Raw genomic sequence first — 133,832 nt, 5'->3', positions numbered from 1 at the left:
TGGGCTTTGTTCCCTTCGCCTTTCTCTCTGACTGGAACATCAAGAGCCCGCGCGCTGGCTTGCGTCAGAGTTGGTTTTCAGAGGCAGATTCGTGTGTCCCTTTGACAGACAACCCGTTCCGACACCTGACAAGTTGAGTTGTCGGTCCATTTCGAAGTAGCGTGTGCAACCGCCCCCACGGACCCTTTCACCCTCCGGTCCCGACGATCTGACCGACAAGATCCTCCAGCACGGACGCAGCCCTATGCAGATCCGGAGCTTCGCCATACCAGAGCTGCTGAGCCCATGTGGCCGCGTCCACCGCCTGTTTCCATCGCTCGGGCAGTCGGGGGAATCTGCCGCTCTTGACCGCGGCCAGAACCAAGAGGGCACGTGCCATCGCCGCTCTGGCCATGAACCACGTTCCGTGATGGCGATGGTGAGGATTAGCGTCCAACAATAGCTCAACCGAGAGCTCAAGACACTTTTCCGCTAAGGGCATAACGCGGGGTATCCATGGATCGTCTGGCGGCTGATGGATTACGTAGTAGAGGAAAGGCCGATGGATCCATTCGCGGCAGCTTGTGGCACGGTTCTGGATAAAGTGGACGAGCTCGTTATTAGAGAGCTCCCGATTCTGCCAGTTGATCTGAGAGGGAATGTGCAAGCACCTTGGTACGTGTGAGCAAATGTCCCCGACCATAATCCTACCGGGTAGCTTTTCTTACCAGACGTTGATGTGTCCGTCAAATTCTTCGCACTTTTCAACCACTCTCGCCACATCTCGGACCCATGCCTCTTCCCCGTTGTAGCCGAATACCGATATTGCACGGTTCATAATTCTTCGCGAAGATATCTCAGCCAGGTAGTAAAACCAGCTCTTCTCTTCCTCGGGCTGTATATCGTCTTCCAGAATGTCCAAGGCACTTGGCTGGGGTGCAGGTGAAGCAACCTCCGAGGGCGGCGAAGGAAACAGGTCGGGATAACCCAATCGGGTGATGCCACTGGAAGGTAGTGGAATTTCGCATCTCAACTCACTATGAACTGCAAATTAGCTGCCGTCGCCGTCATGGAGATCACGTCATTGAACCTACCACTCTGACTTCATGCAAGACCAATAGAGCCGTTGCTCAAGGCGCCGCATCTTCTGAGAGATACCATGCGGGCTGCGTCTTCGCGTTCGCCGCCAGAGTATATTCTTGAACTGCACACAGGCTTGGTTGAAGTAAAACCACGCTTGAAGCGGCTGGAGAGAATACATTTCGAAGACAGCACAGAAGAAGAGACACTGGACCTGGAGCAATGACGGTTCAAGCAGACCCAAACGCTTCTTGGCTGCGAGATAGTATGCTTGAGCTGTGTCCGGGTCTGCAGAGTTTGATGCAGAAGACCGAACTGATTCAGGCGTGCCGTTGTAATTGAGCTCGGATTGGAAGGGGCTTGCAAGGCAGGCGAGGGCGCAAGCAATGAGCTAGGTCGTTTGTTGGTATACTGAACAAAGATGAAGGGGAAAGAAAGTGTATCTCGACGTACCACAAGACACGACCGCCCGTCCCATCGCGGACCATTTTCTACTGCATCCTTGACGTAGGACTTGAAGTCCGGGACATCGAGGATTGGGTTCTTTACATGCACGTACGCCAAGAACTTCTTGGAAAGCACAGTGAAGTCATCCTCCTGGACCCCTCTCCCCAAATGCCTAGCGGTGGTAGGTTTGGGTCCATCATCCTCCAACTCAAGAATAAAAGATTGAACATCAGGCACAGCTCCCTGGAATATTGGCCATCTTAAGATCGCCTCACAGTTGGGACTTGCCGCTGCGGAATCAGGTATGTCGAGGCGTATCATAACATCGTCTTCCGGCAAGCAGTCCGGTGGCTGGGGTGAGCACTCATCAATAATAGCACTCGTATTAGCCTGTGGGCCATTTATTGATGTTGGTGATAAAATGGGTTGCCCCTGTGGGTTGGTCTCGACTGGCTCAACTGGCAGTGACGGGCGACTCTCCAGAAGTGAGACGACATGGTTGATTCGATCCAAGATTGCCAAGCTTGCAGGGTCGTAACTGATTGCAACAACACGTCAGTCGACTACCAGAGAGCCCGTGAGCAGAGCCAAGCTTACGTGGAAAAATCATTCGAACTGTCAGGGTACGTGCAATGGCCGCCGTTTCGTTGGCAGAAGCCGCAGGCGGGCCGAACATTGTCACATTTTGTCTTTCGAACCCGACATGGCCCACACGCCGCAACGGCGCGCCTCCTTTGGTACATGCCCGAAGTCCGGCGCCGTTTGTTGGTCGTTTCAGGGGTCTCGCTCCCTGCATCTGCTGCGCCGGACATGGTAAGTGACGTGGTTCCGGAGAATCGGACGGTATAATTATCTGTGGGGATGCAGATACTGAGATGGATGCACAGGATGGACTTGCGCCCAGCTTCGATGATGGGTCTTTTTCCGAACTGGCTTGACGAGAATGATTGATGAATGCCAGAAGAGGAGCGCGCGGGGAGTAGCGGAGATATGAAGAAAAGGGTAGAGGAAATGCGAGCACAGGGCCGGGATCCGCTGTTCTTTGTGAATGGGGCTTTCTTGAGACGTTCTCGGCTAGCGCTGTCGCTGCTTTGAGGCGTGCTGAACCAACCATCCTGGTGAACTATCCCAACGTCTCAGCGTTCTATTAAAGGTCGTTTGTATAATAACAATTAAGGTCTCATATTTTGGCCAGGGTCTGCTTGTGGTACATTTATCAGATCCAGTTGAGAACTGTTAGCGAAGGGATCGAAAGGCATACAAGAGGTTCCCATTCACCCGCAACCCAAAAGAAATTCTCAAGAAAAAGCGAAGACAATAACTAAATAATGCCTAACGGCGAGCTCATCTAGCCGAATTCCCCCCCTATTTCAAGAGTATGCACTGAGACTGGAGGCCTGCCATGTGTCTAGAGACAGCTCTATATCCGCACCATGCAAACATGACACAACTGAGGAAGATGAATACAGAGCTTGTAGCCATCCAGATAACACTCCGAATATAACCAGTGGTCCAACTTCTTTTTGCTGCACTCTGTAAGTCGTCGACATTTAACATATCGACACCTTCCTTCATCAACACTTCCCAAATATAGTCGCGATAAGAAATCGGCCAGCTAGGCAAGTCCCAGTACCTAGACTTCAGACCCGACCATTTGGCCGTCTCTATCTGTTTTCTTAGTTTCGAAAGCTGCTTTTCGCTGAAACCCGCGCGGACGGAGCCAATGCTCTGCTTAAAGGAGACGGAGGTGTAGTAGGCGTCTTCACTATCCCATAACATCCGTTTAAAATAACCGCCATTGAAAACCCCTCGAAAGTTGTCCTCGGGAAGCTGCTCCAATGGCGCGTCAAGGAAGGCATCGTGATGACGATGATATAGGGTGCTGTTCGGCCAGTAATTGATTGCGCGGTCTTCGAGCAGATTTCCCGTGCCGACTATAGTCACTGGCCCAGGCCATGATGTCTGTCTTAGAATGAAGCCTGGATGAGAGGATATCTGTTCGTATCGTGTAAGGAATAGCTTGCGTCGAAGAGGCTCCAACTGTTGCATGACTACAGGCCAGGTTTTGGATGCATCGTCCTTCACATCCAAGAGGAGAACAAGCGTAATGTTGGGTTGACTTCTGAATACCCCGTGCGGACGATCAGTGCGACTGAAATTAGACCAAACCTCTGGTGGGTTCATCTTATCCAAGATTTCCAGCAAAGGGTCGAGGTAAGTTGCCCGCAGCGTTCTTTCCAAAGACAGCGATTGCCTGTCGTGGCCAACTGGCACTTCGGAACCGTCATCGCTGAGCCAGACATCGGCTTCAACACCCGTGCAGCCCGCTGCGAGGGCAGAATAGAGCGGATAAGGCCTCCAGTAGTCGTTGTGGGAATGACACATGACGGGAATCACTGTGCGCGAGAAGTCTTCTAACCATCTTGAGAGGCCATCAACCGGCTGGCCATCTGTTGCGATCGGATTGTTGGAGATGAAGTTTTCGGAGGCCGTATCCCTAAGAGCTCTTGGTTGCAGAACGAAAACGAAGGCAAATAGTAATGCACTGCATTATTTGTTAGTCTTCCAAAGAACGGAAATTGACAGCCGAAGCCGGTGGTATTGGAGTTCACATCAATGCTAAGGCTCCAACAATGGCTGCCCCTCCCAAGTAGATAAGCTCTCGGATCAGGGTTGGCCCCCGAAGTTTCTGTGTATACTCGAGTCCGCGTCGCCACTTGCTCACCGAGCTCGGCATTATGTTTCCAGTCGCTGTGAGCAATTCCCTCTGCGATAATTGGGTAGTTCGTCTGCTAGCTTGCAATGTGTCAGTAGATCCGGATGGGACACTCAGTGAGTATGGTCCAGTCGCATCTTTGGTCACGATAGAGTCAGTCTGTGGGTTGATTATCGCAAAAATAAGATTAATAAAACAGCAGAATTGATCAGAATAAAGGTAAAATTCCGAGTTTTGCAATTCCTGATGAATCTGGGGGTTTTGGCAGTTAATACAGTTTACCAAAGTTACACACTAGTTATGTTGCCTTTCAGGCATCCAACAAATCGGTCCAAGCCACAATACAGGAGGTCTGAAACTTGATTGATCGTGCTACTATACAGATTTCATGTTAAAATAAGAACTCAAGAGACAAAAGATCCAAAAGCACGGCTGACCACAGCCTCGTCCCTGTGGCGGTTGAGGAGTGGCGATGGGGGGGCTTCACCATAAAGGGAAATGTTGCATGTATATCGGCATGGGCAGAACAACACAAGTACTTCCTTTGGCTACCGGCTAGGGTCTTCTTTAAAACTACGAAATACGTAATAACCAAAGCCTCAAAGGCAGATCGTAATGATTCATGCCTCTGCTTCGTCGTCCGACTCCACTTTGTGCATTGCCCGCGCCCTTCTTTGTACCCATGCCTCGCAATTAATTTCTTCGTACTTGGGCTTTTCTCCTTCTTTGATGCAGGTATCAATGACACCGCAGCTCTCATGGAGGCCAAAGCCAAAGAAGAAGGGCATGCTGATGCGCTCTTGGCCACTCAGATTCTGCGCCCGATGCACCGTACTGACGTAGAGGTCGTTTGTGATGCGCTGCAGGTAGTCGGCGATATTGACTACAAACGTGCCCGGGATGGGTGCCGCTCTTATCCACTGCCCCTGGCGATTCAACACCTGCAACCCCCCAACTGAGTCTTGCCATAGAATGGTGAAGAGCTGGAAATCAGTATGCGAGCCTATCGAGACCTGGGTCTCTGCATCCGCCTCAGACACGCCAGAAGGTATAGACAGAGGAGGGTAGTAGTTCAGTGCCAAAGCGGCGTCAGGATACGCAAACTTTCCATCGAAGTAGTCCTCCGGCAAGTCGAGAGACAAAGCAACGGCGCGGACCAATACACGAGCCAGCTTGAGGCAAGATTGCCAGTAGCGGATGATGGCTTCCTTAAACTGCGGCTTATTGGCGGACCCATCCCAGTGAAAATCTTCCATCCGCAAAAGGTTTCTTGCTTCCTCAGGGATAGCCTCAATGTCCGCAACATCAGGGTCGTGGCGAGGATCATAAGTCCAGCTAAACGACTCGCGCACGTCAATACTCTCAGACTTATTGATCCGTTGAGATCCTGGTGGCTTGTAGCCGTTGAAATAACGACTCTTGCCGACCCAGGAGCGCATTTTGTCTTCTTCATCCTGGCGGAAGTATTCTAGACAGGCCGCATGAGCGGAGTCGGTAATAGAAGAGTCGATGCCATGGTTGGCCAGGTAGAAGAAGCCGGAGGTGGTGGCAGCTTTGCGGATTTGCTGTGCAACAGACTGTCGACCCGCAAGCTCCGGGCTGAAAGAGGGCGAGATGTCGATGACGGGAATTTCGGTGGGAAGCGCATCGCGGAGCGGAGTGCGGAGGATGCGTCGCGTTACCGGTCCATTTCCGGAGGCGAAGCGAAGGATAGTTGTTTCCTGCTCGGATGTGACAGTTGTGGCACTCATGGTTCGTGAGTGTCCAGGGGAGAATGAATGTAACTAAACACTATGCGACCAAAATCAAGGGTTTTTATGAGGCTGTTGTATCAGCCCGGAAGCTAAGACAATTCAACAGATTTAACAGCTTGGAGACGCGGGATGATACGGGGCGATAAGCCAATGTCGGCAGCTAAGGGCGGGGTTCAGGGTCCAATACCACTGAATTGATAAAAAAACACTGCCAACCATTGCATCGGAGATGGCCGCATGGCGTTGCGATAACCCATATGCTGTAAGTTGCGTGCCGGGTTCGACCCGGTTGAACAAGACACATTCGAAGCTTGTTAAGGAATAATGTTTCCCGCGAAATTATCAACCCAGTAGTGTGCCAGATTATGGCACAGCATCCAAGGCTGGAATGGTTGATTAGTTCGTTAGGGATCACTAACTCACATGTCAGGACGTTTGATCGGATTTGTGTCCTCGACTAAGAAAGCTTTTGGAAAATGTTCAGACCATACGCGCGTATTGATTATTTTGGTTTAGTGCTACGAACACAACGTTGCCTTTTCAATTACTTACGAAGACCTCTTTGGGCTCAAAGTGCTCTTCGCCGCAGCTTTGAACGTTCAGGTGTCAGCGTAAAGATCCTGTCCTCTTGCTTCGTCGCATAGTTGGTTGGCTACTCAACGCTTCTAATCCCACTTCTGCCATAATGCTGAGCCACGTGAATGTTGGCAGACATCTTTCAGCAATCCATATAAACAGCTAAATTTTATGTTAGCAAGTTGATGCGCGAGATAGAATGCGGCACCCACCATTGGCATAAAGGGAGTAGCTGTCGGCATTCTGAAGGGATCTTTCAGGAGGGAGCGCAACACTGGCATTATACGCGTACGCGTAGTCGTTGGTGTGAGGCTCGTAAACAGCTGGCACGTGTGTACTCTCGTGAATTGTCGTGGTAGCTTGACACTGCTGGTGACAACCGAGCGGCAGCGGAGGCAGGTCGTAGAAGAGCGGGCACATGACCATGGTGTTGGCAGACCAAAGCGTGTACGCATTAAGAGGGCCGTCGCTTTCGCAGATACCGTAGTAATCGTAGCAAAAATAACGAGAAACCCCCGAATCCGTAGTTGCGCACTCCTGCGCAACGTTTCGGAACCGCGTAACAACGATATTGCGCGTTTCCGACGAGTTCGTTCCGAAATATTCGACGAACCGCTTAGATGACGGATCTGCGGCGTCGGTGGCGGCAGCGAGTGCCAATATCTGACAGTTAGCCAGGGCCTTGGTGCTTGCTTCCAATATCGTCTCGTTACATCCCGGCTGCAAATTGGTCCGTTCCTCAAGGGCTGCAGATATGAGAAGCTTGGAAGCGGCGTCTGCATCAACATTGATGCTGATGGTGTTCGACTTAAAAACGATAGCCGGCTGGGAAAAGTCGGTGGACGGAGCCAGCGCAACTGGAATCACACCTTCTGCAGTGACGGAATATGCGCCAGATTTCTGGAAACGATGCACCGTTGCTGGGTTGATCTGAACCGTCACCGATTCCCCCACTGCAAGCAATTGAAAGTGATTTGGTTTCAGAGCATCGTATTGGAGGCTTGGCTCGATACCCTCGAAGGGAACTAGGCTACCTGTCGTCGAGTTAGCAATTGGCAGGCATGTTGGCCATTGCGCAGCCTACCCGACTCATCAGAAACGAGAACGCGCTGAACTGGGAGTCTATCGTCCAAAATGGTGCCAACTTTAAGCACATTCAGGTCGGCACTTCCCGTGTTCTTGATTGTTGCGGAAACCTCAGCATTCGCGCCGGAGGATGACGGTGCCAAGGTCACCTCCAGCAATGACCCTCGCTTGCTGATGAAGCCAACACCGGGGGCATTGGGGTGCGCGGCGACGACGGGCAACGACGCCAAAGCGAAAACGTTGTGCCAGAGCATTTTGTGGTTCAGCACCGCTGCGGTGAAGAGCCTAGCTGTTCGCTGGTGGCATCATTTCTTCCTTTTAATGTTTTCACCTATCGAAGCCAAGAACGCATGGACATCTCGGTTCCCGCTGATCATCCCGAATGGGCCTATAGCCGTCGTTGTGTGTATTGCCAGACTAAGCGAAATACGGATACAACCCATCCAATAATAGCAGCCAAGCTCGTATTTAGCTAGGATGTGGGAGCAGAATTGGCAGGAGTTTTGCTTGCTAGGTAACATCGGCCATCGGTAAAATGATGCGTCTTGCGACTGATAGTAACCTTTTTCACTGTGCCAACCAACTCGCTTTGAGCTGATTAGTTAGAGGACTGACTTGCATTATCAGAGTTGCTTGAGTCTATTTGACGAGTTTTCAAAGAAGTCTGCATATCCTTGGTGTCCGACTGAACCACGTCTACTTGCATTTTCTAGCTGCACCTCAAAACTCCAACTCATCCCAAATTAACGAATTCCGTCTCTCAAATAGGGCATAACAATGCTCTAAGTATTCAATCAAAGGTGGGGCTGAACAAACGTCTGAAGACACCTGCGACGATGAGCCATAAGCAACAAGCGAATATCGCACTCATTTATTTTAATACCTTTTGATGTACCATTAACATGGCTGTTTTTGTGTAAGTCGCGCCCGTCATTGTGAAATTGGATTAAAGCACCAGAGCACCCTAGAGACTTGTTGATGTGATGGTTTCGGCGTTCATGTCATATGCTCTGACATATTTTATTTTCCCTACATTCACAAAAGCAGCGGCATCCTACATCAAAGGGGGGCTGGGTGTAACGGGCCTTTTAGTGTGGTAACCGCGGGGCGGAACGCGGAGCTGCTCCGCTTTTTCAGGCTAGTATCGTCCCTGCGGGGAGTATCGGAGTCAAGTTTACCTTGTCCCCCACCTCTTGAACATCGTGGTGGGGTTAACTTGGTGGCTTCTTCAGCAATCTCAACCTAGTGCAAATAGAATGATTGTTTTGAGCCCCTTGCTTGGAGACTGTAGGCGTACCACTTCTCTCATAGCCATGTCGATCTGGCCCGGAGTTTTCCCCGGTTGATTTATCAGCTTTTGTGTACCATAAATACATGTGCCGGCCCCATGACCGTTGTCTCGATTCCTTCGTCAACTCACCATTCGATCACTCCCCTGTTCTCTCAGTCACCATCTCACAATGTCTTCTGAAATCCCAACCCTTCGCTGGGGCATCATTGCCACTGGTCTTATCTCCTCATGGTTTGTCGAGGACCTGGTATTGGAACGCTCCGATGCCAAAGCGAAGCACATCGTTCAGTCCATCGGATCATCCTCACTAGAGAAGGGCAATGCTTTTGTGGAAAAGCATCTCCCCGGAAAGAGCCCAACCGTCTATGGCAGCTACGCAGAAGTCTACAATGATCCCAATGTCGACGTTATCTATATTGGCACGCCGCATGCCTTCCACAAGCAGAACTGCCTCGATGCCATTAGTGCCGGAAAGCATGTTCTCTGCGAAAAGGCCTTCACCATCACCGCCAAGGAGGCCAAGGAAGTCTTCGAGGCTGCGAAGAAGAAGGGTGTTTTCGTCATGGAAGCCATGTGGACGCGTTTCTTCCCCCTCACCCGATCTTTGTTGAACGTCCTGCACTCCGAGAAGCTGGTTGGAGACATCCGCCGCGTCTTCTGCGACTTCGCCATGAACATGGATATCGCCTCCCTGGGCCCCGACTCCCGATTGAAGAACCCTGCTCTCGGCGCAGGAAGTCTCCTCGACATTGGCGTTTACAGCTTGACATTTACGATTTTGGGCTTGGATCCCGGTGTGGGCGAGAAGGCTGAAAAGCCAAAGATTGCTGCCACGCAAACTCTCTCAGACGACATCGACATTGCAACCTCAGCGCTTCTTCTTTATCCCGATGGAAAGCAGGGTATTTTGACAGCTTCAACGCAGGTTAAGACACCGCCTGCGTTCTGCAGAATCGAGGGAAGTGACGGATATGTCACCGTTGAGGGCATTGCTACTTCTGTTCCGGGCTCCTTTACCGTCCATTCCTCAAAGTCGTCTGGCGAAGGATGGACCGAGTCCACAACGCCGGGTCTCAAGACCAAGAAATATGATTTCGAGAGGCCTGGAAAGGGTTTCTACTGGGAGGCCGACGCGGTGGCGTTGGATATTGCAGCGGGACGCACAGAGAGCGAGATCATGCCATGGAGTGAGACGGTCCGTGTTATGGAGATTTTGGACGAGATCAGAAGACAGGGTGGTGCGAAATTCCCCCAAGACGATCAGTAACTGGGAGCCTACCTGTGTTTCCGATGACATAATGACAGACTTAAAAAATAAAATTGATGATATATTTCCCAACGGCCTGAATATGTCAACCCCTAAACATTTGTATACGGTTGCGCGTGTTGAACTGAGTTGTCTGACTATTCGTAGTCAAAAACAATCTGTAGATCCTGCCGGAGCATGGGATTATAGACGCTTCAAGAGCTGGCCGGCAGAGACCAGACAAGGCCTGCACAATGTGCAGGGCACCATACATTGCATTCAAGACATAGAAGCTGATTCGATAAAGGTAATTATAAAGCGTACGTTAAGACATTTCTTTTAAGACTGTGCGTTAGCTCATGCTCGCGTCGATGAGCTTGGAGAATAGCCACGGCCGTTTCTTGGATGAGGTCTGGGACGTCCCGGTCTGAATCTAGCCAAGCTTCAGCCCACGGCTGGTAAACGAGTGCCGCCAACTCGATCTCGGGGTTCAGATGAACTAGAGCGTATTATACTACAAAAAACATCCGCTAAAACTAAGAAGAACAGTTTACGATCATTACTTATCTAGAATTCGAATGCTATTACCTTCACAACTGGACTGTGTGTGTATAGAGGCCAGTATGAAATGGAACAAGCAGTATTTATGGCCATTTGAGGTAAATTATTTGGCAAATCGGATTAATTAGACGCTAAGTCTTCTCGAAGTACGAGATGATGCTAGCTGAGCACCCCCGTTCTCCAGGAGCTGTGTCCTCTGCCTAAGCAAGTGGCCGTAAAGTGATTCATTCATGCCAGCTCAATTTGCTTCACGTTCTCGCCTTTCTTCCCATCATTATCTTCACCTCCCTCAACATCCTTGGTCTTATCGTCCACAGTCTTACCCTCGAATACCTCTCGAATCTCCTCGAGTGTGTGGCCCTTGGTTTCGGGAAACAGGAACCAAATAAGACCGAGTAACATACCAAGAATACAGCAGAACACAATATAATACTTCCATCCAATCGTCTTCATCGCGATCGGGTTGACCTGGTTACCAATGATCAGACCAGTGAAAGCAGAGATATAAGTAATCGACAAGCCGCGTCCTCTGAGGGTGTAAGGGAAGATCTCAACAGGGTATGCTTGGAGGAGTGGCGTCCAGGCGATGTCGTAGAAGAAGTAGCAGATGAAGATGAAGGCCACAACTGCTCTGCCTGTTGCTTCGTTGTGGCTCGCGACAAAGTGAGATGTTAGACCCGTCCAGACGATGTAGCTAGCAAACATTCCCGCAGTAGACAACAGGAACAGTGGTCGTCGACCGAGTCTGTCAACCATCATGGCTCCGAGAAATGTTGAGATGACCCAGTTGAAGATTTGCAGGATGCCGTTGATCAACGTCTGGTCCTTGACTTCGGTGATGCCGATGGTGTTTAAAACCAAATTTAAATAGTAACTGACGACGGCTATGCCATTCCATTGACTGAAGAAGCCGACAATGACAGCAATAAGGGTCCTCTTTCGGTTTGCCGGGGTTCGGAAAAGCTCGAGCCAAGATGATTGGGACATGGCCTCGGTTTCTTCGCTGATCGTCTGTTCGACTTCACGCATTTCGAATTGGACGAGGGGGCTGTTAACATCTCCACCAGCATGGTAGTCTGCGAAAACCTTTCGCGCCTCCTCCTTGCGGCCACGACTCATGAGCCAACTGTTGGGATATCAGCGTCAGCGAAACTCAGGAACCCAAATGCTGGGCAGACTGGGTCTCAGCCATCATACCGTGGAGATTCTGGGAGAAAGTAAAGTCCGAGTAGTTGGATGACGGGGACCGCGCCTTGCAGGAGAGATGGAATACGCCAACTCCAAGTGGTTGCAATCTTAAAGGTCCCAAACGTGCACCAAGCGGCGAAGATGGATCCGAAGTACTATATGCAGGCGAGATTAGTATGAAATTGACAAATTCTTCGCCCCGGATTCGAGCCAGCCTATCTGACATCAAAGTGTGTGATTATTTTTGGTTGGTGGCCAACTTACGAAGAAAGTATTATATAGAGCCGTCACTTTGCCTCGCTGGGTTGGGTACGCCAGCTCGGTAATGATGATGGGGCTCGGTTGGCTGATGAATGTGGTGAAAAATCCGAGCAAAGCTCTCGCCGTAACGAAACTAGCCAAATCTTTGGCCATTGCTTGGAGGATAGCGAATGCAATGCAAGCCACAAGGCCGATGAAAAGGGGCAACTTACGGCCCCAACGATCAGAGACGTAGGTGACGAAAAACAGGGCAACGACTTTGCCAAGAGGATAGACGGCGTTCATAAGACCAAGGACTGCGCCTTCTGGGTTTCCAAAAAACTGACGCCATTGAGGAAGGGTTTGCAGGCCGTTCATCATGGATCCTTCAAGTGGTGTCAGTTCATGTGTTGGCAACGGGAGACGCGATGGGTTCAACCCCAAAACAGCTTACCATCATAGCCAACTGATGCAGATGAAAACAAAGGCACCAACAGAACCAGGTTCAGCTTGAGAAGGTGAGGAGTCAAGTACCATGGTTTTGGGTTCGCTGGAAGGACCTAGTTGTTGAGCTTGTCAGTGATCTCGTGCGGGTCCAAGAGAGAGTTCGAAGTGCACGTACAGCTGCAAGCGCTGACCCGACAGCAATCTCTGCCTCCTTCTTTTTACCAAAGATGCCCATGGTTTGTTCTGGAGATGTTGGATGAAAAATAACTTGGGAAAATTTTGGTCGGAAATTTGGTGTTCACCGCCAGCAAAAGTCCACACAAGCGAGTCAGACTCCTGGTTGCAACAACAAAGAGACCACCAAATACGAGGGGGAACCCATGCCATTTTAACTGCATTATTTACCCATATCTCAGCTTAACTACCAATAGCAGATTTTCCAGCCACCGCCGAGTCCAGGCTCTCGGTAAGTCTCCACGGCATCATGACACCCCCGTTCCATCCCCATGGGGTAAACGCGGGATCGGAACTCGGGAGCTTGGACCTCTGGAAGTCGGAATCCAAGGATGGGTGCGGGGAAAATCCGACCATCGGATGCTCTTCGGTTAAACAGCTAATTCCCACAGTTTCTGGCATTTCTCCGACATGCCGCGGGGTGCAACGGGCCTCGGGGAGTGTCGGCGAGTGCAGGCATCCAGCTACTGCAAGCTCCTCAACGCCAACAGCACACTAGTAGATGACGGCAACGGTGCTAAAGCTATCTGTGATCCATTCTCACGTGGTATGTGTCAGTTGAGTGTCGATCCTCTGGCCTTACTGCGACGACATTATTGGGGCAGGGTGACACACTAGTCTCACTGGACTATTTAAAAGTCCGTTTAATGCTCGCTTTCTGTGCACGTGTCAAAGTCGAATTGAGTGAACCAGATCCATTCCTGAAGTCACTAGATTCATCCGAGAACAAACAGTTCCGATTCCGAGCCATTATCAACAAACAAAACCCATCTTCAACCATCGGTAAAGATCTCTTAAAATGTCCGCTCAACAGCAAACGCCAATTCTCAGGGTTGGGATCATTGGCTGCGGGGAGATCACACAGGTCGCTCACATCCCCAACATTAACTTCCTCTCCCACCGCTTTCAAACAACATATCTCTGCGATATCTCTCAGCAGGCTTTACAACACTGCGCCAGAAAGGTGCAGGGTGCGGCGCCCAAGACGACTGCCGATGCTGCAGTGTTATGCTCTTCGCCCGATGTCGATGTCGTGGTGATCGCCAACGCTGATGCGTACCATGTCGAGCACGGCATCCTGGCTCTCAAAAATGACAAGTATTGCCTCCTCGAGAAGCCCGCCTCAGTTTGTTTCCGTGATCTAGACCTTCTGGTTGAGGCGGAGAAAAGCTCGAAAGGCAAGGTTATGGTTGGCACCATGCGCCGCTTTGCGACAGCTTTCACGGATGCAGTCGAAGAAGTAGGCGGCATGGACAAAATCCAGTATGCCAGGGTCAGGGACATTATCGGCCCCAATTCGACTTTCGTTGACCAGTCTGGCACATTCCCCCTGAAGTTCAACGATTACAGCGATGCGGACACCGAGGACCGGCTGAAGAGGGAGACGGAAATCCTGGAGCAGGCACTGGCCAACGAGTTCGGGGTCCCAGTGAGCCCCGATTCAATGAGAATGCTGCGGCTTCTTGGAGGGTATGTTGAGACCTTACCGATGCCCTTGATAACAATTACTGACGCCATGACAGGCTCGGCACGCACGACCTCTCTGCCATGAGAGAAATTGTCGGAATGCCCAAGAGTGTTGCTGGCGCTTGCCTGACATTCCCCGGGATCTTCAGCGTCCTCTTTAAATACGACGATTTTCCTGTCACCTATGAGTCCGGCTTCAGCAATGTCCCCCAATTTGACGCCCACATTGAAGTCTACTCCCCAAACAAGATAGTTCGCGTTGACTTCGACACCCCATACGTCAAGGGTCTTCCAGTTACGATGACTGTTAGGGAACTGGTGGGCGCGGATGGATTCCAAGAACGCAAGATCAGAAAGACGTATCAAGACCCATACACGACGGAGTTCCTGGACCTATATGACTGCGTGATCCATGGGAGAACCCCCAAGACAAGTGCGGCGGACGCAAGAAACGATATCGAACTGTTTAAGATGATCCTCCAGGCTGATGCTGGCAGATTCAGGAGCACCCAGTAAAGAAAGGAACAAGAATAGATAGATAACTCGAAGAAACATCCATAACATCTCAGATCTTTCATGAAGCCTCCGCATGAGCCCCCGCAACTAGAGTTACTGACGGGCTGACACACCTCACACTGAATGCCCCCAACCGTTCAAAGCGCATCGTCTTGGACGATTAGTCGTCAATGTGACTTGCCCGACTGGGTTATTATGGGAGATTTTATGCACTCTTCTCTCTACCCCTCGTTGTAAATTTCCTCCATCTCAGGCCGAGAAAATTCTCATCCTCATCAAACTTCACCATTGTCCATCACCACCCCCATCTTGCCTTTTTTTTCTTTCCCTTCAATTCTCATTGACGATTCAGTCTTGTGCACAGAAATACGACGACGACGACGACGACGACGACGACGAAAACAACAAACAAAAAAACTACCAGAGAAGACGCCAGAAGCAGCAACAAAGATGGCCAAAGACCAAGGCAACAATGGTGATGACAAGGGAGGCAGGAAGCGGCCTGGCAAACCAACCTCGGGGGACGTCCGCAGTGACATCGCTGCCGCCATCGCCAACTGCAGCGACCCAGAGATACGGAGATCTCTCCTGCTCCTCCAGGAGCTCAACAGCCGGGACTCCACTGGCCAGCACATCTTTCTGAAAACCCAGAAGAAAATATTGGAAGACATTGAGAACGACAATGTCCCTGGCGACGACGTCCTGTTCAGCAAGAATAAATACGACCGTCTCCATAACGATGTGTGGTATGCTGCACTCATACGGCATGGGTTAAACCCCCCGCAGCGTTGGCGTAACCACTACCACGCCGGTCCTCGCCTCCGGCGCCTTCAAGCCATTCGGAGAGGCGACAAGATCATTCCCCCGCTGAGACCCTCCAAAGCTTCCAAGCAACTTAAGAAAGACCAATCTGCCCGAGATGAAGCAGAGGACGAGAGACTGGAGCAGGAGCAGGCACTACGGGAGTCACGAAATCAGATCGCCGCCCCCGCCGCTTCCAACCAGCCTCCCTCCGCCCAGGCCTTGAGCCAGCCAGAAAATCATTCTGTTGTTCAACCTGAAAATCATGGCGTGACAAGCGTGGCACAGGTACTCTCTATTCTTTTGGCTTTTAAACCAAAACTAACACTCCTGACCAGCCCTATGGTTATCAGCCGATTCTCAGCCGTCCGATTCGTCCTACGGATACTCAAGATGCTGCCCCGACGGGCCAGAACGTGCTTCACGGTAACCAGCAGCCGAATCATCCACAGACCCAGCCGTCGTTCCTGAATTCGAGTGGTGGCTTTCCCAACTCCTTGATTCAACAGGACTCCTATCATCCAGCTCAGGCGAATCAGTCCATCAACATCACGTCGACTCAGACTGGAAGGCTGAACCCGAATCATTTGGTCAGAAACCGACAGCACCAGCTTCCTGGTCCCAGCCTCTTGCATCGTGGAAATCCTCTTCAGGGTTTGACGGGGTTCCAACTCCCAACCAGCCGGCAGTTAAGCTACAACCCTCGAATCAACAGCCAACAGGTCAACAACAACCTGCAGCTCGACTATAACCAGCAGCGCGGTAACCAGCAGCCCAGCACCCAGCAGTTCAACAGAATCCAGCAGTTCCACAGCACCCAGCGACTCAGCGGCCAGCAGCTCAGCGGCCGGCAGCCTGGCCACGACCAGCACCCCGGCTACAGCCAGCAGCTCAACTACAACCAAGAGCTCAGCAGCCAACAATTCGGCAACCAGCAAATCGGCTATGACCAGCAAATCAGCTATGACCAGCAGTTCGGCTATTACCAGCAGCTTGGTGACCAGCAGCTCAGAAACCAGCTATACCCCGCAATCTTTGATCCCGTTATCAATGGTGCGCTCTCAAGCTCTCCTAGATTCTCGCGGGCCGACGCTGGAATTCAGCAAATGCTCCAGTCCCAGCAGCGTAGCTTCTTCTACAACCGCCATACTGCCGCTCTGGGACAAGAATACAATTTCCCCAGCTTGCTTGGTGACGACACTCAGCAGCAAGAGGAGTGCCAGGAAGAACCCGGAGAGGGAATTCAAGAGGACAGCGGAGAGGGCGTTGAAGAAGAAGAATAGAACTGCCAATACAACATCGAAGAGGAACCAAAGTTATGGCTGCTTCGTGTTTGGTTGTATTCATATAGTGTTCAGAGTCACAGTGTACCCAGTAGATACCTAGGTAGCTAAAAGCATATTTGCTTACTAGTCCCAACGAAAGAAAGGTACCATGAACCCCAAAAACCTCGAAATGCTCCATAACCAATCATCCATGATGCACCACCACCTGTCACATGCCCGGTTCCTCCAACTCAACTGCACACAGGATTGGTCGAGGGCTTCGACACCGAATTTGAGGGGTTGGTCTGCCCGCAGCCGTTGACAAGGCCCAGGGTGGTGTCATCCACAGCAGCGTTGTAAGCCGCGCCGCAGTTGGCGTCACTTGAATCCATTGGTCAGTAATCCTATACTTTATCTCGTTTTTTTATAGCAGACTTCCGGTCCGTGCTATATTGAGATTGACTTACCTTGCGCCTCCACTGGCATTGTTGAAGTACGAGCAGATGTCATGTGAGAAGCAATCTTGTGTGTAAACGTTGCCCAAGGCAGTTCCGGTGCAACCTGCGCCGCAGCGACCATTGCAAGAGTAGCTATTATCCCATTGTCAGCAAGCACCCCATGCAACTTCTTCCATCAAGGAATATCGTACTCCCCGGAGCCTGCGCTGTTGGCGCCGTAGTTGCTTCCGACGACACCCGTGAAGGTGCACGCCTTACCGGCGCTGTTCGTCCATCTCGCGGTGGCCGTTGCGCCAACCTTCAAGCATGTAATGGCTCTCTTGCTGTGCTCAAGCTGCGATGGCGAAGGCGCAGCAAGGGCCAAGAAGGGGCAAGCGGCGAGGAGAAAAGAGATTTGAGGCAGCATGATGAATAGAGGATGACTATGTTGGGAGTCGAGGCACGTTGACTTCTACAGATGTCTACATTGAGTCATTGGCATCAAGAAACCAGAAGATTATATAGCTATCTGACCGCCCCAAGGGTATCTAAATCGCTAACACGGTCCTCAACAAGAGAGCCTCAATTTCGCCGATCACCACGGCCGGCAAACACCGAGGTACGGAGGATGTCCATGTTGGGAAACAGCATCGTGTCTAGATAGATTGGTTTACAACCACTTGACAGACCCAAACGGCAGTTCGTCAAATAATATCTGGGGTTGATGCAATGACGCGATCAGTCGTCATCGGCATTGGGCCAGTAACGGCAAGGCTTCGGAGAATTTTACGGAGAAACACTCCAGGGCTGTAAAAACTGACGATGAAAATAGCGACCTTCTGCTGGGCCGGGCTCATAAAAGAAAATCATTAAGCAAACCAGTTGTCTCGTCTATTCAATAATGGTTTGCAACATTTCGTCTTCTGGATAGGCACCTGACACACATGTCCTCATGTATGTCCGCAGGCATAGTACTGCGGTGAGTCTTTCAGGTAGCGGCCGCTCCTACAATGGGGCCTGGACAATAAACCTTAATACTACGTGACGTTCAATGGTGCATGACGAGGCCTTGATGGATAGGCCCAGTTAACGTCGAATCGCTGCGACTGTTCGGTCGCTCCGCGGGCTTCTGTCGTCATCTTGGCCTCTGTCGCGTTCGACTGCGACTTCCATGTCTCTCTGGACGAGGCGAGTTTCACCAGCAGACGTCCTGCCTCTATCTGGTGAACAAGATCTTCGGCAGATACCCCGGATCGGATTCTCTTGAGGATCTCGTGGACTTGCCCTTCGGGCATGGATTGCATCGCGGAGAAGAGTTCCTGCAAGCAGTCATGCCGCCGTTCCAAGTCGTCATGTTTCCTCTTCAACGATGCGACGCGGGATTCGAAAGGGTCGGCATTGTATTGGCACTCGACGCCCTTGGCTACGCACGCGGAGCATTGTGGTCGGTCGGCAGAACACTGGCGAAGAGGGGACTTGTCAGTGTGTGCTACGGGTTACCAAGACGAGGGTCGGCGGTTACGAGGCCTACCTTGACTTTTCGCTTCTTGCAGGCTTCGCATGCGACCAAGACGTTGCGTCTCTTGTGTTGTAGCCCTAAAGATGGTGTTTGTGATGGCTCGCCAGACGCAGCCTGGATTCTTCTCTCGGGGGTCGCGTCGGGACTAGACGAAGCGATATCGTTGGATTGGTATTTGAAGGCGGGCCGAATCTCCCGATACCGTTGATCGTTAGCCATGCAATGGAACTGGAAGTTCGCGGCTCATATCAAAGGCATATCACCACCGGCTGTGAGGAAAAGCCACTAGGTTGTCCTGGCGCATGTAACCTCACCATCAAATGGACAACCTGCGGATGCAGCTTTTGGAGATTTACCACGCAAGTATCACGTTCAATAGTATGCAAGCCATTACTGTTGGTCTTCGTGACGTAAGCCATACGGGTAACCCCTTTCAAGCTGAAGCCAGTCCGGAATTTAGTCCGGAATACGACGATGCTACTAGATGATTGGCTAATCAAATCGCGCTGTGAGGAGATACAAAAAGCCTATCTGTAGGTAATGGCAGGAGATCGGCCGGTCTCGGAAAAGACCTCTTCCGATCGGAAGAGAGTATTTTCCGAAGACACTCAGTAGGTGAGTAAGATCACGTGCTAGCGTCTCCCGGCTTTGGACAAGAGAGGTGAGGTGGTTTCCACGATCCCACTGCTTCGATGTGGTCGGCCAACATCTTCTACCAGCCTATTGGCCCCATGGGCATGAAGTGAGAGAGTCAGGTCAGGGAGGAGGCCGTCACACCGGCACAGCCATTGACCAAGAGGGCAAAAGTCTGCCCCCAATTTATGTTACTCACCTCATCATGGTTTCTTCGCGCTCCCGGCAAAACCAGACCACCTTGGTTCTCCTCGCCTCTGGTTCTCGCTGCCAATTGACCCATCAGAACACCAAGGTCATGAGCTCGGGTGGGCCAGCGTTACATTGATCATATTTTGACATTTCCCACAAAGTTCATCTCGTGTCTGCATAACCCAACCCAGCCATGGCATTTGCCAGGCCAACCTGGTCGGTGAAGATGGGCCGATTGCTTGACGAGGGAGGGCCGGAGCCGGCTCATCCCCAGCGCACGAGGTGCCCGGGTGCTTGGCTCCCACCGGAGGGTCTCAAATGCCAACATATTCAACGGTCAAACAGCCAGATCACTCACTCACTTGCGTGGCTGTGCACTCGCGCTTCTCTGCCTTTTGCTGCACCGAAAGTGACATCAACAGCCAACGGCCGCGTTCCCCGAAGCGGCACAAAGCAAGCAAAGTCCAAGGGGCGCGGGACAGAAGGATGCGACGCTACTCCGCGCTAAAACCCCGCACGTCCGTGGTTCACTTAACCCGCATCAAGTGACGATGTACCCCTGGCTCGCTTCTTAAGCTTGAGTGGTGGTCATGGATGGGTTTGCTGGGGTGGTCCATATCAAGTAATCTTCCCCCGCACGGCAACATCTCAACGGGCGGAAATTTCTCCAGCTTTGCCAAGGTCTGGCACATCTTAGCCCAGCCACCCCCCCTCTCTTTTGCCTTGCTCTGGCCTGGCGCCATTGAGATCGCGCCTTGGGAGATCGTCTGCTTCTCCAACCAATTCTCGCGGGGGCCTTGGAAGGGCCTTGGCTTTACGCAACTTTCAACGTCTCTCAATGGCCCGGCTTCAGTGCTTCGGTCTTCGGGCAAGTGCCAGCCGGCCCATCTCGGCCGCGCTCCCCATGAAGTCATGATGGCAATATAAAAGGCCAATGTCGTATTGCGATCCCACTGTCCCGGGGGAGAGACTGAGACCTCCAGCTCGCTCTCATCAGCCCGATCCTCCAACATGGCGCTCACAAAGCTCTTCTCGTCCGGCCTCCTGTTCGCCTCGCTCGCCGCCTCCAAGTGGATTGTTCCCGGCGGCAGATGGCGTGACACGGATGGCGGCCTCGTCAACGCCCACGCCGGCGGCGTCACTCTCGACAAGGAGACGGGCAAGTTCTTCTGGTTCGGCGAGTACAAGATCCAGGGCCAGGTGGAGGGCGGCGGCGTCTCCGTCTACAGCTCCGACGACCTGGCGACATGGGAGTTCCACGGAAAGGCTCTCGAGCCCATTGAGGGCCACCCGTACATCTCGACCAACATGATCATCCAGCGTCCCAAGGTCGTCTACAGCGAGCCCACTGGCGAGTATCACGTACGTCAGCCTCATGCCCCGGCCCACAGCTTCGCCTACTAACTTGTCCGCAGATGTGGTGGCACGCTGACAACTCAACCTACGGCCTCCTCCTCCAAGGCCTCGCCACCTCCCCCAACATCACGGGGCCCTACACCTTTGTCGACGCCACTGCGCCGCTCGGCAACTGGTCCCAGGACTTTGGCATCTTCACCGACTACAAGGACGGCCGCTCCTACTCGCTCTACTCCAACGGTGACCGCCGCGAGGGCCGCGATGTCTACATCTCCGCCTTCAACGAGGAAATTACAAACGTCACTGATGTCGTCCACCGCTTCGACAAGTACGACCTCGAGGCCCCCACCATCATCCAGACCGACTCGAGCTACTACGCTCTCATGTCGCACAAGACGGGCTACCGCCCCAACAACGTCGTCGCCTTCCGCGCCGACTCCCTCTCCGGCCCCTGGTCCCAGCCCTTCTTCGTCTCGGACGCCTACACCCGCACCTACAGCTCCCAGTCCGGCTTCTCCCTCAAGATCGACGGCTCCGAGGTGACAACCTACCTCTACCTCGGCGACCAGTGGGACTCCAACTCCCTCTGGGAGAGCCGCTACATCTGGCTCCCCCTCGTCGTCGACGACGAGAAGAAGTCGGTCCACGTCGAATGGCACGACGTCTACGATCTCGACATCGAGACGGGCGTCGTCACCGCGATCGAGGGCACGCCCTACTACGCCCACGAGTCCGCCACCACCGCCGGCGCCGCCTTCAAGCAGGAGGCCAACTTCGCCAGCGGCGGCTCCATCGTGACGGGCATCTACGGCAACGACAGCACCGTCACCTTCTCCGGCATCGAGGGCGCCGGCGAGCCCCAGTGGGTCTCCTTCTACTACCAGAACACCGACGACATGGGCTTCGGCGACCAGCCCGGCGGCACCCCCGACCGCATCGGCGGCACGTGGCAGCTGCGCCGCATCGCGTCCGTCGTCGTCAACGGCAACGAGCAGCAGGTCGAGACGCTGTACCAGCGCGACACCCACAAGGGCATCATCCTCTCCACGCCGCTGCAGCTGACCCTGAACAAGAGCTCCGACAACACCATCACCATCGGCGGTCTGTGGAACGGGTTCGACTACAAGGGCGCCGACATTGACCGCATCGTCGTGTACCCTCCCGAGGGCACGCCCAGCAAGTGCAAGAGGGGAATCTCTGAATGAAAAGAAAGAAATTTTAGTAATGTATAGTTGAGAACGGCTGGGCAGTCAAAAGAAATAGACACATCTTCCCAGACCGTGCCGTCGGCTGCGCGCCTACTTGAGCATGATTCCGTGAGCATATGTTCGGTGACCAGCGCTAGATGCTTGCTTCCCCTGCTGCCCTCTTCTCTAAGCAGCGCCGGAGCCCGGCACAGTTACAATATCCAATGCCCGTCCATCAGCCACCATCAAGCGCCCTAGTGTTTTGTGATACAATCTCTCCCTATACCTTGCCGGGTTTTCCCCCTTTCATCGTCTCCAACGCAGCGATGCACCGGAACCACATTCTGATAGTAAAAGGTGTAAACGCAACTTTAATCTTCGCAGACGACCACATGTCCGCTTTATCCCACAGCAACAGCAGCGTGTGCCAGAATCGCCTCGCCGGTCTCTCCACTTTTGGCAAGCCGTATTATCGTCGAGTGCCTTGCGTCTCTCGCGTGTCCTCAGTATCAAAAGCCTATTGAACTCCAAAGCATATACGGACAGTCGGTGGACGATGTACGCTACGGAAAAAGGGGAAATCTTCTCAACGGTGAGATTGGAGCCCTGCTGAGTAGTGTCTTTTTCTTTTTTCTTTTTGGCCTGATGTTGACAAAGTTGTGACTCTCCTCTGTCAACCAAAGACAGATTGAGCAGACCAATTTGGCTGGTAGCCTCCAGATGTACTCTGGTCGGTCGAGGCTGATCATGGACCACCACTCTGTGAGGCAGCCGTCTCTGGCGTGTGTGTCTACGTGATGGCGGGATGTGCGTGTGCATACCGTCTGCTTTATTCCGTCACTGGTTCAGGCATGTAAGCGCCGGGATGACATGGGAGATGGGATAGACGTGCAAGACGCGAGTGGGTGGCGGGTCGGCCATGCAAATCGCGTTTGGGTACCCGGCCAAACACGGACACTGAGAATGTGAACAGGCAGATTTGTCATGAGCACCAAGTTTTTCCATTGACAGTTGATGTCTATCACTCGGAGTGTTAATCTCGAAATCAACCCATCACCCGCTACAAATATAGCATCTCTGCAACGCCTTTCTTCATGATAACGTCCATTCCCCCTCCTCTAATTTACGAAGTGCGAACGTCGGTCTTCGCAATGGCCTCCGTCACCTGCTCGATCGCCGGATCGGCCTCGGCCTTCTTCTCAGCCGACTCTACTGACGGCCCACCAGCAGCAGCAGCCGCCTTGGCCTTCTCGGCCTCCTTCTTGGCCTTCTTACGCGCCTTGTCCGCCTCCTTGGCCGCCTTCTTAGCAGCAGCCTTCGCGGCAGCCTCCTCCTTTTGTTTCCGGACTTCCTCGCCACCGAACGCATCCTTCCACTCTTCGATCTTGTTGGCGGGGATCAGGGAGAAGAGGTGCTCAGGGGTGCCGAGCTTGTGGCCGGGCTTGATAGCATCAACGACCCAGGTGTCGGGGATGAATGGCTTGGGCTCAACGCCGAGCTGCTTGAGAATAGCGGTGGAGGTGTTGGGGAGGTAGGGGGTGACCAGGGAGGCGAGGAGGTCGATTTGGTTCAGGGCAAGGCCGATAACTGCGGCGCAGCGGTCGGGCTCCTCGGTCAGCAGCTTGTTGTCAAGCTTGTTGTCTTGGAGCAGCTTGTTGCCGAGACTGTTGATTGTTAGCCAGAAGTTCAGATATTCGGGAACGAATGCACCTACGTAGAGATGGACATGATGTTCTGCAGACCAGCTCTCATCTTGGTCGCCTCCATGTTGTTGATGTACTCCTTGAGCAGAGCGTTGACATCGTTGGCGTGGTTCTTCAGGTAGTCATCGCTGTACTTGGTGTAGTCGGGAACGACGCCGTCGGTCTTGGCCTGGCAGAACTTGTTGACTCTCTGGCAGAAGTTGCCGAGGTTCTTCAGAAGCTCGTTGTTGTTGCCGTCAACCATCTCCTGCCACATGAACTCGGAGTCGGAAGTCTCGGGTCGGCGCGAGAGAAGGTAGTATCTCCAGATATCGACGGGGAGGCCGGTCTGCTGGACCTGGTTGCCAAAGACACCGACACCCCTGGACTTGCTGAACTTGCCGCCCTCGTAGTTGAGGTACTCGGTGGTGGAGATCTTGTGCAGCTTCGTCCAGTTCTCGCCAGTGCCGAGCTGGGATCCGGGGAAGATGATGGTGTGGAACTGGACGTTGTCCTTGCCCATGAATTGGTACAGCTTGACGTCGTCGGGGTTCTTCCACCACTGCTCCCACTTCTTGCCGGCGAGGTCGTCGCCGTCGGTGTAGTTCTTGGTGATGGAAACGTAGCCAATGCAGGCATCGAACCAGACGTAGAAGACCTTCTTTGCGTACTCCTCTCCAACCTCGCGAGTCGGGATGGGGACACCCCACTTGAGATCTCTGGTAATGCCGCGGGGCTTCAGGCCCTTGTCGATCCAGGCCTGGGTGATCTGCTCGGCGTTGTTGCTCCAGGCGCCCTTCTTGCTGGAGGCCTTGAACCAGGTGACAAGCTCATCCTTCAATGCGTCGAGTCTGAGGAAGAGGTGCTTGGTCTTGCGCTTCTCGGGGGTGGCTCCGTCGAGCTTGCAGCGGGGCTTGATCAGGAAACCGGTCGGCTTCGCGGCAACGTCGTCGTCGGCGGAAGCGTTGGCCTCGGGCTCGGGCTCCAGGGGATCGAGGAGGTTGCCACACTTGTCGCACTGGTCTCCTCTGGCACCATCGTAGGCGCAGATGGAGCAAATACCCTCAACGAACCGATCGGCAAGGAAAGACTGATGGGTCTCGACGGGGCAGAAGGGCTGGACCGTCTCGCGCTCCTCGATGAAGCCGTTCTTCCACAGCTTCGTAAAGATGTCCTGTACAATCTCGGTCTGCTGGGCGGTGGGAGTTCTGCCGAAGATGTCGAAGGAGATGTCGAAGTAGTCGTAGATTCCCTTGTGGAGCGCGTGGTACTTGGCGCACAGCTCGGCGGGGGTGACGCCCTCCTCGAGGGCCTTGGTCTCGGTCGCGGTGCCGTACTCGTCGGAGCCGCACACTGCAGAAAGATGAGGTTAGCCGGGCGCGCAGGGATGGGGGCAGACAGGGGTGGAGGCTTGCCATAGATGGTGGGATTCCCGCGGGCGCGAGAGTACCGAGCGAAGACGTCGGCAGACAGCACACTGCCAATGATGTTTCCGAGATGGGGAACGTTGTTGACGTAGGGCAGGGCGGACGTGATCAGCACGTTATTCTTGCCCTTGACGGGCAAGATGGGGTTGGGCGCCATGTTGTGATGTGTGTGGGGAGAGAGGGAGAGAGAAAAGAGGAGGAATTTGTTCTCGTGAGAGGGAGAGAAAAAGAATTGGTCGACCGATCGGAGAGAGGAGTCAGCGGCAGATGCAATGTCCAATGCGTGCGTCTTCCCACCGGGCAACTGTGACTCTGGGATTGACGCAAGAGCCACAACCCCGCACTATGCCCTTTTGGGAGGAGGGGCACGCCGCACGCCGCACGACGCACCTTCTGCGCGCCCTGAGAGAGCTCGGGCCAGTCAGCCCCAAGGGAACGGGAAAGGGGTCCAGTTGGTTGCTGTCGTCTGGTCTCTTCTCTCTCACACACACAAACTCTCTCTCACTTACACACACTCACTCACTCACTCGCTCGCTCACTCACAAAGTAAGTTGGTGAACAAATTGGATGAAGTTGGAAAATAAGAAATGAGGACGAAAAATGAGACCCTCACTTGGTGTCCCTTTGGTATTCTCCGTTATGATGTGTTTGATCATTTGTGTCTCTCTTGATATAATTATAATCTTTCAATATTCTGTGTGTATCCCATCGTTAATTAGTAATACCTCGCGCAAGCTCAACGGGCTAGATGCTGTCCTGCCGGCTTCGACGGCCACAGGGAGCGCAGGGCGCAGGGCGCATTCGACGGTAACAATGTCTAAGGCGTGTCGCGCCTTGCAGGCCCTGCAGTTTTGGTCGAACGCCGTGGGTTGATTGGTCATCTTTTCCCAATCCCGGAAGTGCCCCCCTACTAAACCCTGCCTGCCCTTCACCTCACGATGTCTGCGTCAATGTGCCGGGCTCCGTTGGGTGTAAGTGAACAGGGTGTAAGTGAACACCCGGTTTTCCTCACCTCTTATCTGGCAACCAACACGAGCCGCCCAACTGGCGACGTTAAATCCAATGGGGCCAGCAACACGGAGTACACTCTCTTTTCCTGGGCACTGAACATCAAGCATTGGTATTTATTTCCTTGCGGGTATTGTTAGACCATGGACACACGACGGTAGAAGCACGGGCTGGGCCTGGCATCAGTGCTCAAACGGCGCGAGATCCCACACGTCGACCACGCCGTTGTACCTTCCAACGGCCATGGTCTTGCCGTCCCCCGAGAACGCCGCCGTGGTGACCAGCCCCTCGATCCCCACCGCCGTCCGCACCTCGGCGAGCACCTGCCCCGAGTACACGTCCGAGATGTCCATCCCCTCCTCGGTCCGGCACGCCAGCAGCCGGCAGTCCGGCGACACGGCCAGCGGCCAGCCCTCGTTGTTCCTGGCCTTGTTCAGCTCCCAGCTCGACACCCTCCCGGCCTCGTGCTCCCACACGTACACGGCCCTCGACCACACCGACACCACCACCCGCCCGTCCGGCGACACCCCCAGCGCGCACGCCCCCGTCGTCGCCGCCGCCGCGGCGCCATCCACCTCCATCCTCCTCAGCGTCCTCCCCGTCGTCGCTTCCGACACCCTCACCGTCCCGTCCTTGCACAGCGTGACGAGGTCCAGCCCGTTGGGCATGAAGAGCACGTGCGTCGGCGGCGCGTGGCTCACGATCCCGGCGATCTTCTTCGTCGGCGGCGCCGCCTGGGCCGCCGGCGACATCCCGAACACCACGACGATCCCCGCCGGGTCCGTCGCGGCGAGCATCCTGCCGTCCCGGCTGAACGCCGCCGGCATGCCCACCCCGGCCACCCCGAACTTGGCGCCCTTGCCCTCGTCCCCCGGCCGGATCTTCAGCCGCCACCCGCGCGCCGCGCCCGCCTCCTTCTCCTCCGCCGCCAGGAACTTCCCGTCCGGGCTGAACACCACCCCGGGCGCGTCGTTGCTGTCGGACAGCACGAGCCGCGCCGACGCCCCGGCCGGCTTGGTGCGGAAGTCCCACAGCTTCGTGCTGGCCGAGGCCGCCGCCGTCGTGTTGTCCTGCGACGTCGCGACGAAGCCCCGCGGGCTGACGACGAGCGCCGCCACCGGGCTGCTGTGGCAGACTGCCCGGCCGAGGCGGCTCAGCCGCAGGATCGAGGGCGCCAGGGTGCCGTTGTGCAGGGAGAGGGACGCTATCGACCCCGACACGGAGGGCGCCCTGGGTGCGGCAGGGTTCGCGCTGAGGCACCGGGGGGGGTTAGCACTGCTTGCAGGCGGAGGCGGCGGCGGCTGCTGCTGCTGCTCGCGTGCCCCGGAGAAACTCACCCTTCTGCAATTGCCTCTTCATAGCTGGGCCGCAGGTCGTCGGCCGGCAGGCCGCCGCCGACATTCAGGTAAGTACTCATGGGCATCGTCTCTCAGTGGGAAGGCATGACCTCGGGAGTTCCAATGGCTCCTTGTGAAGTTGATCGTCATGTATATAAAAAACAGCAGAGGTGCGCCGAAGCTTGGCATTTCCCTCAATCCAATTGCGCTGTCGGACCCCCCTGTTTCTCGGGCGGGCGGGCGTCGCCGATGTCACCACACAGCCGCAGTATGGCTGAGCTATACCACCAAGACCACTGACTGACTGCTGTTGCTTGCCAACGAGACCTTGTCCCCGTCGCCGATAACCGGCGTGTCGGACCACCCCTGGGCCGCCATCACTCAACGCTACAGTGGTGCGATCCGGGCAGGCCCAAGAAGCGGGATACGCCCGGGGAATAGGTGTAAACGATTCAGGCGTTGCTCTTCGGGCGAACTGCGCCTCCTCCAGACCTGCATCGTCAACAGCGACTGGAAGCGTCTTCGTCATCTCACCGAATTGAGCAATAAAAAACGTGGCATAGGCAAAGGTGAACAGGATAAATGTTGGTCATAAGATGGTATTTCTTTTCATTTCAAATTTTTGTTTTGTAGGTCATACACATTATATCCACGTAAAATCCCCGTCCCTCATTACTGGCCGAAAGCCTCCTCGTAGTTGGTCAGGCAGTATCTGTAGCGGACCTTGGAGTCCTCAATGCCGTTCATGGCCGACCTCAGGCCATCGGCGCTGATGGGTACCTCCTGCACCCACGTCTTGATGCCCTTGTTGGCAGCGAGCTCCAGCATCTCCAAGGTCTCGCGTCTGCTGCCCAAGTGCGAGCTGCCGATGAAGCAGCCGTTGGGGAGGAAGTCTTGGTTGCGGACGTTGATGCCGCCGCCGCCGGGGAGACCGACCGACACCCACTTGCCGTGGACGTCGAGGAGGCTGAGGTAGGCCGAGAGGTCGAAGCCGTCAAAGGAGTTGGCCGTGTTGAGGATCATGTCGAAGGTCATCTTGTGAGGCTCGTTCCAGCCCTTCTCGCCGCTGGCGAGGTAGCCGTCGGCGCCCATCTTCAGAGAGTCCTCCTCCTTGGAGCGCGAACGGGAAATGGCCCAGACCTCGGCGCCCAGGGCCTTGGCGAACATGATGCCGAAGTGGCCAATACCACCGATTCCCACGATTCCGACCTTCTTACCGGGTCCGCAGCCGTTCCTGACCAGGGGGCTGTAGGCAGTCAGGCCAGCGCAAAGCATGGGGGCGGCGACAGTGCTGGGCAGGGCCTCGGGAATGGGGAAGACCCTGTCAATAGGTCAGCATAGATCTTTTCGGTAGACGGGCGGTAAGCGTACCAGTGCTCGTGAGTGCGCACGTGGGAGGAGTAGCCACCCTGGGAGATGGCACCGGAGTCGGGGAAGGTAGAGCCGTAGGTGTCGAGCTGCTCTTTGCAGTATGTCTCGTTGTCGTTCTTGCACTGGCGGCAGTCGAGGCAGGCATATGACTGCGCACCGACACCGACGCGGGAGCCCGCCTTGATCTTGGTGACCTTGGAGCCGACTCTCAGAGCCTTTCCGACGATTTCTAACATGACCCGCGTTAGTCTGGCGGCTCTTAAAACTTGTGAAGAAAGAGAGGCTCACCGTGACCGACGGCCAGAGGGTAGGGCTGGGCGCCCCAGTCACCCTTGATGGTGTGGACATCACTGGCGCAAACACCGCAGCACTCGATCTTGATGTCGACATCGTAGTCGCCGAAGGGCTTGGGGTCAAACTCTTGCTTCTTGAAGTCTTGCCAGGTCTCGGCGCTGTTGACCTGGAAGCCGGTGAACTTCTCGGGAATGGACATGTTGTCTGGATGTCTTTGTGTGACGCGAGATGTGTTTGGAGTTTGAACTAGATTCGTCCGAGGCACAGCTATGAGCTATACAAAGACACGGCAGAATGACGAGAGAAGAGGGAGAGGGAGAGAAAGAGTGAGATTCGGGAACGGTTCAAGACCGGTCGGAGGGAACTGCAGCGGATGAAATACTCTGGTCATCGCAGAGCTGCCCCCGAACTCCCCCACCTTCTCATTTGTCGCGGCGCTGCGCGTGGAGCGAAAGAGATTCATCCCTGAGTGAGGGGCAGCGCCAACTGCAACGGACGAGGAGGGGGCTAACGTCGCGCCGCACTGTCATCCCATGCGAGTGGCATGGGGGCGGGACCCTTGCCCGAGGCTAGGCGCTCGTTTGGCAAAAGAGAAAATGTGTCTCCCTCATTCGAGTGTTCCATGAATGATAACGAACGGCCCAGCCGCTTCATCCGTACGTCCGTTAAGAGTGCATGCTGGATTTTGGTGTAAGCAACCGCCTATGTCTCGAGATGCCGCCAAACTTCGTCGTATATGCCATTGAATTCCATTGCCGTGACGGTTTTGAATCCCCGTATACTCTGACATGTCTTTCTCGTTCTCGTCCATCACCCCTCCATCAATCGTGCCGCGTTGCCCCGCGATGATACCCCACCATTGCCCGCCAATTGAACCGCATAATCCACCCGACTGGAGGTGGCTCACCGGGGGTTGGGGGAGGGAATTTGTCCGGGTGATTTTCCGAGAGCGGATGCCGAATTTCCCACCATACACAGCGTCGCTTTCGCGTTTTGAACCTCGACAGGCCTTGCAGGAAACCCACGATCACAGATAACATCGGGCTTGGCCTGTGCCAAAAAAGTCTTTGTCGAGGGGCTAACCTCGCTATATTGGTGGCCATTTCGCTGTATCTCGGCAAATGTCTCCGAGCGCATGTGTGTCATGCAAATGACCCTAGCCAACCGTCCAGGCTGATGTGCGTCTTCTTCTCTAGATCTCTATGGTCGGTAGTTCATTCTGGATGCAACGCCGGCTCAAGGGCTCTGCTAAACCAGCACGTCGGTATTCGCTCGGGTTTGTGCTTGCTTCGACTTTTGCGGCCATTCCCCCTTCTGTTTTTTTTTCTCGCCCATCATGAGACAGCTGCACCTCAACCCCGATGAGTTTTCGTCCTCGGTAGCGGTGTTTTGCTGGCCGAACATCGGCCAGCTCGGGCTCGGTGCAATGTTCGGGCGGTGATCCTCCGCCGCTGTAGCACCACCCCGGTCGTGCCAGCTATTCATATGGGCGGTCCGGCCGCGGCCCCTACTGGTGCCTTTTGCTTGCCACCAGGTGTCGGCCGCTCATTCCAATACCGGCGATAAATGCGATCCGCATTGTGGCACCAAGGTAGACGAACGGGACGTTCCCCCAGTCGATGGCATTCCATTTGGCGAAGTTGTAGTACACTTCCGGACCCAGACTTCGAACGGTGTACAAGTGCCCAATATCAGCCACCAGAAGAACGAACAAGACCGTCTTCCACACACGCAGATTTGCTGTTGAGCGGAGGACGAGGGCTTCGTTTAGGGCGAAGAGAAGGTAGAGGTTCGCGAGCTGGGACATGACGATGGACGTGCCCTGAGGGATGACGTCGGGACTGGAGGCGGCATGCGTGAGCCGCAAGTACTCGTTGGGCTGAAAGTGGGCATAGTAGGCGCCGACGAGGGCAGAGATGGGCTCGATGACGAGGAAGAAGAGGCGGTAAGGCAGAGGAACGACCAGGCCGGCCGTGGCGACTTGGGTGCCTTTGGGGGGCATGGTCGCGATCGTTGGAGCAGGAGGCGGCGTAGAGCAGGCAGGGGAAAGGCGATTGTCTTTAAGGACGGCGAGCGATCACAGAGCAGGAGCAATTGAGGGGAACGTCGAAGCTGTTTCGTCTCATCATGGGGTATTCTCGCGTGACGGGAACCCTGATGGACCTCATGGCAGCATGGAAAAACTCCAGCTCCGGGCGGACCGGGCCCCGCCGTGCCGGAACCGAGTGGTCGGCTATGGCCCGTGCCTGCAAACGCCATTCAGAGTGCAACTTGCGATTCTGCAATCAATGTTCCTCTCCGGGGGGTCTTTTCGACTGTCAATCTCGTCACTTTCACTTGGTTGGAGAGTCTGGATGGTTTGTGCCTGAAGCTGCACCTTCTGTGCCTGTGCATGTGCCTGTGCCTGAACCAATGGCTCCAGCCGCCCGCTGGCAACTGTCAGTGCTCCCCTCGAAGCTAGCTGACTATACTTACATAGTAGTTGGCTGGGAGCAGCGCCGAGACCACGGGCCAATCTGGGGAAGCGAGAAATGATGCAAAGCAAACCCCTGGTTGAAGAACGCATGGATGATGATGAATGCACTGATTACAAAGACCGGCGAGCCTCTCGTCGAGACAGGGGAATAGGAAAGCGGGAGGCTCGCTTGATGGCATATTTGTTTTTGGGCCGATGACACATGGACGATGGTGTGCTTCGAGTCGGAAATCCACTGCCATGGTAGGGGGGAAGTGAGACCAAAGGCCGTTGATGTTTTCCAGGTGCACCTGATAACGATAGGCGGCGGTGAGTTGCGACGGTGGGTGGAACGGGATGCCGCCATTTCGACAGGAGAAGGGGTGGGTGTGGCAGCCAATTTCCTGTCCCAAGGCTGGATTGGTGTGGGTGTGACCGGATCACGGCTGGCGCGGAGTGGTGCTGATAATTAACCAGTTGCTTGCTCATTTCTCGGTCGTCTTGCAGAAAGCTACTGGAATGGACGAGAGGTGGCCCTCATATCGACGGGACATTATCTGCTCTATCGACAATGCCATTTTGGCACTAGTTTGGCAAGGCTAGCATCTTTTGGGGATGGGCGTTTCTTCACAGAAGAAATGATGGAAGAAAAGATGCAACGCATGTATTCGTAACGGGAAGTCAACCAAACGTAAGTACCTAGTCAGACCATGCGGTGGATGGAGGGGGGGGAATGAAAATCCCCGGAATTGACTTTGCATCTCATCCGGACAGGGTTGCAGCAGCCGAGTCGATGGAACCCAATGAAGGGACGGGTAGGATTTGCAGGGTGCATACGGACTACATACACCACATAGTGTACATTTCAGGGACGAGGCCCTTGACAATATCACGGCGCTCCTTGGGGCAAGTGTCTTTGGAAATGGCTTTTGAAGTGTGGATAGCAGGACTACGGACTACCACCTACCACAATCAACTTCCAGCAAAACCAAGATGGAGGGAGGGTGAGGTGAGGGTGCGGGCGTGGAATGCAGAATGCGGAATGCAGAAAGGACAGGTACAGTGAGATGGATGCCGGACTGTACCCGGTACATCTGGCGAGCACCATGAAGCGGCATGGCTCCGGGTACCTACACTGGAGTTCCTGAAACGCCAGGTACCTTTCCCATCTGGCCTCCAATTTCCCATTTTCCAGAGTACGGGTACGTTGCGCTGTAATCTTACCTGGCTACGGCGGGAATTAGCACGGCGAGTATATGTCTCTTTTTAACTCGGCGGTTCGAAAAGGAGGAGGGGGGAGGCAAAGTAAACAATGCGACGCTGCTGGACGAGTGAGTGCTGGACGCAACGGCGGTGCCAACGACGTGTGGTTGGTGACTGGGCTTCGTTTCGTTTCCTTCACCCTTCAATATCTTTATCGGCGAACAACACGCCTCAGCCCCGGTCCTCCATCCCCATGGCGTAGATAATCAGGCAATGAATATGTAATCGTGCTGGCAACTAACCCATTCCATTTGCACGGAATCCCGCTCTCAAGCGCCCGCTCGCTGTATCTGCTGTGTTCTTTCTGCCTTGCCTGTCAGCGCCTGTCCTATCGCGCCGCAGAACTGGGCCATTGGCTGGCTGCTAAAGCCATAAGCTGCTGCCACTCATCATCATCATCATCAGCATCAGCATCGGCATCAGCATCATCAGTCGTCACCACTACCTCTTCCCATCCGGCCATACGCACACGGCATATGTGTCTCCTCCATCGGCTTTGTTCGCTGCTGACTGTGGCGGCTGGGTGGACACACGAAGACGTCGAATACAGGCCATCCCTTGAGTACCTGCCCATTACACACTACGTATTAATTAGTACCCCGTGTTTTTACTTTTGACAGTTACACAAAGACGACTCAAGTGCAGCTGTTCCCGGGCTACCCCATTTGTTCTGCAACAAGCGCTGCGCACGTCCAACTGGCTTGACTCTCCTCTCGAACAAGCAAAGCAAAGCCCATCGGCCAGCCCGTCCGTCTGTCCATCCTACCCTTCGTCCCTCGTCCCGTTTCTGGTTTCTGGCTTCTGGTTTCCAGGCCCAGCTGCTTCCATTTCCGCCTCTTCCTCTCGCCCTTCGCCTGTCAGCAGGCCACCACCAGCCCAGCCAGCCAGCCACGCCAGCCAGCCAGAGCCAGTGCGTCCTCCCTCCCCGGCATCTATTGCTATTGATGTCGTGAAGTATTGCTTACTCTGCAACGGCCTGCCACTTTTGTGCCCCCTCTCCTCTCCCGGGCCTCCTGGTCTTACCCAACTTCTCCTTACGTCTACTATCTTAGTCTCCCTCCTCCTCTACTTCTCTTCTTATACACGGCGGTTGGAAACAAGGGAAAGAAGATAGAAACACGGGTCAAGTACGTACCTTGCTCTCGAGATACATATCCACACACACACACGCACAGTAAGAATCATCAACACGGCAGAGTGTCGCAAGATTTACATCAACATTACTCGAATCAATCCCGCCTGTAGCCCGCCCGCAACAATACCGGTACAACAACAACACCCACCTCAACACAGGGCGCGCACCGGCTCATGCCCAGATCTGCACATGTGCCCACCCTCTTCGCCTCGCCTGATTCGATTTCGATTCCTTTGTTGACTCGCGCGTGAATAGTCAGACACTGTACGGATATCTATACAGAGTACTCCGTATCTACAGTACCTACATCCATCATTCGCCTCCCTCCCACTCCTTGTTGCCTGCGCGCGAGGTCCAACCCACCTCCACGTTCTCTCCGCGCCCACCGCCCTTTTTCCCGCAGCCGAATCCTGCCCCGATCCGGAAGTCCCAAGGAAGCAGATCCTCCCAGCCAGGAGAACGGACCCTGAAAAATTAATTCTGAGGACACTAGACTAGACGGGGGGTGGGCAAGAACACCCTCCCTCTAGGCCTGAAAAGGTCGCCTCTAGCACCCCCGACGCCCCAAGCACCCCCAGGAACGGCCTACTTCCGTCTTTCCCACCCCTTCTCCGCCTGCGCTGCTACTGCAGCCCATCTGCCATCTTTACCGCTCCCGAAGCTCAATCTTCCGCCCATCTGCCTCCCTACTGGCCGCCACCCTGCTATCTATCCACCCATTGTCCACCCTGCTGCGGCCCAGCCTTTTTTTGCTGGCAAGTCCGAGACAAACCCGTGCTGCGAGTTTCGGGCGCGCCAGACAGAGCCACGTCTGGGTAGCGGAAAAAGAAAGGGAGAGCCCAGGAAAAGAGTAAGGAGACAATACCACAGCCCTCTCCCTCTGATAAACCCATTCAAGCCATCCCACTGACCATGTGAAGGGTTCCCCAGGTGCTCGTGCTATCGCTACCCCACGATTGCGTTTCGCCGACCTTGCCATTTTCCTCACCGATAGCCGCTTTGTCTTCCACCACGACGAGCCCAAGGTCGACTTCGAGCCCGCGCTCCTGGGCAACTATCGCCGACGGCACCACGCACTATCGATATGTCCGGCCGAATCTACAACGTCGCCGACTGGGCTCCCAACCAGGAGGCCATCTACGACGAGCCCTCTTCTACCTCCGCCATCCAGGAAGACGCTGATGCCGACGGACACTCCAGACCCTCGTTTCAACACCAACGCCTTCGCAGCATGAGTCTCTCGCTTCCCTGGCGACGCAAGTCCTCCCTCATGCATTTCGATTCCGACCTGTCGAGCCACATGGAGGACCTCTCCCTCGAGCGATCACGAAGCCATGCCGGCCCCAGCGACGAGGGCTCCCAGAAGCCCGCCACCGGCGTACAACATGTCGCCCATGCCAATGGAAGCATCAAGGGCATGTTCCGCCGCGCGTCCATCTCGCTCAAGGGCATAGTCCACCATAAAAGACACTCCATCGGGGGAGCCCACGCCTTCGAGGAGGCGCATTATCCTCATGCTCAACGCCCTGGGACCGCCCACGCGCACTCCCCTTGGCATCGTCTCCGTCAAGCCACGAGCTTCCGTCAGTCCAAGTCTTCCCACGGTCACGACGTACACGGCGATGCATCCAGCTCCGACCAATGCATCCCGTGCATGCCTCTTCCTGGCCTTAGCGGAGAGCCGCCCATAATCCCATTCCATACCGGCGCTGCTGCCAAGGCCGCCGCCGCCGCGCAGAACCAGGCGCTCCACAACAAGTGGCTGCGTGCCTCGTCGGACGACTTTACCGATCGTGAGAGCGGCATCGGCATCACAGTCACGGGCGTCGATTCCGACGTCGACCTGGAGGCGGAGGACGCAAATATCAGCCGGATCGACTTCATTTCCCAGCTCCCCGTCGAGCTTGCAATCCAGGTCCTCGCCCATCTTGACGCCACGGCCCTCGGCACTGCGAGCAGAGTTTCCCGGGACTGGCAGCGGATGATCCAGAACCAGCATGTCTGGCGGGAGTCGTTCTTGCGAGAGAAGACGGGTACATACGCCACCAGTCTCACGGTCCAGCCGGGAACCGGTCAAGGTGTGCCCCCCATCGGCCCAACCGTCGACTGGAAGCAGATCTACAGGGCCAAGGAAGAGCTCGACCAACGATGGAAGGAGGGCAAGGCGAAGCCGGTGTACCTCAACGGACACTTGGACAGCATCTACTGCCTGCAGTTTGACGAGTGAGTATACCGTCACATTTATGCTGATGGGCATCGACTAACGGAGAGAACTAGAACAAAGATCATCACCGGTTCTCGTGACAAGACGATCCGAGTTTGGGATATGCGGACCTTCGAATGCCGCCTGGTCATTGGTCCGCCCGAGGTCGTGAACGACGTCTCCCTTCTCATCGACGAAGACGGCCAACCCATCCACTTTGCCACCCTTCCCGACAACCAGCGTGCGAACCCGTCGATGCCCGCCATGGTCTCCTTCCCAACCCACCACAAGGCCTCGATTCTCTGCTTGCAATATGACGACCGCATCCTCGTGACGGGCTCGTCCGACTCCAGCTGCATCGTGTATAACGTACGCTCGGGCTACAGACCGGTCCGCCGTCTCCAGCACCACACCGCCGCCGTGCTAGACCTTGCCTTTGACGACAAGCACATCATCACCTGCAGCAAGGATATCAGCATCTGCGTCTGGGACCGCGCGACGGGCAACCTGCTCCGCCAACTACGCGGGCATTCCGGGCCCGTTAACGCTGTCCAGATGCGCGGCAACACCATAGTGTCTTGTTCCGGCGACTTCCGCGTCAAACTCTGGAATATCGACACCGGCAAGAACATCAGGGAGTTCCAGGGCCACACCAAGGGCCTGGCGTGCTCCCAGTTCTCGGAGGACGGCCGCTACGTCGCCTCGGCAGGCAACGACAAGGTCATTCGCATCTGGGACGCCAACACGGGCGAGTGTCTCCGCGAGATGAAGGCGCACGATAACCTCGTGCGCAGCCTGCATATCGACTCGGTCAGCGGCCGCCTCGTCAGCGGCAGCTACGACACGGACATCAAGGTCTTCGACATGGAGACCGGCCGGCAGTTGCTCGACTTCCCGCGGTGGCACGCTAGCTGGGTGCTGAGCGCGAAGAGCGACTACCGAAGGATCGTCAGCACCGGCCAGGACCCCAAGATCCTGATCATGGACTTCGGCGCCGACGTGCAGGGCATCGAAGGCCTGGAGAGCGGCGGCGCCTGCGAGATCGAGGGCGGATACATCTAGATTCACGAAAAGACTCATACAACTTTACTTAATACGCTAATATCGAGAGCGGCATGGCTGGACCGCCCTCACTGACGAATTTCCTTTCATCACGACTCGGGGGCGCGATCGGGAGTAGTAGATTTTACAAATGAAGAAGGGGCATCTGGAAACAGAAGACCCCTCACGGGGGCGTATCGGAGAAAGATGGGCATTCACCCACATGCATTAAAAGGATTGCAGGTTTCTGTTAGGATTTGGTTTCTTTTCGTTCGACTTGGTTTCCTCAAACTTGGACTGGACACTGTTTTGCATGGTATCCCGGGCTTGGTTGCATAGACGGCTGTGGATAGAAGCATTATAGATCCTGTTTTTTCAACACCCCGCCCAGACGCAGCATCATGCCACCCATGTGATGTCGCGAACGCTGACGGTGACATTTGATGCATTCAGTCTTATTAGTGTTATGCTATAAGGATTAACATGTGGAACGGCGTTTTGTTGGGTACGTGGATCGACGGGGAGGCCCTCGCACACCCAAGCGGCCGGTTCGGCGGCCGGTGCAATGTGTCCAATGTTTATTCGAGTTTCAGAACCCAGCAGAGTTGGGACGTTCCGTTTTGTTTGGCCCGGAGATCTGAGCGTGACGGGGCCCCGTACGCCCCCCCATGCGCGCGTGTATTGCGCGGCATTCGTTTCGAGAACTGTACATACCTTGGTAGTTGTGGTTTTTCTTTTTATCTGTTCCCCCCGCCGCTCTCCCGGATGGGAAGGGGAGTGCTCGGTTTGATGTTTGGTCGTGGACGGCGGCACACTCACGAACGGACGAGAGTATGTGTTGTGGGATTGGAGATGAAAATTGAAGGTGAGATTTCTGCCGGTGGGGTGTGGGGGGTGGGGTGAGAGTCTTGACTCCTTTGTGACTCGTTTGGTGGTTTGTGACCGGATATACAGACAAACAGACAGACATACATACGCCTGGATGCGTTTTTTGATTCTGGTCTGTTCTGTTGTAGGGTCCATTGCTGGCCGGCAAGGTGACATAGGCACAGAGTGCCCCCAAATTGGATCGAAGAACTGGAATTGTAACTTCCCCGGGGATGGGGGAGGCTTTACGAGGCGTCGTTCATAAAAGCCATGATGCTGCGAGTCAACGGGCCCGGCAGACAGAAGACCGTTCGCGTCGTCGCGAGTGCCACCCAGATTTGGAGGCCATCTCATCTTGATCTGACGTGTTCGGGAACACGCCAAGACGAGGCGGCCTGCAGTTGTGAGCAGCTCGAGTTGGGATTTACGCGCAGAGTGCGTTTCCAACGACGGTTGACGTGCGTTGGGAGGTTATGTGAGTATGGAGAGTCTAAAGTAAAACTTGGAGTAGCATCGACAACCAGTTGTGACGTCCAAATATAACGGTCATATTCTAATTATACATCATTAATACTTGGGAAGAGAAAGGATTGAAGGTATATGCATTCAGTGAGACGGGAATGGCATGACATGCCAAAAAAACCCTTGGCTTGTGTATACAAGTTCAACATCCATCTATATATATGCTGTTATATCGCGAAGCTATATTTAGTGGACGTGGAAGATGCAACTGGCCGTGTCAAATCAGATGGGATCTCCGCAAGTTACTAAAGCGCGTATAAACTGTATGAGCTGTATAATGGCGATGAGGCGCAATGTCCAAAAGGCGGACTTGATGCCCTTTCGAGCTGGACCCCGTAAAAAGCACCCCATCATCACGAGGAGAGAGCGTGTGCGTAAAGCGGACAAAGTTCGTGTGAGTGCTCAGCTCGACTTTCTGTAAATTGTCTCGGGCAGACAACTCGGGCCAGCCTTTCAGCGCGATACTGAAGTCGAATGAACGATGGAGGCTGAGTGGTGACAGGACCCAGGGGGTGGGTAGCATATCACAACGACCTTCCATTCCTGTCCTGCCTCCCCCCACGGACGAAAATACACGCACCCAGAAATCTGGGTTGAGCAAGGTCGAAGCACAAATATATTGCATCGCACACGAGAGCAGCCGTGATGGCGCCGGATGCAACGCTGTACTCGGCCGGCCCCTGGCGTATAACTCATGGCAAGTTTTCGTCTCTACACGGTACTCCCCCCTTCACGATGCCCGTCGCCTTTCCGGGTTGCCGGAAGTGCCTCGGCCTCATTATACGGTGGCTGATTCTCCCCTCCCTCGACCCCATGCTTCCTGGGCCAGATGCTTCCGAGTTGTCGCAGCCTAGAATGACGCCGCAGAGTGGCCGGCCATGCCCCGACGCCGTTGTGGATAAGTCCATGGGGATTTAGCAGCCCCCGGTATCCCACGGGGAAGATCTGCGCTGCCACTCCCACCTATCGCAGGGCGGCCTGCGAGGTGAAGTGCGGAGGAGGGCATGGAGCGTGACCTCGACGAGGACGTCGACTGGCCGGGGCGAGACATGCATGCGTCCTGCGAGCCGACGAGAAAAGATTGGGGTTCACCCCCAGGTCTCACGACCCCACGATTCGCGAGCAGCCACATACACACTCACACCACCCACCACCAGGGTACTGCAACCACGAGCCCCCTATCGAGCGTCCAGGCCATGTGGGCAGGAAACATGGCCAGACCACCTGACGGCGAAAAACGAACGGCCCATCGAAGCCTGACAGAAGGGGGTGGGGGATGGGCGGGCGGGCAATGTCGAGGTTTGTTTTTCTTGGGATATCCCCCGTCTGGAAGTTTACCTTTTGCTCTTATTTTCCGCATCCGACTAGGTACCAAGTAGAGTTGGGTCGTCCCCTGATCTCCGCCAGGTCGTTGGCCGCAGCAAGTCAGATTTGCCCTTTTGGGGAGAGGGTTTCTTGGCCCCAAATCGCATTTAGCCTCCGCGCATGAACGTTAATCTCCGTCAGAAACACTGGGGGGAGGGTACGGCACATGGCGGTTCCGTTTTGTCTAGTCGCATGCATGCAGCCAAAAGTCTAAAAGGGGGCGTTTAAAAAAAAGAATAGTGAGTGTACTATGTACGGAGTAGCGTAGTAGTGGTCGATGTCATTCAGGTGTCTTTCCCCGCGCTCGCCCGCTTCGACGAGGAGGATACTATTGTAAGTAAGTTGGCCAGGGGCGCAGCGGCTTGGCTGACGGCCTTGCCAGTGGATGCGAATAGGACCATCGCTGCGCAGATAGAGTACCGCAAGGGGGAAAAGATGCGCTGATGGGCGCCGGACAATGGGGTGTTGCGGCTTGGGAAAGGGGGCGAGAACAGGGCTAGAGGCCGGACAGGACTCACGGCAAGCGATTCAACGTCCAAAGGTTCCTTAGTCATTGAGAGTTTGTCGTTCGCCCGATGACAAAGCAGGGGTGAGCACGGCACGAGCAAGATTCAAACCGGCGACGGAGACGTTTCGAAACGGCTGCGCGCTGCTGAAGATCTGTTTGTTTTGGGGCCAGTGTCGAGCAAAGGTGCCGTTGGTGATGCGAATGCGTCTGTGCAAAAAGTGCAATGGGGAAGCGTATTCACGATCTGCAATCTCCTGCGTCTGACTCTTCGGACCGAAAGTCAAAACCAGTCCGAGGAGCCGGACCAAGAAATGGACTAAGCATAATAAGTTGCACGCTGGCGATGGGATGTTGGGCGGTTGTCAATGTTGCAATATGAAATCGCGGGGTCGGACACAGGCAGGGCAGAACGAAGTCGCCGCAAGTCTTTCGGTGCAGTTACCAGTTCAGCTAGACTTGATTCTGAGCGAGTACGTACGCAGCGTGTGACTGGCCGTCAATGGCCTCGTCTTCGAACTCGCATGCACGCCCTCCCGGGCCCATCCCGGCATCTGGCAGCGGCCATGACTCCGACAAGGGGCATACAAACGACTGACATCGTCAGATGGACCCCCGGGGGAGTGGAGGGGTTATCCCGTCCCGACGGGCCTGCCGAGAACAGTCGGTTAACCAAGAGGCCATCGTCGAATCATCCCCAAAACGTAGGTTCTGCCGGGGCGATGGAGTTTTCCACACAAACTCTCAACTTTGTTTAAGTGCGGCCGGAGAAGTTGCTGTTTCTGAGAGGCCCTTCAGAGAGCCCTGGTTTGGAGATGGCCGTGTCTTGCTCTTGTTGCGCTCATGTGACGGCGCTTGACTCTGGAAAAGGGCCGAGAATAGACGTGGTGGTAGTGCAGTAGCCTCAATATTGGGGAAGGGCTGTCGCCACTGCCACAACGGTTCCTAGAAATGCGAGTGCCTGACCGACTGCCATCACGAGCCCGCGGCGGAGGTTGCAATGTGCATCATCAGGGTGGAAGTCCAGTCTCCAGGAAGGGGGTCCGATGGTAGCCCAAGCTTACAGATGCCGTGGCCGTGGACTGACACGACATACGGGTAGGCCGTGGACCGGGTTGTCCATACCTCGTCGGCGTAAGTGGCTTCGGTTGACAGGTCATACAACGCCCATGCCACGGCTGCCATGGACGGGCCAAGCGCTTCGCGGGCGCCCCCTTTCACAACGATTTCGATGCCGTCATGGGGGGTTTTGGATGGAAGCTCTCGACTTTCGACGGCTGGACAAGCGTGCCCAAAACCAACCCGACCCATTCGCCAACACATGTGACACTTTGGACATTAAAGGGCGGCAGTGGGAGACTCACAAGCGCCTCGCCCGTGGCCCATCTCCCACGGGAATAAATCCCATCCAACCAAGGCACCACCACAGCCAGTGCCGCTGCGGGATCGGGTCGCAGCGCGCCCAGCTTTATGTGACGCGAACCCGCTGGTGGAGGGCAGACGGGCTTGAAACGACGCTATGCCCAATCCTGGCGCCCCCCGGGTGTCCTTGTCGGCTGTCGAGAACTTCTTTCGTGTCCCTCGCTCCGAATGGTAGGTAACCAAAGCAAGTCAATATAATCCCTGCTGCTCATCGGTGGAGGGGCGGCATGGTGGGGAAGAGGCGTAAGGGGCAACGCAAAAAAGCAACAGAGGCGAAAAAAGAGAAGGGAGGGAGGACTCGAAATAGGGAGAACAAAATGCTGTGCAGCCTTTCTTGATACCCCCCTGGTGCACCGGACGAGAGAACAAAGCCAATAGAGTGCACAACGCACAGCGCACAGCGCCGCAAAACCTCCGCAACTCACAACTTAATATTCCTTTTCATGTTTTTGATCCGATCTGCTTCTTTCTGCGTCCTTCCCAGTCTCGGATCTTTGTATGTTTGACACAATCTGTCTTCGACTGGGAGTGACTTTACGCCCCCTCCCGTACTCGGTTCCAGCCACAGCAACGCTCGTGGATGAGCCGTTGACCCAACATTGCCTGTCTCATCGGGGGGCGGCGGACCGGCTGATCCTCCGCTGGGACTTGTGAACTCGTCGTCTGGTGGGGTGTTTCTGTCCAGGTTCCCCTTCTCTCCTCATTCATCAAGGCAGAGGACGACAGATCTTGCCGAAGATCATTTCATGCGGAAGCGGAGCTGCTGCAGGGGCCACGACAGTCCCTTTGTAGACTGAACCTTGGGTCGTTTGCCCTTTCGGCGCTCCTCTCATCAATTCAATCAACCTCTCACCACCAGAACACCACCGCCGGTGGAGATTCCCTAAGCAGAGCAAGGTTGAAGGGGTGGCCCAACCCGACTAGGGGCGGCTGTCGCATCGCATTGACTAACCCCTGACCTCCGGACATGCCAGGCCCCCTTCACCTCATCGCCGCACGCTTTCGTCCGAACTACTTGCGTGTGCTTCTCCCGTCGCTTGACTTGCTGGCAGCAACCTCACTGAGCACCCCCCCCTTCTCTTTAGCTCTATTTGAAGCTATATCCCCTACCGACCAATAGAGCCCCTCTCTTGATCCTTGTTTCATCGCATTTTTATCCTCTGCCAGGATTACCTATCCATCGTGGCAAACCGGCTGGACCAAGGGGTGGTGGTAAAGAAGGCCAAGGTTGGCTTTTTAGCTAGGTTTGTCGAGCTCGGGCGGGCCACGGACGTCCAATACTGCCCCCTCTCCTCATCATACCCTACTGGACTTTCTCCAGTCTGTCTGCCCAAGAGGCCGAGATCCAGTCGTCGAGCAGAACGGCTCTGATTGTGAACCGGGATCCAGGGCCCTGCTCGCCTCAGACTGAGAGAGGTCCGACTGCCGCCACCATGGCGATAAATCGCCCGGCGAGGCAGGGGACTGCTCAAAACGTAGGTTGATATAAGACGGTGATGTCGCCGTCAACCTCTTCTAAGCTCGTGGTCTCTTCCCTCCCTTTCCCGTGTCTCGACCTCACACCCTCGTCCCCATCGACGCTCTTTCTTTTCGTTCTGTTTTCCCAAGAGGGATTCCACCCTCGCCGTTCGATTCGTTACAGTCATTCTTTAACCAACCCAACCGAGCCTTGATCGGCCGTCACCCGCTGCCGTCACTCTTCGACCTTTTGGTAAGTGTTGCCGCGCCGTCTCGATTCGGTCCCGTGGCTTCTTTCCTTCCCACACCTCCCAAATCGGCCTATTGTCTCGGCTCTTGCTGCCTATTGCTTGGGTTGGTAGAATGGTATTTCTTTAAGAGCACTGTGACGTATGACTTGTCATCTGAGTCGGGCCTGCGTCGAGGCCGGGTGAAAGAGGGTTGTCTTGTCTGAATGGGAACAATGGAACATGATCCAGGCTTGTGACGCGCAACAACGCTTCCTTAGTCACAGACAATACCGCTGTTCGTGGAGCGGGCCGGTGCGAGTCGACGACAGTCAGTCACTGGAAGTCACGCGCTCGCCATACTTAAAGTGTGCTTCTTGGATCATGGTCTGGTTGTCGAGGACGATCAGTTTCTTGCCCTATCCCGACCTGCACGTCTCTTTTTTCACAAACCAAACCTACAAAAACAATCCCCTTCCTCTTACATATTTACTCGGGAAGCCTTGAGTTCATTCCGAATTTTCTGGAAGCTGCGTTTTGTTTTGGTTCGCGGCCATCTCACTTGCTCCTCGTCAACAACACCAAACATCACCAAGACGAAGCTAACACTCTCAACCCCGCAGTCTTCACCTTCATTACAATCCAAAAACAAGAGCACATCGTCGATCAGCTGGTTCTACATCATGATGGGTCTCTCAACAATTCTCACCACCACCCTTCTGGCCTTGCGCCTCTTCTCGCTCGATGCCCTCGCGGCTCCGGCACCCGTCCCCCAAGTCGCCCCCGCCGCCGATGCTGCAGCTGCTTCCGGTTTCTGGGTTGCTTCGATCGAGCGACGAGGCACCTCTGCCTTCGGCGATGCCAACTACAAGATCTTCCGCAATGTCAAGGACTACGGCGCCAAGGGCGACGGCTCTAGCGACGACACCGAGGCCATCAATGCCGCCATGTCTGACGGAAACCGATGTGGATTCGGCTGCGACTCCCAGACGACCACTCCCGCCTTGGTTTACTTCCCCGCTGGTACCTACGTCGTCAGCAAGCCCATCGTCATGAAGTACTACACCCACATGGTCGGAGATGCCACCAACCTGCCCACCATCAAGGCCGCCGCCAGCTTCACCGGAATGGCCGTCATCGATGCCAACCCGTACGACGACCAGGGCAACAACGCTCATACCAACCAGAACAGTAAGTAAATTTGAAAAAAGCTCCCTCGAGGATCTGTTGCTAACTGCTCAATAGACTTCTGGAAGCTTGTCCGTAACTTCAACGTTGACCTGACCGGCATGCCCTTCACCTCTGGTGCTGGTATTCACTGGCAGGTCGCCCAAGCCACCAGTCTGCAGAACATTGTGTTCAACATGCGAACTGATGGCGGCGATGCCAACGTCCAGCAGGGTATCTTCATCGACAACGGCTCTGGAGGCTTCATGACCGATCTGACGTTCAACGGCGGCAAGTATGGTGCCTTCATGGGCAGCCAGCAGTTCACCACTAGAAGTAAGTGCACAGTCATTCAACCCAGAAAGCTTGAGGGCAAGTTGCTAACCGTTTCGTAGACCTCACCTTCAACAACTGCAAGACTGCTGTCTACATGAACTGGAACTGGCTCTGGACCTTCCAGGACGTCAAGATCAACAACTGTGGCGTCGGCATTGACATGTCCAACGGTGGTGCCACTGCGCAGACCGTCGGCTCCGTCCTCCTCCTCGACAGTGTCATCACCAACACCCCCGTCGGCATTCTGACTGCCTACAGCCCCGCCTCGACCGCGACCAACGGCAGCTTGATCCTCGACAACGTCGACATGTCTGCCAATGTCCCTGCTGCTGTCCAGATCGTCGACACCAAGGCCACCGTCCTCGCCGGCAACCAAAAGATTGCTTCGTTCATTCAAGGCAAGACCTACACTGGCACCGCCGGCGCCGGCAAGGCCGTCCAGAACGCCCAAGATGCCATTGTCAAGCCCGCTGTCCTTCTGGCTGCCGACGGAAAGGTTGTCACTCGCAGCAAGCCTCAGTACGAGAACGTCCCTGCCAGCTCCTTCCTCAGCGCCAAGGCCAATGGCTGCAAGGGTGACGGCGCGACCGACGATACCGCGGCTATCCAGGCTCTGTTCAACAAGGCTGGCCCCAACGACATCGTCTACTTTGACCACGGCGCGTACATCATCTCGAACACCATCGAAGTGCCCAAGGATATCAAGATCACCGGTGAGGTCTGGCCCCTGCTGATGGCCAACGGCGCGGCATTCAAGGACCAGGCCAACCCCAAGGTGATGTTGCGCGTCGGCAAGCCCGGCGATGTCGGTACCTTCGAGATGAGCGACATCATCATCCAGACTCAGGGTCCCCAGGCCGGTGCCATTCTCATGGAGTACAACATTGCCGGATCCACCCCTGGTGCTGCCGGTCTCTGGGACGTCCACTTCCGCATTGGAGGCAGCGCTGGAACCCAGCTGCAGTCCGACAAGTGCGCCAAGAACCCCAACGTCACCACTACCGCCAACCCCGAGTGCATCGGTGCCTACTTGCTCACTCACATGACCGCCGAATCCTCGGGCTACTTTGAGAACACTTGGTGGTGGGTTGCCGACCACGAGCTCGACCTCCCGGACCGCAAGGCCCAGATCAACATCTACAACGGCCGCGGCGTCCTCTGCGAGGCAACCAAGGGCACATGGTTCTGGGGCACCGCTTCCGAGCACAGCGTCCTCTACAACTACCAGTTCAACAAGGCCTCCAACGTTTACATGGCTCACATCCAGACCGAGACGGCCTACTTCCAGGGCAACCCCGACGCCAAGACGCCCTTCACTGTCAACGAAGCCATCCTCGACCCCAACTTCGAGACCTTCTGCGCCGGCCAGGGCGACAAGTGCGCCCGCACCTGGGGAGTCCGCGCCATCGACTCCAAGGACATCCTCATCTACGGCGCCGGCCTGTACAGCTTCTTCAACAACTACGACCAGGTCTGCGTCGGCGAGAACAACTGCCAGGACCACATGGTCTCTCTGGAGAACAGCGACGTCAAGTTCTTCGGTCTCAGCACCAAGGCCGCCATCAACATGGTTACCGTCAACGGCAAGAGCGCCGCTCTCGACAGCGACAACCGCAACAACTTCTGCGCCACGGTCGCCCTCTTCCAGGCCCCTCTCTAGTCGAGCTCTTGGAACGAGAACACCCAGGAACTCGGGTCGATTGATTGTAGTAGGGTGGGGTTCCCTTGTGAACTCACCCCCCTCACATAAGACCAAGTCCCGTCAGAAGTCGGTGAAAACCGGCCACTACTTATTCTTCATCTAGCGATCGCCCCAGCGGCATGAGCTATCTTTTTTTGTGCTTTTTCTTTTTATGGGAGAGGCGGCATACTTGCATACAGGGAGTTTGAGGATTCTTGAAAAACAGGCAGAGAATTGCATGCCGTGGATCGTGAAGACACGAGGTATGACCGGCAGGGTTGACATTCTAGTTTTGCCGAAAGGGCACTTTGATACCATTTATAACCAACGGATTTTGACCATTTGCCAAGTCTTTTGAAATGTGCTTATTGCGTTGTTGAGTTGTTGAACCTTCTCTTAACACGGGTGGTTTGTGAGCGAGTCCCTAGTCCCTAAATGATGTGTGCAAATCCCCAATAAATGGCATCTTGTCTTACTCCAACTCAGTAAGAATGACTACCCATACGGTGAACCTGCATCCCAAATAATGTTTCGGTGCTTCTTGAATATCAGCCAATCACTGGAACACACCAAATATCGGGGGTTTTAATGAGAATTGCGCTATCTGCACGCCTCCTGTCTTCTCCAGGCGTCGTTTGCGTTCTACGGCCATGTGTCCTCTGACCTAGAAATTTGAGGTGTGCCTCGGCAAGTGACATACACCGAAAACCGGGCGCCTTGATTCGCTAGTCGGCGTGCCCAACGCCGCCGGGTGTCCGACATTTAGCCACCTGCCCAGCGGCCAATGCCAGGTACGTATCTCCGCACGCCGTACCGGCAACGTCATACTTTGCTGCCAATTTCTTCCAAGCTCTGGCGCCCTTCGTCCCACCACTTTTAAGACTGTCGTCGTCTTTCACGATCCAACTTACGTCCCCCCAAACCCTTCTGCCCCTTATGCAATAGCACACGTCAAACACTCTCCGAAACCTCCACGATGGATACACCGCCGGCAGCGAATCTCCGGTCCAAAACCAGGCGCGCCCTGGACGAGCTCAACGACGCAACGGCCTCGCCGTCTTCGCCACCCCTCAAAACGAAGCGCAACAGCCCATACCTGCCCACGCCTGTCGAGTCGCTTGTTTTGGCCATCTTCCCGATCATACTCTTCTTCGGCACCCTCTTCTCCCTCCTCTCACCCGACGTCCGCTCGTCTCGCTACGACCCCACAACCCAGGCACATGCCCCGGACACGGCGCCGTCGTACTTTGCGCGCAAGTCGAACTTGTTCAACATAATCTTTGTCAAGCGTGGCTGGTTCTGGATCACGGCCGCTTTCTTCACTTTCATCCTCACCCACCCCGCGACTGTTCGTGCGACTGTGCGGGTGCAAGCCACGCTCCGCTGGGCTCTGGTCACGGCTTGGTGGTTCTTCGTCACGCAGTGGTTCTTCGGCCCGGCCATCATAGACCGAGGTTTCCGCTGGACAGGAGGCAAGTGCGAGCTTGTCGAAGAGAAGGTGGAGCTCGGCGAGGGAGATGCCAAGGAGGTCTTCACCGCAGTCGCATGCAAGGCTTCCGGCGGAAGCTGGCGCGGTGGGCATGACATTTCCGGGCATGTCTTCCTGCTGGTGCTCGGCACTGGTTTCTTGCTCTCCGAGGTGGGATGGGTGGTGATGCGGTGGAGGGGCTCAAGGAGAGAAGAGCGCAGCATCGTGATGACGGATGGTGCTACAAAGACCGCGACCGTCGAGGCCCAGGGTCTACAGGGAGAACCCGTCCCGGGCGACGCTCTTGCGCTGGGAGGGAAATTCGCGGTCGTTATCATTGGGCTGAGCTCGTGGATGCTGCTCATGACGGCCATCTACTTCCACACGTGGTTCGAGAAGGTATGTTGCAGCCATTCATTCGTCGATTAACGGTGCTAACAAGGAATAATAGGTTACCGGCCTCGTGACGGCTCTAATTGCGCTTTATGGCGTGTACATCCTTCCCAGGTTCGTTCCAGTAATACGGCAAGCTGTTGGTTTGCCTGGAATCTAGAGTTGTGGAAAACATTCTATTAGGACATGAAAACGGGCACTAGTGCCTGGAAATTATAATCAATCCAAAGTCAACCCCAAGGCTGAAGTTATCTTTTCTCTAATGGTCTTTGGAATGGCCAGACTTGAGTGAGGATGGACGTCTGGGGAAAACAGTGATCCTCAGTGCAGGCATTCGTGCATTTTTATCTCGACAGAACACTAGTGATGTGTAGAGAGATCGTGAAGCCAACAATTAGCCACTGGAAAGTCCATTTCTTAGTTTTCGTATCCGTACCTGCGATACAATTAGTTTGAGCTTCTACTCCTCTGACCCGGCTGTCGCTTGGTTTCGTAGGACTCTGTGTCGCATGGCGAGCGCACCGAGCTCGGTGAATGCATTTATTTGGTGGGGGGCCGGAAGGAAGTGGGGTTCCCACCTGCCGCCTGTAGCTCACACCCCCCAGAGTGACCTCATCTCATCGTTCCTCGGTTCGTCCACACTCACAGCGTCTTCCAACAACACATCGCAAGTCATTGATTCTCTTGCAGCAGGCCCAATGTCACCAATCAAGGCTCCTGCGAACCTGCCGGAGCTCGTCAGAACAGCGTTCAGCAAGGCTCGCTCCAATGGCGACCTGACCTACTATGCGACCCAAGTCACCGTGCTGACGGCCAACTCGATCCCAGTGAGTAATTGCATTGCCGCATAATCTTGCATGCAGCCACGATAACCCCCTCTGTGTAGTTTCAGCTTCGCTTCTCTCCCGCATTAGCAAACAAACCGGTTGCGCCAAGGCCCAAGACCGATGAGCCACACAAACATTTTGACCCGTTCGAGAGCCCCGAGAAGGGTCCGTTGTTTATTGCCGACATCCCCTCATCCGGCCACAACCTGGTTCTGAACAAATTCGCCGTCGTACCCGAGCACTTTATTCTGGCCACCAAGGAGTTCAAGCCACAGACCCATCTTTTGGAGCCCGATGATTTGGCGGCGACATATGCTTGCCTCGAGGCCTACAGGCAACATGGTGGGCATGAGGGGGGCAATGGCGAGTTGTATGCATTCTTCAACAGTGGCTTGCACTCGGGAGCAAGCCAGCCGCACCGTCACATTCAGCTATTGCCCATCGCCCGGATGAAGGACGGGCTGTCTGAAGACTCACAGTGGGATGTGCTGGCCAAACAGCTTGGCTCGCAGCACGTCAACGGACTGCCATTCGTGACCTTCGGGGAGCATATCCATAGTGGCATGAGCCCCGAAGAGCTACATGCTATCTACATGTCCCTATTCAAGTCAGCGGTCGGTGCAGTAGAGGCCCACATAGGCGATGTCAGTGACCCTGGGAATGGCGAAGCCCGCATCAGCTACAACCTTGCCATGACGAGTAAGTGTTTGGTCGTGCTGCCGCGGCTGGCCGAGGGGGGCACGATTTCACAGGATGGTACACTGGTGGGCAAACTCAGCCTCAATGGCACTGTCCTGGCGGGGACGGCCTTGGTCAAGAATGAAGCCGAGTGGGATGCCCTGAAGTCGGCGAACGACAGCGCCCAGCTGGTGGAAGTACTATCAAAAATTGGCATCCCCGCGGGAAGTGGCCACGGTAAAAAGCTGTGAGGGCGGACGAAAGGGCGGGTCAAACGCGTAATACAACCACAGTACATGCAAGCAAACATTATTTGCCCAACGGCAGGAAATTCAACTAGTAAAGTACAAACGTGTAAGCCAGCCCTCCGGGTTAACTCCAGAACCCCCTACACATCGCCGTTCGTCCGCCCACTCCCAATCGACAAGTCAGATATCAAAATTACTATTTCCCTTTGTATCCTTTCCCACGAGCAGCTGCTGCCCTTAACACGTACCTTTGAGCGTACCTATATCACGAGCGTCATTTCGGCGCGCCGAGCCCGCCCATCTGGCGCCCGGACGCGGCAAGCACTAGCTCATCCCACTTCTTCCGGCAGGTAGCATTCCCAAACAAGTACGAACCGCCGTTTCTCTGGATGTACTCTGCCACCTGCTTCCAGGGAATCTTCATGGAAGTGGGATCGTTGCCCTTGGCGAACTTGCGTACGGCCTTCTGAAGCAGATGGACCTGGCGTTCGGGAAAAGGCTAGGTCAGAAACGAATCCCAAGTATCATGTTCTTGGCAGGGGGCACTCACGTCCTTCTCGCTCCACTCGGGCTTCCGCACCCTCTCTTCCTTGCTCTTGGTGAGGGTGCGGTACCGTCCCCGGAGCGTCGACTCGGCCTCGGTAAAGTTGCCCTTGACACGAATCTCGCGGTATGTCAGCCCTTCTCGCTTGGCCTTGAGAAGGTACTCGTCCTTGGCCGAACGCTCCGCAGGGTCCGGCTGAGAAACCTGTGTCGGGCAAGGCTTCGGTTGGCTCGGCCGGACCTCCGGCTTAGGTGCTGCGGCGGTGAAAGCGTGAGGCGGAGAGTTGCGGCGGCGCGCCGAGCTGCCGTGCCCGGCCCTCGACGACCGTGGCTTCCCAGGAAGCTCTTTGCGAGGTCTCGCCACGAGCATATGCTGAGAGGAAGGATCGGCTTTGAAACCACTGCTGCCGCCGTGACTCTCTGGGACGGGAGCCCTCAGTGCTTCTTGGTGGCCCTCCATGTGGCGCTGATGCTCAACAAGGTGTTCGTGCTGCGCCGTCGGGAAGAAGAGGAGTGGTGTCGGCTCGGAGAACGGTGGCGGTGACGGAGGTGCCCCCTTGATGCTGGACAGGTCTTCGGGTACCAAAGACGAGGATGCGAAGGGGGAGTGGGCATATTCAAACGGCTCTGACGGGCTGTTGATAATTGGAGCGCCGTCCGTCGAGCTGAAGGGACAGGAGTCGAGGAGGTTGGGAGCACCGATGGAAGAAAAGCTCCCAAAACTTGTGCCTACATCAGACTCCGCGAAGACGGAGGGAGGGGCGGGCATGCTTTGCCCTAAATTGCCTGGCGCCGGCATTGGGAGGCCGTCAATGTAAGAGATGTCGAACTGAATTTGCATTGGTGCAAACATTGACTGGATGTCCGTCGTGTCTGGAACTCCAAAGGGCTGCCATGGCTGGTTGTGATCCATGACTGGTCGCTTGTTGCTCAAAGAACCATCAAATCTCTGCATTCTCTGAAAGAATATGCCATGATCAGGGTCAGAGTAGGGGCTGCCCGCGGTGCCAGCTAGGTATCTGTTCCGAAGCTGCTGGGCCTGAGGCAGGAGAGTCTAGTCAGCAACATGGTCCTTGGTCACATCTCGGATGAGTATCGAACGGACGGGGAGGTTATGAGTATGAGTATGAGCCAACGCACCTCCAGATTGTCTTGGATCCCGTCTGGCATGCTCGCCAGAGACCAATCCTCGCTTTCCATGGCGCCCGGTTGCTGTGTTGACCCCGAGCTCAAAGGAAGCTTGCCGTTGCGCACCATCAGTTTCCTATGGTGCCGTGTGTTGAAGCGCTGCTGAGCTCTCGCTTTCACGTTCTGCTCAAAGGCAAAGATGTCCGAGCCATTGAAGACCAAACGGGGGTGAGCGTCCATAAACATCTTGGACGACGAAGGCGCCGGCTCGGAGCCAAGAGATGGGATAGAGTCAACTTGCCCTTTCACCGCTCCTTCTCGTGGAGTTTTACTGGTGTTCTGCGCTGTCTCGGCCTGCAGGCGTGACGTCGTCTTCCGGTTGTGCGTTGAAGAAAAAAAGGTTATGGGGAAGGGGTTTCAGCGGTCAATGAAGAGCTTGGACGTGATGCAAGATGCAGCGTGGGATGCCGAGGTGCTCCACGGATGCCTACAACGCCCTATATGGCCTTCGCTTCCACAGCAGAAGAGCGGTATGGGGGTAGTCCACGGCTGCCAGCGGATGGGTGGCGAGACGAACCGGTTCTCTTCTCTGCTAGCCGTTCGGGGGCCACTGAGGCTGTTGGAATGAACCAATGAGGACGTGATACAACCTATCTGCTACTGTCGACGAAGGAGCAGAAAGGGATTCGCGGTCTTGGGGGCAACGTCAAGACACTAAACATTACGAGCCAGGAGGCAGACTGTAATCGGGCAAGGGAAACGGCCAGAGATGAGGACTGATTGATGAGATAATAATGAAAAAGGTTGGCTGGCTGGCCGGTACCAGACCAAGACATTAGCTGTTTGACGGGAGGGAGGCCTTTTCAAGTATGGAAATGATTGCAAGCCGTCCCTCCCGTCGTCTAGTATCCGAGTTCAATAAAAGATAGTGCGGGTCCATTGGCACCGCGATCTCCTTCTGGGTCTCCTCTCCCGATCGAGAGTCTTGCCTAGACGAGGTTCATACATGAGATGTTGACCCTTCGGGGAGCCTCCGCACCCGAAGTGATCTAAACGAGGCCGACGAGCAAGCAAGCAACCCTCGATCTTTGAGCCGCTTTCTCCCCAGGGGTCATATGCGGCCTTCGCCCGGCTGAGGCAGTACCTTTGGGTCTGTCAGTTTTCAGTATCTCCCACCTCTTCATAGCAAACATGCAAGACGTAGGTCCCGGGCGAACCTCTGGTGTCGAGGGCCTGGGTGGCCTCAAACATGACGGCAGGCTGTGTTTCTATTCCGTGGGGGGATAGTTGGAGTACGCATACATGATTAGAGCACACACCATCGTTGGTCATAGGCAGTATTTCCCGTCACGCTGATAGCTATGTGGAATACACTTGCGACGCTGGGAGCGTACATCGTTGACAGCTTTGGTGTGGGATGTCGGGTAGCAAATACCAACGACATCGCAACCCCCGGTGAGATCATGCCGTGAAAATCACAGTGCAAATTCAGCCTCTTGACGCATGTGGTTGTGGAGAGCCCATTTGGCGAGCTTACAAGGTTCTAGGAGTCCACTCCGTCCAGCGTTGATTCGCTGTGGTGTGGTCTTCGGTTGGTAGGGCGGCTTGCCGTTAAGATGGTTGGGTCTTGGAGACGGCCCGTCCCCTTGGGCTCGCAGGAAGACCACTTTCGTGCATGAAGACTTGCGTGTCGCCTGTTGCAACTCGCCTGTAAAGTCGGCCACGGCTTGGATGCTGACCGGTCTGATTAGCCACGACTAGTGAAGAATAACGCGCCATACATGACCCGCCAGTTCTCTTTGCCATGTAACAGGCTTTACCATGGAATTGGGAATCCGCGATGTTTCTGAACACCGAAATCTAGACCCCAGCGGCCAAGGTTGGCAGCGGGATGCGGCTGACCGATTGAGCTGCCACCTCATATTGAACCTGCCTTCTTGAGGCAAGTACCGACCACTTGATCAACATGAGAGCCCCCTCCGCGTGGCCGGCTGCGCCAGAATCTCCAAACCGGCTTCGGGCATATTTGTCGGGTGCCGGACGGCAGGCCTCCCCTCCCCGGTGCCCTCCCAAGGCTGGAGCGATTTAGACCATCCTCAGCAGTGATCTTGGTTGTGGTCCGATCAGCATCTGCATGCCCAGACGGGGGGGAGGTGCAGGATGTGTGGGGTCCGAAGGGTCCACGTTCAGTCCAGATTCTGAACAAGCCGCATGTAAGTACTGTACCTTATGTATGTAATTATGTCTGCAGATGAGCAAACCAAGCTAGGACCCGTGGGCGCTTGAGGAATAGGGGATCGCACTGTCCCTCGGGTGAGGGGGTGGAGGGTACGGATCTTAGCGACGTATGTAGATAGACGCGACCGCACAGGACTTCACTCGACTTGCTTAATTGGCTCGGGAGTATGTCCCATCGGCGGTATATCCTGAAAGAGAAGTTGCGGAGGTCCCAGTGGGAGCCGTACGGTGCAGCTGGTCAACGTCTCAAGAGGCGGCGTTTGCTTCGCCATGCGCCATGGCTTCTTCTGTCGAAGCAATGCAGAGGATCAGATAGTGGACATGCGACCCCATGGTTCATGCTCACCGGTCGATTCTGCAGCTGTTGGTCCGGTAAGCTGTTGGACTCGCATACATGTAGCCTTATACGGCCGATAATGCACCAGCTGCCACGACCTAAAGGCCGTCCGCCCCCTGTCGGCGTCGTTCTTCAGTCCCCCTGTCCCCTGACATGACCCCTCACAACATCAACACCACCAGCCGGTGTCAAGTTTCTGCCATCTCGTATCCTTTAAATCTTTGAATCATTGATGCCATTCTAATATGTGCTTCTCAATGGGTCTGCTAGCATGATAATGTCATAGATCAAGACAGAAACAACCAAAAAAATATGACTGTGTGCAGTCGCAAGACATCGTCTTGCTGCATGATATACCGACAGGGGAGAACCAACTTGAATCCCGCATGCTACAGCGGGATCTTCACTGTGCACCAACATGGACCGGGGAGTTCAGCCCCCAATCTGCTTGACAGTTGTACACGCTTGAAGGGGCTGCTGGACAAACGTGGCACTGTGCCGCAGAAACACCCCCACCAAATTTAGTCACGCTGGCCACGTTATGACCGGTTATATAACGTGATTGGATAACTCGAGGGCTTGATAGCGGCTCGCTGCGGCAAGGCCCAGGGATAAGCTGCCCAGGGTCGCATCGCTAGGCGTGGGAAACGGGCTCCTGGGGTTGTCGGCCGTTATGCAGGATGTGGAGCAAAAGGTGCCGGGCAGAAGACCTTGTCACTGAGCAGCTCCGATCAGAATCGACACTGGATCATTTCCGTTCGACACGGATAATTACTGATGTTAACAGTCGAAGGGTGGCACCCGGGAGGGTGCCTGGACGGATTGGTCCCTGGCGAGTGCCGCAAGGACCTGGGTCTCCTTCCCCTGGCGGAAAGCGGGTGTCTAGACGCGACTGGACTCATCCGTGATCCCAAACGGAGTCATTGTGGTTAAGCTGACGCCAAGGCGAAAAGAAACGTCGAAACGGGCCCGGGGGAAAAAAGCAAATATCTGGGGCAGGCCACCTACGTGCTCCTTGCTTTTTCTTGAGCCTCTTTCAAAGTCCGAGCAGGTTATGGCTGTTGTTATCCGCAGGTAGTCGGTACAGTGACATGTTTCTCGTACTAACTATTCTTATCCACGTCGGCCCCGTGAGAGTATGGCTTCAGTGTATAATGGCGCTGTGTCGTCCTGGACTCCCATTGAGCCCATTGAGTCTCTTTCTCTGTCCATTTTTGACGTTCAAAGCTGGATTCTTCCTATACATTATCTATTCAAGTCAACCCGAGAAATACCAGAGTGGCAACTGCCTATTTCCCATCCGTCACTGCCGTCAAGACCCGCGGGTACCTTCACTCAGTTTGCACGGGGCCCGTTTGGTGATTGATAAAGCGACAAACACCACCCAAACGAGCCGCGTGTTAGTCCATCAAAGCCTCTAAAGCATAGATGAAGTCGCCACTTTGAAAAAGAGAGAGGACTACAAGGAAGTAGCTCTGATGTTGATCAGTCAGTGACCTCAAGCGTCGGAGTGAAATCCTAGTCCTGATGTCATCGGATGCTGAAATAGGGCAGCGCTATAGCCGAGAGCAGCTACATAATTGCGCCATGCCATGCCACTTTTGAGATATGTGCATAAATACATCGTCATGTTCATCTTCTATAGATTATGCATCTAGATATAGGTCCAATGATGTCCTCGATCGTACTGGGATGTTCATGCTTTGATGCCACAGGACTTGTCACTCTGACTGCTTGAATCTTGGGGTATATGCATCGGAACACACAAGGATGATGACGGTGTCATTTTACTTCTGCGAGGCTACCATGAGACTTTAGTTGAAGTTACAAACGTTGTCTGTATCGGAATCTGTCGTGTAGAAATCGGACTTGTGCCCCTGTGGTCTCAGTTTGATCCCAATTCCAGCGCTATTGATGGTTTCGCATCAGATCTACGACTCGAGATCAGTTAATTCTTGATATTTAACTTTATTTGATTCTACAACAAATGACAAAGAATCCCCCACGGAGCCCGCTGGAGGAGCTGGGCATCGAATCAAGGATGCGCTCCTAGCTTTCTTCATGTCATGCCATGATTTACCGTTCCATAGGTCATAAAATCCAGATAACCGATACCATTTACTTATGCCGTGACTTGGAGCTATGAATTAGTTATGTTTGGGAAGAGCTTCGTCGGGAACGACGGTTGTTACTGCCTTGTGTTGACTTGGTCAGCGAAAAGAACAGTTTCTATTCCGTAGTTCCAGGCACAGCGCAATATGTTTCAAGACGGAAGTTGAAGCTGAAGCCATTATGCCTTTGAAAGGCCCTAAATGACGATTCATGTGTTCCCCACCAATAAAACGCCCGTGCTGCTTGATTTGCCCGATCGCGAATGATCCTGACCGTCATATCCCCTCACGTCTACCGAAAGGTTTGGCAAACTTTTCCTAGTGCCATCTGAATTTCATTCATTCACTCGTCCATTTAGGTTGTTCCTATTCTTTTAGGGCCCGCCTCGCAATAGCTATCCTCACTAGGTATACGCGAAGCTAAGTGGAAATGCATTCGCGGAGTGGTGCAGCTCATCGTGGGACCTGGGAACCTTGTGACAGGGTAGCGACGAAAGACTTATCACAAGACCTGGCTTATTCGTATTCTGTCTCATGCGATTAACTCCTGGTTTGCACTAGGCTGTAGCAAGTACGAGTATAGTGGGGGAAACATCAGCTCATCCAAGCAGCCTAAGGGATTTTACATCCTAGATCGAGAGCTATTCCATCTTATGATGAATTAAGCTGTGGCAGTTTTTAACACGGCTATATCTCAGAAGGTACCATTTATCGGTGCCTCCTTTACGCAACAATGTGATCGGTTGATCGCCAAGCTTATGGTTCGCGTGAGAGTAAAGTCAACAGATCACCGGGTCTGCAGCCGGTACATTTGCCACATTGGCGCACATCAATGATATTATTCGGTCCTCTTGCTTCTAGGTTATAATCTTTCTCCAAGGGGTACCCTTGAAACTGAACGATCGCATCATCACATACAAAGTGTTTCGTAACATAATGTGAGGCAGAGCGGTACCATAGGTACTCAACGGTCATGAAGACATTTGTGCTTTGAACATGCATTTCATCTAGAGATAGTATACTGCCAAATTGATGGGAAGTATTTATTAATATCCCGATATCACGTTTACAGCAAGACACCGTTGCCAAAATGGTGGGATTTGATACAAAGTTTTGAAATCCCGAGAGCTATCCGACCTAGCTCAAACCTTTGCGGCCGACGGCAGTCGCTCTAATTGATGATTTGGTTCCTGTAATTTCTCACAGCTAAATTAGAAGACTGTTCCCAGTCTTCTGAATTATTGAACACTGAACCAATTTGTGGGCTTGGAGGGCGTTGAAGCAGAAAAGGTAGCTTAAAAAGGTTCAAGAGAAGGTTTGAACTTGTTTAGTGAAACGAAAAGTATAATAATCTCTAGCAAATTCTTGCCACCCTATCCTTCGATATTCCGGGGTTGAAACATCTTCAAAAGTATGAAATCTGCGAAAGAGGTCTGAATCCCCTCTTTCGCTGTCGATTCTTTCCCAAGCTAAGCCTGTTGAGCACGTAAGCGTTCTTTAACCTTGCCGATGTCCCGAATTACTCGGACCGATGGCGAGGAGATTCGAGATAAGCTACTTCGGAGAAAGCGAAAGGAGGACAGGCTAGAGAATAGTGAAGTCCTGACGGCAAACGGTGGCCTTTGCGCTATGCCAGAGGAACCTTACACAGGAGGAGGGCCTTTTCCTTACTGAGCCTAGTTCATCGCATTGTAATGCATACTAAACGTCGCGGCGGGAGTTAAAGATGGTAGTGCTGCTGTCATAATTGAAGGCTCTTGCGCATCTTACGATTATCGCACATGCCAAAGAACCGCTACTCGCCAAGAGGATCCTATTGAATTAACATTTTCAATTTATTCTGCTGACTCAACTTCCCATCCACAATTCATTATGAATACCGATGTGCAATGACTTATGCGACCGGTCTACAGCCGTTGCCGTCATCCGGATTACTCTGCTACTGTCCCGTAGCCGAACCTCCGTTGGAGCATGTACTAGGGGGCTGCAGCTGGGGGTCTGAACTGCGGCGTGGACGCACTCCTTGGCCGAATCACTCTGCAGGAGCAGGATTTTCATGTTCGGCGTGTGTGAGTGGTATCAAGCGGGTGCCCATTTTACGGAACTAACTGAATTCAGGAAACGTTAAGCGACATGCAAACATTTCTACCTGCTGGGTATTGGAGCGTTGGAACCAACCTCGGTTGCAGTTCGAGTCGATATCGATACCTAAGCGATGATTGGTCCTACACACCAACGTCCTTCCAACAACACTCTTGGGTGAGCGCAGTGGAAATGGCGCAAAAGTCTTGCTGCAGCCTGAGCTGCACGTCAACCGGCCGGCTAACCGCCAAGGGTGGTCTGTGGACTGTTCCTGGGCAAGCTGAACTCCCTTCAATGCAAGGTATAGTCATTTATCAGCTTTTAGATTTCCAAAAACCGTCGAATTACTAACTTATAAAAGCGCTCGAATTCCCTGGCCGACGAAAGCACTCACAAGGAAGCACAAAAGCCGGGTGCAATTCTGAGATCGCCCTCTCCATGGCCTGGTTTCTCGCCTTCATGGCATCATGGGAGTTTGGTAATCTCTTAGCCAAGAGCTTCTGCCTCTTGATCATTTATCTCATCTCCAAGTACACTTACCGCTTGCTTCTATGTCCTATTGCAGGCTTCCCTGGGCCGAGGGTTGCAGGCATCACCAGGCTTTACGAAGCCTACCATGTTCTGATTAGGAATGATTGGCTTGAGAACCTCATATCGCTTCATGAAAAATACGGTATGATCCAAGGATATCAATTTGCTTTTGTTGATGATCTGACTAGAATTCCATTTCAGGGCCTGTTGTTAGGATTGGACCGAACGAACTTCATTTCGTCGATCACGAATTCTGCCTGGAGCATCACAAGCGCCCGGACCTTTTGAAATGTGGCAATTACTATGGTCTCCTTGACAATCTCCTGGGTGGCCTAGCTAGCCCAGGAAAACACTCAGAGCGAGCGGCAGTCATGCGACCTATTTTCTCCGGAGAGACCCTCACAGGCTTCTCTAGGACGTTGGATAGACATCTGGAATCTCTCCATTCACGTCTTACGGATGCTGCAGCGGACATGGAAGCCGTCAATATGACACATTACCTTTGGGCTTTTACCAATGATGTTATGATTTCGTATCTTACTGAAGGAGACTACGGATTTCAGAAAGTCTTCGACTTGGGAGCTGTCCATGACTCTACGCGGGCATTCAGTGCCATCGACCTCGCCACTGTACTCAGGTGCATTCCGCCAGTCAAAATGATGTTCGAAACCTTCCCTGCTCTTCGAGCTTACTCTCCACTTTCCTGGGTCGACTCTGTAAGTTGTCTTTCCAAACAACTCGTTCTACTTCTGTGTTCATGTCTAATATCAACTGAAGCTTATCGACTCCCACGTTAGACCGATCGTCAAGTCCTGGGACGACGAAAGCGGTCACGAAGGCGTCTTGGCTCGAATGTTCGAGGGAATTGGAAACGAAATCAAAGTCGTGCATGAATCCTCTCAAGCCATTTTCATTGGCAATGAATCCCTTCTCAGTAACCTCACCTTTGCCCTTCATCATCTCATCAAGAATCCAGAGTGCGTAAAAAAGCTGAGAGCTGAGCTCGACACGCTGGATCTTGGTCTTTATGGTCACCGAGTTTGGAGAGACCCAAAGGTTTTGCACCTGAGGTATCTGGTATGCTGGCCCATTTAATACTAATTGATACTGATGAAATATATGCTCACCTTTGTACAGGATGGGGTTTGCAAGGAGTCGTCTCGCTTAAGCTCACCTGGCTGGCACAGACAACCGAGACAAAGCAGGAACCCTGTGATGTATCGGAATACAGAAATACCCTCAATGGTAGGTGTTGCTTGATATTTCCACGTAATATTATGCGAAGCAGTGTCTAACTTATTGCAGACAAGCATGAGCTTCACCTTGAGCTTGTTGGGACATGATCCCATCTTGTACCCTGAGCCAGATAGCTTCAAGCCAGAACGGTGGATTGGGTTGAGTGACGAGTCAATGAGAACACGAGGCCAATCAGTCATTTTTGGTACTGGGACGAGAATATGTCTAGGACAACAGTAGGTTCTAGCGACACCGACAAAGTATGCATTCAGCTGACCTCTCACCACCACTAGTATTGCTTATAGGGTTCTACGCAAAACAGTAGCGTTTCTTGTCTACAACTTCAACGTATCTTTGTTGGATGAGGAGGCGGACAGAATGGGCGGCTACCGATACCTGGACACGTATCCCAAGAAAGGACACGAGGGTTATATGAAGGTTCAACTGACCCCTCGATTCGGACATCACGCATGACGGACTCGAAACTTTACCTTTTATTGTCAATAATTCCCAAAAGATGCAAGGAAAGATACCTCTTTCTGTTGAATCTGTATATACGACTTCACTCGGAGTAAATGCGTAGGACTCTGGTTTTCCTGGCACCACGTGAATGAACACAATGTCAAGAAATATTGTACTACAAATTCTATATAACCGAACGTTGCACACAGAACTTATCCTGCAATCGTATCAGGTGGCATGGGTTGGTTTGCTGCAACAAACGGTTTAGGGGGCCACTCGCCAGGTTCAAAAGAACACTCAAACCTATGTACCCCAGAATGTACCACCTGGGAAGGCTCCGAGTCATCGTCAAAGTCTTTTCGCAGGTCTGGAGGTAAGATAACAACTGCAGAGCAGCTCGGTGGCACTGTAAGTTTCATCGTAAACCTGTTGTTGTCCTCCAACACCCATTCGCAAGCCACCTTTCCGTATGGCCCATCAAAGGCCACACGAGCGCTCGTCAGATTACCGCCTGGAACAGGTCGAACGCGGACCACTCGCCAACCCGGCTCAAGAGGTGAGATACCCCCGACAGACCCGTGCAACCAGTCAGCCACCGCGCCCAATGCGTAGTGGTTGAAACTGGTCATCTCTCCTGGGTTGATCCGTCCATCCGGTAGCATGCTATCCCAGCGTTCCCAAATCGTTGTCGCGCCCATGGCTACAACTGGGTAGAGCCAGCTAGGGCATGTCGTTTCAAGAAGCATGCGGTACGCCAGCTGAGGTCGACCGATGGTAGTTAGTGCGTGCGATATTACCGGTGTGCCTGCGAAGCCTGTGCTGATGTGAAAGCGCGCTGTCCGCACCAACTTCTCCAAAGCCTTCGCGGCTGTGTGGCGTTGGAATTTATCGTTTGGATACAGGTCGAACTGAAAGGCGAGAGCTAGGCCAGTTTGCGAACTTGACATTAGGTTGCCCTCCGCCGTGATGTAGCGTCGTTGGAACAGGGTTTTCAGTCTTTGGCCGTCACTGGAATATTTGGCAGCCAACTCATGTCTGCCGAGTGTCTCACATAGCTTCGAAAAAACCAAACTGGTGTGAACCAAGTAGGCATTGGCGACGAGGATGCTATCAGTCCGACCGTTACCGGGGTCGTTCGGAGGTGCGCTTGGGTCAAGCCAGTCCGCAAGCTGCCACTTTTCAGGATTCCAAAGTCCATCAGGGGCTCGATCAACTCCTTGGTCTAACCATGCCTGCATGCTGGAGAATTGTCTCTCGAGCAGGTCTTTGTCGGAACTGTATTGGTAGAGCACATTGGGGGCCAGGACTGTCACATCATCCCAGACTGCCTGTGCAATGTGTGGCCAGTTGGGGCTTATGGCCAATGGCACAACCAACGGCGGAAAGCCTCCCTTCCCTTCTTCCAATTGTTCAGCCGCAACGTCTTGGAGCCAATTTCCAAGAATGCCCAGGGTGTCGTAGAGGAAAGTTGCAGTTGGGCAAAACACTTGCAAATCGCCTGTCCACCCAAGCCGTTCGTCGCGTTGTGGGCAGTCTGTTGGAAGTGATAGGAAATTCCCTCGCATGGACCAAACAACATTGCTGTGAAGTTGGTTGACATATGGATTCGAGCACTCGAAGAACCCCCTGCGCTTCATATCGGTGTGCATAACGAGAGCCTGGATATCGTCGGCAGACGGAGCGCCGCCTGGCCACCCATCAACCTGGACGAATCTGAAACCGTGGAAGGTGAATTTTGGTGCCCAGTTTTGAAGCAGTTCGCCAGAGCCGATGATTGTATCGCAACATTTGGCATGCCTCAGTGGCCGCGTCCCCAGCTCACCCTCCTCCATTACCTCTGCGTGCCTGAAGGTGACTTGCTTCCCCGCTTCAAGCTGAAGAGATTTGACGAACAGCTTTCCAACGAGATTCTGCCCGAAATCTAGGATTGTCTTGCCACTCTTGCTCTGGAGAACATTGATGCATGGCTTCGTTTCGATGACCCGGACTGGTGGCGCATCTGGTGCCACCAGTTTTGTCTGGGGCCATGGCAATATTCTTGTGCCTACGTCGCTCGAAGCATCCCATACCGCGTCTGCGAACCTCCAATCCTTGTTTTCCTCCCGCAAGTCATACGCCTCGCCATCGTAAATCTCGCTGCTTGTTATAGCACTCTGGGTGCAAGACCAAGAATCGTCCGACAAGAGTGACCAAGTCGTCTTTGACGCCACTGTGATCTCCAATTGCGCGAAGAGCCCAAGAATGTCACCGTATCGGAACCGGATTCCGCCCTTGAACCCGAGTCTTCCAGCGTACCATCCCTCGCCGACCTCAACGCAAAGTGCATTTTTTCTTCCCGTTAGCAGGAGGTCCTTCACGTCGAGGATGCGGTAGACCAGACGATGTTTGTAGCTGGTCCATCCTGGGGCCATGCACTCGTCCGTGACAGGTTTTCCGTTTATGGAAGCATCGAAAACTCCGAGGGATGTAATGTATAGACGGGCGGAAGACGATTCAAGATTGATATCCGAAGGCAGCGTAAACTCTTTGCGGAAGCGAATAGGTTGCAGGGGGGCGGGTGGGCCTAGGTGCTTCGCTGCTGTGATAAAGCTTGCTTGAAAGTCTTCTTGTTCAAGGAGAGCAGCTTCGACTGTTGCCGGCTCTGACCACGCGCTTGGCTCGTTGGTGTCGTAGGGCCCGTCAGCCAAGGATTTTCCATAGACTCGTACTCGGACTACAGCAGCTTCTCGAGATGCCAGACTCTTTGCTGGCCATGGCACCAGGATAGACTTGCAACCGGGTTCTCGAAAGATTTGGCGCTTTTCGTCAGAGGCAAAAGCGATTTCGAGCTCGTAGGAAGTCTGGACCCAGGAGCCAATAGTGGTGTTACTGGCTTCGAATCGCCATGAGATCCTTGGTCTGGGGGTCTCTACACCCAGACCATTGTGGTGGTGTTCAAACACCGGTTTGGTGACTGTTGGGCAAGACATTGGTTGGGACTATGACTATGACAGACACTCAGAAAACCCCAGCCTTTGCTTCCCAAATTGTTCAGGGTGGTAGCAGGTGAAATAACCCGAATGTGCACTATTGCATATGCGCCCTTCCGATGTACGGAACAGCATCCGGTGTAAAGAGAACCCGATTCGGCCACTTTTGCCACGAGATCATGCTCTGTAAACCAATTGAGTGTTTTTAGGATCGGCATATGTAGGTTCTGATGTATCCCTCTCATCCCCGCAACTGCCATATTGTTGACCATATACAGGGGGTCCTATACGGCCATAGGACATTCAAAACGAAGGATTGGGACTAGTTGCGGAGTCTCCGCAACCCCAGATCCTCTTTTTTTAAAGTGTAGTCTCGACGACGCCCGTTTTATCCGTCTCGGCGGTTACTGCAATGAGACGGCCTCATCATTACTACGGGTGGCATTTCCTTTGAGGCAAAAATTCCCGAAACGGCAGCCGGCATGATCGGTCTACCTTTGTACCGAGCTGGTCATTTCGTAGCAACTCGTAACCAGCATTGAATATAGATGACCAGGCCCCAGGACTCCTATTGCATGATAGAAACATAGCTCCCTGCATGTGCTTCTGCTCCGAATTTGGGCCACCTCTTTCAACATGAACTTCCTTATCATTGCAGTGGCACTCGTCGCCGCTCAAGGCGGCTTCATCTACGGCTTCGATTCAGGCAAGTTCGTCAGTGTCGGCACCGTGGCCAGTGACTGACACAGTAACATAGGGATCATCGCGACGACATTTGGGCATGATAGTTTCAAGCTTAAAATATATGGACCGTCCATGGTCAACACCGCTTACACGGGTACTCAGAGTTCCATGTCATCTTTAGCCAGCGTCAATGGATTTCTGACATCTCAATGCCACAGGTGCCATTGTTTCGGTTTACAATGCCGGCCAAGCCATCGGCGGTATGACCACTGGTTATCTTGCTGACAAGATCAGCCGCAAATATACGATCCTCTTGGCGTCGATTCTGAGTTAGTTCCCACGAGTCAAAGAAATCTCCCCGTAATCTCTCTGATCGATATACACAGCAATCGTCGGGGCTGTTCTCCAATGTGCTGCCATGGAAGTCGGCATGATGGTTGCCGGCCGTCTGATTGCAGGTATCGGCTGTGGCGAACTTCTCTCGGTCGTCCCCATTTACCTCGCCGAGGTCGCGCCACCGGCACGTCGCGGTTTTCTCGTCGGACTTCAAGGAATGATGATCGCCATCGGCTTCGGTGTTGCCAACTGGGTTGGCTTCGCCGGCGCGTTCGCTTCGGGAGACGGGCAGTGGCGGATCCCGCTGGCCATGCAGCTCCCCGCCCCAGTCGTCCTCTCAGCCATGGTCTTCTTCGTGCCCTTCTCGCCCCGTTGGCTTGTTCTCCGCGACCGCTACGAGGAAGCCAAACACGTCCTCGCGAGCCTGCACGGGACGGCGGACAACGACGACTTGGTCGGCCGCGAGCTCATCCAAATCCGGGAGCAGATTCTGCTGGAGCGGTCGCAGGGCAACATGAACTGGACAACGGCACTCGGCCAGTTGTTTTCGCGCAAGTACATCCGCCGCACGCTTACTGCCGCCTTCATCGTCACAATGGGCCAGCTCAGCGGTTCTTCCGTCATCCAGAACTTCCAGAACATCTTCTATGCCACCGTCGGCTTCACGGGCAGGACCGCACTGCTGATTAGCGGCGCTTATGGAATGATGGGTATAATAGGCCAGGTCATCTACCTCTTCGTCGTCGCAGATCGCTGGCCAAGAACCCGCACGCTCTGGAGCGGGTCTCTGGTCCTCAGCGCCATGATCGCATTATGCATGGCATTGAGCGCTGTGTACGGCAGCAAAAGCAACGAGAACGCCGCAGGAGCGCGTGCTGCTATCGCGGGTATCTTCGTCTACTCCATGTGCTACGCCATATTCTTCAACGCCATGATCTGGGTCGTGCCTTCGGAACTGTTTCCCTTCTTCCTCCGGACGAAGGGCCTTGCTTTCGCCGTTGCTACAAAGTCTGTGACTGCGATTGTGCTTTCGCAGATCACGCCTCTTGCCATCGCATCCGTTAGTTGGAGGTACTACTCGCTCTTCATCGCGACTAACCTGGCAGCCGCCGTTTTCTACTTTTTCTTCTTGCCCGAAACGGTACGTCTCACACTCAAACACCCCGATGCCATGCTCTGGCCCCTGACAGTGACACAGTCTGGAAAGTCTTTGGAGGAAATTGCGGAGCTGTTTGGGGACGATCTGGCGACGAATCGCCTCGGGGATCTTGATGTGGATGCAAAGAATGGGATTGGGCCCGAGGCCGAGTTCCATGAGTTTTCCGAAAGACAACCGCAGACCCAGAGAGAAGAAACCACCAGCCGTGTGTGATTTTGGTATTTACACAGTTGCTATCAACCAAACTGCCCTGTAAGCTTTGACAGTTTAAAAGGTGTATTACTGTTATACTGTTTCTTGAATGCTCCAAGGGTTATGACGTGACTCTCAAACCATGCGCACATGCGTTCTGTTTGGAAGAGGTATTAGTGAATGATGGTTTGGATTCAAAGCAGATTTTCCCAGAAGACCGCCTGCCCAGCCACCGACACAGAATTAAGTGTTAGCCACTGAAAGCTCACGATGCCGCCACACCTGTCAATATCTCCAAGTCATAAGCTAACGCTTGAATCCAAAGAACCAATCCATAAATGGGCTGCGGGTTTCTGGCTGTTTATGCGGGTCAGATTCTTGTTCTCAGCCCAGCACTCAACCGAGAAGACCCAATGGCACTCCACTTGGAGAGGTGCCCGAAAATCCCCGCGAGACCAACGGTGGGGCCGGGTGGAATGTGCGGGGGTTTAGCGCGGCCGCCGGACTGCCACGGTTCTTCCCGCAGGAGACCCCCCTACCTAGTCCGGAGCAGCAACACGTTGGAGACGTATTAGTGGAAAGCCTACCCACTTCCAAGCACACTACAAAATGAAGCACTGAAAGCAACGCCTGGGCAGATGACTACGCAGTTTACATGTCCGACGTCGCAAATCTCTACACGCCGCGCAAAATCTCACAATTTAGGGTGGCGCTGTTGTCGGGACTATGACGGCTTGCCAGCCGAGCTGATCGTGCGGGCTCCTACCATCATTCGCCCCGATGTAGGCGCGCCATTGTCGTTTGCATCAGCAGTTGCGAGGTTAGTCCTTCAAGACTGAAGATAACGTTCTCCCTATGCGCCCGGAGTTGGCGATGGCCAATAGTATGATGGCTTTCAACGACATCCTCTCAAGGCCGGCTTGAAATATTTGCAGCTGCGATTCTACCCAGCGTCGCAGTGACCATATCAGAAGATTTTGCCACCAGTATTTGCGTGCCAATGTGACACCTCTTGGGCGAAAATCATGAATCGTCTATGCATTTTTGATCTCAAACAGGGTATCTATGGTGGTTGCCTGCGACTCACTTACATCCCCCGATATCAGTCCTACAGCTCCGGTACGCAATCAGTGACAGTCTAAAAAAGAAAAAAAATACAGTTGGACTCAAATTTCTATGCTACAATCCGCACCATTTAGTCATCCCACTCCTCGTCAAGTTGGTCTATCAATCGGTTCTCGTCCTCGCGGTTGCGACCCCTGCTCGGCGAGCCCGACAGATGACGGTAGCCGCGCCTTCCGGGTACAAGCTGCGCACATGAAGACGTCGCAATGATGAAAATGTCCTGCATACGGGTTAATCTAGGTTCATAAATACAAAGGGTTTCCCGGAGATCCACTTACGCTGACAAAGCCCCAGATGCCAGCCCAAAGGCTGTAGTTGGGAAGTTGTCGCCAGCCCCGCGCGTGTGCGACTGTTCTTTGGTAGAAGACACCGCCGCCAAAGTAAACAAGAACGGCTATGACGAAGATGATGGCAAAAACGCTGCCGGGACCGACGCTGCCCGGCTGGTGGGGTTCAGCTCTGGGACAGGCGTGCTGGGAACGGGCCTCGAAGAAGTATGCGCAGTCGTCGGGATCCGAGCCAACAAAAGAAATATGCGCAGCTCCGCCGACCTGCTCGGTGTCGCAGTGGAGCGAGATTGTAGCCGACTTGCGCCGGGAGGTCGAATCCGTGTCTTCCTTCTCGGCTGAGACCCTTTCTTGGCTGCCGCTGAAGGAGGTAACTTCGTCGTCGTCAACGTATTTGTTGTATGAAGCGCCTTGGTGAGCTTTGGATCGCTTGGACTTGCTCTTGCCGCAAGGGGAACCGTTCTTGTACTGAAGGACTAGTATGCGCCCACGAGTTTGAATTTCCATCGATGATTGGCTGCGAGGGGAAAACGTTAGCTCCCGCCCGAAAGAAAAGGGACATCAGCTGTGAAGGGGTCAAATACGAACCCTATCGAGTAGATTTCATTCTTGTATGTATAGTATGCGCTGACGTTCTTGGACTCGACCTTGTTCAACCCCACCACGTCCTCAACAGCATCGATGACGGGAGCGCAAATGTTGAGGGTGAAGTTACGGCCATAGTCCCAGCCTCTAGCATGGTAGTCGGTCGTTATGCTGCCTTTGGTCGACTTGCCGTCCTCTGCCTTAACGGCGATGTCGGGCCGCAGGTCGTAGAAGGCGCCGGTACCGCTCTTGGAGGCTGCGGTACATGCCGGCGCGCTCGACGTTGTCGAAGAAGTCGTGGAGTCGGCGGCGCGAACTATGGCAGCTGCGAGAAGCAGGACGAGGCCCGAGGAATGCGGGAGATGCATGTTGCTGTCTCGGCCCAATTCGATAAGGGGGACAATGTAATGGTCTTGGAAACGTTCGTCAGCGCCTCGGAGCGCGGTGGGATGGAGGTGCAAGAGTGGCCCTATGTCATCAATTGAAACTGTACAAAGACTGGAGAATCCAAGGGAGCGAAGGTTGCAACTGCTTCGCTATGCGACCAGGTCGAAGATGCGGACGTGGTCGAAGTTTGCTTGGGCGATAGTTGACGGAGAGAAAGATAGATGTACACGTGTAGATTCACTTCCCTCGTAGCCTCACTGCAGGGGGATGACGCTGGTGACTGGAGGGGGTGGGCATTAATTGGTGGATGGGCTCTCCTTGCAGCACCGCCGGAGGTAGAGCGCTGCTAGGCTGCAGTTACCAGAGAGATCCGCGCATCTCAAGGTCACGTGAAAGGAACTGGTTTCGGGGGCGCTGAGGTAATCGGCAATCCCCAACTCAGAACCCCCCCCCCCCTTAGTCAGCGTTACGGGTAAATGGCCCCGGCAAGTGCCGACAGACACGACCAAGGCCCCGCTTGGTTTCTTCAAAGCATTGGCGTACAGCTAGGTGGTGGTGTCGGGGTACGTTGCGCGGTGTGAAGGTCCCTTGCATTTATCTGTGTAAGCCGGGAAGGATCTCATTTTCCCGTTTCCGGTCACAAACGAATCGCCGCAAAGATATCAAGCATTCACGACCTTCGTAGGACGCGCAGCCCGTACGTATTATTTAGGGCCTCAAACTCACTCTGGATCTCGGCCTGGCTGTTTTGATATCATCCGATGCTCGTGCAAATCGCCCCGGGCGCCGCATCCCATCGGTGGAACCATTGCTCCGAGCAGCTGCACCGTTTCATGACGCCCTCGGGACAGCAGGGCCCAATGACAGACATGGCTGTGCACCCATTAGCGTCATTGAGTTGAGCCCATGAGCTCACCCGGAAGACCAGAGCTCCGGCGCAAGACGCTTCTCATAGCCCTCCTGCCCTGGGGCCAAGAGTGAGTTTTCCGTCATCGTATTCGCATTGGAGCTGCATTCCCAGAGACGTACAAATATCTTTTCTTTCGCAGCCGGAAAGCTTTTTTATTGCCAGCACTTTCAACAGAACGCGATTCTCAGCTGGCACCCAAGCTCCCATCTCCTCTCCTCGGACAAGCTACATCCCAATCTGAGGGGAAACTCGCGATGGCGCCCAAGCTGAAGCAAGACGTGGCTCAACAGCCACATGGCTACCACTTTGGAGGACCGTAAGTTGCTCGCCCAGCATTGCGCGTCGTGCATCTTGACTCAAAGCTTAACGGATTTTGAACAGTATTGGTACCTTTGGCATCTCGTTCGGACTTCCAATCCTCGTCTACTTATTCACCTTCATCTGCAATGATGTCTCCGGCTGCCCCGCACCCTCCCTCCTCAGCCCCTCCACCTTGAAGCTCGAACAGCTCAAGCGCGAAGTGGGATGGCCCGAGGAGGGGATCTGGGGTCTTGGAAGTACCAAGGTCACAGGTGTTGTCTTGGGATATTACCTCTTCAACGCCCTCCTGTACCGTTTCCTTCCTGCCACCGAGGTGGACGGGGTCCAGCTGGCCTCGGGTGGCCGTCTCAAGTATCGATTCAACAGTGCGTATCGCGGATTCCCTATGGTGAAATGTGGGACAATCCACTAACAGACGCAGCATTTGCCTCCAGCATTCTCACCCTGACCATCTGCCTCGCCGGCACCATCGCACAGGGCGCCGAGTTCCCCGTATGGACCTTCATCACCGACAACTACATCCAGGTCGTCACCGCCAACATGTTGATAGCCTATGCCGTTGCGACCTTTGTGTATGTGCGGAGCTTCAGCGTGAAACCGGGCAACAAGGAGAACCGCGAGCTGGCCGAGGGCGGACACACGGGCAACCTGATGTATGACTGGTTCATCGGACGAGAGCTGAACCCCCGTGTCACCATCCCCATTATCGGCGAGATCGATATCAAGGAATTCATGGAGATCCGGCCTGGCTTGCTGGGCTGGTCTCTGATGAACTTTGCGTGGGTGGCCCAGCAGTACCGCACGTACGGCTTCGTCACGAACAGCATCGCCTTCATTTCGGCAGCCCAACTTGTATACGTTGCTGATTGCTGGTGGAACGAGCCTGCAATCTTGACAACCATTGACATCATCACTGATGGATTCGGTTTCATGCTCGCTTTTGGCGATGTTGCTTGGCTTCCGTTCGTCTACTCGTTGCAGACACGTTATCTGGCCGTGTACCCCGTTTCAGTCAGCCCGCTGGCCATGGCCGGCATTTTCGGCATCATCGGGATTGCCTTTTCCATCTTCCGCTTGTCCAACAGCCAAAAGAATGCTTTCCGCAACGACCCCAACGACGCCAGCGTGGCCCATCTCAAATACATCGAGACCAAGGCCGGCACTCGCCTCCTCATCACGGGATGGTGGGGAGTCGCCCGACACATCAACTACCTTGGTGACTGGCTGCAAGCATGGCCGTACTGCTTGCCCACGGGCATGGCAGGATACACCATCGTCTCCGCGGGCACTGGATACGCCCAAGCCGGAATCGAAGGGGCCTTCAAGATGGCCGACGGTCGGGAGGTTGTCCAGGGAGCTGCGCGTGGGTGGGGGATTCCCATCACCTACTTTTACATTCTTTATTTTGCAATCTTGCTGATTCACCGTGACCGACGCGATGACGAAAAGTGTGCGCGCAAATATGGCAAGGACTGGGAGAAGTACAAGAAGATTGTGCGGTGGAGAATTCTGCCGGGAGTCTACTAAGAAACTCGCCAGGAGGCCAAGCCGGGGATGACGGTTGGCTGGTGGGTGGGAACCTCTTCGGGCCGTTTTTTTTTGTTTTGCTTTTCTTGCCGCGGAGTTCGCGGAGCTCGCGGAACATGCCCTGGCTTGGAATTTACACAAAGGCAGCAAACAAGGCAATGGCGTTTGGCAACGGCTGGGCTGTGGCGTTGGTGGCTCGAGACTTGAAGGAGAATCTTTGATACAGCACACAAGGCATTCTTGGAATTGGGCGACTTGACCATTCGCAATCCGGTGTTCCCGGAACGAGCACATAGCTGAGCAAGCTCCTTTTTGCAGCTTATTTCTTACCGAACCCACCAACTCATGTATGTCGTTGGTGGCGGTCAGGTCGATCAGCAATGAAATGACTTTTGCAAGACAGACCCAGGCACGAATGAGACTGCTATCCGCGTATTTGGGCCGCTGCTGGAACGTTACTTGCCTACCACAAGCGTGCGTCAAGCCCAGAAAGCCATACGCTGCGTGCTATTTCTCCTCTTTTCCCCTCTCTCGTCGAGAGATGCAACGATGAAGCTTCTCCAACAATGTGTAAACGGGCCGAAAGACTCGGAGACCCCGCTTCTTGGCGCCCGGCCGGCACCCCTTGGGATTCGTAGGATAATGACTAAACTACCTGGTGGATAGAGATGTCGGGAAGAGCAGGCCTTTACGGTGGATGTACCTGGGGAGGAAATGAGGGGTAGGACAGGGTCAGGTGGGTTGGTTATGTCAAAATGCGGGGAGGGAATGAGGGGGAGAGAAAAGATGAATGAGCAGGCAGAGGAAGAAAAAGTGTGTGTGCGACCTCTGCGGCCAACTGGCGGGGGGACCGACCAGTTTGCTCATGAGACGTTTATTTGGTTGTGGACATGGCGTCATGGAAAAAATCTAGCGTCCCGTTGCTTGCTTTTCTGATCGGTGTGTATTAGAGAAGCAATTATGCTTTTTCATGACAGGGCATAATATTTATTTTTATTCATCTTAAGATGAAAAAGGGTCAGTGGGTTAAGCATACAGGCTGGTCAGTCAGCCGGCGACATGGGACGGATATATTGGAGTACATGGAAGATGCTTTTTCCCGGTTCGTAAGTAGAGTGTATTTGTATGCCAAAATGGTGTCGATCGGTGATGTGCTGGGGACGTTGCATTTGTCATATAAAAGATGTTTAAAGCCCATTTCACAGAATAACATGAAGACGTTGCCAAGCGAATCAAGTGCCGAGGCGGTGGGGGCGTGTATATTCCGATCGGCAGACACTCGGAACCATGATTGATGATGGTGCTGGCGCCACGGTGCCGAGCAAAAAGGGAACGAACCATGTGAGTTAGTCGGTGAACGAATGGACGTGGTGTTTAGGCTAGCCTCCCACGGATATAACGCTGCTGCAGAGCTGCTGATGGTGTAAATCCAGCAAATCGCCACTCACAAAAGCTGGTCATGACCTACCAGTATGTTTCGGCTCGGGAGCCTTCACTCGAGGTGGTGAGATTGAGATGGCGAATGGCAGATGCGCCTCTCAGTGCTCCAACGGCGGGAAGGCGTAGCGCCACCACCCTTTTTTTATTTTTATTTTTATTTTTTCGCCTTTCTTCTTTTTCCCCGCTGCGAACAAGGCACCAATGCATTCTCCGCAGCCAGCCAAGACCGGGACTGCACCTCTGCTAAGCCAGGAACATGTTAGTTCTGCCGAGATACATGCCGCGACGATGGATTGGGATACCTAACACCCCATGGTTGCTTCTCCCCAGCTGTTTCTGTGACTTGGGGCCCCGCTACCCCACCGGTTCCGATTTGTCTCTTCTCTTTCTCTTTCTCTCTCTTGCCCTCTTGCTGACTGACTCTCTGCCCGGCTTCTTTCTCACTCCCCGGGGGGTACGTACCCTCCCAAGCCGGCCCCCGTGCCCCCCCGTCCCCCGTCCGCCCGTGCCTTGGCCTGTTCGACTGTTGGCCTTGCCCTCCAGACTCCTCCTCCACTCCCCCTGTCTTTCAACGACGCCCAATGGCCAATGTTCATTTCTCATTAACCACAACCAACCACAACGTTGTCTCGCCCTCGGGCTTCCTTCCATTACCACTGGATCGGACGACGCACCCAAGACCAAAAGGCCCTCTTCTAGTGTGTAGCTTTCCTGGCAGAGACACATGGTCCCAGTGGCCCATCTCCCGTCCCGCTCTTCCTGGCATCGCCCTGCCCGTCATCATTCGAAGTGATCGGCCCTTCTTTGCCATGACGTACCGACGTTGTTGCTGCTGCACCATGTGCCTAGTGGCTCGGTCACGGCTCGCCTCTCCTAATCCTCATCCTCGTCCTCGGGACGGCGTCTGCCACGGACTCATGTCCCCTGCGAGGTGAGGTCCTTTTGTCTTTCCTCTAGGCTCCAGCTCGCTCGATAAAGAGCTACTTCAGGCGCAACTGACCCAATCTGGTCTGGAGACGGCCCTCCATCTCCAACTCATCAGTCCCTCCTTTGATCACCTTATATTCCATCTTTCTTTCCCCGCAACTTCCTCTAGCGTATCATACATCAGCTCCGCTCAAAAAACACTCGAAAATTGGTCTGCTGCAGTAGTAGGAGGCGGTGGGATACTTTTGTACCCTTGAAGTTGTCTGCGGAGTGGTGGGGTAGCATCCGTCCAGCGTGCTGCATATGCCCACAAGTTGGGTCCGTACCATCGCGGCTTGTGAGCAGGGAGACCTTGTTACATCATCCGGACCAGCCCAGATCAACAGACATACCAACTTGGCAGCCTATACCACGCCCAGAACGTTGCTTGAAGGCGGGAAGCCTTGTTTCCCAGAGCTACCCTGGACCCTCACCCCAGCTTGTTCGTCGATATTAAAGCAGCCGCAGCCGCACCCGCCTTCGTCCCATCTCTCGGTCCAGGCTCCGTGCTCCCTTCCCACGAATACAACCCAAGCCGATACCTCCTCGACAGGTCTTCATTCAGCTGAACACTCGAGTGTTCCTGCCCTGATCTAGTGTCGTTTATCGGCGCTGTGTCACTGGTTCAGTTTCCTTGGAAGCACCTTCCACCAGTTTGTTTCGACTTCCGCCTCTCAGCCAGTCGCTCCCCCAGATTCCACCGCCCAAGACGGCAGTCCGCAGCTGCTGGGATTCACGATGAGAACACAAAGTCTGGCTGTTGCCCTTCTGGCGGCAGCTGACCACGTTGCCGCTGCTGTCACCCCCGAAGTAAGGTTGCACAAGGTACGTTGCTGCTGATGCTGCACCTGCAGGTAAACTGCAGGTCTCACATCACCGTGGTTTCGAGCACTGCATCACCCGAGTCTGTTTACTGCCATTGGTTGTTCAATATCATGTATGGCGTGGGTGAATGAGCCATTTTCGCCAGTTTTTTCGTTGGTCTTTTTGGTCTTTGCCGCCTACTACTTCGTCTTGCATGCTTTCTCTTGCCGGTGTTCTCTTCCAGAGTATTTCTCACTTCGTAATCTTTTTCGAACCCCCGAAACCATGCGCCCTCTTCTGCTCGCGGGTTGGACCGTCGGGCTATCACAGCTATCAAACCAGTATGAAGACTCACATTGCCCACAGCGCGACCTCGCATACTCGCCGCCGGTTTACCCATCACCATGGGCAGACCCCAACGCGGACGGCTGGGCTGATGCCTATGCCAAAGCGAAGAGCTTCGTCTCTCAATTGACACTTCTAGAAAAGGTCAACTTGACCACTGGAGTTGGGTACGTGTTATCCTCCCCATTCACACAGATCAACTGGCTGACCGCAACATAGTTGGCAAGGAGACTTGTGCGTTGGAAATGTTGGCTCTGTCCCCCGTCTTGGGCTTCGAGGTCTGTGCATGCAGGATGGCCCCGTCGGTATTCGTTTCACCGACTTCAACTCCGTGTTTCCCTCGGGTCAGACCGTCGCCGCGACCTGGGACCGAGACTTGATCTACCGCAGAGCCGAAGCCATTGGTGCCGAGCACCGGGCCAAGGGCGTCGACGTTGTGCTGGCCCCCGTTGCGGGCCCCATTGGCCGTGCTCCGACCGGCGGTCGTAACTGGGAGGGGTTCTCCGTCGACCCGTACTTGACCGGTATTGCTATGGCGGAGTCAGTCAAGGGAATTCAGGTAAGTTGTCAACCTCAACCCGCCTTTCTTCTTTGACTCGACTAAGCAACGAAACAGGATGCGGGAGCTATTGCGTGCGCCAAGCATTTCGTTGGTAACGAACAGGAGCACTTCAGACAAGCTCCCGAAGCAATTGGCTACGGTTACAACATCACCGAGTCTCTCTCGTCTAACATTGACGATAAGACCATGCACGAGTTGTACATGTGGCCGTTCGCAGATGCCATCCGCGCCGGCGTCGGCTCCATCATGTGCTCTTACAACCAGGTCAACAACTCGTACGGCTGTCAAAACTCGAAGCTCCTCAATGGCCTTCTCAAGGAAGAACTCGGGTTCCAGGGCTTTATCATGTCTGATTGGTGAGTTGTTTACAGCGATTTATTTACACCACTTCAAGTTACTGACAGCTCAATAGGCAAGCCCAACATGCGGGAGCAGCCACTGCCGTGGCCGGCCTTGACATGGCAATGCCGGGTGACGTTCTCTTCAACAGTGGAACGACATTCTGGGGAACCAACCTAACTGTGGCTGTTCTCAACGGGACAGTTCCCGAGTACCGCCTTGATGACATGGCTCTGCGCATCATGGCCGCGTTCTTCAAGGTCGGAATGGAAGTGGATGACGTACCCGACATCAACTTCTCCTCCTGGACCAAGGACACCATTGGACCTCTTCAATACTACGCCAAGGAAAACGTTGAGGTCATCAACCAGCACGTTGACGTCCGCAAGGGCAGAGACCACGCTAAGTTGATCCGCGAGATTGCGGCGAAGGCCACGGTACTGCTCAAGAATGAAGGCGCGCTGCCACTTGAGAAGCCCAAGTTCTTGGCCGTCATCGGAGAGGATGCCGGCCCCAATACCCGCGGCCCCAACGGTTGTGCTGACCGCGGCTGCAACGAGGGGACGCTGGCTGCGTCATGGGGCTCAGGAACGGCCGAGTACCCTTACCTGATCACTCCAGACCAGGCACTGCAAGCCCGAGCCGTTGCCGACGGTGCTCGCTACGAAAGCATTCTCAGCAACTACGAGTCTGCTGCTACAACGGCCCTGGTATCTCAGGCTGACGCCACAGCAATCGTGTTCGTTAATGCCAACGGCGGTGAAGGCTTCATCAACGTCGGCGGAAACGAGGGTGACCGCCAGAACTTGACGCTCTGGAACGCGGGAGACGAGCTGGTCAAGAATGTATCGTCCATCAACAACAACACCATCGTTGTGATCCACTCGGTTGGCCCCGTCGTGTTGACCGATTGGTACAACAACCCCAACATTACCGCGATCCTCTGGGCCGGCCTCCCGGGCCAGGAGTCGGGCAACTCCATCACCGACGTGCTCTACGGCGATGTCAACCCTGGAGGCAAGTCTCCGTTCACTTGGGGCCCCAGCCGTGAGAGCTATGGCGCCGATGTCTTGTACGAGCCCAACAACGGCGATGGCGCTCCTCAGGACGACTTCACGGAAGGCGTCTTCATCGACTACCGCTACTTCGACCGAGCCGCTTCTGGATCCAACGGCAATGGAACTTACCAGAACTCCACTGGCGCGGCCCCGATTTACCCCTTCGGCTTCGGTCTTTCGTACACGACTTTTGAATACTCGGACCTGGTGGTGACGCCCGGAGATGCGGGCGAATACGTGCCGACGACGGGCCAGACGGCGAAGGCGCCCACGTTTGGCAACTACAGCAAGAACCCGGCCGATTACGTCTTCCCTAGCAACGAGTTCCGTTACATCTACAACTTCATCTACCCCTACTTGAACGTGTCGGACGTCCGCGATGCCGCCAACGACCCTTCGTACGGCCAGGCGGCCGACGAGTTCCTGCCTCCGCGAGCCCTGGAGAGCAGCCCGCAGCCCAAGCACCCTGCCTCGGGAAGCCCCGGCGGAAACCCTCAGCTGTGGGATGTCCTGTACACGGTGACTGCTACGGTCACCAACACGGGCGACGTTGCAGGCGATGAGGTTGCCCAGCTCTACGTGTCCCTCGGCGGTCCGGATGAACCGGTCAAGGTCCTGCGCGGCTTCGAGCGCATCCCCATCGAGCCCGGCGCGTCGGCTACGTTTACGGCGGAGATTACGAGGCGTGATCTGAGCAACTGGGACACGGCGAGCCAGAACTGGGTTGTGAGCGAGTACCCGAAGAAGGTGTGGGTTGGAAGCTCGTCGAGAGACTTGCCGCTGACCGCGTCGCTCTAAACGATAATGTGATGTGCGCTTGGATAGGATTGGCGACTTTGAGCCAGTAGTCTTATAATGAATATTATTTATTGAACTCCGGTGAGCGGCTGTGCCTGGGCTTGTAACTGTATCATGGTGGAAGAGATGACCAACTTGTGACCTGTTAGCTTGTTGCGCTGGACTATTCGCACATGGATTCACCCAGTAAATAAACAAAAAATTGTTATCAAGATGCTCATCAAAACCGGCACGGGGTCATGGAGCTCAAAATCAAGGATGAAGCTGTGACTGACTCAAACAAACAGCATAGAGTGACGCAACATGGGCCACATTTTCCCGCTCAGATCAATACACCATCTCTCTTTCTCTCCTGCACATGACAACATGACGTTTGCGGAACAGCGGCTGCGAAGAAACCCAAACGTATTTGCAAAAGTTGCGGCTTCTTCTTCTTGCCCGCTGCCCATACGCTACAGCCATCGAGCATGATTTTCGCATCAAAAATAAAAGGGGGGAAGGAGCCTGCAGAGAAGATAATGACTGACCCCTCAGTCTCTTCTAGAAGCGATGGGGTGGGCCGAGAACGCTTACATCAGACCGAGAAGTCTCTGTGTTCTCACCTCGACACACCGTGTGACCCGCCGAGGTGACGACACGGGAATCCGTGCACGCTCTCCATGGCCAATCAGAGGTGTCCAACAGAGTACGTAAGCGAGACCGGGTCCATCCAGTGACAGGGCGGAAAAGCAGGACAGAGGGCAGGAAAAGAGTCTGGAAGCACTGGAACATCGGCCAAAGGTGGGGTATGCGAGCTGGAGCCTTACCGGATTGAGGCACTAGCGCAGTGATCCGAAGCCGCTACAGCCTTGGGGTGATCAGTGGAAGCGTTTCCACTGCGGAATTTCTTACTCATCCACAGCGGCGCTCTCGAATCATCACTGGTCGGTTTCTCGCCCTGGCCTTTTTCTACCACCCAAGGAAAAAGAAAAGAAAAATCAAGGGTCCCGAGCTCCCGAAGAAGACGGCAGGAGACACAGACACAAACACAGACGACACCCAGCTGGACCAACCCCCCCGCATCTCTCCCGTTTCGTTCGGGTCTGTCTTCATTACCCAGTCAGTCCCAGTGATCATTAGCCGCGTTCCGCCTCGTGGCTGGCCTTGCTCTCTCTCTTTTCCCTTTTGGAAATCTTTCTTCTTGCGAACTCACAGCTCTTTTGGTCGTCGCCCTGCCTGCAGCCGTCGTCGCGCGCGACCATCTCGCCATCATCTCGGGATTTCGGCATTCGAGATAGCTTCCCACACACCCCACCCTCCACCCCTACCAGACCAGACCAGACCAGACCAGACCAAACCAACCCAAGCGAAAACCCAAGCTACTCGTACCCCCTCTCGAAAGGAGCCGCATCGGCACTACAGAGGCAGAGAGGCACCGCAGCAACACCAAGCTCGTCCTCTCAACGGCCGAGGATTGCCCCCAAAAAGGCCTGCCAGAAGAGGTAGCCGCGTCCCAAATCCCGCCCGCCATCCTGCGCCCGGCCCGAGGGATACCACGCCACCCGCCCGAAACGAGAACCGCATACAGATCACCCCCGAGCCCAGCCCTCCTCCTCGCCCGCTGGCCCCCGAACCCGTCCGTCCGTCGCCCGTGAACTGTAAATCCAACGGCGGGCGGGCTTTGAAAGGGGGGTTCCACCTTTTGGCCTGTCCCATCGCATTAGAATTCTCCGGGCCGCCCATTCATTCCATCAATCCGTCAAGCACCGCCCGCGAACACACACCCCCTTCTCGGGTTCTGATGCCAGGACGACGTCGCCGCCATCATGCCTGAGTCGCAGACAACCCCGGACCACGCCTCCATCGACGACCTAACTCCCGAGGAGGCCAACCGCATTATCCACTCTCACCGCAAGGTCCGATATGGTGAGTGAGATGAACCATCATGAGTGACTTTACACCAAAAAAGGGTCGTTCAAGTGCCGCCCTGATGCTGTGTCAGCCGTGTCAGCCTCGTCTGCCCTTTCACTCTCATCTCATCCTCTCAATTGATCCCCTCCCCCCGCTATATCAGATGACTACCTTCTCACGGGCATCTCGTCGGCTTCATCTCATCCCATTCATCACTACCCACTCAACCCATGCGGCCAGAAGATTTAAAAAATAAAAACACACCATCTCCGTGATGACTCAAAGCCGCTGACTCCCGAAACAGGCACAGCGTGCTGGCCGTGCCGCCAGCGCAAGGTAAAGTGCGACAACAAGCAGCCCTGCGAGAACTGTGTCAAGCGCGAACACCCACAGCTATGCTCGTACAAGCCCAACCGCACCGCCTCCCACGGCACCCACGGCAAGCCCGCCGGCTCTGTCACGACCGAGGGCGGTAACAGCGTCCAAAGCGGCGCCACCGCAGCCGCCGCTGCCGTCGCCGCGGGTAACGGCATCACCTCCGCCGCCACCAGCCGCAAAAGGCCTCACTCACCTGAAGATCCCGCCGCCGACGCCGCCGCGGGAGCACCACCTCTGAAACAGGAACCCAACAGCGCGACATGGCCACGCGCGGCCATCGGTAAGTCATCATTCACCGTCACCACCACTCTGCCACCTAGACATACTGCGTCGTCGTCGCCCTTGGGTAGTGAGCTGTATACTGACAACCCTCCCCGTGAACCAGTTGCGGCAGGCGTCGAAGAAACCGAGGCCCCCGAGGCCGTGACACGGTACCTCGGCCAGAACAGCATCCCCTCGTTGTTGAGGGAGCAGTCGGCGGCCAACGACCTGCAAGAGGGCATCGACATCCGCCAAGACATGAGGTCGATACTCGGACTCGACACCTCGGCGCCATTCCCCCTCATGTCGTCCAAGCACCTTGACAGCCTGACGAGGGAGATTTCGGCCGAACTGCCCTCAGATCGCGAAGTCATGAAGTAGGGCAAACCCCACGCCTGCACCCCATTCCCCCTCTCCCCGTGCCGCCGAGGACCAGCATTGACTGACCCACGTTCACAGGCTCTTCCGCACATATAAGGAAACACCGCAGCAGTTCTGGGGCTTCGTCGTCGACATTGACGACCTCGAGTCCAAGCTCATGGTCTACCTCGAAGACCGCGCCCGCAACGCCAGCAACGCGACGAGGACGCCCAAGCCCGTGTCCGCCTCGTGGCTCGCCATTCTCTTCGCCCTGCTGGCGGTCGGCTCGCAGTACCACGACTCGCCGTATCACATCCGCACGCGGGACTCGCAAAAGTACATCCAGATATCGTTCCATTTCTTGAGGCTGGGCAATTTCCTCTTACGGTGAGTCGCACGCTGTCCCCCGCTTACATTCCTTTCCTGTCCTGTCCTTGTTCCGGATGTACGATAAACCTCAAGAGGAACCCTCCCCCCGCTGACTAAGACGCCGATTCTTGATAGACCCACGTTCGACTCCATCCAGGCTCTCCTACTAACCAGCTTCGTGCTGCTCAACGACATGAAGGCCGAGGCCTCGTGGGCTCTGCTCGGCCTGACATGTAGGCTGGCCCAGTCCCTCGGCCTGCATCGGCCGAACCCCTCGGACGGGAGGGACAGCGCCCGCAACGACGTGCAGTCCAAGGAGATGATCCGCCGGAAGCTCTGGTGGACGTGCGTCTGGCACGACACCCTCACGTCGCTCTCGTTTGACCGGTGAGTTCTTTAATTCCTTGACAGAGTTTTTATGTGGTCGTAGACTGGACTCCCGACTGACAGACCAAGCCCCCCCATGACAAACATACCCTGCTGCCCCATCCCAACAGTATCACACACCATCGCCGGCGAGTACGGCTACCTCGACACCATGTACCACCTCTGCGAGATCATCTCGCGGCGCCTCAACCCCGACGTCGCCACGACCGTCTCGTACGAGCAAATGGTGGAGAACTACGAGGCCGTCGAGACCCTCCGCAACATGGTGGCGCCCAACATCCGAGTCAAGGAGCAGTGCAAGACGGCCATCGACCGCCTCCAGCACTACGCCGTCCGCCTGCACACGTCCTTCGTCATCTCCGTCTGCTGCCGGCCCGCCCTGCGGAGGGACTGCACCAAGCTCACGCCCGAGCAGAAGCGCCACCTCTCGGACAAGTGCCAGCACAACCTCGCCGAGACGGTGCGCATGTTCCTCGCCATGCACCAGCTCTCCGTCATCCCCACCCGCAGCTGGGCCTTCACCTACCACGGCCTGTCGTCGGCGCTGCTGCTCGGCATCCTGGGCGAGACCAAGAACAGCCCCGAGGTGCGCCAGCTGCAGGGCGACCTCATCGCCGCGCTGTCGGCGACGGCCGCCAAGGAGGCCACGTCGCCCTCGGTCCACATCCCCAAGACGGACAAGGACATTGAGCTGTCGGGCCCGCTCTGGAGGGCGCTGACGGCGCTGCGCAACATCTACGAGCACGGCACCATCATGGGCACCTCGCAGATGAAGGGCACGGACTCGAGCGGCACGGGGAGCGGGGCGAGGACGCCGCTGCCGCCGATGCTCATGGGCGGCCCGATGGGCACCAACATCAACGGCTCCGGCGACGGCACGGGCAAGGGGTTCGGCATGGACCCCCATCAGGATGCCGCCCTCGCCATGGCCGAGATGCAGAACGGAACCGCCATGGCGGAATACACTCCCAAGTATGTACTCCCCATTGGCTCGCCAGGAACGAACCTTGACTTGCTGACCACGTCTAGTATGGCGTACCCGCCCGTAAGCATGGACGGCATGGGCAACCTGGACCCCTCGACGTACATGTCGCCAATGGACCTCTACGAATCAATCTGGTGGGGTACGTATCGCGCTCTTTCTTGTTCCCCTGGCGAGCTTGACAAGCCAGCTAACCCGCAATGACAGAATCTCCCGATCCCTGGAACACCGGCGTCGACACCATGAACTTTGACTTTGTCGCCCAGCCCCCGCCGGGCCAGCCTCAGCAGCAATACTACTTTTAAGACAAAAAGCAAAATCCACACCAATAGCATTTGGGAGGGGAGAAGACTCCTCCCGAGAAACAAAAAGGCCAACAAGCAACAAGGAAACAAGCAAACAAACGATTCTTACCAAAAAAAAACCCGAGACGAGACTGGGAAAAAAAAAAAGTCCAAACCCCTTCTCGAACAGCAACAACGACGACGACAAAGCATTATTTGGGAGAATTCACTTTACTTGAGACGCAGTATTGATTGATTGGGACATGAAAGCGGCGCTTGAGCGTTGGGGAAAGGGCAAGGCGAGAGGAAGGGTTGAAAGGGGGGAATGGTGCAGCTCGGATGGCTTTGCTTTGTGAGGGGTTTTTTGTTGGAATTCTTTCGACGCCATGGATCCAGGCGCTCTTGACTTTTTTTTTTCATTCATCTCCTTTTTCTCGTCCGTTTCCTGGGCAGCCGTGGTCTGGCCTGGAAAGGGAGGGGGAGGAGGAGAGGTGTTGTCGAGGTCGTCATCGGCGGTGGTTTAATCATGTTTCACGCACTCACGACTCTCGACGACGCCGTCGGCTGTCCGTCTATATCGTTCAGTTTATATGCGTGATGGGGGGTTTGGGGGGGGCGTGTCTTGATAGGGAAGGGGGGAGGGCGGGTTCGGTCCCTCCCCCTTTTTGTGTACCTAGGCGCTGTAGAACCAGCCTGCTATATCGACCTGAATAGGGGAGATTTGGTTACTGGTTATTGAATCGTTGACGAATTCCGGCACCCTGCGGTGTTGCTCTGGTGGTGGTGTTGTCGTTGCAGACGAGGACATTTGACGTGCTTCGGCAGGCTACTTCCGGCCCCGCGAGCAGTCGGTACAGGTTTATTCCAAGAGTGTAGCATGGTCTGCGACTCTCCTCCCCTCCCCTCCCCTTACATAATCCGCTCGCAGCGGTCGTCCTCCTCCGGGTATGGACCGTGACGACGAACCATATTTTTTTTTTGGGGGGGGGGGGGGGGGGGGGGGGGCGGAGGGAGGTAAAAGCAGGTGTGTACCCTCAACGCGGCCCCACGTTTTCGACGGCGCCGAATCCTAGTTCCTGAAAACAAAATAAAAATAGTTGGCGACCGAACTGCCAGAGCAGATGGGTGTGTCGGAGAGCATCCCGCCACCTCAAAAACTCAGATCAGGAGCATAATGGGGAGCGTTGGCCATTGAGGGCCGTCGAGCCGCAAAGGTTCCCCGTCTGCCAACCCCCTCCGCCCGCGAAACGTGCATGTGTCCGGCGGCAGAATCCATTGTCCCGATGGGGGGACGCCGGGCCGGGGTGAACCCTACGGGGAGACTGCCAAACTCGCAGCGCCGGTAACGGGGCGCTGTAATAGGTAACGGACGAGTGGGTTGCAAAATTATTAATAACCCCCTCTCCCCAATTGCGACTATCGGTTGCCAGAATGGATTGGATGTGATCATGGCTTCACAGGTTTTATGGAGTCCGATTAGCAAGGGAGATATTCTATATCGTGATGGAACAAGGACTAACACAAGCGACGCCCCGACGACGCCCGCTGGAATGTGGCGTGCAAATTCTGGATGCCAGGTCGGCCAGATTCGCAGTCTTTACTGGAGAGTACTTGGGGTGGGCGGCATGATGACTGTGAAACGCCTGTACCTCGTCCCAGACGCTTCTGCCGTCCAGGCAAGGTCTCCCTTTAGGCGCCAGCAAGAAGATTGCGCAGTCTTGGGATGATGGGATCATTAACGTTGAATCAACCGCACGGGCGAGGAACCTTGCAACATGCGGGCCTGAACCTTTTTTCCTCTTTCTTTTTTGAGACATTGACCCAAGGCAACTGACGCGGCACGAGGAGCAGTGCAACTTGGACCGGCTCAGCAGTTTAACACCCATCCACCACCGCCCACGGCCCCGGGCCACCGCCCTGCACGTGGCCGCAGAGGCGCCCCGAGCTCCAACTGGGCGCTGTGAACGACGTCCGAGTCCGCTGGCGGCTAAGCCCGAACGAATGCAGCCCCCAGTGGTGCGTGCTGCGTTTTAGGCATGTTCTTGACAGGCAGTTGCAACATGGAGTTGAGAGAGTACGGATAACCTGTGCCGAAGTATGGACGAAACCGCGGACAGCGAGCCATTATTTGATATCGATAGCGGAGTAGTTGAGGTTCTTTCCCCAGGATCTAGGAGTTCACTCCACGAGCCGATTGACAACGAGTCACGACCAGAGTCCGTGGTGTGGGGGTTTAGTGGGAATTGCGTACTGGTATTCGCAGCTTTGTACGCGTCAAGCTTTTTCTCCTGCCCTGAACCCCGTCTCTGATTGCTAAGGAACCTCGAAGCCAGATACCGGTACGCGGTCGCATCGCCTAGGGGATCAATGAAGGACCCGCCGGGTCCCGCGGGAAATGCGAGGCGAGGATCGTCATCAGCACCCGCGTATTGTTACCGATTGGCGGTGGGTCCAGCCACTTGGCTGGCGGGTTTCGATGTCGTTGCTGACAAGCCCATTGAGAGATTTGATGGGAAGCTTGACATGCAAGGTGCCGGGATGTCGATCCAATCAATGAGTTCTTGAAGGAATGTCATGCTACTCTTTCTTCTGTGTACATGGTCTGCTCGCATCTCCATCAAGCTTTATCAGCGGCGATGTGGTGCATAATAATTATCAGTTTGCATGTCCGGCAACATGGCGCGAGGGCTTCCCAGGCTGAAGGGGAACGAGGTGGTTTCACTGTGTGTGTGTGTGTGTGAGTGTGTGTGTGTGTGTGTGTGTGCCTGTGCCTGAGGACCAACAATCCGCAACGCCAAGACGGACGAATGCCGGCCAGAAACAATTCCTCCTTGTCTTTGGAAAGGCGGTCCTTTCAGTACGAGGAGAACATGGGTGCGTTGGTGGTAGCTGTAGAGTTGAGACGAAGTTCGGCTATAGTGAGGCAGACGGTTACGGTGAGATTCGCACCGGGCAGGTTCAGCGCACGCATCAAAACGGAAGTGGCCAAGTCCCGTCGTGACGAGTGGGTGGGATGGAGACGTTAGGCCTTGAACGGTAAATGACCTCGTGTGGGTGGTGGTAATTCAGGGGGTGACAGCAGAGAGGTCGCGTGCCGTTCGGCCATGTCCCGCATTTCTTCGGACAGAAGCATCGATGAATGGCTTGCTGGCCACCGGCAGGATGGACGGGAACGGTGCGATTGAATAGCTGACAATGTAAGCTATGTACCGGTAGTAGCACGGCGGCCACAATTTTCTCAGGACCGAGTCGCAAGCGGATGAGCGCTGGCGTACAAAGACTTGACTTGAGAGCTAGCCCGCCTCCTGCAGCAGCGCAAATATGATACTGCACTGTTAGTAAGGGAAGGGATTCGGCGAGAAAGCTCAACTCGACGCCGTTTTGTTTTAGCGAGCTTTAGTAGGTGGCCAGTATCAATCATGTGTGGTATTCCTGCTTGCAAGGAGGTCATGAAGGCCGGTTCAGCGAGTGCTGTACCATGGTATGTATGACGAAACAAAACCCTTGGGGGTGAACGCTACTGATGGTGGATGTCAGTTGACTACAGCGATCCTTGGGCGACGGGTGATCCAGCTCTTGGAGGTGCAGGGCTTGCAATGCTGGACGAGGTTGCGCCATGGTGCCAGCCAGGTTGGGCTCAGCGGGCCAAGCTGAGTTTTAATGATTGGATTGCCTTGGCGAGAAAAAAAAAACTGCCTCCCCATTCATCTCATGTACCTCCCCCAAACCAGCAGGATTGGCGCGTTCGCGTCTTATCGGGCCCAGTGGGTCTAATGCGAGCCGCCTTCGTATCGCACAACCATGGTCAGTCGGGTAGGATGGAAGGACGACGAAGTGCATTTAGCATGGCCCATGTTTTGCTCGCGAGTGCTGAAAATTCGAAGCGGCGCAGGATGACGAGGAGGATTATGTCCGGGATGGCATCGAATCTTTGCTTCTCATTCCCGTCAGTCGCCATGGCTTCGGACTACGGGAGTGCCAAGACCAGGCTGGGAAGCGAGTCGAGTAGTGCCACCGGGGATTCGTTAGGCGCCGGGCGGCCCTATGATTCGTATGATGTTTCCCGTCGCAGCTAGCCGCCATCGGGATTCGGAGCGAGCGTAGCGTCGTTTATTTGGCCAGGGGCGTTGAAATTGGCCGGACAGGGTAGGCATGCAGAGTGATATCATTGCTGAAAAGGGTGCTGACAGTGGGTGCAAAGCTTTCAATGGGTTCTGCAACTGGCGAAAAGAAGGCTAGAGCGCTTTACGCCGTATTCAAGGGGTGGGAGGTGATGGGTGGCATTGTGTGTGTACTAACTACCTATGTGGTGTTGCGAGACGAGTTGACATGGTGTGGAGCGAGGCAGAGCAAGGAGGGCAGGTGGCCCGCAGGAAGAAGCATTGGCTGTAACACATGAGAGCGAGGCGATGCTGAAGGTTAAGTTGAGTTTTGGTTATGAGTTGTCGGTTGAACTACGGTGGTGATGGTGGTGGTGTTAATTGGAGGAGGGTGGAGGCGAGATGGCGGTCGGGGAATGGCCGAGCAGCAGTGCAGGGCCGGGAGGGTCCAAGATCAGGGACGGGCGCGGGACGCCAAGAAAAGAAGAAGCGACGAAGTCCAGCCCGAACAAACAAATAACAGAGCTGGCCGTCGCTGGGGTGTTGTGGGTGGTACTGGGAAACTTGAAAGAGAATGGACATTGAGCATTGAGCGTGAGAGAATGAATTGAATGCATGAGAGAGAGTGAGCATGATGGGTGGGAAATGGGATGCGGATGCTGGTGCAGAGGGCGGGCCGAACGGTGCACATTACTAGGTATAGACTGTAGTAGGTAGTACGGTATACGGATAGTAGAGGTGGGCGAATGCAAGCATTGGGGGGGATGGATGTGGGATGTGGGAGGGGAGCAACGACGCCGCCGCCAAGACGCGTGTCCCTCCTGCTGCCAGGTGCACCATGTGGTGCCGGGAGAGAGGAGAGGTACGTGGCAGCATGGTATTCCGGATTTCGATTCAGACTCTAGAGATGGAGCTAGTCAACCAAGTACGTACTGCTCGTCTGGTCTGGGCTGCGGCTGTTTATCCTGTCGACGATTTTCACGGTTGATGATGGCGCGGCTAGACCGTCATCGGCACAGTTGCGACGAGCGTAGCAGGAGCGCATGGAGATGGATAAGATAGCTTAGCGGATTAGCTAAGGTAGCACGCTGGGAAGTCCTGAGAGGGGGAGGGAGAAGGAAGGCACAGCTTCTTTCCTCTCGTGACGGACATGACACGTCAAGTTGAGAGTGTGCCTTGGCCCTTGGCTTGGCTTGGCCGACTCGAGTCGAGATGGCGGAGTACACACCACACGCAGCAGCACTTGCGGTAAAGGGGAAAAAGTCGAGGAAGGAAGAAAGGGATACCGGGTACTTAGGTAGGGAGGGGACAGACCTCCCAACCCAGCTTCCCGGATTCGCACCTGCTGCACACTCGCTTCCTCACAGAGTCACGGCCCCTTCCTCCTTCCCTTTGGCTTTGCCTTTCCCAACGCCGGATGCAAAACAGAAGGTTGTCACCGCTGCGGCAAAATTCTAAGGCAAGGTACAAGCACGCGCCGCTAGCTAAGCAATGCAAAGGCACACAAGACAGGCGGGGAGGACCCCGGTACGTACCTTGCTGCGTAAGGTATCCGTACGGGTACTCCTCCCTCCTTCTCCTTCCCGAGTGCTCTGCTGTTCCTTCTTGACTCCTCGCCCTGCGGCAACGCGGTTGCGTTGTTGGAGTACCGTTAGGTCTTAGGTCAGCCAGCATAGCATGTACACTACCTGCCTAGGTACCTAGACTAGGTACTCTCTCTGCCGGCCCTGGCCCTGCCTTGCTTGCTTGCTTGCTTGGCCCTGCACTCGGGGTCTGAGCCTCTGCAGGAAGGGGCAAGCCAACTGCCAGTCCCAAGCCCAGCAACAGCACCAGCACCAGCCAACAAGCGAGCGAAGGAGGGAAGGAAGGAAGCGACATGACCAGTTGCCCGTTTCGCACAGCACAGCGACCCAAGACAAGGCAAGGCAAGGCATTTGCAAAGGAAGGGCCCAGGGACGGAGTGACAGTACATACAGTACAGCACAGTCGTCCGTCGGCCAGGGATGAGCGGGGCCAGCCCGGTGCCGTGCAAAGCACAGCAACCGACACAGAAGAAACCTAGAAAGTCTTGGCATCGCGCCCAGATGCCGTCGGTTCCCACCTTTCATGCTACTTGCTATGGCTACAATGTACCACCGCAGAACTGCTTGCTGTTTCGTCGGCGGATTCGTCCACGCTCGCCCGTCTCCTGTGGAAATGGCCCATCTGTTTAAATGAACCAGCCAGCCCACTATTTCCGATGGGCCACCCCGTTCGAGCTTTCTGTTGATTTTGCCTACTTCTCCTTTCCCCCCCCCTTTCCCACCGACTTTGCTGTGTTGTGTCGTCGTCGCATCGCATCGCCAGCTTCCTCGTCGCAGTCGTGTCCTGTCCTCCCGTTGCCTGACGCTGTCTTGTTGTTCCCTCCACCCTTGCCCGCCCACTCGGCCGACAACACCGCCGCCAGTCTGGAAGCGTCTCGGAGGAATCTCGACCACCAGAACCGGGCATTCGCGACTACACAGCAACACATCGACGTCACCAACTCACGGCGACACCTCGACCCCGACACCCCCTTGCTGGATCGCCGTTCTCGTCTGGGCTGAAGCAAAAGGCATTTCTTGGCTGGACCGGGCTAGCGCAGAGGACTGATATCCTGCCGTGCATGACTTCTTCCCGAGACTAAGGGAAAAGGAAAAAGGAAGAAAAAAAAGGGAGAGGAATAAAAACGAGAGGCCTCGCTCTTCGAGACACCGAGACTCACGCCTACCCGCCCCAAATCGACAGTCATCATGGCCGACGGAAAGCTTCCCGACGGCAAACTGCCCTATGGCACCCCCGAAGGCGGCTGGAAGGCAGTACGCACTTGGAGGACACCCGACTGGGTCGAACCGATTGTAAGGAAACTCTAAAGGGCTCGCGAGCGCGGGAACCCACCGGACAAGGTATCCCTCGAGGCTAACACCAGCACTAGCTGATCGTTTCCATCATGCTCATCGCCCTGTACTTCACCCGCCGAAAGAACTACTCGATCCTCCGCCGCAACAATGCGACGTACGAGCCCCTCTTCGACCAAGGAGACTCCTCTCCCCGCATCTCGGATGATTCGTACGAGCCCGTTCGAACCGACGCCCACCCGCCCAAGTACCGCACCATCTTTGGCTGCATCCGCGTCAAGACCCCGAACTCGAGCCGCTTCGCGAGGCACATCCACTCGAGAATCCTGCAAAAGTTCCCCTTCCTCATCGAGATGTTCTACTGGGCCATCACCTTCTTCTTCTACCGCATGACGGCCGGCATGGCCCAGAGCTACTACGGCGGCCGGAAGGCCGTCTGGGACGTCGCACAGGACCACGGCCTCTTCCTGCTCGAGACCGAGGCCAAGTTCTTCGGCGAGGGCACCAGGACCGGCCCCGAGCGCTGGGTCGAGTGGCGCGTCTCCCACTGGTTCCTCGAGGGCGCCCAGGTCGGCGACTACCGTGGCATCTGGCTGACCATCCTGAACCGTGGCTACTCCCTCATCCACATCCCCGGCACCGTTGGCTTCATCGCCTACTACTACGCCTTGGCGCCCACCCACGCCCGCTTCTGCACCGTCCGTCGCACCATGACGCTGCTAAACATGTTCGCCTTCCTCATCTTCATCTTTTACCCTTGCGCGCCCCCGCGCCTGATGCCTTCCGAGTACGGCTTCGTCGACACGGTCAACCTGGAGAACGCCGAGAGCGTGTGGATGAGCGGCAAGTTCGTGAACAAGCTGGCTGCCATGCCGAGTATGCACTTTGGCTACGCCTTTGCCATCGGTTGTGTCTTCATCGCCGACTCTGCCATCCTCAACCTCCTCTTCGGCCGCCTGCGCAACTACCTGCTCAAGGACGACCTGGACAAGTCGCTGGACATTGATGACGTCGAGCTGAAGGAGGTCCAGGAGAACCGCCAGCGCTGGAAGAGCTGGGTCATGTTCGGCTTCGGTGTCTTCTACCCGAGCTGGATCCTTCTCACCATTGTCGGGACTGCCAACCACTACCTGATGGATGCCTTGGTTGCCACCTTCTGCGCGTTTATGGCCTACCTCTGCAACCGCGCCCTGTTGGTATTCCTTCCCGCGGAGGACATGCTGCTTTGGGCCTGGAGGCTCGAGAAGCCCGTACCGACCACGGGTCGCATGAAGAATATTGCCGTTCGGTAGTTATGTCGTCGCCGGAGGAATTTTGTCAAAACATGTCGAATGAAGTCCCTTGCTCATCTGTTCAAAGCATTGTATAGGCGTTGGGAAAGGACAATGGCCTCTTATATTTTGCACCATAGGCCAACATCGGGTGCCGTATTACCCTCTATAATGAAAATTCGAATCTTCCTTGTTGATAGACTTGATTCTTGGTTCCCACGCTCCGCCGCCAGAGTTACGAGGCGCTCGGGTCTCTGTTTAAATAAGTAGAAAATTTGGTGTCTTTGTAATGGTTCGTATTCGGTGGGCCTAGCACTTCCAAGGACCCTCCGTATAAGCTCTTTGTCCGCCCGGGGAACTCGGGACATTGTTCGCTGACCAACAGAAAGTGTAACTAAGAAGCCGAACTGCATATTCGCTGCCCGAATTCATTTCCCAGGCCGAGATATCCGTGCCGGCGGGCTTGTTTAGTTAGCTCCTTTTGGGGCGGTGGTCGCAAAGTCGGCGGCCGAAGTTGCCGGGATCCGGGCAGCCCCCCCTTTGTTCGATTCGGCCATTCGTACGGATACACGGCAGACAATGCGGGTTCGCGGTTGAGGTGGCGCCTCGAGGAGGGTCTGCAGCAGGAATGACTTTGCGGGGGATATTGGCATGAGGCTACGAGGCACCGGGGAGGAGTTGGGCCATCACGTCAAAAGACCATGGGAAAAGGGTTGTGGTCTTGTTATCTAGTCGAGAATTTACTGCCAGGTCGTGATCCCCTTTTTATCGGATGTACATTACCGGGCGCGTGATGGTCGACCGGAGCGCATCATGTCGCCCGCGATGCTGGCCTATCGCGTCGCACCATCAGCACCACGTGTAGAGGCGGGCCTTTTTTTTTTCTCCCGCTGCTCTCTTTTGTCCATGCGATAACGTCAAAGGCTGTAACATCACGCGTGACATGGAAATTAGATGTGTCTGGGCCGTGTTTCCCCCACGGCGAACAAGTGGCTTTGAACCTCGGCCGACTTTTGTTCGCCGTGCCACCGCTCGGCGGATGAACAATGGGTTTGTGTGCGGGATACGGGATTTGTCTTCCCCAACAAACGCTCCCGTACAGGCTGGATTCCGGGTATTATAAGAAGACCCAGCCTGGCACGGGAAGAAGCATAATGGCTTGTTGACAGACCCCACCGCATCTCAATACTCAACACGTAAGTTACAAGCACACACAGAGATACACGCTCACAGGCACAATGACCGAACCGTCGTCGCGCTCGTCGGCCCGGGACCCCTCGAGCCGAGCCCACGACAGCCGGCCGCAGGAATACCTCCGCATCCCCGGCCTCCTCTTCGACGACGTCCCCGTCCTGATCCCCCGCGAGCACGCGGCGGCCCTCCGGTTCCTGCGGCCGCGCGGCTTCGACCCGGGTCTATCCTGGGAGCGGTACTACGCCCTCCTCGAGCCGCTCGACCGCGTGGCCCACCGGCTCGTCGACGTGTTCGACTACAGCGTCCACGAGCTCAGGCACGGCGGCGGCGGCGGCGGCGGCGACGACGACGGCGAGCGCGCTCCCCTCCGCCAGCCCGCCTTCTGGGACGGCTTCTTCGAGCGCGTGCTGGACCGCCTGGGCCCCGCGGCCGAGGAGGTCGGCATGAGCAGCGCCGACGTCATGTGGATCGTGTTCCTGTACACGCGCGCGTGGGAGACGACGCCGCGCGCGCACCGCGCCCGGTGGCAGGGCTACTGGCGCCGGGCCAACATCCACCACCTGCACGACCTGCTGCGGGAGTGGACGGGGATGCTGAGGGCGAGGCGGCTGCCGTGGTCCGTCGTCTTTGGCGTGCTCTTTGGCGCCGCCGGGCCGTGAAGAAGGGGTGTATAGAAGTATATATGCAAGGTAGGTAGGCGGAGCGAGAGGTAAGTGGGAGCCGAGTGACTGACCCGAGTGTGACCGATATCCGGGGGAGAGCCGTGAGTTTGGCGTTTGTTTGCCTGTGATTGGTATCTACTTGCTTCCAATGAATTCATTTCGTTTTGAACTCGGCTGTCTGTTTCTTGTCCCCTTCCCCTGTTCACAGCACACACTCGGTGTTTAGGTGGGATTCGTATACAAACTTGACTTGTGGATCTCGTTCCCGACTCAGCTCCGAGAGTGTGGACGGCATTCGGCATCAAGAATTGAAGGTGTTCTAAATAAACTTTTGTAACGTTAAAAACCGGCACCCCTTGTACCTGGGCCGATCATTCTCTAGGAAATAAAATATGTAACGGCTGCTAAATGCGGGGGATCGTCGGCAGCCCCCTCGGGTCCTTCGTTCATAGTGAGAATCGGCCGATATTCATGAAGCTTACCTGACCTAACCCGCCGCCTGTTGTTGAGTCGGCGAAGATGGAATCATGGCAAGCTTGTTGTACTCAGAAGAGGACCAGATGAATGAGAAACATATAGAGAATACCGGGATTGTTCTACTTTGCGCATCCAAGAAAATTATGCAGCTGCTGCTCAGTCCAACCTCACTCAGGCCATGTAAGGGTATCCTTCCGTGGTGGAATGAACCCCCCGCAGAACTCGGACCAGAGGGCCTACGGCCGCCCGAGATGGCCTCCGAAAAGACAATTAAAGTGGCTTCGATAGAAACCTTATCGTGGCAGCTGGCTCTCACCTCGGCAGGCCGATTCCAGCTCCGGTCATACCTGAAGGCGAGGGCCGTAACAGCATGTAGTCGCAGACTCTGGGGCATCACCCCATGATCGGGCGATTTTGGCCCAAGAGGAGGCCGTTTCAATGGGAAAAAATACCTCAGAGGGGATTCGGTAAAGCCAATGACCGTCGAGGACGGCCGTGAAATAGGTGCTGCTGCGACGAAGTCCGAGTCGAGCCCTGGCGGCCGGAGATTTCGCGATGCGACCTTTCGGAGACCGAAACCGGGGCGGACGAGAGCCCCACCGCCGCCCCTCTTCCCAGGGTGATGTCACGGGCGGGTCAGCCCGCATCGTCGGGCGACTTCGTCACGCCCGCCTCATCAACTCCGAGCTCCTCAAAAACCTCTCACCCAGCTCCTCCAAGATTGCGAACTGCGGAACGTTTGGCGAGACAAGCAAGCAAGCAATTAATCAATCAATCGATCAAAATGGCGGCGAACAAGTACACCCTGGCCACTCGGCTCACCGTGAGTCTCGCCAATCCTCACCACCCGCCATGTGTATTCGACCTGGCCTCTTGAGCCCCCTGCTGACATCCCACAGCTGGCAAATGGCAAGACCATTCCCCAGATCCAGCTGGGTCTGTACATGATGTCCGGTTCCGAGGCGACCAAGAGCATCCCTTGGGCCATCACCGCCGGCTACCGCGGCTTCGACTGCGCAGTGAGTGGCTGGAAACCGGACATGTCCTGGGACATGCTGACTTGCCTCTGAAAAATTAGCAAATGTATCACAACGAGAAGGAGGCTGGCAAGGCCATCAGGGACTTCCTGGCCAGCGGCGACAACGCACAGGGCCTGAAGCGTGAGGACATCTTCTACACGTCCAAGCTGGCGAGCTGCAGCACGTCGTACGACGCCGTGCGCAAGTCCATCAAGCAGTCCGTCGAGGTCTCCGGGCTCGGCTACGTGGACCTGTTCCTGCTCCACAGCCCCTACGGCGGCAAGGAGGCGCGGCTGACGAGCTGGAAGGCGCTCGAGGATGCCATTGACGCCGGCGAGGTGAAGATGGGCGGCGTTAGCAACTACGGTGCGGCCCACGTGAGTCGCCCAGCAATGCAGACCAGAGCCTCGCGGCTTGGGAGAGTAGATGTGAAGAGGGACTGACTGACATCGTCACGCAGATTGAGGAGCTGATGGCCTCCAAGCCCCGCATCGCGCCCGTCATCAACCAGATCGAGGTGCACCCATTCAACACCCAGACGAAGATCAGGGAGACGTGCGCCAAGCACAGCATTGCCATCGAGGCGTACGCGCCGCTGGCCCGCGGGATGCGCATGAAGCACCCCAAGATCCTGGCGCTGGCCAAGAAGTACAGCTGCACCCCGGCCCAGCTGTTCGTCCGGTGAGTGTTTTCGTTCGTTCAAATCTTTGCGCGGTGGATATGAGTCCTGACGACACGTCCCTTCAGCTGGTCTTTGGAGCACAACATGATCACGCTCCCCAAGAGCGTGCGCAAAGAGCGTCTTGTCGAGAACGCGAGCGTGTCGGAGATTGAGATCTCCAAGGAGGACTTGGCTGCGATGGATGCCCTCGACGAGCACTTGGTCACCGATTGGTAAGTCTTTCAACCAATGCCCCTGCCGTATTAAGCAGGCAGGATTTGTCAGGCAAAGGCCGGATCTAACGGAGTGCTCTAGGGACCCTACTGAGGCGCCATGAATAAAGAATAAAGGTATTCAAGATGATTAAGGTTGGATATTTGTAAAAGGTTACAGTCAGCGACAAATAGAAGTCCCGATAATTACGTTGATTGATTTTGACCTTCTGTTCCCAGCCAAGGCCGTTGGCTTAATAGTGAACAACATCGTGCAGGTGCTGCAGCGGCCTTTTAGGCAGAAATTCTTGATCGTAACGTGTCGTGGAATTATTGCTTCTTGAGAGGGCTTCCATCTCAGGTGTGCAAGCGCCTTGATCATTTCATGGGAGCAAGCAAGGGATGCGTAGTCGAGGTAATAATTCGACGTGACTAATTGGCCACCAGCTAGGTTCTCTTTCGTTCTAATGGAGAAATGTTTATTGTAGCTGTGCTGCCGTGTTTGATTACAAATTTCCACCGAGCAAAGTCTGTAAGAATGCAGTCACAAACCCAAGTAGGTTCAAGCCCGTGCCTATATCCAGACCAGCAACGGCAACAAACTTGTCTCACACTTCTTGTTGCTTACCGGCACGCCGTTAAGTCAGTCTATCGTTCACCCACTCGATAGTACCGGCTGCCCCAAGGATGTCTTCTGTAATATGTTCCCCCACAAGGTTCCTCCGATGCTCAATGACAGCTCCCTGTGCGCAAATTGCCGAGACGTACGCCGCATTATCCGCTGCTGGAGATATCTCATTGAATTCAGCCTTGTAGATGTAAATAGGCATCTTTGGAACACCGTGCGTGCCCATCAAGCCCGTCGAATTGAGGATTGACGTGAGGACAGGGCTCTGGAGTATCTTCGATCCGTCTTTGAAGTACGAGAACAGGTCCTTTCCAGGCCCCCCCGATGAGGCTTGGGACAGACATCCGCCGGCCACGGACAGGAATTCACTTCTCTTTGCGTCCGAGATCCACTGAGATTCAAAGAGAGCGGCTGCCTCTGGGTACGCCGCGGCCAGGCCCTTGATGGCGCCGAAGGCGAGGCCCGCGAACGTGCCTTTGTTGATTACCGGCACAACGTTCCCTGTGTTGGCAATCAACCCGCCTAGGGCAGCGCCCTGTAAGGCTAGTTCAGGTGCGTAAGTTGGCTGTAACTCGGCTCCCCACTCTGAGGCGATGGAGCCTCCTGAATATCCGCACATCGCATACCGCGCCTTGGCTGACAGTCCTGTTTGCGTCGTGGATTCAGTGCTCAGCGCTACACGGACGGAGTCGAGCGTAGCATAGCCCGCCTGGAGACCGGAGCTGTAGGCGGCTGTGAGACTCTCGTAGTCTGACGACACCACGTACCAGCCGTTGTTCAAGGCGGCGGCGATCTGTTGTGTCAAGGAAGGTTAGTCTGCCCTGGTTGCCTTTTTCTGAGGTGAACGGAACGGGGCTAATAGTTACCATTGCAATGTCCGTCAGCGTCGTAGTGTTTGCCCCTGCTTGAAACGCGTAGCTGGGACTGCAGTCGTTGTTGGCGCTGTCGTAAGCCGTTTGGTACGCCAGGAGCTTCATTGGGTTGACATTTTTCGGGACGAGCAGACTTGTCACGGCGGCGGCTGGATTGGCGAAGCTGTCTGATGTCCGGTACAGGTATTGGTACGAAGCCTTGACCGTAAGTAGAGTCGCAGTTTTGCCTAGGATTCCAATGCGTCAATCGTTTTGGACGATGTTACAAAGGCATACACGCCTTCCGGCGGCTTTGTGCGTATTCCTGACGTTGCTGGGGGATCCCACAAGATCGTAGCAACAATAGTTGCTTGATGGGAAAACAAGGCTTAAAATAAACCAACCCGATAAACTAGTCTCGTACTACATCGGCAGTGACTTCTAAGAGCGCGGGCGGAGCAGTCTTCATACATAATATCAACACGAAAATAACAACGATATCTTCATATATACACTTGGTCGCCGTGTAACTGAGACATCGGTAAAATATTTTTAACAGCAGCTATTTTTTTTTATTAGATCGTTTAGCTGGGGTTATTGCAACCAGGCGCCCCCTTCCTTCATAGCTTTGCTTCAAATATCGCGCAAGTCAATTGTTCAAGACTAAGCTGTTTCCTTTGAAAATACTCACTACCTAATGTAAGCTTTCGTGCTGAATCACTGCGGACCAGACAATGAGCCGCTACTTTGTAAGCATCTCCCTCAGAGCATTAACCTCTGCCTCTTTTCTGGCCAGCTGGATTTTGAGCAGGTCCCGTTCCTTTTCAACCTTATTCAACGCAGACTCCAGCTCGGCAATGCGATCTCGACCTTTTTGGCGATACCGACGGGCGGCAATGTTGTTTCGCTGTCTTTTGATGGCAATTTCGTTCTCTTCGCTGATCGAATTTGTGTCCTTGGTCGGTGGGTCGATAAATTTGCGCTTGGGGCCAGTATGGAATGGATCTGGATGTAGTAGACGCAGGGGATCAACTGTCAGGTTCTGATCCGGTGAAGTGTCAACACTCTTTGTGTCCAAGGGAAGAGCGGCATCAAGAAATTGGCTCGAGTTGTGTCGATGGGAAGCACCATGATGTTTAAAGCGCAGGGTATGTCGATGATCAGTGATTGGAGCCGTAGAATCTGGTAATTATCTGTGAGAATCTTGGCTTAGTTACAAGGCACTGGGCTTACATACCATGAGGCTGTGATGAAACTGGAGTCTCAATGCTGCTCAACATCCCTATAAAGCCATCTTCTTGGGCCGGTCCAGGTCTATTACCGAAAAACAAGTCATCATCTTTTGAAATCACCTCAGGCGATTCGTCAGAGATAAGTCTGGAATCAAGAGGGTAATAGTCCGGAAGATGAGGTCTAGGCCTGAGCTCTGCAACATTCGCATCCCATCCGAACGTCGGCTCCAACTTTTCGGGAGGCGGGACCATATAGCCTCCGAAGGGCGGCTAGAGCTTCCTTGGTTGTTTCTGTCGGAAGAAGTCCAAGGCGTCTCGAAAACCTGTCACAAAGGTGGCAATTGTGGCGCGATCATAGACCTAGTTTCAAGAGCCTCCCCTTCACGGAGAGGCGGGCTTTAGGAGAACAAAAAGCGAGCTTAACTGGTATCTAGCCATTAGAGAGGATAACCAGACGAAGTGAGTTTTATAAGAAACTTTCTCTGATGCCAATTACAGAGGAAACGGTGTAAGAGATCAGCGGAGGACATCTTTTCGTTCTGCAGATATGTGAGAGAGAAAGCAGCTTAGAATGCAATACTTCACCTGCTGTCTCCAGGGAATCTCTCATTGGACGGGGCTGTGGGTGAGTCAAGATGGCTCATAATGACTATTTGCTCACGCGCCTGTGATTGGTCCATGTACTGCCAGTCCTCTAGATAAAATGGGCAGCAGAATTTGAAGTTTAGCCACTGCCTGGTGGTTTTTTCTGGGACAACCCGGATGTTTCCTACGATATGGTAGGGTACTAAAATAAGCCCTCATGCATAACTGTTCATTAAAATCGATGGTGAGATGAGGATGGCTTAGATACGAAGCTTTTTCGTTGAATCTTATCCAAGAATTCACGCTGCTTTAGTATTGGAATGGCCCTTCCCACTGCTCGTTGAGTACGAGCCTAAGAAGTTCGCGAGTGTGACTTACATTGTCATCATTCATTTTATTTTATTTTTTAATATGAGCTCGTGTTATTTGAGCGGTCTTGAAGTGTCTGCATAGTTAATCATGGCATATTCTTTTCCTAATTAAATGCTCGTGTTGAAGTGTTACATGATGAAAGGCAAGTGCTTTTGGGAAAAATGCTAACATTTTGGGTAGAGATCAGTCACCAGCGATTGAGAGACTATAGCGAACTGATTTTTGTATTAAATGCAAGAGAACACGCATGCGCTTGCAATTATACTTCAGCAGCAGATCAAACCTTTGAACTCTCGCAAACCTGGGTCGTATATCAGCGTGGGACTTCCAAGGGTAGAGAGCCCAACATGCACACTTCCACTCAACGGCCGCGATGTTAGGCCAATGATAGGGTTGGCCTTGATAATAGCGTAATGTGATAAAATTTGCCTGAAATAACCTTGAGAAATGAGATGTCTGCCAATTGTTAGCTAGGATGCGAGCCCAAGTCCTATTCCTCGGTGGTTACTCCGAATCTGCACTATATGACTCTACGGCGACAAGGGGCGATCAACATGAATCTCGGCTTGGACAGCTAAAGTGGTGGAAGAGGTTGGGGAAGTAGTTGGTGACTCTGAAGGAGTCGCAGTGCACAGGTAAAACGCCACAACACCCCTCAAAGCAGAACATGGGTTTCTGATCAGGAGCGCCTACCCATGGGATTCTACTGGAATTCCTTGTTCCAGTCACTCTCCATTATGTACCTCATCCCAGTGCACTTCAGGAAAGTCCTCTGAAGGGGTGTCCAGAAGTGGCTGCTCAGTACCAAGCAAATTCTTATCAAAGAAGGCTCTGATGAATGTTCTCGAGATGTTGACCATTCTGTTACCGTCAATGGCGCCCTTCGAACGTGTTGTGCCGAAAATCTTCCAGAATGTCAGGTCAGACCAGTCACTATGCGTGGTCCCATCTACAGAGAACAGACGCCACCAGCCAGTTTGCCAGGCGCGGTAATTGTTCCAGGTGCGATCGCTGTTTGCATTGTGGTTTTGGAAGCCAAGGATCATCGATGGCTTTTTCAGGTCCGAGTCGGAGGTGCTGTTCAATCGACCCAAGTTTGTACCGTCTACGTTGATGGCGGCAGCTACGGCGTCGCTCTCCAGAGCCACAGTCAGAGCAGCGGAGCCTCCGACGGACACACCGAATGCGCCGAAGTTATCAGTCTTGAAAGGCGCCGTGAGGTCTGCCACCAAAGAGGGGAAGTAGTCAATAAAATGCAATTGGTGCTTGACCCTGGTGGCGTGCAGCTCCTCGAGCCATGCAACAGTGTAGTTAGAGAAAGCTGGCGAGATGCCGTAGACACCAGTGCCATTGGGGTATCGCAAAAAGGGCTGCTCATAGACGTGGTCAAATGCAGCCACGACGTATCCTACAGCGTCCAGTCAGCGCCAGCCAGGAAAACCCGGGAATCGAGTGCTTACCGTGCGAGGCGAGGTCAGAGATAACAATGTAGTTTCCATCAGTCGTTGGACCCCAACCACCGGGCCCGAAGAGAAGTGTCGGGCCCGTTCCTTCGTCCAGATACGAGGCGTTCCACCGCACTGTCGACGTAAGATGGGAGATGTTGTAGCTCCACAGAGCAGTGAACAGCTCAACAAGCTCGGCCTCTAGGTACGGCTTCGGGCAAGGCTTCTCGTCTAACGTAGGATAATAAAGCGTGACGAGATATTCGGTTGCGACGCCGTTCGGCCACACGGGGTCTTCCTCGTTCAAGAATGGAATAACAAAACGCTGGGCACCGACATTGTACTTGCCCGTAGGAGCCGGGATTGGTTCTCCAAGAACTATCTTTGCAAGCGACACCCAGAGATGGAGCGTTACAGCCCAGGGAACTTGAACCTTCATGGCAATTATCGAAGACGCAAGACAATTACTTGCAAGACGTGACAAGTTGAAAAGTCTTCCACGCGATGCTGGTCTGTTTAAATAAGCATTGGGGCAAGCTTCTCTTATGCTGCTTGGCACGGCACTTTTGGATCTCGAACCCCTCCCACGACAATGGCAGAAAGCCTTGCTAGAAGCAATGCAGCGGCACAGTCGAATCAGAATGACATGCGTTAATCATCAGAATCAATCTTACCTCAATTAGGCAGCTGGTAATTTATATGCTGGATCTCAACCCCAGTCTCAATGTTGCCCGAGAGCTAAGAGGTGTCAGATTCAGCGGCCGCGCCTGGAACAATTGTGGAGCTGGCCCGAGATGATGCTGAACGAGAGCCTGAAAATGGGTGCGGAATCTTTGCATGGGTTACTGGATCAAGTACCCGTGGAAGGCGTACTGGGAGGAGCACGTCCGCGTAGTGCCCCGCACCCCCAACTTCTTTGAAGCTATGGAAAATGACCCGCTCGGTCGGATCCACGAACTGGTTCATCCATCCGTCCAGATCCGCTACTTCTACCACGAGTTCGGCTTAGACGATTCATACGAGTGGCAAGTTCAGGCGCTGACGTCGAAGAAGCGAGGGCTCACCCTTCAGCGGCGAAGTAGCCCGAGAGATGCTTGGGCCATGGAAACCTCCGGTGAAGACTGCCAGTATCGCAGTACAAGCCTTCCAATGTGAAGGTGTCTTTTGACCAAGCTGAGGCTGGAATGACCGAGAAATCTGAGATCATGTCCAAACAAATGCCCTTCGCGGAGAACCTCTACAAGTCTGTTAGTGGCAAGGAGAAGTGACTGCGAGAATCACTATGATGGGTTCGTATACAGCCAAAAAAAACCACAGCACCCCTCAAAGGAAATAAGGTTCTGATCAGGCGCGCCTACAGGTGCAAGCTAGCCCTGATCAGGCAAAAAAACTCCTTATCGCTTATGCTAACCTTTCCTCGCAACTGTAAAACGAGGTCGATTGGCCTACTGAGGCCGCTCGAGACTGCTGCTCCTGTGTCGCTAGGCCGATGAGAATGTCGAAACCCGTATTTAACTAAGGAGGTCGAATAGTAGAATAATCAGAGGTTCCAACAGCTGGGAGGTCTCTCGCTCTGATCAGGCTTGCTGTACTGCTAAGAAGGCTAAAAAAGCTTTTTAGGAGGGATAACTCGTTCCTTTGTTTACTTGAGTGTCTGATTAAGTGCACGAAACATCTGATCTGCTGCTGAATTGCCCATGGTTGGTTTCTGCGAGGCTAAGTTAGACAACACAAGAAAATGCAAAGAAGACCGTCCCTGATCAGAGCGGGCATCCGTTGTGCCACCCACCCCATTCCAGTGGTTAAAGCGAATGTTAAGGGAACTCCACAGCGCCAGTTAGCTCAAAGTTAAGGAAGGGAGAACGGGCTTCGTGGATCTTGAGTATAAAAACGCACGGATGTATTATGGTACCGAAAACCACTGTTCTTACGAATGTTCACTAATGCCGAGCAATTGTAAGTCAACGAACATAGATGGAGGGATATGTCCATAAACATTATAAAACACAATCTTGAATAATTACTGTCCAGAAAAACGTTCAAAACCCCGATTTTTTGGCCAAACTTCATGCGCTCAGTTGCTGTGAAATAGGCACCGTGCCGGGTTCAAATGAGCCGTCCCTCAACTGCCGGAAGTTTCTTTAGCAATCGGAAGCAAATTGACCACGGATGTACTTTGATTCCGAGCTGCTAGTGTGGGGATTTCGTTTCGGACGTAGATGTCGGCCTCTTAACAATTCCCGTTTGCCGCGCAAGGGGCCGTTACGCAGTACATGGAAAGAGGCTGATTGATAATGCCGAATGCGTGTCTTTAGTGGACATTGTGTGCTGGTTGCACAATCATGCCAGATCCCCAGTTATTGCGCGATGGCGCGATAACAGGCGGGGTTAAGTTGAGAATGGCTGTGCGCCGACACACCATATAAGTTGCCTACCCCTCACATCACAGCTGGGTGTTTACATTGCCAACATCAAGCCTTCGTCAATATTGAGATCGACACCATCAACCAGAATTTACGCCTTTACATAAAAGAATTCACCTTTTTCATCATGTCCGTCATCAAGAAAGTCGCCGTCGTTGGTGTAAGTGAAAGCACCCTACTGTCGAATAACCAAATGTGCTAATATTTGTAGGGATCGGGAAACCTTGGCCCTAGCATTGTCACTGCCTTGCTGGCGGACGGCTTTGACGTGACTGCAATTACGAGAAAGGAGTCTAAGGCAACCTTTCCATCTGAGGTGCCAGTCAAGCGGGTTGACCTTTCCTCGGCCGAGGATATCACTCAGGCACTGGAGGGCCAGGACGCCGTCGTTTCGGTTGTTGGAACAGCTGGCTTTGGGAGCCAGAAGACTCTTGCCGACGCTGCCGTCGCTGCTAAGGTCAAGCGATTTATTCCCTCCGAATTTGGCATCAACACCCGCGAGGCCCGTGGCTCCAAGATTGGCGCCATCTTGACGCCAAAGATCCAGACTGTCGACTACCTGATTGAGCTATCAGAGAAGAACAGCTTCTTCTCCTGGACTGGCATTTCCGTTGGACCATTCTTTGACTGGGTAAGAGAAACACTGTCCCGAGCTTGAACTTTTTCAAAGGTAGTAAAGTTATATGACTAACAAAAAGCAGGATTTCAGCGGTGGCCTCCTAGGCTTCGACGTGAACAACAAGACCATTAACATTTTTGACTCTGGAAACGAGCCCTTTTCCCCTTCCTCTTTGGGATTCGTTGGAAAGTCGGTGGCGAGTGTACTGAAGAACCCGGCCGACACCGCCAACAAGTACATCAATGTTGCCTCCTTCACTACCACCCAGAGGGAGTTGCTGAAGATTGTTGAAGAGGAGACTGGCTCCACCTTTGCTGTCAACAATGTTAAGACCTCAGACTTGGAGAAGACTGCCGATGAGAAACTGGCAAAGGGCGATTTCAGTGCTTTTATCCAGCTTCTCCAACAGTACACTTTTGGCGATGGACAGGGTACTGCTACCAAGGAGAATGCTGCTGTGACATTGCTGGGCCTGCAGGAGGAAGATTTGAAGGCAGCGACAAAGAAGGCTCTTGCCGCTTGGAAATAGTTCAAGGAATAATGACTAATGACTACGATTAAACAATATAATTATCAATTAAGAAAAAGAACGGCCATATTATATTTGAAGCGCAGTGGTAATGTTTGAACTCAATATTCGGAAGAAAGGCAGTTGAGGTTGAGCTTCATTACAAGCATTCTAGATTTGGAGGATTAGTGGTAGGCCGGATGTGTCCAAATCAGGGGACTTTGCCATAATTGCTTCGGTTCCCCAGGGACAGGAATCAAGCCACATCAACGCGCGTGTATAAAGCAGGTCCTCAATTTCCTGGAGGAAAGATGTAACACCTGACAATATAGTCTGGCGAGTCTGCCTACTTCCCTCAGATGTGGTGAACGCCCAGGCGCAATTTAAACAAGGCTTGCTCACGCCAACAACAGCTGCCCTCTTGCATGTGTCGACAGTATCCGCATTCATGCAGAAACAATTGCCGTCCAAAGGTTGAAGATAAAAGACTGATGTCTTGATGGTCTACAGGAATCAACACTGGGAGTGTAGCTGATTTTATCGGAAATGCTCTATCTCTGTTGGAATCACAGGTTACCCTTACGGGAGGTAATCGAACGTAAGCAACGAAAGGTCAAAACTGGTACTGTATTCTGGTGATTGTATCTGCGTGTAGAATAGTAGGTAGGTTGGCAGCGGCAGCAGTAGTGAAGATATCACTGTTGGCAGCCTGGAGGTTGGATCTCCAGGTTCCGCTGCCGCAGCCGTTGCCGCGGCCGGCTGCTTCTGCTGGCCGGCTCCCTGTATTCTGGCTGAGTAATCCAACAATCTCAATAGCTATGCTAAACTATATTGGACACCTTACGGTATACGGCGCCACACAATGTTGCCTAGTAAGGCAACTAGAATAGACATGGATATCCCGCCCCTATCAATAAAGGAGCATTCCGCGCCATTGATCCTTGATCCTGATTATCGGGCGTTGCTTATGCCGGGCCGGAAGGTGGATCCATCTTGAACAGCGTTACCGTCGGAATGTTCCGGTATCCTATTTGGGTTTCCTGTTGCCAACTGATAAGTCACAGATGCACGATACCCGCCACATTCTGGACAGTACCAGAGATTGCGGCAAAAGTTATATGGCAAAATAGAACATGGTGACTATGCATACTTCAATTTGGGGTCGGTCGATTGCTTGCTTTGATATGATGAGAATTTAGTGTGGAGCTGAAGCTCTAACTAAATCGTAAATTCTCTGATTCCGACAGAAGTCTAGCAGTATATTAACAAACCGCCCTAAGCCTACAGTTTGCAGACTTCGTATGATGCCCAGTACCGCACTGCCAGCGATTTAAATTATGCTCAATTCCCAAGATAGTTGCTTGTAGTATTAACGGAGCCGTATGTATTTGTGTCATATGGTGACAGGATTTCATGCTGTGAATGTTTTAATGTGCTTTAAACCCCATCATCGACCAATTTTCTATGACCCTGAGCTTTATTTCTTCAGGATATGAGTGTTCAAAGTCAACATGCTTGAAGGTTCTCGGTCTTTCGTATTCTGACGCAAGTATACAGTCAGAAACTAGTTTACCGCCCCGTCTTGGCGTGTCTGGTATCTGGGACATGTAAGGCGTCAAAGGATGTGATCGAACATCCTCAAAGTGATGGTCATCGTAACCAGGTCGACAGCGCGTGGTAAACGCCCACATGACTTTGTTCCAGTTGTAGACGTCAATGTCATCTCCCACGAGAAGGATGCGGTTAATGAGCATGCAACTCTTGTTGCTAAAGGCAATTTCGCCGAGCTTCCTGCAAAACTCAGCTGAATTGGTGCGCATCTCTCGTAGCTTATCTGTGTCCACCTGTAGTGCACACCATGTCGCCAATGTCTCAACAGGTGCGAAGGCCTCCTTGATGGGTAGACCATGCTCTTGACACAGGCGCAAGAGTTCAGGAGCCGCTAGTTGTGCCGTAGTATGCTTTTATGAGTTAGTGGTAGTTGAAGAGGCCATGAGGGTGAGACTTACTGATTCATCAACGATATTTCCCGGGCAAGAGATCGGCAGGATTGCATTGTCTCTGTAAGTGATGGCATTTACTTTAAACAGAGGCCCAGGTCGTGCTTCGTTATCAAATACAATGGCCAGGTAATCTCCGAATGGACCTTCCTGGCCAGTCTCTGTAAATGACATTGTTCCCTCTAGGACGATCTCACTATTTGCTGGGACCATGAGGTCATTGAGCTCACATTTGACGAGGTCTAAAGGTCTGCCCGTAATGGCACCAACATACTCACTCTCGGAGATACCCTCCGGAACAGGCATTGAAGCCACGATGGATGTGATCGGCGGAACGCCAAGAGCTAACGCCCAGGGCATCTCGGTCTTCCCCTCCTTCAACCACAAGTCTCGGATAATGGAGTTGTGCTGTCCGGAGCCCACAAGACAGACCAAGTGGTTCTTGTCATGAACCATACCTCTGAAGATGGACCAGTTGGTCCAGGATTTGTCTGGTGTTTGGAGAATATGTATCCCATAAGTGGCCAAATATTTCCCACCATCGCTTTCATGTAGATAGGGAACCGGCAGTGCTTCGAGGTCGATGTCGTCGCCAAAAATCTTATTCTCCTTACATGGGCCGGTCGGTAACGTGTTGGGCGGCAACAAATTCTCTTTCTTCCAAGACATTAATCGGTCTGAAATGTTTTTCCAAGTTGCATTGGGCGGTAAGCCCAGGTTTCTGGCCACTCTTCCGAACTTCTCTTTCCGCCCTTGTCGTAAACTAGCTGCGTTGCCGAACATGCGCCACATGCCGTTGTGGGCGCCCTTGACATTGTTGAAAAGTGGCGCTTTTTCATTGAGCTCGCTTACTCGACGAACAATTGCACCAACTTCGAGATGAGGGTCAACTTCTTGGTTGATATCTACCAGGTCGTTGTCTTGTCGCAGGATATCGATGAACTTTCTGAAGTCAAGTTGGGCCTCGATGGGATCTACCTGGATGCTACGAGTCGGGGTCATGGTGGTTTGCTTCGTGAATAGGCGTTGCTGAGAAGAAATCGCAGAATAACAGCGGTTCGACCTAATCCCCAAGCGATGGAAAAGTGCAAATGGTCGTTGTCGGGCTGCCATCGATCAAGATGTCTAGAATGTGGTGGTAGTAATTGTGAAGAACTTGTTGAAAACAATAGCTCGACGTACAATACAATGAATTACGGTTCGAAAAGTCCTCATTTAGGCTGTCAATATTTGTTGTACACAACATGACTATGAGATCCGTGGCTTAAACAGGGGCGGAACGGGCCATGACGACGTTCCGGGCTGCGTTCCGCCACGCTCCTATCTCCAGGAACTGTCCCGTCAAAGGATCCACTGCGCTAAGTGACGTATCTGATTGTTCTAGAGAGCTTCAATGTCTTGAATAGTGCTTAGAGTCTAAACCTCAGGGTGCTTGCCACGATGCGCGCATGTTTTGGATGGTGACCCAAAAGCCCTACTACCTTCGTTCAACTTCATTCCATCATATTTAATTACGCTGAGACTGCATCATATATCTCTCCGGTTAAGTTTTAAAGCATCATTTAACAAGTTCACATACTCTTTGGAAACAGCAAGAGAAAATGGTCCGTCATTTTATGATGCTACGGTCGATTCAACGTTCTGAAATGTTCAGGACCTTTGGAACCGTCGCATCGCATAGTCGCACTCCGAGTATTAGGCGATATTCCGAGTCTGTAAATAAAGGCTCCAACCCCACAGAAACGACACGTGGGGGGGATGCATCGCCCACATCCTTAGTCTCAGCACAATCCGATAGCAGCAAGCTCCCAGTATACGTCGACACAAAACTCCAAGAATCTAGGTCCAGGATCCGCTTCATGCCACCCCGGTCCAAGCGAATAATTGTCGGCATCACAGGTGCCACCGGCACCCCTTACGCAATTCGACTTCTTGAAATCTTGCGCGAGCTGGACGTCGAGACACACCTTATCATGAGCAAATGGGCGCTCGCCACACTCAAGTACGAGACGCCACTCAACGAGGCGCAGGTGCGGAGACTCGCACATGCCAACTACACGGCAAAGGATATGTCAGCACCAATTGCATCGGGGTCTTTCCAGCATGATGGCATGATCATTGTACCTTGCAGCATGAAAACGCTGGCATCCGTCCGCGCGGGCTTTGGTGACGATCTCATCACGAGGGCTGCCGACGTGACACTAAAAGAGGGGCGACGGTTAACACTTGCCATAAGAGAGACGCCGTTGAATGACATCCATCTTGACAATATGTTATTTTTACGACGTGCTGGCGCTGTCATTTTTCCACCAGTGCCCGCATTCTACACACGGCCAAAGAGCTTAGAGGAAGTTATCGACCAGAGCGTCGGCCGTATGCTCGATACTTTAGGATTTTATGTCGATGGTTTTGAGAGATGGGATGGTTTCCAGCGGAAATGATATGGTCGTTTTCGTGATCGTTCAACATCAAGAAAATACACAATTGTGAGGCTCTGAAATCGACACTCAGTACCAATGAGGTTATACAAGCCAATATACATATATAGAAGCAGATGTTATTTTGAGGCCGATTTAACATCATCGCGAAACCGTCGCAACAAAACAAAAATACTTTGCTGTTTAGCTATTCCTCGTACAATAACTCGCCTTCTGAGAAGAAAGTTTTTCCGTCAATGAATGGCCAATCCAGAAACGTGGGCGTCAGGGCGCCGTAATCAGTAATGTTATTCATGCCCCCAGCCCCGTCTGATGCGGACATTGCCAGACCTATGTTGCCCGGCAGCATAGAAAAGTCTGGCACAAAAGTATTGCTGGTGGTATGACAGAGAGTTCTGTCATTTCCATCACCTTCAACAACCCTTTTCACGGGACTCTTCGAGTTATTTGCCGGGACCGTTGAAGTGGCTCCCCACCGAAACGACTCAGGAGCAGACTCCAAGCTTCTCATAAGTCTCGTAGGTCTTGAATCCATCTGTTGCCGTGGTACTGAGTCTGCTAAGGGCTTGTACAGTTGTTGCAAATCTCTGGGCAGGATATTGAGCTGCACCAAGGGCTCTCGCATTAACAGCAACCTCTTCCAAAGCTTCCGCGAAGCGCGTGATGTTGTGTTATAGGCCTTGGCCAAATTGAACGCTTTTCGAAAACTGTTGCTCAGAGTTTGTTCAAACTTTTCTGGCAAATCCGGTGCTAGGGCAGCGTGATTTTGAGTAATATGAGCAATAACCAGAGACATGAGAGCACATGCGCTTGCCAGCAAGTGGACGTAAAAAGGTTGTTGCTTCCGATAAACCTCAGTGGACTTGTCTAAATTGGACAGAATATTGATAGTATCAGAAATGAGGTGCACAGCCGGCTCAATACTCTTTTTGCTGGCTGCCGTCAACTTGTTGCCGAAGAAAAATGGTCTGAGCAGCATGCTATGAGCCGCATTGGCCCTTAGGTTGAGCAGAACGGCCCAGGACGGGATGCGGCTAATGGGCGTCGTGTTCCAGATGCCTTGCTGTGTGAAGTTGTAATTCCCCACCGCGTTCTTCCGCCATTGATCTATTTGAAAGTTCAGAATGGAGAAATTGTCGTCCTCTTCATAAGCTTGCCCTGTGTCGGCGACACGAGATATCGGAGAAGTGAACTTGTCGCTGACTGACATAAACGAGACCATGGCCTTGAGATACGGGGACTCGACCTGCAAGACTGTGTTAGTGTTCCATTCGCGGTTTGCCTCCAGAATTAGCACAGCCTCATACGCTACTCACAGAAGACTTCATTGCCTGATGAAAATGTGACTCTTGAAAATGCGTGGGGAGGCCAGTTGCCGCACTCCACTGGCGATCCAAGACAATGGTGGTGCAAATAATAGCAACAACTTGAGATCTTTCATGCTCGGTACCCAGAATGTGTTCAGGGACGTCACGACTATGCAGTCCCAGCTCAAGAAGCATATTGCCAGCCAAACCGCACATTCTCCATGCAAAACGGATGTCATCCTTGAAAAAGTGATAGGTTCCCTAATAAGTCAAACAGTCAACAGTCGTGTTCAGGGTTTTCCATGACTTTGGTGTTCATACTATGAGCAGTAGGATAACTGCATTCCTGATTTTCGGTGTGGGGGACACGAGCTTCTTCCCAATGCCGTCCCGGCAGTAGGAGTATATGGTCTTGGCTATATCAATTTCTGATGTTGGTTCTGCACAGAGAGCAACCGCCAGGGTCAAGTTAACGACCAGGAGTGAGTACTCATCCGCTGCTGGCATGACCGGCTCATACCAGGTCTCAACTTGTCTGACCAAACCTTCTAGGTCAACTATTGGGTGGAAGTCGCCAAAAACTGCCTGATACGTGTACATGAGCCGTACTGACTCTTGCTGTGTCAAAAGTCTTTTAAAACCGGTAAGCCTTTCTAAAGCTCTACCGGAAAGTCGGGCAGATTCGGCTCCATCGTCGTCATCGAAACCATCGGTTAAATATTCATCGTCAATTTGGTTGTCGTCGATGCTAGGTAGACGAGGTCGACCATATCGATGGGTTAAGTCGCCTTGCTGCATACGCATCTGGGCCATGTTCAAGCTGTAGTCCGGTGACGTTGGGCCGCAAAACTGTCGCCGCTGAGCTGCCCGTTTATCTGTTTGCTGTCCGGGAGATTCCTGCGGCTGTGGAGCGTCGCGACCCAAGTCCGATGCAGATGACGTATATTTTGAGTTGGAGTATTTGTCGATTCGTTGTGATGATGTGCTACGTTCCATGGAATTCATTTTGGATGTCAAGGTGCTGACTTGTTCCTGAAGATTGGCAACAAGCTCCCCGATAGAACTCAACATTCTTCCAATTCTGTTAATGGAAATTCTCACTGAGACCAACTGAATAAAATCACCTTGTGTTTGGATCCCAACGACTGTGATTCTCCTCACAAATTTGTTGCGTCTTAGATACCAGAGCGGGATTCGGCTCGGTTTCCATCCGCGAGTCTCTTGATGAGACACTTGGTGGTGGCGTATTTGACTGCAGTCCGGCTGCCGACGACTCAGCTGCAACATCACACTCAAGTGATCGTGATACGCAGTATGCACAAGGGTTATCTCCAGAGCATCTACCCTTGCGCCTCCGACAGGCGTCGCAGGCACGCAACACGTATGGCGCTCGCTTTTTTGTGGACTCCGGCCCGGTCGGGGCTGCTGTCCGTTTGTTGCTGCCCGGGTACGTCGCCATATCAGTATCTGTATTGTACATTGTCCTCACAGTATTGGAGAAGATGGGGGCATTCGGGAAATGAATGGATAAAAAATAATCCTCGAAGCCAGCGCGAAAAACAAGCAGGCGCCGCTCTTATCTAATGTGGCTATTGTATTCATCAAATCCTCTGCGGCCATAGACTCCCCAGGCCATCTACGCAAAAGATAAGAAACTCGGTTTCTTGTTGGCGAAGTTCAAGGACGCTATCTGCAATGATAAGAAAATTGGCATACGCCAACCCTGCTCTCCTCCAATCTCTTGACTTTTGATTGTCAAGAGTACTTTTATTATCACGAGCTTTGAATCCTACGGCTCAAAATGTAGAATCAAAATGGCCCTGAATTCGAGTAGCTTATTAAGAGAAAACCAAATATGTCATGCATCTTTTATGAGGCATTATGTTGAGGGCTGTCGGGCCTCCGAAGACCGGCATCTCATTATCACGCCGAGTCAACTATCCGATTCAGGGGCACCATCCGTAATATGTACGGCACTAAGGGTGGCGGCGGGGAATGCGGGGATCGATGAGAAATCAGCTTGTGGCCGTGCAAGCGCGAAGCTAAGGCTTCCGTTATCACTCCAACGCATGCGATAAGCATTCCGTTAGGAATCGGAATGAACGGAAACTGGGGCCACATAGTTCCTAAGATCAGGGCAGGATATCAAAGTGCAGATGCTCAATGATAATATCGGGCATGGTTGGATCTTGCAAGACTCATTCAAGTTCGAGCTGAGTGGAAGATGATCACTTTGGGAAGGGATGAATATTGCTTGCTACATCTCACCAACATATTTAGATATAATAAGTCCACGAGAGAGCCAAGCAGCACAGAAGCTTTGCGTTGAGAATGAGTTCATGAAAATAACGGAAATCTTTCGGAAAACATTCGTAGCAGTAAGTAAGACAATAATTTTTCTTGATAGCACACGCAGGCGGGAAGCGTGCGCGTGCGATAAGGTGATGTGGATGTTTCATATGCCAGAACGACCCTTGGGATGGCAACGACAACGCCAGGTTTGGTTACAATATTAACGTCCAAGAACCACCAAAAAACCTGATAGCTTCGCCTCTCACACTGATATAATGCCATCTCTCAAAATATCTGAATATTCAGCCTTGCTAAACTCTAATATACGGCTGACTTCCCTGGCTTTTGAGACCACAGCTGTCAATTTGAACGCCTAAATTCGTCTTATAAACTGTAACATCCTGTATATATCTGTGGACTGTACGTATCTTCTTGAAATGAACTATGATTGATTGCTGTTACGTATAATTCAGCAATATGTAATTTTCATGTACTATCTGTCATCTTTCCCACTATGGGACAAGCCTACTCCATCCATGTCACAGACTTGCAGTAGAGAAACTCCTCCAAGCCCTTCGTTCCGTTGAACCTTCCAAACCCGCTCTTTTTGACGCCCCCATGAGGCAGAGGAAACTCATCATGGACGGTCATTGAATTGATATGAACAGCACCGGAATCGATTTTGTCGGCAATCCGAAAGGCCACCCGAAGATCTTCAGAATAGATCGAGGCGGCAAGTCCGTAATCCGTGTCATTGGCAAGCTCAATCATCTCATCTTCTGTCTCGAAAGTGTAGATAGAAACGCTAGGGCCGAAGGACTCGCTACCGTAGAGATCCATCGTCGGCTTCACATTGGTGAGAATGACCGGGCGCATACGAGTAGCGACATTCTCCCGGTCGACTTCGGCCGACCCAGAGGAGCCGGCTATATCAAGCGTGCAGGCTCCCTTCAGCACGGCATCTTTGACGAGGGCTTGATTACGGCTAACCGACTGAGCGGTAATGAGCATCGGTGTGTCATTGACGGAACCGAATGTCTCATTCACTGTCTGCTTGAATACAGACTCGAACTGCTTTTCAATGGAGGAATGAACCAAAATACGTTCCGTAGACATGCAAATCTGACCGGCCTATCTATATGTTAGATTTCATACAGCCATATAATACGTGGTGAAAATACTTACGTTCAAGAAAGCTCCAATGGCGCAGTGCATCGCAGCTTTCTGCAGGTCTGCGTCTGCCAAAACTACGGCAGTCGACTTGCCCCCGAGCTCCATAAGCACTGGCTTTAAGTGGCGACCCGCTTCTGCAGAAATGATGCTGCCTACGCGACTGCTTCCAGTAAAGTTGATCTTTTTGACGGCGGGGTGAGCTATTAGTGAGTTGGTGACGGCCGAGGCGTCTTCCGGACGGTGAAGAACCAGGTTCAGGCAACCATCGGGCAGTCCAGCTTCGCGAAAGACGTCAACCATTGCCCAATAACACTTTGGAAGAAGCTCTGATCCCTTAAGCACCGTCGTGTTGCCCGTCGCCAGGGCGAAGGTCACTGAGCGAAGACCCAGGTGGTAGGCCGCGTTCCTATGATGCGTTAGAATACCTCTCTACTTGTTTGGAATGCCATGTCCAGGATTGATGGCACTTACCAGGGCGCGATACCGAGAATGACGCCATACGGGCGTTTGTACACAATTGCTCGCATCCCATCGTGAATAGAGTCGGGAACGGTTCCTGTGCAAGCATCTGCAATCTTCCCCGCAGTATCCTTCAGGCCTTCAATCGCCAAACCCAGGATGAAGTCCTGATAGCCCTGGTTTGCTCCGACCTCTTGGTGCATGTACTCGCCAAGTTCTACTCGTCGCTTCTCCATGATTTCAGCGGCGCGTAAGAAGATGTCACGACGGTGCGATGGCTTGGTCTTGGACCATGCTGGGAAGGCAGCCTGCGCTGCGTCCGCGGCAGCGATGGCATCTTCCTTGGACGCAGCCGATGCGGCCCAGATTGGTTTGTTCTCGAGGGGCCCAACCTTCTGGAAAGTTGTCTTTGTCACAACATCTTTCCCATTGATGATGAGGGGAATTACACTTTGTGCCATGTCTAAAGTTTCACTCATGGTTCCCATTGTCGGTAGCGAGAGATTGGAGAGAAAGCAGTATTCTGTGTAACCGAGGCAGGGCCAACTATGTGAACAAGTAGGATTTAAACGCCTCACAACATGAGACCTGCACTAGCGCTTACCGTGCATCCCATAATGCTTGGCAACTTGAGCATTTATGATCAGAACTACGCCTAACTTGTCTGCAAATGCATCGTCGGCTATCCATACGCTTTGCCGAAAGTTGTCACATGTACCATGAAAGTCTAGGCGTGGACCCGGTCTAGAAGCAGGATTTCGGAAGGAAATGATATTTGGCTACCTGGCCACAGGTCCGGATCTTCAGATCGGAACAGGTCTGTACGTCTGTCCGGAACGTTCCCTGCAGGTGTGTATCTGCAGCTACCAAGACCCACTCAATCGAACCTCCAGAATGGCAGAGATGCCGCTTTCTACCGCCTTAACAGCCTCTGGGATCATAGCGTCGAGGTCTCTGACGCTGCTCGCCACTCCCGCCCATGCCTTGCCGCCCGCCGCCGCCTTGGCAATTCCCGAAAAGTCAGGGGTTGGCGAAAAGGAGATATTCAGGTCTTCATTTGTGGAGGCCGCTCCATAGCCGTCAGGATGAACGAGCTGCAAGGAGTTCCGAGGAGCATTCCAACCTAAGGAAATATTAGTTTCCCGGCCAAGATTTCGGGGGGGGGGGCTATTTGGAGCATACCTTTGTTACTGAGGACTATTGTCAACGTCGGAAGCTCGTATCTTCGCGCAACCCAATAGACAGTTCCAGGGCAGCCGAATAGGAACGTACCGTCGCCCACGATCTCGCAGACAAAGTTGCCCTTGCTACCAGTGCGGAAGTTCCTCGCCAGCTTCACGCCCAGCGTCGCACCGCCAGACCACCCCAAGCCGCCGCCGCCACAATTAATCAGATGTCCTGGCTTATCCACTCGCAACTGGTTGTAAATAGGCATCGCATTGGTGACGGCCTCGATTGTCCACACAGTGTCCTCAGGGCATAGACTGCGCAACCGAGACGCGAGATAGTGAGTCGTTGGGTACAATGAGTGGTCTGCGGGCGGTGCTGCAAGACAATCGAGCTCTTTGATGCATGCCTTACGTGACTCCTCCAGCGCGGCCCAACGCGAGACGAACGGTTCCTGCTTTGACAAAATGGAGTAATCCGCGTGCCGAGCGATGTAAGCATTGAGCTGCCGCAATGCAGTCTCGGAATCTGCCCGATAACGTCGAAAGGCGGGAATGTAGTACAACGGCATGTTCTGCTTCAAGGGGTCGACATCGATGTGTATGATCTTGGCTCCAGTTCTTGGTCTACATTGTGTCGGAATCCAGGTTACGTCGCAGTCGATAACCAAAATCACGTCGGCCTCCTCAATGCTGGCGTCGCGACCGATCCTGACACCCAGTGAGGCCCGGTGGGAAAAGGGGAAGCATACATCGCTGCCCAGAGCATCAAGGACACGGGTGCCCGGGACACTTTCTGCCAGTCGAACCAACTCCAAAACTGTTGCATGGTTGCGACCAGTGTATCCTACAATAATCAGTGGCTTCTCAGCGCCGGCGAGAGTTGCTGCGATCAGTTCCACAGCTTCCTGGGGGAGAGCAGTAGGCGCCACAGGCTCCCAGGCAGCTTGATCCAGGCTATAGGGGGTAATTTCCTCCTCCATGACCTCTCTGGCGCCCACGACGTAGACAGGGCCCTTTGGGTCGCTCGTTGCAAATTGTAGGGCGCGGTTCATGACCTGTTTGACGTTTTTCCCGGTCTTAAATTCGCCTGTGAAGCGACAATATTGCGATACGATTTGGCGTTGATCGGGGGCGTCCTGTAACCAATGAATATACTCTGTGCGCGATCCCCTCATCTCACCCTCGAGCGTGAAAGGAGAGAGGCCTGCGAAGATAAAGACAGGACACCGTGCAACCGATGCATTATGAACAGCGCAGCCCAGCATCTGCGTGCCTACATCGACGTGAACTAGCACGCACTGCGGCTTGCCAGTTACACGAGCAAAACCGTCTGCCATTGACATGGCAACCATCTATAAGGACATTAGCTTGATCTTTCTCGAGCATCAGGGGCGCCGCATCAACCCTATAATTAGGCTGTGGACTGTAATATCTCACCTCGTGAGGGCAGGTAATAACCCTCGGAAACTTGACACCTTTCAGGTGGGCACCATGTGCCAAAGCCTCCATGATAGCCGGGTGGTCAGACCCCAAATTGACGAAGACATGGGTGACGCCAGCCTGTCAGCCATAGGATTAGCAAGCTGTTTTCTCGTTCTTGAAGTGATATGGCCTTTGCGTGAGGTTCTTCCTCTAGGGCATCAAACGGCCATAAAGACTTACCTCGTATAGGCCCTCAAAAAAAGCAAATGACGCTGTATATTTCTCTCTGGAGACACTTGTTAGTCGCTATGTCATTTCAATGAATCTTTTTGGGCGTGGTGTTGAGCCCGATCAACCCTAGCCACGTTTGACAAGGACGGAACAAGGCCTTGGCCATTACGTACAAGTCGGACACCATATTGTGTTGCTTTCAGATAAATTTAGAAGTTAAAAGACGCCCAGTATTAGGTGCAGATTCTTTCCGTCAAAGTCTTAAGAAGTTGCCGTTTTCACTGCTCGACGCCGCCCTGGCTACCAGTTGACGATGAGCCATCTCATATGCGATGTCAGCCTGCCGGTGTAACCTTCCATGACGACCAAAAACTCATAAGCTGATGCCATGCAGGAACCAATCAGAAAATTCGGCAGCCGCTGCACATTGCCAATGGTTCCTAGCCTTGGCAGCGCTATTCCCACCATAGAGCTATACACTAATCGGAACTTCGTATTCCGGGGCGCGGCGCAACGGAATGTGGAGTATACCCGCCTGGACCTACTTTAGTTAGATTCTGTATGTGGTCGTCTGCCAAACAGGAAGGTAGAGCTTCGATATGCCCGCCGCTTCACCCCCAGTGTTACGCAGCTTGAAGTTAGCCATGTCATAAACGGGAAGAACAAGTAGCTTTGTTATGCCGAGAATGGCGTCAGGTATTATCTGAACTCTCGGCATAATTCAGACGAGCATTTTCGGATTGAATTTTTCCAATTCGCCACCTTTGACTAGAAACGAAACCAGCTGCTCGAAGAATACAAGCAGCATCCTTCGCCTGACTTTGCGCCTACTAAGCCATGCAGGGACCAGTAGCTCATTTGCACCCTCTTTAGACGACAGAACAAGTAAATTTTCTTGGTGATATTTACAAGAAGAAGTTTTGCTGGTATGAAAGATGGCTATATTGGTTGTATGCTCAGAGGCAAATCTCGCGATACTTTCGATTCTCTGCTAATATCGACGTCTGGGTTGAGAATAGGGAATAAAAATTATGCATGGTATTCTTTTCCAACTAGGTATTTCAAATGTTAAGGGGGCCAGTGGGGAAGCTAGCTAAGAAGCGGCTGGATTACGTATTTTAGATGGACTTCATGGACAAGGTGCTCAAGTAATTGCAAAATAATGGTTCCTCTCAGATTTTAAATAACGAGCACCACCCTAAAGCCTCCAGCGAAAAGCAGGGTGTTTCCAGTCGAGTTGCTCTGCTTCAGCAGTAGTCAACGAAGTTATCTCAGCGTCTATGCCTTTCTGGTCCCGCTTCATGTTATCCCGGCGCATCCAGAACCATGACCCAACAGCAGTAGCCAAAATGAGCGTAGACGTCGCAAAATTCAGGCCACAGCCGATAGGGTAGTTGGGCGCGTCACTGGGCAAGAAAGACCACGTGGAGACCAAACTGCCGATATTACCAAAGAACATGCAGATTGCGATAGACATGTTCCTGGCAGTATCGGAGCTGACATTGGCGCTAGATTGAGCGTGGCATAGTGGTCCAAGGATGAATGATGTGCTGGCCATCAGGAAGACAGCTGAGTAGCGGGCCGTAGTCTGCTTGTGATCTGTACACAGGAAGATGAGGTAGCCGATCATCATGGGTGGCGCGCACGCAATCATGAAGATTTGACGTCTGTTTAGCTTCCAACTGGCAAAACACATTGATAAGAGGCAAACGGCCCCAACAGCGTAAGGAGGGACCGTCAGAAGCTGCTGCTGCGTGACGCTAGCCTGTGACCGTGACTTATTAGATCGAGTGCGCGTGTCTTCTGTATATATAACTTACATCAGGATAGATAGATCTAACAATTGTCGGAGCAAAAAGGGCGAGGCCCTGGATTGAAAGACTGCAGAACATAAAGCAGATGGATGTCGCTGCCGTGACAGGGTTGATCGCACCCTTAAGCATCTTGTTCTTGCTAATCTTATCCAGGATGACGGTAGCGCCGACTCTCTCCTCCTTCAAGCGGTTGATGGCGATTTCACGCTCCTCGGGTTTCAAGAAGCGCGCTGTCTCAGGTCTGTCGGTCAAGAGGACCAAGGTGAGTAAACCTACAACCACTGTCACGACTCCTTCTAATGCGAAGATTGCGCGCCAAGATCCCGCAGGAATACGAGCACCGAAGCCCTCGAGTCTTAGAATTGCTGATGCCAGAAGTCCACCAAAAGCACCGGCAAGGGGTGCCATGACGATGTAGAGCGAGAGACGGAAGGTGAGCTCGGAATGTCGGTAGAAGCGAGAAAGATAGTACGACAAGCCCGGCATGATACCAGCCTCTGCAATGCCAAGAAGGAATCGGCAAGCTGCCAGTTGCGAGTAGTTATTGACATAAGCGCTGGCGATAGTCTTGGATCCGGTCAGTCGAATTGGGCAAAGGGAAACGACCGACGATACTCACGAGTAAGCCAAAGAGAATAGTGAGTCCCGGAAGATACCAGCCAGGTCCGATAATTTTGCAGAGAACGCTGGAAGGGACCTCGAAGACGATGTAGGATATGTAAAAAACTGTGTTTACTGAATTAAAGTCGTAGCCGACAAGACCGAGTTCCTTTTCCAGTCCCGCGAGACGGGCATTACCAATGTTGGACCGGTCAATGAAGCAGAACAAGAAGATTATGGCGGCTAGTGGAATAACGCATAAGTCGATCTTGAGACGAATTCTGCTTTCAATTTTGCGGTGGTCCACAACAGCAGGAGATTCCTGACTGGTAGCATCGTCGTAGGTCTTCTCTTTCGTGGTGTCGCTCATCTTATCGGGCATCGTGCTGAAGGACAGAACTTTGTTGAAGGTCGCTTCCTTCTCTTTTTCACAAGGTAGCTGAAGGTGGAAACACAGAGGGTTTACGATGTTTTTGAAGACAAGACGCAAAAATGAAAACTATTTTTTTTCGCTCCAGATGTATGATTCAATGCTTGGCAATGCAGTGTCACCATGAGTCGTATGTTAGGGGTTGGTGAATTGCTGCAGCTTATGTCTTTTATGGAATGTAGATTATCTCACCCTTGAGACATTTTATCATATTGTAACATCTCCAACAAATTAGAACTGGACGCCGTTGGATGGTACCCCCCGATGTTACATTGGCAGAAATGCTGACAGCTTGGGCTCGACGCCTAACGGGCGAGATAAGCCCAGTCGGAACAGATGTTAGAGTCTATTGAAGTTCCGCGCAGATAGCGGAATCCGGGGTAAATGTGGTAGCAGCGTTCCTGTTTCCACCCGCCCGCGTGCGATACTGCTTTTGGGAAGGTTCCGGAGTTAAGTCATGATAAGCAAGCTTGTCCGAGATAGGAAAGAAGAAGTACAGGGCCGTTCCGTGGCTCACATGGCATGCTTTATCCTTCAAGTCGCTGAGACATGGAATAATAATTGAGACGTAGCCGAAGCACAGTCGAACACTACAGATACCCGCAGCTGCAGGCATCTGCAAGGTCGACCTCACTACGAATTTATCCGACAGTATCGTGCTAGAACCATACAGTCCATAAATTCAATGCTTCTGAAAACGTATGCAGTCTGAAGCCATGTTTACGAGAATAATTCATTAGCTAGTCCCCAGCCTTTGGCTCGCACTGCAACTGGAGGCACTTCAGTCGGGGTGTCTCTGCTCCTATCACTTTACACAGGGGCGGCCAAGGACCAGCACTGTTCATCCAATGTCCCGACTAAAGTTCAGCCAATAGCATTGTTTCTATACTCAACGGCGTAACGTCGCCAATGCTGCATTTGGCGTCACAAAATCTGTCTTTGGGCGCTTAACGAAGATGTGAATGCGGCCGTTCTCGGTAGTAAATGTGAGCCGAAGAATAACGTTTGGCCATTCTGTAAATCCTAATGGGAACTCTGTAACTCCAGATCAATGTTGCTACCAAGGCCGGTGAGCCAGACCCTACTTAATTTAGAGCATGATTTGGGAAGTAAATTGCTGTTTTTTGCAGTAGCAATACGGGCAGCAGTTCTGTATTTATTTCCCAATGCGAATTAAACCTTTTCAAAGGTGGTATAAGATAGATGAGGTAGAATCCAAAAGCATATCGTAATGACTGGAATAAAAACAAGTAGGCGTTCTTTTCTAGAGCTCTTTATGTCGGTGATATCGTCAACGGGGTGTGGGCTCACGATGCCATATGAAAAGATTGATTGAAATAACTAGCCCTAAGGTCAGGTATCTAATTTTGTAGGCTTCAAGGTGACGGAGAGTATGGATATAAGTCCACTCACCTTGTAACGAATCGGTACCCAGATTGGAAATGGCATTCCCGGACATCAGGTCTAAAAGAGGATTCAAATTCCAGACTAGACTAGCGAGTTTGAAAGGAAGGCTTTTAGTCTTTATAGCAACATCATTGTAGACGGTGGAATTCAGAAACATTCTCTATTCAGGCAACCCCCTATGTTCTAACGCTATGCTATGCTATGCTACTAATGTTTCGACCGTCCTATCAACCCAAGTGGGCCTGATGTGTCGAAATATGCAAAGAGAATAAATGCAGACAAATCAAAAGTGTAAGAAAAAAGAATCCCTCTCCATCAAGCATGATCAAGAGGTGTAACCGGCAGCGCGGTCAGCAGCGGTAGCCTGAGCCAGTTTCGCAGTTCCGACAGAGACAGTAGGGATCCAACCCTGAGGGTTGACGTCGTTGCCAGTGGTGGCAATTCCATCGCCGGTAGAGTTGACTCCGATGGTAATGTAGCCAACCAGACCATCCTCGACGCTGTCACCAAGAAGCGAAACGCTGATGAAGGGGCTGTAGCCGTCCTCGCTTGCACTTGACAAAACGGAGTCCTCCGCATTTGTGGTACGGTTGAGAGTCTCCAGGTGAGACGAGTAAGGGCTGACGGCGTACACCTGCGACAGAAGGTCCTCCTCAAAGAACAGCTGTCCAACATGTTGCACGGTGCTTTGACTGTAAGAAGTGCCGCTGCTAGCGTTGGCCTGAACAGCAACGTGAATATGCGTGGAACGCGAGGTGTAGTAGCCGGGGAATTTGGTCAGGAACTCGATCATGCCGTTGTCATCAGAGATCTGGATGCCGCGAAGGAAGGTCTCGTCATCAGTTGTGCCGTCGTTGCGCTTGCTCCAGCCATCAAGCAGCTCAGAAGTGTCGGGGTCGATGCCAGTAAAGGAGGCATAAGATCCAGTGGCATTGCAAGCCCAGATAGAAGCAGAAGCACCCTCGAGTGGCTCGCATGTCTCAACGTCAATGATACCAATGTCGAGGTAGAAGTCAATGCCTGCCTGGGACTCGCGGAGGTCGTGACGGACCAACTCGCCGTCAACTCCGTAGGGGCCGAAGATAGTATCGGGAGCCAAAAGGCACGTGTTGTTCTGAATACTGGTGTATTGCAGCGTGTTACGTTTGGACATGCCATGGACATTGGGCATAAAGTCGCCGTTCTCGACGCGGCGCTCGTAGAGACGCTGGGAACGCTTGGCAATGATCTCGGCCTTGCGCTTCTCGATTGCTGCAGCACACTTGTTGGTTGAACGACCAGCAAGGGCGGCTTCCCTCTTAACGTTCTCTTTGGTGAGCTTCTCGGGGTGAGCGAAGACTTCTGTGACAGCCAAGGACAGCGCAGCCAGGACAAGAGTGGTAGTCTTCATTTTTGCGGTTGTGGACTGGCTGAGATTCCTTTTGATGAAAAAGTTGAAATTGATATCGAAGGAGATGAATTGAGTTGGTGATTTCTAAGTGAGATCAATAATATGAGTAGTGGATGTTGTTTTGAAGATGCTGGTGTTGGAGATGAACTTCTGAACGAGGTGGTGACTCCCTTACTTATATCTCGACATCTCACCTTGATATCGTTAATGGCCTTTGAGTTTATCCTCACACGGATATGGCCTCCTTGCATGATAGCTCATTACGAATACTCTGCGCCCCTAATGGGTCGTCAACTGCGGAGTGGATGCGGATCGGAGACAGGGATGCATAGTAATTGGAGGACATCGATTGGTCAGCCCCATCACAACTGTCAAGACTACCATTCAAACAGCCCAGAAATAGAGTATGGTTGTAGCTTAACATTCAACACATATGCAAACGTTAATATGGGGAGGGAAAGGAGCCGCTGGCATCAATGCCCGGGAGGTGGGGGCAACGTCTTCGGGAGGTGGGAGGCGACCACGGTGATATCCACTTTCAAGACTCCGCCTCCTAGGCCGTAGCCAACCCACCCCGAAGCCACGGATTCGCCGCGTAAAATTCTACAAGGCGTCAGTTCACCGACGCGTTGTTGCACCGCAGGCGGCGACACTTAGGAGTTTGCGAGGGTCCGACTTGTATCGGAAATAGAACAGCCCCTCCCGCACATAACATTAAGGAGGCGCAGATGAGACGAACGCGACATTCCACAGTCGTCAACATCCGATGACTTACGTTGCTAAAGACTACCGAGGCAGACTATGAGATAAGAATATTTTGAAATCCCCCTGAATACCAAATGCAGGGGCAATTTCGGTGCTTCCGAACGGGTTCACAGAATCAGAGGACCCAATAGCCATTGTGTTAGAACCATTGGTGGTGCACTGGTAGTAGAAAATATGCCCCTGTGAGGATTTGTTTTACGTGAGCCCTGCACCGGTGAGCCAAGCGTTTGGCCTTGAACCGAGGTCTTTTTCGTTTGGATATGTCGATGATTTACCGAAGTACTACCACCGTCGCGGAAGAGGTGTTAGGCTTTGCCAATTATTCAATGCCAATAAAGACTGTAAAGAAACATCTAAATTCACAGAGCTCATCCTGCGACTCAATTTGACTTAACAGGGTACGTATTAAAATGGTAGCAAGTGTTCAAATCCTCAAGATTATCTACTTATGTCACGCTCATTCCGAGTTTTCTTCTTCTTTTTTTCATTTAAACGATACCTTACTGAGATCTAAGGAGCAGGTGACATGAAAGGCAGCAAACCATCAAGCACCTCTGTACTTACCGCTAAGCTCTGAGACCTCACGAACACAGACAACATGAAACAGAAATGATATACTTCGAATGAGTATCACTTTTAATGGAAACACGAAGTAGTATGAGACATAAGATACAATATTGTAAAGTCCTGTTACTTCAAATACTAGTGAAACTCAACGAGCGCACCAAGACTGAGGCCTGGAACGGAGATGGACCAAGGCCAACCGCTCAATGGAGATAGCCCATCGCATGCAACATTCTCCGGTTTTAAATCTATAGTGAGGATTGTGTATTCCTTCTCCAGTGGAAGGCTTGAATTAAAACAGCAACTATAAGCTCAAGCAGGTTGGCCTGGTTGATGAGAACATGTGTCAGTTGCCCTATCTGCCGGTTCTAGGGTCAAACACAGGTTCAATAGCAGTTTTATACTACAGGTGGTCACAAACCCGTTGTTATGGTGTCTATGTTGTTACGGCCCAACCAGTTGAGTGCTGGCCGGCATGAAAATATAAGGCAGATCAAGGGATAATGGTGCAGGTGCGTCATTACCGAAGCTTTTTCTTTGTGGCGCAGTTGGTTACCTTGACCTGCTCGTAACATTATAGTAATTTACTTATTGTAAGTTGAGACGTGCAAACTGCCCAGCGTAGTATTGTTGTTGAGGATACTTCCGCTGTCTTTGAAAGAATCTCCCATTACATTCGTAGATAACTTTAGAGTACATAAGCCGTCTTTTTATGTCATTATAATGTTACACAGACAATACGATATTCGGGTGATTCTTAGTTGTGGTGCCGCAGCACCCAGAAGTCATTTGCTCGAGACACCGCTACAAAACGCATGTAGCAGTGGCTAAATTTTCTCCGTGCACTTAATTGATTCTAAACCAGGATCGCCATCAGAACGATACTGGCAGATGCGAGTTGCCATACTGGCTTCAACAAATTTCCAGAGCTTCCAATCCGATTGTATCCCGTCACTGCGTACTTTTCGCTCTGGATAGTAGTTTCGATCGATGATCCATTTTGGCGGTGTATCCGAGCCTCGAAGTAAAACTCCTTATCGGAAGAGAGGGTGTTGTTTTGGCTTGATAGCGCTTCGACAATTGAGGTGGGATTCCAATCATAAGCACCAGTTGTGACGGTTAGGTTCTCCTGTAGTTCGTACCCGAAGGTAGAGCCGGAAGCATGTCTGCCATGCCACCAAAGGTCGAATAATGTCCCGTGAGCATTCGAATTGGTGCTTTCGTTCTCCCAACCAACTAGAATTGGAGCAGAAAGGTCGAGCACCTTGTATTGGTTGGGATTTGTGAAATTGAGACCGTTAACAATGGCCACAGTCGCGGCCAGTAGTATGAAGGTGGTTGCCGAAAAGATTTGTTTCATTTTGACGTTTGATTTTTATGCTTTTAAGTCCTTTATAACGCAAATGTGCAGGGGTTCCAACAAAGAGGGAATAAATGGAAAGAAGGCAAGTATAAGTTTTAACGTCCGTCTTGAATAAATACCTTGACCTGCGCCGCAAGCTAAGAAGCATTGGGGAAATTTCAGAGTGCGGGTCCCGGCGCAAAACACTCAAATTGGTCAAACAGAGTTGTTTTTTGTTGGAACCAATACTCATTGATGATGCCAAGGCTCGCGTAAGGATTTGTAGGATGATGGACGAAGAGGCGCAGGGGCTCTGAACCAATTAAACTGCACAATTGGCTGTCAGACGAGCAGTGCTTCGCCCGACTTCAGTAGTATATGGCATGTACCGGATCATCAGGCATCCCCGCCACGCTTTTGTATCAAGGGGGTATCCGGGCCCAAGCAATAGTAGCAGAGCCCGTGGACTCATGTCATGACAAACCACACAAATGATCACTTGAATTGTTTTAAGATTCTACAACGGTCTAGTTTCCCTAGCCAATAAAATGAACAATTCCCGCACGAAACTTAACCTTTAAAACGAGCAAGAGCCATAGTATCAGCCTCGAGCAGCAAGCCAGACAGGCCTCTAGTGGCATCACAAGCTGGCTGTCAAGCGCTTCCCAAGCTCCAATTTCAGGAAATGGCTCAATTACATCCATCAACAATTCATCCCTGAGACAATATCCGAAGAAAAATGAAACCTGCATTGTTGGTCTCATTTGCAGTGTTGACGACAAAGCTGCAATCAAATGTTACGGACCCTTGTGGTGTGGCAATTTCAAGGTTTCCAAAACAGTGCGGCTGCAAGGGATCAGTCTTGCTCACCGCTTACTATAACAGATGTAGTCAAGATCTTCCATTTTAGACAAGCCCAAGCTAAATTCTATCAAATCATTATTGTAAGCGTGGAGAATGAAGCTGAGATTCCATTTTTTCTTGGGCGATCCCTAGTTGGCTGAATTGCGAGGCCTTTGAAGTATACACAGAGAATATTGCACAACAGTCTCACGACTCATGCACCAATTCACCGAACAAGGTAACGTTGCTAAGTCATGTACCACAAATGGCGTAGTTCATGCTTTTGGGTTTGGGAAATCGAGAACCAGGTGATGCTATGATACTAAAAGACATTGCGTGACTAGCCAGCAACGTCCTCAGGAGGCACAGCTTGCTAATCATCGTGCAGACCCCCACAAACGACAAAGTACTATGACCGGACTTTTAAGAACTAATTCTAGGACGAAGCTTGATAGCAATGAAATGCTGCTTCCATCGATTTAGTCCTACCTTAAGGCTTTCATCTTAGGAAAGTCAAAGAAGAATATACGAGAACGCCACCACAGCGGGGAATACCAACAAGGCGGCTTGGAGGATTCAAGCGACACTGCACGCTGTTTGTCTGACATTCTTATTTGTTGCAGGATTCGGGTTCGTGCATATCAGTAAGACCAACGTAAGACCCCAACTTCGTCATGCCAATTGTTCGTGTCCCCAAAAGACACTGTCGGTGATTAAGCGGATGCAGGATATCGTATTATCACAAAGCTACCGATATACGTTTTTTTCGTATTTCTTTGAACGATCAAACAACAAAATCCGACGGTTCAACTTGTGGGATGATTCACATATATTTAGGAACACTCAGCTCTTCATCATTTCAACTTGCAACGCCCCTTCAACCGCCCAACTGTAAACATACTGCCTTCGACATTGCAGATCCGAAGGTTTTACAAAGGTCCTCCTCATTTTCGAACCTGGCAGTATCTCAGTGTCGCACAACTCACAATGCACTTGTCAACCGTCATTGCGGGCGCCGCTGCCTTCTTCCTCCAAGCTGGGGCCATGACCCTGTCTCGCCAAGATCCCCATATCACAAACTTCCGTATTTGGAGCGAGGAAGAGTGCGGTGCAAACGGCATTCTTGGAGTTTGGACTATCACCAAATCGCAGATCAATGTCTGCCAACCGACATTCAATGCGCCTGATAACGTCGTCAAGGCGATCTATCTCAATGAAATTTCCGAAGGATGCAAACGTATGATCAACGCGACCTTTATCCCTTTGATTCAACTTAATTACTCATGCGTATTTCTGCGGCTAATTCTCTTCCAGTTTTCGTATATCCAACCCCCGACTGCGGTGAGGATGGCCGCCTGGTCGGCGTCAGGACGTGCGAGAAGACCAACACTGCCGACAACTTTTTGAGCTTCCAGATATCCTGCTCATAAGAGACTTGGGTGGGAACAATCGATCACTGCAAATTAAGTTCATAGCTTTTGACGTATGAAATTAAAATTGTACGTCACGATCGAGCGTTTGTGGCAGACCTGCGGAACAAAGACAAACTACCACATCACTACCGTGGGAAATCAGTTTATCCATTTGTTAATTTCACGAAAAAGCCTTCCCGTTGACTGCATGTTGTGTACTGTCTCTAATCAGGCCCATATCTGTAAAGCATGCAAAGAAATTACAGATGTCTTAAAGTCTTAAACTTCTTCATATAACTGAGTTACTTGGTAGAATACTAGGTAAGTTAGTTACGATGACAATAGGTGCAAACCCGTTCTTTATTTTGCCTAGCCCCCAAAGGCTTTCCGGATAATGGTACTACAATCCATTGGAATGCCGACGGAATGCCTCGAGCCATTGGCAGGAGATTATAGTTCGCGTCTAGTGCAGATACCGGAACGGGCTGGTCCTGAGGCATGATGTCAAGAGGTAACGATATTTGCACTAGCAACAGTCCATCGTCATCGGTTCATCTGACCGACCGCCTTGGGCCACATATGGAAAAAAGCCTCCACGACACGCAACTCGATCACCTTTTCTTTTTCTTTTCCTGCAACCTTTGAACATTTTCTGTCGAATCATTTTCTTCAGTCGCGACGTCCTACAAATTCAATCGTACCAGTGGTTTTTTTTCGCAAACATGAGCGCCCAACCAATTGGCTTGACCACAATTCCGAGGCTCCTGCGTAAGTGTCACATTCCACGTCGCATGCATGCATCTTCTTTGCACGTTTCCTCGGCCAGAATTTGACATCTGATTTGCCGAATAGCTGTGACGGGCACCTTTGCACTTCCTTTCACGGTGTACTACGCCTTCCTCAGCCTGCGGGTGGTCGGCGAGCGCCTCAAGGACAAGCACTCCCTCGGCGACAACTCATCCAAATCTGGCACCGACCCGCAGTCCTACAAAACCAATAAGCTCTTCCTCGCCTCCCGCTCGCATATCAACTTCGCCGAGAACGTCCCGTTGGCGTTTATCCTCGCATCCTTGGTAGAGATTAACAACGGGAACCGTAAGATACTCGGCTGGCTTCTAGGCACTTTCCTGGCTTTGCGCGTGCTGCACGCGGAAGTTGGCATCATGAAGTCCCAGGGCACGAGTTTGGCGAGACCAGTCGGTTATCTCGGCAGCCTCAGCGTGCTAAGCGCTCTTGCGGGATACGGGGCCTTCTTGGTTAAGGGATACTGGGGCTACTGAGTTGAAGACTTGACCTGGTTGATGGGTCTTGGGGGGCAGGGACTTTGAAATGTAACATTATGTGCACTAGTTTGCTAGGACCACGTTCAACACCATTACAGAGCCGTCTGACCAAACCCTCGCCGTTGGTATGACTTCTAATGTTCTCCTACGACATAATTCGCTCACAACTCTCATGCGCGTAAAAGTCCGATGCACTTGAGCACACAAGGCGACCCCATTCGGGTAAACGTGCTTAGACAGGGATCGGCTTGGACGGGCACGTTGCGGGGTATTAAATTCCGGGTTCCAATAGCGATTCAAGACCCGTCAAAGTCTAATAAGATTCCAGAATGAATCCTGTGGCTCAGCTTAGGCCAGCTCAGTTCGGCTGGTGGATGATCAATGTTTGGAGGCACAGCCCCTTGGCAGCGTGCCGGCTGCCTAATGCTTGATTGGTGGGGCTGTCAGACGATATCGTCGCTAACGGATCACGAGGTCTACGGCTCCGCCTTGCTGCCTTTCCGAGCTGAATTGAGAAGAGCTCACCGTAGGCATCCCCGGTGGTCACTTGTGAGCACTGAGGTTGCGGCGCAGCAGCCCAAACAAGGGTAGTTAGCTAACCAGCCCCAACAGACACGCATGTTTTAACCGCTCAAGTCCATCTTCTCACTGATGCCAACTTCCTCGTTCTCAAACGCCCAGGCGACATTCGAAAAGTCTCGAGAACACGCTTCTTCAGCGCGCGCCGCACCTTGTGCCGTCTTCCTCGCCGCCTTAAAACCTTTCGACTCTTTCAATAAACAACCATGAGAAACCCTTTCAAGCCAAGAAAGGCGCCGCAACAGACCTGGGCGAGGAGATCATTGGTCCTCGCGGCCGACGATCCGGTTTTCAAGGACTTTGACGACAGCGAGCGACAGCAGATTCACGAAACAAAACAAAATGCGCCGCAGCAGAAACCGTCGCACGACACACCAAGAACCTCCCTGCAACACGCAGGAGGTGATGGCTCTAGCGCGCCCAACAGTAGTGGATCGGCCTCCCATGACAGTGTCAGCAATGATGCAGGGATTGGATATGCCGCGATTGCCGGGTCGTTTGCCGGTGCTGACCATTCTAGTCATTGATGAATGACTGGTTGCGCCAGATGTCATATAGACGGCGCAAGGGAGGCGATGAGACTGGTTTAACTGGCATGGGATTGACTAGACTTCAAAGGGGACTACGTGGAAATTGACGATACGGTTGTTTTTCAGAGTTTGGTATGCGCATCAACGGGACTACAGAGAGCCACAGATGTGGCACAATGCAAGTTGTCGAGTGGGTTTTTGATAACGGGATCGGTTTTACTCTTTTACATCTAATTTTATTGTAAAGACCTCCCTTGGCCGTGGGGTATTGGCCATCAGGGCATCAACGAATTAGCAAGTAATGTACACAGACCGCGCACCGTCAACCAAGTAAAACTGCCCGTCCTTGTTGGCGACAGGCACGCAGGTGTGGTCCTGGTACGCATTCACAGTGCTGACGGTCGCCTTCCCGCTGCATCCCGCGTTGGCCCAGAACTTGAGCTTGCACACGTTGCCGCCCTGGTTCTTGAAGACGGCGCCGTAGACGTTGCCGGAGAAGTTCTGGCACTTTCCAGACGAGACGTCAAAGTTGTTGGTGAAGCCGCCCTGGCAGCTGCCGTCGTAGAAGACACCGAGGGAGACGGTGTCGCGTTTCTGGAGCGGGGCGGGGGTGGCGGCGGCTTGGGCGGTGAGAGCCAGTGCCAGAGTGTAGACGACTTGAGTGAGTTGAACCTGGTCTCGGGTTTAGTTTCTTGCATTTCAAAGTATCATGCTGCTAGGGTCTTTCGGTTTTACCATTGTGAAATACTGAGCTCGGCAACTGATCTCTGAAATTTTTTCCTGTATATGCTTTGAGCTGGATTGCGAGGGCTTAGTTGTTTAGAACTAGTGGAACCCGGAACATAGATATCATCTGGGTGTTATATAGCCCAGTCATGAAATTGAGTCCATCTCCGACTACCCACTATGGCCGGGGCCTATAAAAAGCAGGAACAGAGCTAGCAATGCATCACAGCGGAACTCCGCGCCTGGATATAAAACCTATAGACAGGTCCTAAGACAGCCTGGACACATCATTGGCCAAGTCTAAGAAACACTTTAACTAGATCGCGGGAAAAAATGGGTTCATCGCATGTTCTGTCGTATAGAGTTGCAAGTCGTCCAATGGGCGCAGTGGTGCTTAGTCAAATCCAAAGGGCGGCTTACTTTCAGTCCTTGCTCGGCTCGCCCCATCCGCAACTGCGCCAGCAAGTCCTGGTTGCATGGTTCAGATTCGCAGGTATGTCCCAAATTCCGATCCGCTACGTCATTAATTAAGGAGAGACTAGCTGCATTGATCCGAGGTTGATGGAGTAAGCCGGTTGCATCAATATTGCTCAAAGAGGCAGGCCAGGATGGCAAGCGGCCCGTTCCGGGTGAGAAGCTACGGCAATCTGCCACTAGCCTATACGTTGATACCGCAGTGATTACGATTATGAGTGGTCTAAAATCTCCGACCAATCCTTCAGTCATGCACTCAGCTTCCTTTGAGCTGCCCGGCAAAGGGACTTCGGCCTCGGATCTTCTCCCCGTAGATACACAACAGCCATGGTACCAGCGAGAGTAGCAAGCCGATGCCGCCAAGCAAACTCCCCGCAACCCCAAATCCTAGTCTTTGGAACATGACGTTTGTGAACAGAGGAAAAACACCGGCCAAGAGGTTCCGACACATGGATTGCGCCGCCTGTGCCGAAGATGCATAGCGGTGATAGGTATCTGCGAGATAGTTGAACACAGCAAGGTACACTGTAAATATGCCGACGGTGACGGACGTGATGGCAAGGGCCGGGACGATCCACGGGACACTGGGCGAAGAACCCCAGCCGAACCAGAAGAGGCCAATGGGAAGGAACAGCGACTCGGCACAAGCAGAGTAGAGCCGGCCTTCCGGCGTGGCCATGCGCTCGGGCATCAGCCTTCTGAAGATGGGGTCTTGCAAGATGGTGATCGCCGCTCCTAGGATGGACCCTACGATAACAGCAGTGTAGACGCCTCCGACCTGGCTGCTGTTGAAACCATAGACGGTGCGGAAAGCCAGGCCGATGCTGTTGAACTGCATGTAGAGGATCGCCCACGCGAAGGAGACCCAGGCAGAAAACCAGAAGACGACCGGCTCGGTGACAAGAAGTTTCATAGGAAAGGAGAAGCTTCGCCAAATGATGCTAAGGTTTAGTTCAGGACCCTCAAATTGCGCTCGGAATTGGACCCGGACGAGACGACGGGGGCCCTCTGGCAACGGCCGAGTTTCTTGCCAAAGCATCTTCCGCTCAACATTGGGTTGGCCAACGCTCTGCAGGCGAATGCTTTCGAAATGCTTGTTGAGGGCTTCACTCTTTCTCTGTAGGACGACATTGCTCCGCGTCTCGTCGAAGAAGAAGAAGATGGCCAACGTTGTGGTCCCGACCGTGATCATCTGTACGTAAAATATCCACCTCCAGTGGAGGTTGTCGACGATGACTCCGCTGACCAGGGGACCGAGGCCGCCGCCGATCATGATCGTCAGCGAGTATAGAGCCATTGGCGTGTTTCGGTTCTCCTTGTGGAAGACGTCGCCAACAACGCCCCCGGTCAAAGTCGCGAAGACTGACGCCCCGTTGCCCGCGATCAATCGCGAAACCAGCATGCCGGGAAACGACGCCGTGACGGCGCAGCCGAGAGTCCCCAAGAAAAACACGGCGCCGGAGCCAACGAACACCCAATAGCGGCCGTAGATCTCGCTGATCAAGGCCAGTATCATGGGCGCGAAGCCGAACCCCAAGACGAAGAGTGTTATGCCGAGATTGAACTCCGTGTTGGAGAGGTCCCATTTCTGCATTAGGGGGACCGCGGCCATGGCATATGCGCCCGCAGCGTATGCGGCTAGAGTTGAGGCAAAAAAGGTGCCGAAGAGTACTGTCGTTTTCTTCCCAACAGTCCAGGCAAATGGCGACTGGTACTTCGCGTCGAGCCCGATGAGGCAGTCATCTTCTGGCAAGCCGTCGATGCCATTCGATCGTAAATAATCCGACAGTCGAAATGATGGGTCCAGGGCGTCGGGATTCAGGGGCAGTTCGACGGTGTCTGGCATGGCTAAACCATCGTTGCCAGGGGTCAAATCCGTTGCCTTGTCCTTGACATCATCAATGTTGTTGGTAACCTCGGTTATCTGCAATTGTTCAATGTCGGAGTCGCCAGCAGGGATACCTTCCAAAGGCACTAAGACCCTATCATGGGTCGAGTTGGATCGCATACTGTGCCATTCGGATAAAGACTATGGGATCTTCTGGCTGGGATCGAAGGAGACGAGTAACCCTCCAAATAAAAATTTAACCATCATGGTAATAACGAGTCTCTCCCCATTGGAATTTTCTTGCTACGGTGCTAAGCGACCGATGGCGGTAACTTCTCCGCAGCCTTCTCGAAGTGAAGTCCGGAGAAGTAGACCCGGTCTCCGAAGATCGGAGCACCCTAGCCCCCCTTTCCCTGCGTCATCATCCGGATCCGGATAACAGCACATGCACCTCCTGTCCTGTCATTGTTTGTCCAGCTCTTGCGTAAGAGAGAGCTTGACTTCTCCGTCGTGCAGCATGATGGTGGTCGCCCATGTTGTGCAACAACTAGAGCGCCGCATATGATGCCGCCTCCCCCCCTGGTCGGTTCGCACCGGCAACATCCATACTACTGTGCAATGCCATACATGGCTCATACGGTCTAGAATCAAGCCTCTCCACTGAAGAAGAAAGCATGTTTGGCACCATCTCCATAGATCCACCGAAGAGCAGCCCCAGAATTCGCGTGGCAATGTGTTTCGGATGAGACCTCCGATAGATCGGAGGCTCAGGCTGTAGTGTAGCGGCACGGTCCGCAGCAACGGCTTCATGAATGGAACTGCTGCACATCGAGACCCGCCGGCACTAGACAGGGGACGATGCAGGACTTTATCCAGAGGGCTGGAATCGACAGCCGAATGGAGGAGAAATGGTGGGATGCCCATTGTTAGTGTAAGTGCATATAGAGGACGCGGAGATATGGGCCGGCTGTCGTGGAATTCTACCGGTTATCAGACGCCATCCCGGAATGATTGTTTTTGCGGGGCATCTACGGCACCTTATCTCTGGCCCTGTCGCCTTCTTCAGACATAAGAAGACGGTACGACACGGCAGTTGGAGCAATCGTTCCAAAGGCCTTTGCGAATTCGAGTTTAAGGAGCACTTGACGTTGCCAATATCCTTTCAAAGCCCATTTGATACGACGCGCGACTGAAGCTCCTATCACCGAATCATCACCGCCCGAACTACCCAATTTCATGAATCAGAGC

At 53.4% G+C, this 133,832-nt stretch overlaps 43 protein-coding genes across 43 annotated transcripts; 19 read left to right on the top strand and 24 right to left on the bottom strand.

Moving 5' to 3' along the window:
* Positions 1–187: 187 nt before the first annotated feature.
* On the bottom strand, positions 188–2,003 carry EsH8_IV_001393 (fungal specific transcription factor domain-containing protein; the record flags this gene model as incomplete). Its single annotated transcript, XM_083266283.1, has 5 exons — positions 188–650; positions 708–1,016; positions 1,074–1,450; positions 1,513–1,796; positions 1,976–2,003. 5 exons carry the CDS (start codon positions 2,001–2,003, stop codon positions 188–190), a joined length of 1,461 nt encoding a protein of 486 aa, XP_083125178.1.
* A 2,839-nt stretch (positions 2,004–4,842) lies between these two features.
* Positions 4,843–5,973, bottom strand: EsH8_IV_001392 (isopenicillin N synthase family dioxygenase; the record flags this gene model as incomplete). The annotated part of the gene is made up of 1 exon (XM_083266282.1): positions 4,843–5,973. The coding sequence occupies one exon, from the start codon at positions 5,971–5,973 to the stop codon at positions 4,843–4,845; it is 1,131 nt and encodes a 376-aa protein (XP_083125177.1).
* Positions 5,974–6,694: 721 nt separating this feature from the next.
* On the bottom strand, positions 6,695–7,892 carry EsH8_IV_001391 (Deuterolysin metalloprotease family-domain-containing protein; the record flags this gene model as incomplete). The annotated part of the gene is made up of 3 exons (XM_083266281.1): positions 6,695–6,714; positions 6,765–7,586; positions 7,637–7,892. The coding sequence occupies 3 exons, from the start codon at positions 7,890–7,892 to the stop codon at positions 6,695–6,697; spliced, it is 1,098 nt and encodes a 365-aa protein (XP_083125176.1).
* Positions 7,893–9,098: 1,206 nt separating this feature from the next.
* EsH8_IV_001390 (Gfo/Idh/MocA family protein) lies at positions 9,099–10,196 on the top strand (the record flags this gene model as incomplete). Its single annotated transcript, XM_083266280.1, has 1 exon — positions 9,099–10,196. One exon carries the CDS (start codon positions 9,099–9,101, stop codon positions 10,194–10,196), a length of 1,098 nt encoding a protein of 365 aa, XP_083125175.1.
* A 768-nt stretch (positions 10,197–10,964) lies between these two features.
* EsH8_IV_001389 (general substrate transporter) lies at positions 10,965–12,846 on the bottom strand (the record flags this gene model as incomplete). The annotated part of the gene is made up of 5 exons (XM_083266279.1): positions 10,965–11,862; positions 11,934–12,079; positions 12,189–12,550; positions 12,619–12,724; positions 12,787–12,846. The coding sequence occupies 5 exons, from the start codon at positions 12,844–12,846 to the stop codon at positions 10,965–10,967; spliced, it is 1,572 nt and encodes a 523-aa protein (XP_083125174.1).
* Positions 12,847–13,644: 798 nt separating this feature from the next.
* Positions 13,645–14,828, top strand: EsH8_IV_001388 (Gfo/Idh/MocA family oxidoreductase; the record flags this gene model as incomplete). The annotated part of the gene is made up of 2 exons (XM_083266278.1): positions 13,645–14,315; positions 14,369–14,828. The coding sequence occupies 2 exons, from the start codon at positions 13,645–13,647 to the stop codon at positions 14,826–14,828; spliced, it is 1,131 nt and encodes a 376-aa protein (XP_083125173.1).
* Positions 14,829–15,278: 450 nt separating this feature from the next.
* On the top strand, positions 15,279–16,912 carry EsH8_IV_001387 (uncharacterized protein; the record flags this gene model as incomplete). The annotated part of the gene is made up of 2 exons (XM_083266277.1): positions 15,279–15,917; positions 15,968–16,912. 2 exons carry the CDS (start codon positions 15,279–15,281, stop codon positions 16,910–16,912), a joined length of 1,584 nt encoding a protein of 527 aa, XP_083125172.1.
* A 233-nt stretch (positions 16,913–17,145) lies between these two features.
* On the bottom strand, positions 17,146–17,758 carry EsH8_IV_001386 (uncharacterized protein; the record flags this gene model as incomplete). The annotated part of the gene is made up of 3 exons (XM_083266276.1): positions 17,146–17,275; positions 17,362–17,484; positions 17,544–17,758. The coding sequence occupies 3 exons, from the start codon at positions 17,756–17,758 to the stop codon at positions 17,146–17,148; spliced, it is 468 nt and encodes a 155-aa protein (XP_083125171.1).
* Positions 17,759–18,368: 610 nt separating this feature from the next.
* On the bottom strand, positions 18,369–19,069 carry EsH8_IV_001385 (Zn(II)2Cys6 transcription factor domain-containing protein; the record flags this gene model as incomplete). The annotated part of the gene is made up of 2 exons (XM_083266275.1): positions 18,369–18,791; positions 18,863–19,069. 2 exons carry the CDS (start codon positions 19,067–19,069, stop codon positions 18,369–18,371), a joined length of 630 nt encoding a protein of 209 aa, XP_083125170.1.
* A 1,617-nt stretch (positions 19,070–20,686) lies between these two features.
* EsH8_IV_001384 (glycosyl hydrolase) lies at positions 20,687–22,236 on the top strand (the record flags this gene model as incomplete). The annotated part of the gene is made up of 2 exons (XM_083266274.1): positions 20,687–21,037; positions 21,091–22,236. 2 exons carry the CDS (start codon positions 20,687–20,689, stop codon positions 22,234–22,236), a joined length of 1,497 nt encoding a protein of 498 aa, XP_083125169.1.
* A 1,105-nt stretch (positions 22,237–23,341) lies between these two features.
* Positions 23,342–25,484, bottom strand: EsH8_IV_001383 (methionine--tRNA ligase MES1; the record flags this gene model as incomplete). The annotated part of the gene is made up of 3 exons (XM_083266273.1): positions 23,342–23,882; positions 23,933–25,253; positions 25,316–25,484. 3 exons carry the CDS (start codon positions 25,482–25,484, stop codon positions 23,342–23,344), a joined length of 2,031 nt encoding a protein of 676 aa, XP_083125168.1.
* Positions 25,485–26,517: 1,033 nt separating this feature from the next.
* Positions 26,518–27,758, bottom strand: EsH8_IV_001382 (WD40 repeat domain-containing protein; the record flags this gene model as incomplete). Its single annotated transcript, XM_083266272.1, has 2 exons — positions 26,518–27,586; positions 27,673–27,758. The coding sequence occupies 2 exons, from the start codon at positions 27,756–27,758 to the stop codon at positions 26,518–26,520; spliced, it is 1,155 nt and encodes a 384-aa protein (XP_083125167.1).
* Positions 27,759–28,344: 586 nt separating this feature from the next.
* EsH8_IV_001381 (chaperonin 10-like protein) lies at positions 28,345–29,536 on the bottom strand (the record flags this gene model as incomplete). Its single annotated transcript, XM_083266271.1, has 3 exons — positions 28,345–28,993; positions 29,044–29,272; positions 29,332–29,536. 3 exons carry the CDS (start codon positions 29,534–29,536, stop codon positions 28,345–28,347), a joined length of 1,083 nt encoding a protein of 360 aa, XP_083125166.1.
* A 1,308-nt stretch (positions 29,537–30,844) lies between these two features.
* On the bottom strand, positions 30,845–31,339 carry EsH8_IV_001380 (uncharacterized protein; the record flags this gene model as incomplete). The annotated part of the gene is made up of 1 exon (XM_083266270.1): positions 30,845–31,339. One exon carries the CDS (start codon positions 31,337–31,339, stop codon positions 30,845–30,847), a length of 495 nt encoding a protein of 164 aa, XP_083125165.1.
* A 3,935-nt stretch (positions 31,340–35,274) lies between these two features.
* On the top strand, positions 35,275–37,455 carry EsH8_IV_001379 (WD40-repeat-containing domain protein; the record flags this gene model as incomplete). Its single annotated transcript, XM_083266269.1, has 2 exons — positions 35,275–36,413; positions 36,468–37,455. 2 exons carry the CDS (start codon positions 35,275–35,277, stop codon positions 37,453–37,455), a joined length of 2,127 nt encoding a protein of 708 aa, XP_083125164.1.
* A 6,093-nt stretch (positions 37,456–43,548) lies between these two features.
* Positions 43,549–46,963, top strand: EsH8_IV_001378 (pectate lyase superfamily protein-domain-containing protein; the record flags this gene model as incomplete). The annotated part of the gene is made up of 4 exons (XM_083266268.1): positions 43,549–43,590; positions 44,424–44,991; positions 45,046–45,303; positions 45,363–46,963. 4 exons carry the CDS (start codon positions 43,549–43,551, stop codon positions 46,961–46,963), a joined length of 2,469 nt encoding a protein of 822 aa, XP_083125163.1.
* Positions 46,964–47,960: 997 nt separating this feature from the next.
* On the top strand, positions 47,961–50,601 carry EsH8_IV_001377 (fatty acyl-CoA diphosphatase; the record flags this gene model as incomplete). The annotated part of the gene is made up of 4 exons (XM_083266267.1): positions 47,961–48,851; positions 48,904–48,988; positions 49,536–49,672; positions 49,732–50,601. The coding sequence occupies 4 exons, from the start codon at positions 47,961–47,963 to the stop codon at positions 50,599–50,601; spliced, it is 1,983 nt and encodes a 660-aa protein (XP_083125162.1).
* Positions 50,602–50,872: 271 nt separating this feature from the next.
* On the bottom strand, positions 50,873–52,515 carry EsH8_IV_001376 (uncharacterized protein; the record flags this gene model as incomplete). The annotated part of the gene is made up of 3 exons (XM_083266266.1): positions 50,873–51,097; positions 51,149–52,180; positions 52,282–52,515. 3 exons carry the CDS (start codon positions 52,513–52,515, stop codon positions 50,873–50,875), a joined length of 1,491 nt encoding a protein of 496 aa, XP_083125161.1.
* A 6,960-nt stretch (positions 52,516–59,475) lies between these two features.
* EsH8_IV_001375 (uncharacterized protein) lies at positions 59,476–61,278 on the top strand (the record flags this gene model as incomplete). Its single annotated transcript, XM_083266265.1, has 6 exons — positions 59,476–59,710; positions 59,770–60,284; positions 60,346–60,645; positions 60,706–60,813; positions 60,874–61,040; positions 61,098–61,278. 6 exons carry the CDS (start codon positions 59,476–59,478, stop codon positions 61,276–61,278), a joined length of 1,506 nt encoding a protein of 501 aa, XP_083125160.1.
* A 200-nt stretch (positions 61,279–61,478) lies between these two features.
* EsH8_IV_001374 (bacterial alpha-L-rhamnosidase) lies at positions 61,479–64,235 on the bottom strand (the record flags this gene model as incomplete). The annotated part of the gene is made up of 1 exon (XM_083266264.1): positions 61,479–64,235. The coding sequence occupies one exon, from the start codon at positions 64,233–64,235 to the stop codon at positions 61,479–61,481; it is 2,757 nt and encodes a 918-aa protein (XP_083125159.1).
* A 636-nt stretch (positions 64,236–64,871) lies between these two features.
* EsH8_IV_001373 (general substrate transporter) lies at positions 64,872–66,627 on the top strand (the record flags this gene model as incomplete). Its single annotated transcript, XM_083266263.1, has 4 exons — positions 64,872–64,949; positions 65,031–65,073; positions 65,138–65,248; positions 65,306–66,627. The coding sequence occupies 4 exons, from the start codon at positions 64,872–64,874 to the stop codon at positions 66,625–66,627; spliced, it is 1,554 nt and encodes a 517-aa protein (XP_083125158.1).
* Positions 66,628–67,801: 1,174 nt separating this feature from the next.
* On the bottom strand, positions 67,802–68,971 carry EsH8_IV_001372 (mannose-6-phosphate receptor binding domain-containing protein; the record flags this gene model as incomplete). The annotated part of the gene is made up of 3 exons (XM_083266262.1): positions 67,802–67,951; positions 68,010–68,535; positions 68,607–68,971. 3 exons carry the CDS (start codon positions 68,969–68,971, stop codon positions 67,802–67,804), a joined length of 1,041 nt encoding a protein of 346 aa, XP_083125157.1.
* A 1,183-nt stretch (positions 68,972–70,154) lies between these two features.
* Positions 70,155–71,748, top strand: EsH8_IV_001371 (delta(14)-sterol reductase; the record flags this gene model as incomplete). Its single annotated transcript, XM_083266261.1, has 3 exons — positions 70,155–70,216; positions 70,282–70,586; positions 70,643–71,748. The coding sequence occupies 3 exons, from the start codon at positions 70,155–70,157 to the stop codon at positions 71,746–71,748; spliced, it is 1,473 nt and encodes a 490-aa protein (XP_083125156.1).
* Positions 71,749–74,892: 3,144 nt separating this feature from the next.
* EsH8_IV_001370 (beta-glucosidase) lies at positions 74,893–78,060 on the top strand (the record flags this gene model as incomplete). The annotated part of the gene is made up of 5 exons (XM_083266260.1): positions 74,893–74,979; positions 75,325–75,470; positions 75,523–75,862; positions 75,920–76,221; positions 76,278–78,060. 5 exons carry the CDS (start codon positions 74,893–74,895, stop codon positions 78,058–78,060), a joined length of 2,658 nt encoding a protein of 885 aa, XP_083125155.1.
* Positions 78,061–79,865: 1,805 nt separating this feature from the next.
* On the top strand, positions 79,866–82,992 carry EsH8_IV_001369 (transcription factor domain-containing protein; the record flags this gene model as incomplete). The annotated part of the gene is made up of 8 exons (XM_083266259.1): positions 79,866–79,965; positions 80,255–80,608; positions 80,714–80,966; positions 81,049–81,336; positions 81,454–81,705; positions 81,775–82,677; positions 82,735–82,829; positions 82,895–82,992. The coding sequence occupies 8 exons, from the start codon at positions 79,866–79,868 to the stop codon at positions 82,990–82,992; spliced, it is 2,343 nt and encodes a 780-aa protein (XP_083125154.1).
* A 6,850-nt stretch (positions 82,993–89,842) lies between these two features.
* EsH8_IV_001368 (PAP2 superfamily-domain-containing protein) lies at positions 89,843–91,239 on the top strand (the record flags this gene model as incomplete). Its single annotated transcript, XM_083266258.1, has 2 exons — positions 89,843–89,947; positions 90,025–91,239. 2 exons carry the CDS (start codon positions 89,843–89,845, stop codon positions 91,237–91,239), a joined length of 1,320 nt encoding a protein of 439 aa, XP_083125153.1.
* Positions 91,240–92,456: 1,217 nt separating this feature from the next.
* On the top strand, positions 92,457–93,071 carry EsH8_IV_001367 (uncharacterized protein; the record flags this gene model as incomplete). The annotated part of the gene is made up of 1 exon (XM_083266257.1): positions 92,457–93,071. The coding sequence occupies one exon, from the start codon at positions 92,457–92,459 to the stop codon at positions 93,069–93,071; it is 615 nt and encodes a 204-aa protein (XP_083125152.1).
* Positions 93,072–94,335: 1,264 nt separating this feature from the next.
* Positions 94,336–95,568, top strand: EsH8_IV_001366 (NADP-dependent oxidoreductase domain-containing protein; the record flags this gene model as incomplete). Its single annotated transcript, XM_083266256.1, has 6 exons — positions 94,336–94,374; positions 94,451–94,570; positions 94,630–94,947; positions 95,031–95,251; positions 95,318–95,464; positions 95,547–95,568. 6 exons carry the CDS (start codon positions 94,336–94,338, stop codon positions 95,566–95,568), a joined length of 867 nt encoding a protein of 288 aa, XP_083125151.1.
* Positions 95,569–96,081: 513 nt separating this feature from the next.
* Positions 96,082–97,048, bottom strand: EsH8_IV_001365 (uncharacterized protein; the record flags this gene model as incomplete). Its single annotated transcript, XM_083266255.1, has 2 exons — positions 96,082–96,864; positions 96,938–97,048. 2 exons carry the CDS (start codon positions 97,046–97,048, stop codon positions 96,082–96,084), a joined length of 894 nt encoding a protein of 297 aa, XP_083125150.1.
* Positions 97,049–99,836: 2,788 nt separating this feature from the next.
* Positions 99,837–100,995, bottom strand: EsH8_IV_001364 (uncharacterized protein; the record flags this gene model as incomplete). The annotated part of the gene is made up of 2 exons (XM_083266254.1): positions 99,837–100,519; positions 100,572–100,995. 2 exons carry the CDS (start codon positions 100,993–100,995, stop codon positions 99,837–99,839), a joined length of 1,107 nt encoding a protein of 368 aa, XP_083125149.1.
* A 398-nt stretch (positions 100,996–101,393) lies between these two features.
* Positions 101,394–101,824, top strand: EsH8_IV_001363 (uncharacterized protein; the record flags this gene model as incomplete). The annotated part of the gene is made up of 2 exons (XM_083266253.1): positions 101,394–101,634; positions 101,685–101,824. The coding sequence occupies 2 exons, from the start codon at positions 101,394–101,396 to the stop codon at positions 101,822–101,824; spliced, it is 381 nt and encodes a 126-aa protein (XP_083125148.1).
* Positions 101,825–103,106: 1,282 nt separating this feature from the next.
* Positions 103,107–104,127, top strand: EsH8_IV_001362 (aromatic alcohol reductase; the record flags this gene model as incomplete). Its single annotated transcript, XM_083266252.1, has 3 exons — positions 103,107–103,139; positions 103,191–103,610; positions 103,681–104,127. The coding sequence occupies 3 exons, from the start codon at positions 103,107–103,109 to the stop codon at positions 104,125–104,127; spliced, it is 900 nt and encodes a 299-aa protein (XP_083125147.1).
* Positions 104,128–105,583: 1,456 nt separating this feature from the next.
* Positions 105,584–107,108, bottom strand: EsH8_IV_001361 (UbiD family decarboxylase; the record flags this gene model as incomplete). The annotated part of the gene is made up of 3 exons (XM_083266251.1): positions 105,584–105,646; positions 105,741–106,067; positions 106,116–107,108. 3 exons carry the CDS (start codon positions 107,106–107,108, stop codon positions 105,584–105,586), a joined length of 1,383 nt encoding a protein of 460 aa, XP_083125146.1.
* An 857-nt stretch (positions 107,109–107,965) lies between these two features.
* On the top strand, positions 107,966–108,547 carry EsH8_IV_001360 (flavoprotein; the record flags this gene model as incomplete). The annotated part of the gene is made up of 1 exon (XM_083266250.1): positions 107,966–108,547. One exon carries the CDS (start codon positions 107,966–107,968, stop codon positions 108,545–108,547), a length of 582 nt encoding a protein of 193 aa, XP_083125145.1.
* Positions 108,548–108,731: 184 nt separating this feature from the next.
* Positions 108,732–110,922, bottom strand: EsH8_IV_001359 (fungal specific transcription factor domain-containing protein; the record flags this gene model as incomplete). The annotated part of the gene is made up of 3 exons (XM_083266249.1): positions 108,732–109,790; positions 109,861–110,112; positions 110,173–110,922. 3 exons carry the CDS (start codon positions 110,920–110,922, stop codon positions 108,732–108,734), a joined length of 2,061 nt encoding a protein of 686 aa, XP_083125144.1.
* Positions 110,923–112,668: 1,746 nt separating this feature from the next.
* Positions 112,669–114,236, bottom strand: EsH8_IV_001358 (putative aldehyde dehydrogenase; the record flags this gene model as incomplete). The annotated part of the gene is made up of 3 exons (XM_083266248.1): positions 112,669–113,274; positions 113,329–113,722; positions 113,788–114,236. The coding sequence occupies 3 exons, from the start codon at positions 114,234–114,236 to the stop codon at positions 112,669–112,671; spliced, it is 1,449 nt and encodes a 482-aa protein (XP_083125143.1).
* A 402-nt stretch (positions 114,237–114,638) lies between these two features.
* EsH8_IV_001357 (thiamine pyrophosphate enzyme) lies at positions 114,639–116,453 on the bottom strand (the record flags this gene model as incomplete). Its single annotated transcript, XM_083266247.1, has 3 exons — positions 114,639–114,898; positions 114,958–116,296; positions 116,382–116,453. The coding sequence occupies 3 exons, from the start codon at positions 116,451–116,453 to the stop codon at positions 114,639–114,641; spliced, it is 1,671 nt and encodes a 556-aa protein (XP_083125142.1).
* Positions 116,454–117,795: 1,342 nt separating this feature from the next.
* Positions 117,796–119,393, bottom strand: EsH8_IV_001356 (uncharacterized protein; the record flags this gene model as incomplete). Its single annotated transcript, XM_083266246.1, has 3 exons — positions 117,796–118,362; positions 118,418–118,978; positions 119,031–119,393. 3 exons carry the CDS (start codon positions 119,391–119,393, stop codon positions 117,796–117,798), a joined length of 1,491 nt encoding a protein of 496 aa, XP_083125141.1.
* A 1,780-nt stretch (positions 119,394–121,173) lies between these two features.
* EsH8_IV_001355 (intradiol ring-cleavage dioxygenase) lies at positions 121,174–122,238 on the bottom strand (the record flags this gene model as incomplete). Its single annotated transcript, XM_083266245.1, has 1 exon — positions 121,174–122,238. One exon carries the CDS (start codon positions 122,236–122,238, stop codon positions 121,174–121,176), a length of 1,065 nt encoding a protein of 354 aa, XP_083125140.1.
* Positions 122,239–124,423: 2,185 nt separating this feature from the next.
* On the bottom strand, positions 124,424–124,927 carry EsH8_IV_001354 (uncharacterized protein; the record flags this gene model as incomplete). The annotated part of the gene is made up of 1 exon (XM_083266244.1): positions 124,424–124,927. The coding sequence occupies one exon, from the start codon at positions 124,925–124,927 to the stop codon at positions 124,424–124,426; it is 504 nt and encodes a 167-aa protein (XP_083125139.1).
* Positions 124,928–127,886: 2,959 nt separating this feature from the next.
* Positions 127,887–128,444, top strand: EsH8_IV_001353 (MAPEG family protein; the record flags this gene model as incomplete). Its single annotated transcript, XM_083266243.1, has 2 exons — positions 127,887–127,932; positions 128,017–128,444. 2 exons carry the CDS (start codon positions 127,887–127,889, stop codon positions 128,442–128,444), a joined length of 474 nt encoding a protein of 157 aa, XP_083125138.1.
* A 1,403-nt stretch (positions 128,445–129,847) lies between these two features.
* On the bottom strand, positions 129,848–130,294 carry EsH8_IV_001352 (uncharacterized protein; the record flags this gene model as incomplete). Its single annotated transcript, XM_083266242.1, has 2 exons — positions 129,848–130,228; positions 130,292–130,294. 2 exons carry the CDS (start codon positions 130,292–130,294, stop codon positions 129,848–129,850), a joined length of 384 nt encoding a protein of 127 aa, XP_083125137.1.
* Positions 130,295–131,012: 718 nt separating this feature from the next.
* EsH8_IV_001351 (major facilitator superfamily domain-containing protein) lies at positions 131,013–132,764 on the bottom strand (the record flags this gene model as incomplete). Its single annotated transcript, XM_083266241.1, has 1 exon — positions 131,013–132,764. One exon carries the CDS (start codon positions 132,762–132,764, stop codon positions 131,013–131,015), a length of 1,752 nt encoding a protein of 583 aa, XP_083125136.1.
* Between the last annotated feature and the right edge of the window lie 1,068 nt (positions 132,765–133,832).

This window comes from Colletotrichum jinshuiense, chromosome 4, assembly GCF_051148585.1.
Source record: "Colletotrichum jinshuiense chromosome 4, complete sequence".
Lineage (NCBI taxonomy): Eukaryota > Fungi > Ascomycota > Sordariomycetes > Glomerellales > Glomerellaceae > Colletotrichum > Colletotrichum jinshuiense.
This window is presented reverse-complemented; position numbering and strand designations above follow the sequence as displayed.